The sequence below is a fragment of the Crassostrea angulata genome, chromosome 6, assembly GCF_025612915.1.
Source record: "Crassostrea angulata isolate pt1a10 chromosome 6, ASM2561291v2, whole genome shotgun sequence".
Lineage (NCBI taxonomy): Eukaryota > Metazoa > Mollusca > Bivalvia > Ostreida > Ostreidae > Magallana > Magallana angulata.
In genome coordinates, this window is record NC_069116.1 from 3,268,164 (window position 1) to 3,376,927 (window position 108,764).

At 34.6% G+C, this 108,764-nt stretch overlaps 6 protein-coding genes and 2 long non-coding RNA genes across 14 annotated transcripts; 2 read left to right on the forward strand and 6 right to left on the reverse strand.

The window, feature by feature from the left end:
- The first annotated feature begins 2,233 nt into the window (after nt 1–2,233).
- On the forward strand, nt 2,234–4,504 carry LOC128188239 (uncharacterized). Its single transcript, XR_008244135.1, has 2 exons — nt 2,234–2,804; nt 2,914–4,504. It is a non-coding gene; the product is annotated as an uncharacterized LOC128188239 (long non-coding RNA).
- On the reverse strand, nt 4,091–21,491 carry LOC128188238 (SH2B adapter protein 1-like). The gene is made up of 7 exons (XM_052859172.1): nt 20,589–21,491; nt 14,909–15,013; nt 12,023–12,186; nt 10,446–10,495; nt 9,846–10,022; nt 7,514–7,710; nt 4,091–7,215 (listed from the first exon to the last, which is right to left on the reverse strand). The coding sequence occupies exons 1-7, from the start codon at nt 21,357–21,359 to the stop codon at nt 6,805–6,807; spliced, it is 1,875 nt and encodes a 624-aa protein (XP_052715132.1). The 5' UTR covers nt 21,360–21,491; the 3' UTR covers nt 4,091–6,804.
- Nucleotides 21,492–29,230: 7,739 nt separating this feature from the next.
- Nucleotides 29,231–56,540, reverse strand: LOC128187733 (rab GTPase-binding effector protein 1-like). Of its 7 annotated transcripts, none has more exons than XM_052858255.1 (22): nt 56,368–56,540; nt 56,001–56,105; nt 54,861–55,064; nt 54,381–54,507; nt 47,330–47,447; nt 46,741–46,941; nt 46,315–46,450; nt 44,757–44,915; nt 44,219–44,323; nt 42,732–42,773; nt 41,144–41,175; nt 39,720–39,990; nt 38,594–38,718; nt 37,387–37,608; nt 35,620–35,718; nt 34,951–34,989; nt 33,275–33,376; nt 32,661–32,850; nt 31,167–31,333; nt 30,425–30,541; nt 30,009–30,119; nt 29,231–29,505 (listed from the first exon to the last, which is right to left on the reverse strand). In XM_052858255.1, exons 1-22 carry the CDS (start codon nt 56,420–56,422, stop codon nt 29,338–29,340), a joined length of 2,895 nt encoding a protein of 964 aa, XP_052714215.1. In that variant the 5' UTR covers nt 56,423–56,540; the 3' UTR covers nt 29,231–29,337. The 7 variants fall into 7 exon arrangements, 6 of the variants coding, with proteins under 6 accessions (XP_052714215.1, XP_052714218.1, XP_052714217.1 ...); XM_052858258.1 differs by having other exon boundaries at nt 56,316–56,453; XM_052858260.1 differs by having other exon boundaries at nt 29,367–29,505; nt 29,964–30,119.
- On the reverse strand, nt 50,237–51,592 carry LOC128187734 (uncharacterized). Its single transcript, XR_008244082.1, has 4 exons — nt 51,449–51,592; nt 51,083–51,260; nt 50,622–50,883; nt 50,237–50,375 (listed from the first exon to the last, which is right to left on the reverse strand). It is a non-coding gene; the product is annotated as an uncharacterized LOC128187734 (long non-coding RNA).
- A 1,775-nt stretch (nt 56,541–58,315) lies between the features above and the next one.
- LOC128189259 (uncharacterized) lies at nt 58,316–62,037 on the reverse strand. The gene is made up of 3 exons (XM_052860809.1): nt 61,089–62,037; nt 59,909–59,941; nt 58,316–59,271 (listed from the first exon to the last, which is right to left on the reverse strand). Exons 1-3 carry the CDS (start codon nt 61,378–61,380, stop codon nt 59,114–59,116), a joined length of 483 nt encoding a protein of 160 aa, XP_052716769.1. The 5' UTR covers nt 61,381–62,037; the 3' UTR covers nt 58,316–59,113.
- A 2,813-nt stretch (nt 62,038–64,850) lies between these two features.
- On the reverse strand, nt 64,851–78,733 carry LOC128189840 (tRNA (uracil-5-)-methyltransferase homolog A-like). The gene is made up of 20 exons (XM_052861609.1): nt 78,661–78,733; nt 73,181–73,543; nt 72,959–73,047; nt 72,739–72,814; nt 72,467–72,524; nt 72,047–72,116; nt 71,544–71,598; nt 71,309–71,403; nt 70,130–70,178; nt 69,787–69,850; nt 69,548–69,654; nt 69,299–69,442; nt 67,775–67,878; nt 67,433–67,481; nt 66,923–66,983; nt 66,719–66,840; nt 66,389–66,464; nt 66,020–66,136; nt 65,368–65,464; nt 64,851–65,257 (listed from the first exon to the last, which is right to left on the reverse strand). Exons 2-20 carry the CDS (start codon nt 73,481–73,483, stop codon nt 65,125–65,127), a joined length of 1,869 nt encoding a protein of 622 aa, XP_052717569.1. The 5' UTR covers nt 73,484–73,543; nt 78,661–78,733; the 3' UTR covers nt 64,851–65,124.
- On the forward strand, nt 73,564–90,620 carry LOC128189841 (uncharacterized). The gene is made up of 2 exons (XM_052861610.1): nt 73,564–74,829; nt 89,270–90,620. Exon 2 carries the CDS (start codon nt 89,375–89,377, stop codon nt 89,771–89,773), a length of 399 nt encoding a protein of 132 aa, XP_052717570.1. The 5' UTR covers nt 73,564–74,829; nt 89,270–89,374; the 3' UTR covers nt 89,774–90,620.
- Nucleotides 90,621–95,831: 5,211 nt separating this feature from the next.
- Nucleotides 95,832–98,031, reverse strand: LOC128189781 (uncharacterized). The gene is made up of 5 exons (XM_052861539.1): nt 97,899–98,031; nt 97,673–97,815; nt 96,440–96,604; nt 96,073–96,119; nt 95,832–95,948 (listed from the first exon to the last, which is right to left on the reverse strand). Exons 1-5 carry the CDS (start codon nt 97,952–97,954, stop codon nt 95,907–95,909), a joined length of 453 nt encoding a protein of 150 aa, XP_052717499.1. The 5' UTR covers nt 97,955–98,031; the 3' UTR covers nt 95,832–95,906.
- Nucleotides 98,032–108,764: the final 10,733 nt, after the last annotated feature.

A 108,764-nucleotide genomic window follows, 5' to 3' on the forward strand; every position in this document is an offset into this window, starting at 1 on the left:
GGAAAAGAGCACAGGATATGTTACCCAGTTTAATAGTACAAAATGCTATGAGCGAGGAAACTTGGCTAAATAAGCACGTAGTTGTGGTATACGTGGGGAGGGGGTGTAGTTGGGGTGTCAGAATCCGCTACACTCTGTCATGTTACTGGGTGGGTGTAACTACCCACTCAGAAATTCAAAATTCTCCATAAACGTTAAAACGCGATAGTTCAGTAAATCCACAGAACATAAGTTTATCATGAGGCCCATAGTCCACGTTGCTCATCCGGTCCACGTACATTTCCTTCCACCCTTTCCTCTCAAATATAAAATTCTGAATCCTCATGTAGCATCAGGGTGGGGGGGGGGGAACCCCCCCCCCTTAAATTTACATATAAAAAAGTGAATTATCAAGGAGATACCCCTTTCCCACTTGTTTAAGACCAAGTCAAAAATTGAAGAAAAAGAAAAATGAACAGGAAAATTGAAGGTATATGTGAACTACGCTACACCCCCCCCCCCCCCCCCCCCGATTAGGATTTTCATAATTTGGGCCTTTTTTTCTTTTGCTTAAATATTATTTGGATGAGCCTGCCCCCTTTCGAATTTCAAAAAACGATGCTACATGCCTGGACTACCTCGCCCTGGCTATGAAAGGTCAATATTCAAAGTTTAAGTGATAATCATAAGAAAAAATATTCACAACCTGCGACTTTCAGGTGATTTTCACGTTTAAGATTAACTTGACACGAATTTTACCAGCTTTCACATATAAATTTTACCTGAACAATACTGCGCAAGGCTATGTCAAAATTGACTTTTTAGAATAAAATTCACCCTAGATAACGTTTTTTAGATTATAAATTGTTGGAGTTTGCGCATGTCCTGCATGGTGACATGTAATAGAATTTGGGCTCATTCTTTCCATTACGTACTGGATGGTTGGTTGTTATAAAAGAAACTGTAACTTATATTAGTTCTTCATCCAAGGGTTTTTAAAGGTTTTCATTCACATATCAATTTTTATAACTTGTATAGTTTTGCATCCTTCCTGTAGCATATTTATTAGTTCATTGTCATCCTGTGTACATACAAACTACATTAAAATATAGCAGAATGGTTGCAAGACAAAGCTTTGAAGGGATTCAATGGGGAGGTTTGTATATGTATATGTTAGTAGGTTTCATATAACAAATTATATGACGTAGGGCAAATGGACAGCACCCCCCTTACTGAGACTAATTGGGGTCAAATCTTACAGGCGACAGAGACGTCTCAATGACGCGAGGGATATCTGAAATACTAATAGCGTTAATGCATATAATGTTTTAAATTTCTTTCTCTACTCTCACGCATCTATAAGAAACCCTGACTTCATAATGTTAACCAGGAAGTCGTCTACTAAAATTTTAAAAACAATTTTGTCCCCTGGAGTATGGGTTTTGACCCTAGGCCTAGGGCGGGACCAAAATGGATGTTGTATAGTGTTACTGCATTCTTGTATAATGTTAAAAAATTATCCTTTCTACTTTCACACACTGTAAGGAAAACTGAATTCATAATTTTGTAGTCCAGGAAGCCCTCCCTCTAAAAATACAAATTCCATGTCCCCTGAGGAAGGGGTTCTGACTCTAGAGCGGGGCCAAAAAAAATCATATAATGTTAATGCATTTAATGTTTTAAAATTTCTGCTGATACTGAATAAAAACTGACAGCATATAAAAAAAGAAAATAAAGCCATCTATCAAAATTCAAAATTCCATGTCTTCAAAGGAGGGGATTTGGATCCAGGGCGGGGCCAAAACACTCATATAGTGATTAGGATAGGGGTTTTTAATGCAGGGTATGACCAAAATGGTCATTAAGTATAAACGTATATAGTGTTTAAACAACGTCTACTGACACAGAATAAAAACTGACTGCATATTTAGAAAAAAAACTTTGAGTTGTCATCTTTAGTAATATTTCATGTCACCAAAGACTTGAGAAAGTCACATATTTAAAAAAGAGACAGAATGAAGCTGTCTATCAAAGTTAAAAAAATTGTGAAATCATTCGGAAAAAGCTCAGGAGTTATCTTCCTTTGCTTCTTCATAACGGAGTTATCTTCCTTTGCTTGTTTATATTTAGTAATTAATAAATGAATATAATGTTGTTAAGAAGTTGTACGACCTAATGAGTTATGCAAGTATTTTTATCATTTAAAACAAAAATAGTTGTTGAACTTTATAAATAAACAAATAGACTTGTTAAAAATACAGTAATAATTGGTTCACCAAAATCACCGATAAGGAGAACATAAAAAAGGAACGATTTTGGTATAAACCAAAGATAGTGAAGAATGAAAATATATACACATAAAACCTATCTAGAAAGTTGACAAATAGTGGAAATTATTTTCTACTAGAGCATTGCAATAGCATATTATGTATCAACTGAGAGCAAATTCTAAGCTCTATAATATCCTGTTCGCAGACAAAACAATATTTCCCATTTCTCTGGGAAAAAAATCCTCTAGAAAAATTAAAAGCCGATATCAGACTCTTTTTATGAAATTATATTTCAATAAAGACTCTTTATTGATCCATCAAATAAAATTTACATAAAGTACATGTATATATTTTTAATGGTGAAAGATGTCTCAATGGCGGTGAAATTTTCTTACTGATAGTGAAAGATATCTCATTAAAATCATTTCACAAGTAGTTAGATATGTCTTATCTACTATGAAAGATATCTCAGTGATGGCGAAGGATACATTAGTCAAGGATATCTCAGTGATGGTGAAAGATATCTCAGTGATGGTGAAGGATATCTCAGTGATGGTGAAGGATATCTCAGTGAAGGATATCTCAGTGGTGAAGGATATCTCAGTGATGTATCTCAGTGATGGTGAAAGATATCTCAGTGATGGTGAAGGATATCTCAGTGAAGGATATCTCAGTGGTGAAGGATATCTCAGTGATGTATCTCAGTGATGGTGAAGGATATCTCAGTGATAGTGAAGGATATTTCAGTGATGATGGATATCTCAGATGGTGAAGGATATCTCAGTGATGGTGAAGGATATTTCAGTGATTGTGAAGGATATCTCACTTACCATTGAGAACATTTCACTGACCATGAATCAAATCTCAATGACCATGAAAGATATCTCACAAATGGTTTAGGAATTTTGATTGACTGCATGAATATCTAAATGGTGAAATATACCTATTAAAAGTGAAAGACATCTTTTAAAAGATGGTAAAAGATATCTCATTTATGAAGAAGTATATCTCTCTGATGGTGAAAGATAGCTCACTGAGAAAGGACATTTCACTTACAATGAAAGATATCACACTTAGTATGACTGATGGTAAAGATATCTCATTACCAATGAATAATATCCCTGATGACTGATAAATGTTTCAGTGTCCATGAAACATGTTGTATTTACTTTATTTTATGCTAGTACAATGTAGTTAGAAATATTTTACTACCGATAAAGAATATCTCATTAACAATGAATATCTCACTGTTTGTGATTGATACATGTAGCTTACTGACCATGAAGGATATTTTACTGATGGTACAAAAATATCTCACTAACGGTAAAAGATATCTCACTGACGATGAAGAATATCCTACTGATAGAGAAATATCTCTTTAATCTCACTGTAGGAAAAGAAACCTCAGAGACTGAGATGGATATGCCACTGGTGGTGATAAATAACTTATCGATGATGATGATTTCCTATTGATGATGTTAGATACTACCGATCATAAAGAATATATAGCTCATCTTGAAAGATATCTCACATATGAAATATATTTCACTGAATGCTAAGGATATCTCATTGACGATGAACAAAATCTTACTGATTGTGAAGGATATCTTAAAGATCATTAGATATATGTAGTGGTAGATGAAGAATATTACACAGATGGTGAAAAGTTTTTAATATTGACTTAATAATGGTGAAAAAATACTGTAAGGAATCAAAATGGACGATGAAAGTCCTGAAGTGGACAATGAGAGGTTTCAGTATTTATCTTATCAGAGAACTAGAATTCAACTCAATGTCAATTAACACCCACACTGGCCACTAAAGAATTCTACACTCAAAAGTACTCTTCATTGTTTATTCGTTTGATATCATTGATAATTAGTACAATAGACGTGTATATCACACTACAGACAGTATAGAAATGATGACCAAGCCATTCATACATACAAGTCACTACTGACTGTAAAATCATTCCTCTTGCACTTCGATTCTGTAACAATCCACTGATATTCTCTCTTTCTCTCTCTCTCTCTGCACAACATTCTGTCAATGTAACAATCTTAATAACAATATTTCAGATATATTAAACATTTACATTAAAAAGCTCACAGGACTACGTATACATGTATCATACACAACTCCACACAGATATCAAGGTGTTCAGACCTTGCTCCGCCTGATAATTCAACGCTTGATTCCAATTCATCAGGATTTGTTCACATTATTTGACATCATATCAAGTGGAATGAACCTGCTTAATTCAATAAGGTACAAACCCTGTCCCCCTCCCCAACATCTCTTCAATCATTTTGGTTGACCCCTGCTCTTTTTTTTTCTTAATATTTACAGGTTCATTCCCAGAATGAAGGCCACAGAACAATGCTCAAGTTCTAATCCAGAGAAATCTTTAAAAATCTTTTTCATTCTGCAAATTATCTTTTTTCTTAAATACAGTGTTTTTGTACACAACCTATCAACCCACAGGTACGGTAATAAGACAGAGTCAGGAGAAGGCAAACAGCTTCTAAAAGATGACCTAATGACCTACATGTACATGTATAACAAGAAACAAGTGCTGGGCAAGTCAACACCTGAACAGTATACTATAGTGCACAGACTTTAATCTTGACTTTTCATTCAGATTCACATCTTTTTATGCTAGTATATGAACTACCAGAAGAAGACTATGTATTAACTGAGTGAACTAACTTGCAGCGCTTAAGTTCGATTCCAGTGGGTGGTAAACAGTTTTTGTATCAATAAAGCAAAATACAGCTTACTGAGATCAAAAAAGGCAATATTTGGTTTGTCTGTCTGTCTGTCTGTTCTCAAGGATTTCACAACAGAAATATCAGGTAACCAGAGATATGTTTCCATTCTAGACAGATACTGAATAAATAGTCAGGTACGGATCAAGGTAATCTTGAGGTCAAGGTCATTACCAAGGTAACAAGGAACAAAATAATGACCACAGTTATTGTTTGCTACATGTGCAATTTATATTTTTCTTGTAAAAACTGAAATGTTTTTTATGTAAAAAGAAAGTATATAAAAGAGATCTCTGCTTAAGTCTTTCAGTGGGTCTTTGAAATCATTAAAATCATAAAATTAAAAAACAAAATAAAAAAATTATCAATTTACAAAATGATCTCAATTGAAAAAATAAAAACTGATTTAAGTGATTTTAGAACAATTTTAACTGTTTAGATATACATGTAATCTAAACAGAAATTAGCAAAGGATGGACTCTGGGTAATATTAGAATATAAAACAAATCATCCAATATACCGAATACAGAATACAAACAAAAAAACAACTCAGTCTCAACAGGTAAGCAACGTACTTAGATATGTATGAAATATGGTACAAAATAATCCTATTACATCTATGACATTTTTTGGGGGGATGATGACAATGTGCATATGAATTTAAAGAAGAAAGCTGACATTAACAAGATTTTAAAATTCGTAAGTTTTAAAAGACTGAAAACAAAATTCTTGGCGCTATAATTATACCAAATAAAATCAGTCAACTTGTGCACCTCATCTGCTAAACATAAACCAATATCTCTTTAACAAAGATAATGTTTCATCCCCAAAGGGATATTCATATTAACATTAAAAAAGTAAAAATCAAAACAAACTAAAAAGATGTCCAGCATTTTTTGTTGTTGTAAAATTCAATATAAAATATTTGTTTTTATTTCTAAATTTTTTATATACAAGAATTATCTTCCCTTGATAAAAAGATCATATGAAATTAAATAAAACTCTGGATGGGTAAGAAAAAAAAAATGAACAACAACTACAAAACAAAATAAAATCAAGGATACCAAGGCCCCCATAGTGGGGCCTGTGTTCTGGAATAGTGAAAATCTCCTGTACCACGTACACAACTAAGGAAACAGAACAACATTGTCATCCACAACATTATCACAAGCTGTAAAAGTAGAAACATCTATCACCCAGATGTTAGAACACTTCGTCAATACAATGATAAATGAACAACATAGACACATAGCTTCTTCACATCCATGGACAATATATCCGGAGTCCTGCTATAGCTTCTTCACATCCATGGACAATATATCCGGAGTCTGGCTATAGCTTCTTCACATCCATGGACCATATATCCGGAGTCTGGCTATAACTTCTTCACATCCGTGGACATTATATCAAGAGTATAGCTTCTTCACATCCATGTACCATATATCCAGAGTTTGGCAATAGCTTTTTTACATCCATGGAAAATATACTTGGAGTCTGACTATAGCTTCTTCACATCATGATCCATGGAAAACATTACCAGGTCTAGCTGAAGCCTCTTCCTATCAATGGACATTGGGGCCAGAGTCTTTGCTATAGCTTTGGGGCCAGAGTCTTTGCTATAGCTTTAATGCTTGTTTATTTCTGAGGATACGTACGAAAAATTTAAGCATATATGACTGTAGGTCTATAAAAAAATCCTTGAAGTTGAAAAGCAAATATATTTAGATAAGAACACTGGCTGTATAAATGTAGGTCTTGACTTTATTACCAGTCAAGAGCCAGAAACTTCACACAAAGGAATATTGGTTTTCTATTGCTCTACCATGTGACCCCTGACCCTGGGACTGCTCCCGCATAACGTTCTCTAAGGACTCGGTGGTGGCACGGACGGAACCGCTGATTACCACCACCTCACGCCCACTTAGATCAATCGGGCTGGTCACATTCCCCGGGCTTCTCCCTAGGCTAGGATTGGAGCCTAGGGCCCCACCTCTTGTTCGCGGCGACCCCCTCAACATTTGTGGGGTCCGAGGACGTTCCATGGCAACCACATAGTCTGTTAAAGTGACGTCAGATGAACCGCCTGACTCTAGCGGAATGGGGTGAGTGCGGAAATGTTCTAACATGTCAAAGATGGACTGGAACCACAGGTGCTGTACTCGACATTGGCCATCGTTGTTTATTGTCATCCTCAAATGCTACAAAAAACAACCATAAGAATTACGTCACTATCCATTGGAGAAGCATCACTTTAAGGATCTATTCAACAATTGCTGTGAAGACCATGAAAATATTTCATAAATCTTAAGTGAATGCATGTCACTTTAAAACAAAACTACCGGTAAATGTTCTTTTTTCTTGAGAAATATGCATCATTTAAACTGTGGCACAAACTAAAATATAACATTACTAAATATTGCTACTTTTTTTCTTTCTTTTTTTTTCAGCAGAATCACATTAATAAGACAACTATAAATGAAAAAAAAAACCAGGAACCTTGGCACGTCCTTGGAAGTTGAAGGTCAGGACGTACTCCCCCTTTCTGGTCTCGCTCTGTCGCACAAGGAACACTCCATGCCCCATGTGACCCTGCTGTAGAACAAGCTGAGCCGCCTCCAGTCGTGACAGCGTGCCATGGAACCACGGGTATTCCCGCAACATTTGTTCTACGTGCGTCTCATCTCTCCCTGAGTCTACAAAACAAAAAGACATATGACTTATGTGGAATAGTCAGGTATATGGGATTCCTACTAGCTCTTACTAGAGGGTTAACCCTTCAGCTCAATCTTTAGAGTGCTGGGTTTTTAAGCCAGAGGACCCAGGTTCAATCTCCTGCAAAGCAGTATTTGTCTCTGTTTCATTTACAGTGACTCAATCATTGCAAAACAAGGATTTCTTTGTTGATACAATTATCATGGCATTACTTGTATCCATGTATTACTATGCAGTAATGAAAACAAATATTTAAAGCAATTCAATTCCATATATCCATCTGATGTTTATAAGATAGAACCATTTTAACAAGAGCTTGGACTTTGGGTAGTTGTGTCAAACAGCAATGTGACGTAGGCCTGTCTATTTCATTGCTGGCCACTCAGCCATGGCTCTTTGAAATCAACAAAATTTGTCTGGCTTTTGAGCTAAGACTACGCAATCGGTGCATATTTCGTTTGAAACCGCATCATCTTTTTTGACACAAGAAATAGACAGATACATCCAACCGAAAGTTCAAGGTCTTGTTAAAATGATTCTAAATAGTAACCTGAGAAAGCTTAGAAAGTTCCATCCATTGTTTATAATAAAATGATGCCCCAGTGGATTTATTTTTGGTACCTTGTTTACCTGCCCATACCTTTTTTACAGGTAGCTGTTTCCTGACCCACAAGCCAAACTGCCCGGGTGTTCCATAATTCCATGTACTATACTGGTCTGGATGTAATTAACGATTCGTTTTACAAGTAAATTCTATTTTGTTGGAATGAGCAGCAGCATGTAAACAAGATCAGATAGCGTGTATATAGTACTGGATTGGGAACACTAGTGCATTAGTCTTTTAGTAAAGTGCTCTGACTAAACAAACCTTTTAATTAGATGCTTTCTGTTTGGTTCTTAAGGGTATAACAACTGTAAGCATTGCATAAAAGCCCCTTTATTTTTTCCTTTTTCCTGCAAACATCAGTTGTTATTTACCCATTAGCAAAAGAAAAGCATATTTTTGTGTACATGTATATGTACACCTCTCTATAAATTATTCATATGATGGGGATGAGTGTGCATAAAATAACAATAAGTGTTTACAATTGACAGACAACAAGTTAACCAAGTAATGATGGCAATATATCAATAGGGAAAAAGCCAATAATCAACTGTGTATTGTAAGTATTCTGAATTGACTGCAATAGAAAAACATTCAAGCATAATACTGACACTAATAACTATCAGATGATCTGAACAGGCATGTATTCCCTTTCGTGTGAACCTATAATGTTATCCTTGCTTTCTTATTCCTGTTTGATTGAAATCAAATCATTTTATCGAGCAGTCAGGAATCAGGACACCTCCTGTCCCTGGACAGGAAGTGATGTTCCCGCTATGTGTGTAGGCAGCAGGACGGACGGACACACAAAAATATACCAGGCAGGAAGTACTGTTAACGTATTACAAGTATATCTGGCTGTGTACTCTATTTTCAATTTTTGGCGGAAAGCAGCTTCCAAGAAAATCAAGTTCACTGCAGAATGTCATACAAATCATGGAACAAATGTATCGATTTTTCATTGGACATGTAATGAATCTAATCAACGTTTTTTTTTTTATATAGATAATCTATTTCTGCTAAATATGGCACATGCTGAAAAGACTATATGCATGAAGTATATATTCCCACTATTTCATCCCTGCTATATGAGAAGTTATATCCCGCTGTATGTGAAGTAATATTCCCCCTATACACGATGTAATATTCTCGCTATATGTGAAGTAATATTCCCCCTATACACGATGTAATATTCTCGCTATATGTGAAGTAATATTCCCATTTCATGTAGAGTCAGAGGTTATGACCCAAATATATTCCCTCTATACTTTTAAGTAATATTCTCAGCATATTCCCTCAATATGTTGTTCCCACTATACTGAAGTAATGTTCCCAATATATTCCTGCTATACTTGAAGTAATATTTCCACTGTATTCCTGTATACACAGAGTTATATTCTTTCTACATGTGAGGTAATATTCCCTTAGAGTAATATCCTTGTTAAGCCTAAAGCTACTGTCGTGGACTTACACTCTGGATCAGGAATTTATCTGGCTGTTAACAGGACTTACCGAGCTCGCCGTGAAGCCGGCCTGGAGAGGAGGACATGTTGAGGGCCTCTGACGAGGACATCCTGGTCTGTATGATGTCACTATTAGTGCTGATTGGGCGAGGCCGAGGGGGGACGTCGGGGGGCGGGTTACTACCCAGGCTGCCTTGAGAGGAACTACGATGCAGGGTCGTCATCTCTGTAATATCAGAAATTGTTTCTAGTTTTAAGAGCGTTGTTAATACCATAATGACATCATACAAAGTTAATACCAGTACAAGTATAATAACATCATACAAATAATATATACCTCCTGTAAATATGTCATGTTTTCAACCTGATTTGAACTCTCAGCTAATGTGCAATTTAAATAATTAAAGCACAAACTAAATCAGTGTAACCACTGGCCCTAATCATTAAGAGAAATAAATTTATCATAGCACAAAAAAGTTTCTCTAGTAGTGGCCTATCCCATATATTAATTATTGGTTACAGTGCTATGACATTGTATACAAATCTACACAAATTTAAGTATGATTTTTTTTATTTAGCAAGCGGATGTACTTTTGATTCCTTGTATTTAAACAGGAACCTACGTAAACTGTATACAATAAAAGTTTACCTTTCCGATCTGTCATAGATCCACTGGGAGCTGTTGGCAGTCGTGGTCGCCTAAAAAACAGACAAAACATCTGACTAAAAAACGAACACATGGAGACCAGTACAGCTCCTACACCAAAATGTTATTTTGATTCCAAACTACATTTTTTCAGCACAGAAAGGTTAAATATAATATTTTCAACATTAATATTTAATCGCAAAGTCCACCCATGAGAGACATAATTTGAAAAACACTTTGGTTTCTCTCATTTTGCTAAAATATACAAGAGTTGGTGAAAAGGTACTTTAAATGATCTTTAACCAAATTATTGTAGCATCATCCTACTTAAACGAACTTTGGCTCGAAACTCTGAACACTAAATAAGTCTCTAATGAATACTGCCTTTTGATTCTTTTCAAAGCAGACAGAAAAAGTGAATTTGGGCTCAGTGAAACATCTTTAAACTAGCAAGATAATATCTGAACAGTTTACATGAGAAAGACATCATGCAATGGTAAATTAAGAATCAATACTGTCAATTACGATATAATGCCCAATGACTGAAAATAAAAATGGGTGGCTTCCTTGATTAACTGGAGAGGATTACAGTGGTACTTAACATATCATCGAAGACAAATTGGAATTTACCAGGTATCTATTTTGATTTCATCAAAATACTACATAGGAAATTGATTGGCAGAGACGTATGGTATTGATTCAGAATTCAAAAGGCAGACAGGAACAGGAAGTAGCCACCATCTCTAATCTCAAAGCTGATATAAGGGAAGATTAATTAGTGATGAGAGGATCGGAAACAATTAAAGGGCCTAAAAGAAACGACTGTCAAATGTTCAGTGACTTTGACAACTGTACCTTTGGTCTTTAGAGGTTATTATTTAACCAGAACAAAATCCCAGGTTCAATGAACTGCACCTTGAGTTACACATATATCTGTATCAATGTTTTCCTAAGTATAGGAATATTAAGATTTCTGTTTTTACATGTACTATATACAATTTCACATGTATTTAACTTTATTTATCTAATATAATTTTAATTTGTTAATATTTGTTTTAAAATTTCCATTCTTTTATTACGACAACAATTCATCAGGACTTGCATATCATGACTTCTGAAATTACAATACATGTATTTCACAATCAGCTCTATAGTAAAAATTTGTAATGACATACAATTTGTGTATGGTGTCTTATTTTGTATGTTTCCAATGATATCATGCATGTACCCTATTCGGACCTATTTTGAGTGCACAAAGGTCATGGATATCACTGACCTCAGCAGGCATTACATGTCTGCCACTGTGAACCCTTATAGTGTCATATCAAATGACTAAACAGAACATATCAGTGCTCATATATGTAATGTTCATGTCTGTCCTAGCTCTTTCAATCATCCAACTCTTTCCCTCTTGTATATGTTTATTGAATGTTTTATGTACTTTGGATGTTGTATGTACAGTCTTCATGCTGCCTTTTGAGGGCCCTTAATTGGTTAATAAAGAAATTGAAATTATATGTTAACATCTCTGGGCTAAATTGTCACTGTCTCTCATTGAGGATTTTTTCATCATATCTTACATTGGTCCTAAGGAGTCTGCGTCCACCTCCAGGACCCTGGGTGGGGGTGAGAGGGGCTCGGCGGGGGTGCTGGGTTGACTGATGCATCCGCTGACTGCCGACAGCCACGCCTTCATGTCCTGGTGGCTCTGGGCCTCGATAACGTACTCACTGGTCCCCTGGCCCTGGAGAGGGTCAATAAAATAGCATTGTTATAGGTTATCAGTACCATAAATAGAACAATATCATACAACAGTGCGATAAATAAAATAATATCATATACAAGTACAATAGATAAACCTAAACCGTCTCACAGTTCATTAATGATACAATATCACATAACAGTACAAATAATGAAAAATGGTACAATAGAACAGTTAGGTTGTTATCTAAGGTTTATTATAATTTTTTTTCCTTATTTCTGAGAGACCCAGAGTTTGGAATTTGATTGAATAATGCTCAAGTTCAGACACATCAATATTCTTTGGTTAAATTAACAGGCCTTACGAGCCTGAATAACTCACCTGGCCTTATCATTTTACAGGACCAGTACTGGAAGTTAGCAATTTTAATCTAACTCCATTACTGGAGCATTTGGAGTGAAATTATAGCTAGTTTGAAAACCTTTTCCATAAAACACTGGATTTTATCTAAGCTGATATAAGTCATGGTAACCATTTCAGTGGTGTCGGAACCAAATTGAAAGTGGGGGGGGGGGCTAGACTAATCCTCAGATATCTTTACATGCAAAAAAAATAAAACAAACCTAATACCCAAAATCAGGAAAATCCTAATCCATGGGTTGGGGGGGGGGGGGGAGGGGGGGGGAGGGGGAGGGGGGGCTAAGCCCCCCATAGCCCTCTTGGTTCCGACGCCTATGCATTTAATGGTTTTGTTTGTTTTAATCATTTGCCAATTCCTTAATCAAATATGGTATGTAATAACATAATTATTTCAAATCAAAAGCTCCATCAATATATCAGAGTTTCTTTGATTATGTAATTTACCTTTCAAGTGACAGGGAGCTTTAGAAATTATTTTCAGACTCATATTTTGTAAATAATTGATCAAAAATACATTGAAGTCCCCATGGATGTACTGCCACAAAACAAACTATGGAACAATTGGATCTGAAAAAGGAGTGGGTGGGATATAGAAATTCTGTACACCCTTAAGTTACATAACCACTTCAGAAATTTGTCAGAGATAAAAGTGAACGATAGCAATGGTTTTTATTCTCACAATTTGTTTAGTTCTGTTGCAGCAATAAAGTAAATGCTGCAGCATATCTAATATCTGGCTTGAGTTTATACAAACACGTTCACAGTTTGTATAGGTGCACCAGCTTTGTTATCTAATACATGTGACAGTATTGGACTTTTTACAGGACAGCTTCCATCTGCCTATATCTATCTAATCTATTAGATTAATGCTGCCCTGAGTAAAGTACATGCTGAGGTCAGGGCACTCTATCCCTTCCTGTGGACTGGAGCTAATCCTGCCAGTATTCCTCCCACTGCCTCGTAATGAGGCGTTGTCACAGGAATCAATAGCTTATTACAACCATCAGCTAACTTCACAATCCCTCATCTCACTCCAAACAGTCAGACGAATGGACAAGACAATGACATACTGCTGGGAAATTCTCCCAATGAATGAACAAAATCAAGCCCATGCACTCCTAGCTTTCAACATTAGAACAATTATTACTGTGTAATAGTACTGGAGGGTTACCCTGGAGACACTAGTACACTCAGCATCTAAGATACTTAGGTTTTCACAAACATGAGATCCAGAATTCTGAACAGCAGGAAAGTTAATTTCCCCCCAATTTTAACATATCCATTTCAATAACTGCATCATATACTTGTTAAGGTTGTCCCTTTAGGGACTACAAATTTTATTGTTATTTTTCTAAAGGTTAGGGATGTTATGATAGAGTTGAAGCATATCAGAATACATTTGTTTAGTTTACTGTGATACAAGGTTATGTGTTGCATATTTTCATTTTTTATACAAATTGTGACTGTTTTTAAATTGGATCCTATTTATCACCACGTGGTTCTTGGAAAAGAACTTAAACAAGATCAAAACGTTATCTTTACAAAAATTTTGGTCAACATTTAATCGTTATACAATATAAATTAATATCGTTGCTGAAAATATGATAAGGACACAGTATTTTATACCACGTATAATGTTTGGCCCATAATCGTATTTAACGGTATATTGTTACACTCCTAAGTAAGGTACCTCACTACACACAGACTTATACTTTTCAAGACACTACATCACAAGATGGCAATTTAAATGTTTTGTTAAATTGTTTATATCTTTCGATTCGATTGTATATCGTCATAGCTAAGTGGTTAAAGTATTGGGCTTCTGAACCGCAGATCATGAGTTCGAATCCGCCTGGAGCTTTTGTTCATGCTTACTGAATTAAATTTTCTGAAAAGTAATTTTTCATCCAAAATTGCACATTTTTTTCCCATCTGACTTAAATACTTCTTATCCATTATGATAATTTTTTGCTGATTTGAGAAAATATTTCAAAGTATAGTGAGCCACCTTTAGGTGTTGTCTGCTTTTCCATACTTTATCTGTGTGAAAATAATAAGACATTCACTATCGTATTAAAGTGTTTTACAAAGTCATTTAACTATATCTATAGAACAAACTATAGAAAACTTAAGAAAAATGAAGACATCCTGGAAACAAGACCGCAGGAGTCAGAAGCAATTTCTAACAAGAACAATTATCAGTAGCGTCCCCACTGGTAAATTCATTATTTATAGAACATGTCAGAAACATATCTATTTTCAGACATTAAAAAATCAGTTTCGGGTTAAGATGTTAGCAAACTCTGCTAGGGGACACACAGTGTTAAATTGTGTTTTTCAATACCTTCAAAACAAACGTATGCTGGTGGTTTTCTGGCATTTCTAGTGAGGTTGCCTCCCTTGCCTCGGTGATGAAGAAACAAAATAGGCCTGCCTTCGGTTTCATCGACTATAAATACAAAGTATAAATTAAGCAACTATAATTATTGATCATGAATTATCATAAATGAACACAATTACCAGCACCCTTGCTATTTAGAGTACTAACAAATGGCTTCATTTAACAAGTGTAAAAATGTGTCATATGAATGACAAATTATGCTAAATGCTAGGGTTACTACAACAAGTCTTAAAAGAATTACATTACACATAGCAAACAATCTCTATCAATCCTACAACTGTTTATTTCTCTACATGTTCATCCATCAAAATGTGTCTTAAAAATGACTTTGCAAGCAAATTGTTATATTTTTCACTAAGCTTTTACCATAAATTCATATCTAACTAATGTACCGGTAACAAAAAAATAAAATTGTTTCCTTAACTCTGAATAACTCATGCATATGTCACAAACATGTACTAGCATGTCCAGGAAATGTGTATATAATTTAAATACATTTTCTGCAAATCTGACTTCCCCTTGTTTCCAAAACTTAAAGTTAACTCAAATCCATAAAACTGAAAAGTGACACAATCAGGGAGTGAGGGAGACCATAGCAATATGGAGTCTTCAATATATCTTTTTGCAATGTCAAAACATTTTTGAAGAGCTTATCTAGTCTTTAGAAATATGAGTCATGGACAGAGTATGTACCACCGACAGGGGATACACTAGATAAGACAGTTTAATAATCTGATGGATGGGAACAGTGTTACACTGGTCTCGTTATTCCGGCTAAAAATGACGTATTAAAAAACAAAATGTGAAATGTTTCATGTAAGCTGTATAACAATACTGGGAAACAGAATTAACCAAATTATATCAACAAGTTCTAAAATGTAACACATTTATTTCCCTAAAATAGTGAAAAGACTGGTCCTATTCTTTGGTTATTGATCATTCATATAAAAAGAATAAATTAATGGGATATTGCACAAAATGTAGATATCATCTTTTATATATATAAAAATGCAGATATCTAACGACCTGAAAACTAATATCAATTCCTTATCTACCTAGAACGCACAAATGATACCTATATACATATGAACTTCCTCAATGCAGCCTTAAGCTATTACATGACCAATGTATTAAAATACATTTACTGAATATATGTGTTACATCTGAGCTGTAGGTGAGAATATTAGGTACATGTACTACACACACTAGCCAGTGGGCCTCATAAGTGTCCGGCCAGAGGTCAGGCCCGAGTCAACCTGGGTCCCCAGCAATAAACACTTGTTTACACGGCTACACCTACATTGTTTACAACAGTTCAAGGCCACTACGTCAATCAGCATGTGTACACAAAACATGTCTGTGTGTAAGGGACATGTATGTGTCTAATGAGACATATATGTATAAGGGACATGTTTGTTTATATGTAAAAGACATGCTTGTGTATTGAGTTTTTGTTTGTGTATTGAGTTTTTGTTTGTGTATTGAGTTTTTTTTGTTTGTGTATTGAGTTTTTTTGTTTGTGTATTGAGTTTTTTGTTTGTGTATTGAGTTTTTTTGTTTGTGTATTGAGTTTTTTTGTTTGTGTATTGAGTTTTTTGTTTGTGCATTGGGTCTTGTCTTTGTATTGGGGAATTTTATGTGTATTTAGTCTTGTTGTGTATTTGGATCATGTATGTGTAAGGGAGGTGTTTGTGTAACAGTATTAGAGACTTGTTTGTGTATAGGAAGGTTGTTTGTGTATTGGGGGTTGTTTGTGTGTAGGGGAGTTGTTTGTGTATTGGGCCTTATTAGTGTATAGGGGGCTGTAATTGATGGGATGAACAGCCTGATGTGTGCATGTGTCATCCCTGGAGCCCGGAGACAAGTGACTTATCCCACAGTGTCACTTCTGTTCTACAGATGTCAAAAACAACCCCCCATTAACCATTCAATGATATCTGACGAGTGGGGCAGCATAGATTCTGATCTACTCCATGTAAAACAGAAAGGTGATTATCAATGTGCTTTTGACAAGTTGAGGGCAGTCCAGGTTAGAGGAATGGACACAAGTATGAGGTTCTACACCTCAGGGTCTGTTCACCAGGAGAGGAGTGCTGTATTGCATGCAAGGCTCATACACAGGACCCACACATCAAATCTGCTGCATTAAGTCATTTCTCTGTAAACAAAGACATCCATTCAATCTTTCATATTGTGTTTCATTCACAGAAAGAGAAAAAAAAAGAATTCCTTTTCTGTGCATTTTAACAGAGCTCAAAATCAAGAGCATGTTTGTAAGAAAGTCCCCTTGTGATGTGGTAAGGCCAAAAAAAAAAATATGTGTGTTTCCTATTTCATCAAATTTTAAAATAGGGTAGGTAGGTCGGCTTTTTTTTTTTTTTTTTTTTTTGAAAATGAGCTTTTAAGTTTTCCCCTTTCCAAGCATATGATTTTTCTATACAATAAGAAAATGTATTTTACAGGTGGAGCAATCGTGGATAGTGTCAACTGTTACAGAATTAAAGCTTTCTTAAATCTAAGGTTTATTTGGAATGTATACGAAGATTTTATTTTCATGTAAATAGAAAATACAAATATGACAGCTAGCCGCTATAAATTAACAGAGTATAATACTCATTACCACAAATATATCATATATTGGTTATTAGTTCTATTTTCCTGGTCAACTGACATAACAGTAAACATTAATATCGTAACTGTAAGTGTTGAATTCAGAAACAGAGGAAATTCTGGTTGATCAGACGAGAGCCTTAGAATTAAATCTTTTTAATAATTCCCCCCCCCCCCCCCCAAAAAAAAATGAATACATAATTAATGGTTTAAGACTAATTTTAAAAATTTCATTTGCAATTGAACTGCAGCATTTTAAAATCATATTTATAATGTGAATAAGTGTTGGGCCTATTCAAATTAACGTTAGACTTACGATGTCTGCAGTCTCCACACCCAGAAATATAAAAAAAAACTTTGCCTTTGCTTTTTTCTTGTACATTTTTATGTTAATTTTTAACACATCACTGCCGTATGAAACTATTTATTGCATTGATAATTTAGCTAAAATAAGTTAAATAACCAAGGATAACTTTCATCCATACTGTCAATCTGCACTTAGAAATCTTTAAAACGCTTTGATAAGTGGTGTTTTCTATTGAATTGTTACAAGCGTTTTTTTAACTCTGATTTGTAAAAACCAGTTATTGGTAATCTGGATTTGGAATAAAAAGTGTTAGGGTCGGCGCATAAAAAAAAGGGTCGGTCGGGAAACCGGAAACACACATTTTTTTTTTTTGGCCTAAGACAGAACACTGAAGGGGTCTTTTCCGTAATCCTGCTGGATTATCATACCATTTACAACATGAAACCCACAAAACACAAAGTCCTTGTCTGTCTCATTCAGCATCGCTCTGAACATCCTAAAGATCAAGTAACTTCTACACTGAACTGAATGAAATTTCAATTAGAGATCTAAGGAACATTAATTAATCCTTCTTGATAAGACGTTCGCATTATCTGTGATGAAGCTAAGTAACATAGAACTCAATTAATTGAAAATTCAGATAGTTTTCAACTGTAAGAAAAATATATCAACTTACACAAAAAAATAAACTTAAACTATAATGTAAAGTAACTCAGTTTTAAGGGTAGTTTATAGTAAAATTCTCAATTTTTGTCAATGCCAAGATTCAAGACAGAAATACAACTCAATACAATGCATAAACCTGCTAGCGAGAACCATGGACACCTTTTTAAATTAGATTCTACCAGTTTGTCTCTCGATAATATGTGAACAAAGGAAAGTTCTGCTAACAGAATATACAAACTACGGTAATACACACCCTAGATAATTTACACCTTCTCCAACCCTCTAAATTAATTTTTTTTAATACATCTATGTATCCTGAATATGACAAGCCTTGCACGCAGCCTACATGTTCTGTTCCCTGTACACTCAGATAGATGGCCTACATGTTCTGTTCAATGTTCACCCAGAGAGATAGTCTACATGTTCTGTTCCCTGTACACTCAGATAGATGGCCTACATGTTCTGTTCAATGTTCACCCAGAGAGATAGCCTACATGTTCTGTTCCCAGAACAGAACAGACTCAGAAAGATAGGCTACATGTTCTGTTCCCTGTACACCCAGAGAGATAGCCTACATGTTCTGTTCCCTGTACACTCAGATAGATGGCCTACATGTTCTGTTCCATGTACACACAGAGAGATAGCCTACATGTTCTGTTCCCTGTTCACCCAGAGAGATAGCCTACATGTTCTGTTCCCTGTTCACCCAGAGAGATAGCCTACATGTTCTGTTCCCTGTTCACTCAGAGAGATAGCCTACATGTTCTGTTCCCTGTACACCCAGAGAGATAGCCTATATGTTCTGTTCCCTGTTCACCAAGAGAGATAGCCTACATGTTCCATTCCCTGTTCACTCAGAGAGATAGCCTACATGTTCTGTTCCCTGTAACAGAGATATAGCCTACATGTTCTGTTCCCTGTACACTCAGAAAGATAGCCTACATGTTCTGTTCCCTGTAAACACAGAGAGATAGCCTACATGTTCTGTTCCCTGTTCACTCAGAGAGATAGCCTACATGTTCTGTTCCCTGTACACCCAGAGAGATGGCCTACATGTTCTGTTCCCTGTACACCCAGAAAGATAGCCTACATGTTCTGTTTACTGTACACCCAGAAAGATAGCCTACATGTTCTGTTCCCTGTACACCCAGAGAGATGGCCTACATGTTCTGTTCCCTGTACACCCAGAGAGATAGCCTACATGTTCTGTTCCCTGTACACTCAGAGAGATAGCCTACATGTTCTGTTCCCTGTTCACCCAGAGAGATAGCCTACATGTTCTGTTCCCTGTACACTCAGAGAGATGGCTTACATGTTCCTTTCCCTGTACACTCAGAGAGACGGCCTATCAATCTACACACAAGATGAGCACAGAAAAACAAGTTTTATTGCACACTATAATTGCACCTGTGCAGAGCTGGAATGTTTGGATCAATATCCTGGAATAGCAAGGGCAAGCTTCCTGATGCTAAACTCGACAAGGACTCGAGCAAGTGTCACACCGACCACAGTAAATATCGAGTCCACACTCACAGCTTGCAGTTTGGGGGTGGTGGAGGGAGATTTAAGAGGGTCGGGGTAATGGGGGGGGGGGGGGGGGTGAGGTCTGTCTGTGATACTGGAATCACCTATGATCACTACAGACTACTTCCTTCTTGTTTACCAAACAAACTGAAACTACTAATTAATATTCACAATGCAAATACATATTCAGCAATTTTTCCTTCCAGCTGTTTTCCTTAATTACTAATATAAATCAAAAGAGGAAGAATATTAAGTTTCTAAATCGCATCTTTGTACAGAGCAAATTAAATTATAAAAGTATTACCAAATAAATCACAAAATTCTACTTTTGAGAAATACTTTTTCCCTATCAATCAAACATAATCTTTCACAAATACAATGGTACAACATGCTTGAAGAGAATAACTCAATAACCTTTTATTGCAAGAAGAATTGCAAACCTCAATACACATCATAACTTCACAATAAAACATGCAGTTTTGTGATAGCAGTCTGAGTAAATTTTACAATACAAACCTTTGGAGGGGAGTAAAATTCTAAGAGGGAGCCCCCACTTGCTTCCTTCAGCACCAGTTTCGTTTTCTCCCACCGGGACTTGCCTTTGGAATCCTCCCCTGTTAGAACACTGACCACACTCTCCCGCTTGACCAAGCCCCGAATGTCCGACTTGACATTAGATTTACCTTCCCCCTTAACCCTCTGATTGTTTTTTAACTTTCTGTGATTTCCAGACAAATCGCTTTCACTGTTATGTTTCACTGAACGTTTGTGTTTACGAAATGAAAATCTACGAAGAAAGCCCTTTTCTTTGGGGGAGTGTTTCAACTTTACTTCAGGGGAAGTAACTGATGTATTGACCGCTGTCACATTGTCCGAATAGTCGTCTACTATCGGGTTGTTGGAATTGCCATTAGTCGGAGATCTTGATGTTTGTGAAGCAAAACTTGACTCCCGTGACAAATCGTGATGTTCATTAACAAGTCCTGAGAAGAGAGGGTCATTCCCTTGGAACGTAGATTTAATCTGTGTTTGTGACTCCAGATAGTATGAAGTCCTTTTGATTTGACGCTCGAAATGCTGAAGAAAGTATTCTACAAACTTTTTGGCGTACATCACAGGGTCGCGAGGTACAGAATCTGCGGAAGTATACTGACTTCTTTGAAAATCCAGGAAGCTACGGACAAACTGTTCCGAGGCAGTAATGGCTTGATTATCACAAAACTCGCACCAGCCCGCGGCTCGGGGGGACGAGAAATACCCTCCTAAATCTCCGTTATGGGCGGCCATTAAGATTCGGGTCTCATTTTCGCTGATGACTGAATGAATTCATCCACGGATGAGTTCATTGTTCACTGTACCTTGTCGGTTCGTAAACACGTACAGTGTTCTGTCTAAAGCGGAAGACAAACATCACAAAAATGTTGCGCGTTTTGTGGTGCGCAGACAACAAATTACTTCCGGGCAGTTTATGAATGAAATCTTCATTTTTCCCACACGTCTTACAGAATCACCAGCATCTGATGTACATTAAAGCAATGCAGAAACAACATCGTTAACTATTTTCATCACTTATCTACATTATTTAGGAATATACTTTAGAAAAGAGGCTAATTCAACCAGATTTACTTATTTTCAAATAATAGTAACGTTATATCGCATAGCACCCTAACTCCGTCACTACCCTAACTCCGTCACTTTCGGGAAACTCCTCGCCGTTTGAAATCAAGTGCGACTATGACGTCATTTTTTGCATGTCAAAAATATTCAATCAAATGTCAACAATTTACAACGGTTAAATTTAAGAATGTGTTCAAACATAACAAAATTACACCCTGTTCATTTTATGCAACAATAATTGCGTGAAATCAGCTAACACCTTTTTACGGGTGCACTAAAATAACGATATTTCTGAAATGCGGGCCTATTTGATTATTTACTGTGGTCAGTCATTTTAAGAGAGGTCAAGATGAAACATTTCACATGTAATTTATTTTTTATTACGGTTATTGATACATTTTTTTCAGTCCGCAATAGCGTTTATGCACTACACTGATGATAACGTCAAATCGCTCATGCCGTAATTTTTGCCTTATACAGGGTTACAGATATATACGGTAATTATAGAATTTGCTACATTTATTAAAAATGTAATGAATAAATAACATAATCATTAATATATTCATTATTGATATGATATATTTGAAACATATAAGGACAGAAATCAAATGACATCCATACATTCTGAAAAGGTCGTTGTGATTGTTGTTACAAGGACCAATTTTTTTTTATTCTGGCGATCATTTCACTTTGATGAAATGATATACAATTTAAATTGTTTACACCGATTTTACTTATTATAACTTGGTCTAGATACAAGTCGAGTTTAAACTAAATTGTTGATGTGTCTTCATTCCCTGGCGTATCATAGATCATGTGGGTGACGGAGTTAGGTTCATAAGTTATGATAGCACGTGTGATAAACGTCGTTTTCAGAGGGCCTATTTGAATAATATTAGGAATATTTTTGTTAATAATTTTATAAATTATAACGTTTCATGTTATATTTAGTGATTGCAAATGATAAAAACCGCAAAAAATAATTTGCAGAGAAACGCGGACTGTTTTCCGCTTATGGTGACGGAGTTTGGGTACTCGGGGATAGTGCTGCGCATTCTTTGATCTATTTTGCATCTTCAAACAAGGACAGCCACCCCCCCCCAAAAAAAAAATGAAAATCAAACAAAATATATATATATATATATATATATATATATATATATATATATATATATATATATATATATATATATATATATATATATAAAAGCACTGAATAGAATCAACAACACTAGGCATCTTTAAAGTGTCGGATCTAATATATAGATACTAAGCCAGTAAACTGAATATAAAAAGCACTAAAAATGGCTAACGACACGAACAATAGAAATTGTCAAATTTTCGGGACAACCAGTCCCTTCTTCAGGACCAAAAAATAAATTACATGAGTACAAAACAAAGAAAACAAAATCTAAAGCAATCGAAGGCAGTCGATTGATTACTTTAGAGCGATCGGCGACAGTAGCAACACCTTCTTTAAGAATGTGAACAAATGTTTATAATGTAGCTGTTCTTTTTTATAGTTTCTTAAGTAGTTTAGTAGTAGCTTTAGATTTTGTTTTCTTTGTTTTGTACTCATGTAATTTATTTTTTGGTCCTGAAGAAGGGACTGGTTGTCCCGAAAATTTGACAATTTCTATTGTTCGTGTCGTTAGCCATTTTTAGTGCTTTATATATATATATATATATATATATATATATATATATATATATATATATATATATATATATATATATATATATATATATATATATAAGTAAGGGCGTGTCTTTTTTAACTATATCTGATATTTAGTGCGAAAATAAAGTAGATATATCACATTATTGATGATGATGATCAATATGAATTAATTATATTTCAAAAGAGTTAAATTTAAACATAAAGGGGAAACACATTCACTGCCCCCACATCCCCCCATCTTAATTCTTAGCACATACTCTAGTTGGCTGTTAAGGCACGTTTTTGTTGTTGTTTGCATTCTACCAATATCCAAAATATGTAGATTAACGGGGAATATGTGACTATTTATACATGAATTGTACATGAACAGTAGCTGAAAGTTACTCGAAATGTTTCTAAAGTGATCTATAGAAAATATAATTGACTTGGGAAGATGCAAGCTAGCTATGAATGAATAGTAAATATTGTTATTTCCAAACAGAGCATGCAGTGTAAATTGTGTAAGATTTATAAAATAGATCTGCGCTCATTAATTGTGATATTCCTGCACAAATAGGATAAAACGAATCGTTATGTTTGCATGTATACACACGTGTTGAGTTTGTTTATACGCTAAAACCACGTTATTATAGACATATAGTAAATATGCTTCCATGCCAAAACTTTACTTCGAATTCGCATGGTCAATGGCATGTTTCGTAATTAGTCGACTAAAAAGAGTTTCGAATTGTTGAGGTATAAATCGATCGTTAAAAAAATCAAAGTTTTCATTTCCATTAAATTTTGTTCATCCGATTCTCGTTCTAACATGCTCGATCTCTCACTTGTATACATGCTTAATCTCGCACTTGTATGTACATGCTCAATCTCGCACTGGTATGTATATGCTCAATCTCTCGCTTATATACATGCTCAATCTCACACTTGTATACATGCTCAATCTCGCACTCGTATACATGCTCAGAATTTTTCTTTTATGCATTTTCAAACTTTTTCTTTTATGCATGTTCAATCTCATACTCGTATACACTTGAATACACGCTCAATCTCTAAATTATATCCCGTACGTTTTGTTCTCAATCTTGTACTTTAATTGATGAGTTAACATACTTTTTGACTGTTTCTTCTGTGGAACTTACAAATCTTTAATTAGCAGTGTACTCTTAATTAGTAATTTACTCTCTATAATATCGAACTCTTTACATGATTGTTAAAGAAAAACAAAGACAGATGTAAAGTAAAATGTAAAATGTTCAAAGTGGTTTACACGTGCGTTAGTGACAGCGAGCACTTCCGACACACGTATAACCTGCTGACGTACGTGGGGAACACAATTTGAAGTATATGATGGCCTATGTATACGTACCTTTTGCACTCTTTCCAACAGTCAGAGATAAATACAAGTTTAGATGAATCTGATGTACATTCATTTACTAATACAGCTACAGAAAGGGGTTGGGGGCTAGTTAAGATAAAGTATAATTACACGTACTGTGCATTTGTATATAGTTAAATGTATGCTCTTGGCGGTTCATAAGTGTTTTGAAGGTAGCGACCATTGCCAAAAATACATATTACCAGGGACGTATATACGTCCCTGATATTACACATCTTAATGACGTGGTTGCAAGTTACGAAGTGGTCAGGTTTTTACACTTTTTTGCATTGCCCGATACCCCACATCTTCGCTAGCCAAGGGTTTTCGGTCCACTTTGGGGAGTAAAGTGGACCGAAAACCCTTGGCTAGCGAAGATGGATAGTTGGATACCCCATCACCAGTATGAACCAACTACGTTTTAAAATAAGTGCCCACAGTGCCCGTTGATGCATTTATTCAAGAATTATATAGAATTTGCATTTGATGCATTGATCCATTTATTTAAGAATTATACAGAATTTGCACCAAATACTGATTTTCAAACAGTAGGTTATAGATATAGGAGTTAAGATGAATACGTCGTAAAATAAAGTTTAATTTACTTTCAGTTAGGGGAGAGGGGAGGGGGTGTCTTTCATAGTTCTAAATAACTATGATTATACGTACAATATATAGTTATTACATGTATGCTAAAACACTGGTATGCTAATAATCGTCTGAAGTGATTAGCTACTATGATTTTTAATAGTAAACAGCAAGTCATGGTTTCGAGACCGAATGAGGATAAATAATTTTTATCCCTATGTAAATTTCGATAACGCATCAATGGCAAATAAATTTGAAGACATGTATGTATGTGTTACTTTCATTCATATGTTGATGTCTCGCGAAACTTTCGCGAATTAATGCGAAGGTAAAGAGAATTTACACTTCATTCGCGTATTTTTTGATTTGCTTATGTTAATACACTTAATTTTTTTCTGCCGATTTTAACGCAGAAAATTCGCGTTGTCTCAACATAACCGTTACAGTAAGAGTAGAATAAGATCGTTTGTTCATTACAATTCACTATTTCACTGTCTTTAGTTGTTATCCATATCACGGATCCCTATTAGAGATAATAATATTCATACATCGAACATTTAATTCACGTTATAACACAAAACTTGCGCGATATAACGCCAAAGATGTACATGCCTTTATTGTAAAATGAAAGAATTGAAATTTTATTTAAACTGTATAAATAAGTTTAACAACTCTTGTATGTTTCCAAGAGATCATGGTATGAATATACCAACAAATTTTACAAAAGCTTACTTCACCAATTATCATTTTACTTAAGGCAAGTTAAAAGCTAGCTGCAGGAACCTGAAACTACCTTTAACCAAAATATGCCGTGGGCCTAAATATCGTTTCATTTGAAGGGCTGTGGTTTCACTATACATCGGTTTCAAAGTTTTATCTTTTCCATTTGACAATGTAATCATTATGATTGCTTCAGCATAACAATGCAAACTAAATGTATGGATGTCCTTTGTCAAAACAACAGAGACCAGAGGATGGTCCGAACAATTCCTTTAGCCTTCTCCAGAGGTAGATGCATGGTAGATTTCAAACACTGATGAATCTGCCGCAAAAACAAAGAAGAAACGAAGAGATCACATTATAATTCACTTTAATCATTTTGATAAAACAAAGATATCTGGCAATAGGTAGCATGTAGTGTACTTAATGGTCACCGACACATCACAGAATGCTCAGAATGGAATCTATAAAAACACGCTGGTACATCCTGGATACGTACAGACCATATAGTGACTAGAACTTCCTGTTGAGTGGGTCATAATTGCTCATCAAACCATTGAAACAAATTGCTCATCAAACCATTGAAACAAAATTAGATTACCAAAGTACAATTCTTGCAAAATTTGTTTACAAAATCACAAGCATGTTTCAGATAATCAAATTTTCTTCATTTCTGGTTCAATTCTGAATGCATCTGAGTTGAACATATAAGGTTACCAATACTGTTAGCAATTATACAAGTAATTCCATGCAGAGATGTAAAAAGTTTGTTTCCTGGAAATTGCACTATTCACAGAGAATAGACTATTCACTTCATGTTGACCTACAAAAGCTTAAAATCTGGTAAAAGTTATTGTCTATTTTTCGAAAAGAAGTACAATTGAAATAAAGTTTTGTTTGAAGTTGTCTTTTACTTTGAAAATGTTATAGAGGCGCAACAGTCATCTATGTTGGAATAGAGTTATTTCCCTTATCAAAGGGTAATTATACCTAAAACCCAAATGATCTACAATTAATACAAAACAACTATAAATATAGATATCAATAAGCACAGATTTCTAAAAGACAACTCTCTAGCAGTGGTATTAGTACTGGTTTGTTTTTGTTTAAAATCCACAACATGTTCAACTCATAAGGTATCTATACTCTGTTCCAGGATATTTATGCAATACATTTTCTTAAAATATTCAATATTTATAAACCCTTTAAGGTTCAAATGCTGTTCATTCCATAATATGAAAAAATTCCAAGATTTCTATTTTGCAACAGACAAGAAAGTATCTGGATGATACATAAAAAAATTGTGTGACGAATTTTGATAGACTTTCCAAATTCAGAAAAAATGTCTACATTTCCCATAAAAATCTGTTTTTGTTCCTGTGAATTTTTTTGATATTCTGTCAATGAAGATATTGTTGATATTTTTCCTTTCGTTGATTTCAATTGCACTTCTTTCAAAAATATGTGTATTTTTATTAAAAATCGTCCAAATGTGCTGCATAAATATTTTGAAACAGACTATAGTATCACAATATGATACAAAAAACCATATCAAAATTGAAAACTGTCATCTGAATGTAATACAGTATTGATAACATTCTAAAACATTGCCATGAGAATTTTGCTTCCCAAGAGCATTCAAGTTTGTGCAGAAATTGCAGTATCATCATAGCATTGAAACATTCAATAAAACAAACTGTCCTAATACATGTTACACCAGCATTTCTCAGATCTAAAATGAGGCCATTTATACCAAGTCTTGTATGTATCACAGAAATCTCTCAGAAAAGACCAAACATTCATTTCACTTTGAATAAAACAACCAAGTTTTAATAAAATCATGTATATACACATGAACTGAGGTACATTTAAAATGAAACCTTCATGTATTTAAACTAAAATTTCAACAGTGATTGACATAATGAACAATCTTTTAAACAATATCTAAATACAAATGTATTGCCCTAGCTGGTTTTCTTCTAAACTTTATACAGAATATGATATCAAACACCTAATCTGCTAAATGCACAGAACAAACAAATGTCTAGTGTAAGAGTGTAGCCTAGCTGATCACACAACTGTTGGAGATAGACCTGTCATGTTTCATACTCTCTTCATCAAACACCCCACTCAAACAGATCTCTCTATATGTACATTCAATCGGAATAAAAGGTCAATCCTGTTCTCCCATTCACTCCTATATCTGAACATACATCCGCAATCACCCTGAATACAACTATTATGGTGGATCCCTCCACTCTCACTCACTTACACTGGTGTAATAAATAGTTCCTTACACAGACAGACAAATAGACAGAGCTATAACATTACATCCACTAATCCATGATTTTTTCAGAAATCAGAAACGAACTCTTTCTGATCAGAGTTTTGTAGACATTAACTTCTAAAGCACACAACACCAGGAACCAAACTGTACATCCCAACCGCAACCCCCCCCCGATTGTACATCCTACTTCCTCCCCAAATAAGTGTTTGTGTCTGCTTGTTTCAACAATTTACAATAATATTAGCATTATGAATAGCATAGATTTCCATTAGAAGTAAATCACTCTGAATGTATTGTCTTTTCATTTCTATATAGAATTATTGGTGCATTATAAAAGCAATACATACACATTAACAAAAGATGGAGTTCAGAATGACAGATTAATGAATCATCACTTTTTAAAAAAGTTTAAAATTTTAGCTGTTTAAGACTAAATCTACACATGATATGTTTCTATAATATTTTTTAGCTTTGACAAAAAAAACCAAATAAGAAAAGCCACATTTATGAACTGCATCAGCTTTTTGTTCAGTTGTTTCAAGCACTGATATGCCAGATCATTTAGGTGCTAAAATTGCTATTTTAAAAAATATTTAAAATTCTTGTAACTTCTACTGTATTTCAAATCAAAAACATTTTTTTTTCAGAATCCTCCAAAGCTGAATTATCTATTCATTTCAGTTACATCTGATCTCGTTAAATACTTAAGTTACATCTGATCTCATTAAATACTTAAAGAGCTACATTAAACTAAGCCATAAATGTTTTATATGTGGATAAAATTTCGAGAAGTGTCTCTAATAATCACCGCCCACATGCCAGGTCAATAAATATAAATGCACTTTATATCTGTGAGAGCTCTAGACTAATGTTGATAAACTCAAGCTACACAGAAAATCTCATTTTCACTTTCAGCTACATTTAAGTGGGCTAATACACAATAACAACAAAGACGTATTATAACAATGATAAGGTAAACTAAAGGGGAGAACTCCATCTAGTCAGGCGTGCTGGGGGGTTCCGTGCTGAAGTAAGGCATGGCGTCCTTGACGAGGATCGTGTGGCAGATGTCACAGACTCGGAACGATCGGCCATTGGGCCCACTATTCACTGTCTTTGATATACAGTCCGAACAAAAGATTCTACCACAGTGTCGACAATGGTGCTGCAAGTGAATAAAATATATCAGTGGCGATGACAGTAAAAGAAAATCATATGTTTCATGGTCATTAAAAGGGTTTATCATACTGTTCTTTTATCTACAGTAAAACATGGTTGAAGCCAACAGCCTTGTAATGAATTCAGTAAATTTATAGCAAAATCAGTTTATTCACCTTTTCTGAAGAATGTTTATTAAACTTATTGAATCTTATCAGACTAATGCATATTTTTAATGATGAATCAAAATCGCTCATCCTTAGCAGCTTTGCATTTTTGTTTATACCTTTGTTCACTAAATGAGTTCATACCTTTCTCTTTTATTTTAATACTTGATTAAAGTTTGTTTGTACCTGTTTCGGTTTTTTCATACCTTTCTTTTTGGCGACACTAAATGCCTGTTTACAGTTTGTTCATACCTTTCTTTTTGGTGACACTAAATGCCTGTTTACAGTTTGTTCATACCTTTCTCTTGGTGACACTAAATGCCTGTTTACAGTTTGTTCATACCTTTCTCTTGGTGACACTAAATGCCTGTTTACAGTTTGTACAGTCTTCTACATCATCTTCATGCTGCCACCGTACTTCATTTTCAGCCTGTCTAATCTTCTCTAGTTGTATCTGCAAACGGTCATTTAACATCATATGTTATACTAGTATATGTTAAGTAATGTCTATTTCTAGCTTTTCTTTTGAATCTTATGTGAATCACTTCGATAATAATTTTAGCATCTCAGAGATGTTCATAAAAGGGAAATTTCATTAGTTTCATGCCAATGTTAATATGATATCTCTGATGTCCTTGACAACCAAGGTCACACAGTAGTTACCGAATGCATAATGACTGTAATTGTTATATGACAAATTACATAAACTGTTATGATAATAAAGGGAGGTGTTACACAGGTGTTACACATGTGAATTACCTGTAGTGACTGAGAGAGCTTGACGAAGTCCCTCTGTACAGCCTCACTGTTGTCAAGATCAATCTGGAGGGACTGAACTTTGCCCTTTTGTTTCTGGAGCTCATTTTCCAGCTGTGTCTGCAATCAAACAAAATATCTCACTAATAACAGCATTAATATCTGCTATCATTAGGAATTTACTGTAGATTCCTTATTCAAGGAATTAAAATCCCTGTAAAATTGCAAGAAGCACATCTCGCACCTTTTAAAATCTTGCCTTCGTTTTTCGGACAGATTTAAACTAAATGAAATTATACATGATAAAAAATTTAGAGTACATAATTTTATATTCTCGTGCTTTGATGCAAAATGGTTAAATTGCAGAACTAAGATCTGGCATAAAACAAGGAAACTACCCTAATGCTGAAATTTCCTCTGACAAGGATTCTTATATTCACATTATAAATAATGTAATGTTATATTACCCTCTTCATACCATGTAATACTATACTGGTCATCGTAATACATGTACTTTGTACTGGGTCTCTAGTTTAGCCCTCTACATATCATAGAATACTGGTACATATTTGTTACCCCATTTACGATGTACACATCAAGATTATAGATTAAAGATACATGTAACAATATTGTTCCATCATTGCACTGCTTTTTCTCTTGTTACATGTGAACTACTCTTCTATATTTAGAACCGATACCTGATAGAGTATACAATCATGCTTCCTAGATATCAACCTGTCCCTACCCTTGCATTGGACTGTTCCTCCACCTGTTGCTGCAAGGCAGATATCAGCTGTTTAGACTTGGCCTGAATGCTCTTCATCGATTCCTCTGTTTCTTTGCATTTGGCCTCAAAGTTTGCTCTTACTGTAGCCTCTCTCTCTAACTCTGACTTTAGGCTTTCCTGCACAGCTACAGGAAAAAAAATATCAGTATATAAGATAACCTTTTTTTGCAAAAATAAATTTAAAAGCATGTAAAATGTTGATAGTGGGAGATTTCATCTACCAGTTAAATAAATGACCTAGATTTCATTTCTTAGTCTATCGTTCTTTTATATCATTGCCTAGATTTTGTTCTAAAGACTACTATTATTTTATTGCCTAGATTTTGTTTTATAGACTACTTGTCTATCATATTATTGCCTAGATTTTTTACTTAAGACTACTTGTCTATCATATTATTGCCTAGATTTTGTTCTATAGACTACCGGTCTATCATATTATTGCCTAGATTTTTTACTTTAGACTACTTGTCTACCATATTATTGCCTAGATTTTGGTCTATAGACTACTGATCTATTTTATTAGTGCCTTTATTTTGTTTTATAGACTACAAGTCTGTTATATCATTGCCTAGATTTTGCTCTATAGACTAAAAGTCTATTAAATTATCACTGTACCTACATTTTGTTCTATCATACATGTTAACCTTCAGTGGTGAAAAAGAGGTGGATTTTGAACGCCAAAGAGGTAGCATTGCACACGGTCTTTTTAATGTAGGCTTTATAGCCCATATATTTGTAGATGGGTTCTCTGATTAGTAATTAAGATTATCAACTAAAATACAAAAGTTTTAACAAACTGTAGACATGCAAAAGAAGTCAGTCACATAATTTTGCATATCATTTTTGATTAAGCCTATTTGGAGGGAAAAAATCCTTTTGTGCAGAGACTTTAGCAAATGCCATTGGTCAGTAAAATTAGGTTTAGTTGCCAAAATTTAAGAAGTAAGAACTAGTATTCCTTTCCAATTTCAAAATGATGTTAACATGCTTATCACATATCATGCAGTGTTGCAATAAATTGCAAATCAATTTTACTCTTACAGCTATAAAGTTAAAATACATATTCATTCATTATTAAAGCCCATGAGTGGAATAGAAAAGCTTTTCCTTGGTAAGGATATTGACATGTTTTGTAACTACAGGTAATGTATTCACTTCTTTCATCATTCAATATAAAACACATGCTTGAAATCTTATCATTCGTCAGACTTAAAAAAGTGTTTGTTTGCCCTTGATTCAAGTAAATGGCTAATTTCAAACACGACAAAATTTTCTGACTACATAGGCTTCCAAAATGGCTATCTATCAAAACAAAAAAGCAGATTTTGGTAAAAGCAGATAATTTTTTAACAAAAGCTGTAAGCATGAGACAGAGTCAAAAAGTGCAAGACTTCCTCGTGGGTGAGATAACATGTATGGTTTTAGAGATCACTGATCTATGATATTATTCACCTAATTTTTCCTGTAGACTGTTTATCTCCTGATTCAGGGTCTCCTCTAGCGTGTTTTTCTCTTCCTGTTCAGCGTGGACTCGGGATTTTAGAAACATATTTTCACTTTTGAGCGAGCTCTCTATGTGTTCCTTGGCCACCTTGGCCTGAATGATTTCCTCTCTGTACTTCAGTAACAGAAGCTGTAGCTCCTGAAAAATACGTACTTACTTGCTAATTTACCGAAAATATAAAAATCTCTTTTTTTAATAATTCAATTCTATTCAACTTAACTAATGTATATGATATGTATGCGTGGGGCTGTGCAATAATTTATAGATATCTGTTCTCTGTGCGACTTTAAGATCAGGGTGTGTGTGTGTTGGAGAACAGTTTCTTCTTACTGAGAAAGGCTGTGGAAGGTTTTGAGGCTTTGGGAAATGTTTGATACAAGGGTTTTTCATAATAGTTTTAGTGGAAAATAACCACTAGGGTTTAAAGTAAGAATATTGTGAAGGTTAGTACCTTATTGTCCACCTGTTCATCAGAAAATTAGACAACAATTACTTCTTAGTTACACAATGATAACTTGATTAGATGATTGGCCATTTGTTAGATTTGTCTGAGGTGCATTACCTCCATGTTGTTGGGGAGGTTGATGTCCTCATTCTGAAGCTGCTGGGCAAACTTTGAGTGTGCCCCCATCAAGGAATCATTGTCACTCTGTAGCTTCATGATCTGTAGGCAGAAAAATCAGAACTGTTAACATTTATCCTGGATTCCCATCATAACTGAAAGCTTCTGAAACTATTTAGTGTTTACACAGGTCGGGTACACTACCTTATATGGATAGCATTATTTAACACGTGACAGTATTTACGTCAAGCAGATTCTCCAATCCATTGAATGAGTTGCAATGCATGACGGTCTACAACGTGTTTACGATTCAACAGACGCACGTGGTATTTGTCTGTTTTATACACAATATTTAATTGCTTGCCGGAATGTTTGTACATCTTGATTTTTACTTTAGAAGGTAATGAGGGAAAGATTACGTACCATTAACTTTGTTCCATGCTCACATTAAAAAATACTGTTGTTTTAGTTGATTAATTGTTGCTTCAAAAATGATTAGTATCAAACGAATGACAAACATACGCATACAAGTACAAACATATTTTGATAAGAAAAAAACATCACATTTGTGTATTGGTGACTTTATCATTGTGCACTAGAAATAAATACAGGTAACTGTACATTTTTAACATACGTGAATAGCCACGGTAGTAGAAATGCACAACTATACAAACGCAGAAGCGCAAGCTATATACATGTATGCAGCATAAAGTAGTTTGTCCGTTAAGCATTCTGATGAATGTCCCTGAAGAAAATATCAACGCGCGTTCTACTAATGTTGTCCCAAATATGGGGTATCACGTGAAAAAATAGTACTCACTGATATTTTTTAAATGTGAGCATAGAAATTGAAGTTCAGACATAATTGTCCATATTACTTTCATAAATTCTGAAAAATCATTCAAAATGAATTTCCAAATGACAATTCAAAATGGTATATATTTTCAATACTCTTTGTATACACTGAAACTTGTAGTAGCCCACAATGCCTTGCAACTCATTCACCTGATTGGTTTGTCGATAAAAGTAAACAGATGCCTAATTTAGTATGCAAATTTATGCCGACGTCACAAAATATAGTGGTCTCGACCTGTTACAGGAAGGTCAAAAAACAAGTACAGGAAGTGGGGGAAATCAGCACAGTATTCATCTGTCCAAATCTGTCAGAGCTAATTAGGAAAGTGTATGGTATTTTGTTTAATTCACACAGATTCGTCCTACCATTCCATTTAAACATTATGCCTCATTTCATTACCAGAAATCGAGCATGCTACACTTTCCCTTTTCCTGAATAATTTCCTAGCAGGTGATATTTTTTTGTTAATCTATTATTACACTTACTTCTTTCTGTACAGTTTGTACATCTATTATTACACTTACGTCTTTCTGTACAGTTTGTACATCTATTATTACACTTACGTCTTTCTGTACAGTTTGTACATCTATTATTACACTTACGTCTTTCTGTACAGTTTGTTAATCTATTATTACACTTGCTTCTTTCTGTAATCTATTATTACACTTACTTCTTTCTGTACAGTTAATCTATTATTACATTATTACACTTACTTCTTTCTGTACAGTCTGTTAATCTATTATTACACTTACTTCTTTCTGTACAGTTTGTACATCTATTATTACACTTACTTCTTTCTGTAATCTATTATTACACTTACTTCTTTCTGTACAGTTTCTCTGTCTTTGGTTAATGATTTCTGCAAAAGGAGGAAAAATGCAATAAAAAATAAGTCCTGTTGCCCCTGTTACTCCATACAAACATAGGAAGTGGTGAAAGCAAGATTTTAAATTCTAATTTCATATGAGTGTGATTTAAACTACTTTCATTCATAAACATACTTCAGAGTTCTAATTGAAATTGAGATTCTCAACTCACTAATATATCACTTTGTTCTACCCAAAATTGATTGTATTAACTTCACAAACATGTCCTCAAGTTAAAGCTAGGGTTAACCATACTGACTTACCAACATATCCCTGACTTTTAGCTAAGATTAAGCATATTTACTCTCCAATATATGCCTGAATTCAAGCAGATATTAACTGTACCCTCTAACCAACATATCCCTGAGTTCTAGCTGAGATTGCTTGAATTCACTCACCAACATATCCCTGAGTTTGAGCTGAGATTGTTTGAATTCACTCACCAACATATCCCTGAGTTCTAGCTGAGATTGTTTGAATTCACTCACCAACATATCCCTGAGTTCTAGCTGAGATTGTTTGAATTCACTCACCAACATATCCCTGAGTTCTAGCTGAGATTGTTTGAATTCACTCACCAACATATCCCTGAGTTCTAGCTGAGATTGTTTGAATTCACTCACCAACATATCCCTGAGTTCGAGCTGAGATTGCGTGTTCTGTTGCCTGACTTCTGTCAGGTACCGTTCACATTCCTGGATTTTTGTTGTTAAACTGGTGATCTGTATCAAGACTTTCATATTAGTCATGCACATCTGTATATCAGTTAATCATGATCATTCAAACATTGTTGTGATATCATTCAAACAGTCAAAATCTCTCTATAGCAGTCTGTTATGTTCAATTAACATTAACCATAGTTACTTAAGAGACCTACCACAATGTAGCAAAAGTCACTGACAGTGTATGTTGCTGTTTATATTATTAAAAATAAGATCAAAATAAGGCAGATCCTCTGTTGTTCATCATATTACAGCCCAGACATGGACATTTATATACACTTTAATCTCAATTAAGATAAATGAGAATCATCCCCAATACTTTTCTTCTGATTCAAGAGATACAGTTAAAGGGGCATGGTCACGATTTTGGTCAAATTCTATTATTTACAATGCTTTATGAATGAATTTCTAATGATCAAATGAAATTTGAGAGTCATTCTTGGAGTTAAAGGCAAGATACAGGACATACCATTCTTTGTCGTGTAAACAAAGCTCGTGCCCTGTTTTTGTTTACATAGGTTCAATATACCATTAAAACACCTTTTTCAAGCCAATTTGTCTATCTTTTTATTAATTTTAAGCATAAATAAACAGTTCCTAAAGTTTAACACATTCATTTTAGATCTAAAACTGGAATTTTTAGTTCAACATTTAAAATGTAAACAAACGTTTTGTTTACATGGTAAAGAATTTCAAGCTCTGTAACTCGCATAATACTCAATGAATGACACTCAAATTTAGTTGCTTATTTAAAATGCCTTACTGAAGCATTGTAAACAATAAAATCGGATAAATAATTTTTGACCAAAATCGTGACCATGACCCTTTAAAGGGGCATGGTCTAGACTTTAGTCAATTTTTTCCTTCCCAATTTAATGTTAAAAATGCATTTTTAATAGGCAACCAAAATTTGGGGGTCATTGAGTCATCAGCGAGATACAGAGCTCACAATTCTCTGCCATGTACACAAAACTCGGATAATATTTTTATTTACATTTTGAATATTCCATGTTTAGACCTAAAATGAATGTGACAAACACTAGAAACTGTTGATTCATGTATCAAAAAGCTTGAAAAAGAACTTACACCTATATATGTAAACATAAACAAGGCACAAGCCTTGTTTACATAGCAAACAATTTTAATGGTTTACAATGCCTTAGTATCTTGCTTATACATGTAATTTTATAACCAACACTCAGATTTTGGTTGACCATTAGAAATGCAATACTAAAGCATTGTAAACCTTAAATATTGAAAAACAAATTTTGGCCAATATCGTAACCATGCCCCTATAAACAGACCTCAAACAGTCTGATATTTTTTACATGAAAAAATTGCCAGAATACTGTTTACAGGGAATTATGTGTACATGTTTTATTTTTACCCATTTCACCCTCATCGCCAGCGGGCACATTTTAGAATGGGCTAAATCAAAACAATTTTCATGTTACTGTGTTCATCGAGAGTATCTATCACATATTCCATTGTCTGGGTGAATTCATTATGGGGTAAATCTACTGAGTTGTTGAGACTGTTTAATTGATCATGTGATACCCCCCTCCCACCCCTGTGACACACTGACCTGGTTTTGAGCTTCGGTCGCTGAGTTGTTGAGACTGTTTAATTGATCATGTGACCCCCCTCCCACCCCTGTGACACACTGACCTGGTTTTGAGCTTCGGTCGCTGAGTTGTTGAGACTGTTCTCTAGGTCTGTGATGTACTTCTGTTTGTTCTCCAGCGTCTGTAGTTCGTGATTGAGCCGGCGCTCTAGGGACTTTGCCTTCACCTGCTCTCTCTTGTACTCATCCTGAATGTTCTGAAGCTGGGCTTCGTAGTTATTGCACATATCACAGGGCTTACCAGCTTTCTCCCGCGCCTCCAACAGCTGTGTGTGTCAAAGTAATCAATTGATCTACATTCTGTATATGCATATAATTTGTTGATTGGATAACTAGGTTGGAACAGTACTGAGAGTTAAAAAAAATACCCTTAAAGATGACTAAGTGTACCTTCATCTGATTACTGACTGGTGGTCAGTTGTGTCATTTGCACTAATTCTTTTCTATAACTTGTGAGAATTACCTATATTTGCAACATACTTATGAAGTCTACATTATATAAGGTCCCATATTTTGTTTATTACTGTATTCAAATGGGTAATTTTATTATCTACTGTAAATGTAAAAAGCATGATAATTTTTAAATTTATTATTTAGACACAAACTTTTTTACTTATCAAATCTTGATGAAATATTTTTGACTCTTGGATTTCATACCTATATGTGTTGTAAGATTGACATACTTAGCACCCCCTGGAATTCATACCTAAATGTGTTATAGAATTGACATACTTAGCACCCCCTGGAATTCATACCTAAATGTGTTATAGAATTGACATACTTAGCACCTCCTGGAATTCATACCTAAATGTGTTATAGAATTGACATACTTAGCACCCCCTGGATTCATACCTATATGTTATAAGATTGACATACTTAGCACCCCCTGGATTCATACCTATATGTGTTATAAGATTGACATACTTAGCACCCCCTGGATTCATACCTATATGTGTTATAAGATTGACATACTTAGCACCCCCTGGATTCATACCTATATGTGTTATAAGATTGACATACTTAGCACCCCCTGGATTCATACCTATATGTGTTATAAGACTGACATACTTAGCACCCCCTGAATTCATACCTATATGTGTTATAAGACTGACATACTTAGCACCCCCTGGATTCATACCTATATGTGTTATAAGACTGACATACTTAGCACCCCCTGGATTCATACCTATATGTGTTATAAGACTGACATACTTAGCCCCCCCCTCCCTGGACTGTAGATGTGTAGGGTACCTGTTTCTGGAGGAGCTCCCACTCCTTCTCGCTGACCATCCTACGTCCCTCCAGGGAGATTCTGCTGTCCGTCTGTCTGGCTGTGGCCAGCAGAGACTGGCGAGCCACCAACTCAGGGGTAGGGTCTGTAAATGACAGTAGATCACAGAATACGATATCAGGAACATGCTATACAAACAATGTATACAAGGTGTAGGGTTTGTAAACAAGAGGCTCAGTGGCCACATTGCTCACCTGAGCAACAATTGCCTGATCAAATCGGCATTCCAGTATCTAATTCAAAATCATGTATCTTAACAATTAAGTATAGTAGATATTGCTCAAAAAAGTAACTAACAAATCTTTTATTCATATATATTTATGTTAAATATCCAGCTCCTTTTGTTGTTTCAGTATTTATTCCCATTTAACCCCTCCATCCCTTCTGTTCCCATCCTTCTCCAGAGAATCATGATTTGAACAAACTTCAATCCGCACAACCTACGCTTTTACAAAAGTTTCAGCTTTTCTGGCTGAATGGTTTTCCAGCAGAAGATTTTTAAGGAATTTCTATATATATTCCTAAGTAAACATTCACCACTTCCGCTCACCCTTGCCCTGGAGATCATAATTTGAACAAATTCTTTTACCTTAACAAAATAATTCTGAATCTACACAACCTACATGAAAGTATGCTTCCAAACAAGTTGTAGCTTTCCTGGCTAAATGGTTTTTGCGAAGAAAATTTTGGAAGATTTTTCTGTATATATTTTTCTATGTAAAAATTTGACCCCCATTGTGGCCCAACCCTACCCTTATGGATCATGTTTTGAACAAACTTGAATCTACACTACTAGCGGATGCTTCCACATAAGCTACATCTTTTCTGGTCAATTATTTTTTGAAAAGAAAATTTTTGAAGATTTTTCTGTACATATTATGTAAAAATTTGACCTCTCATTGTAGCCTCACCCTACCCCCGCGGACCATGATTTGAACAAATTTGAATCTTCACTACTTGAGGATGATTCCAGACAAATTTCAACTTTTCTGGCCAAATGATTTTTAGAAGATTTTTGACACGATACATGTAATTACTCTTTTTACAATCAATGTGTAACTCTGTTTGACTCGGGCAGAATCGTACCTGTAATGGCTTTCATCTGGGCCTCGGACAGGTGAGGCATGTGAAGGGTTTTCTCCGGACTGATCTGGACCCTGAGCCCGTCCTCTGGAGCGGACAGACCGTCCACCAGGCTCTCCCCAGTGGTATCTAGCATGTCGTTACTCGGCGACTGCTTGACCTGACCGTCATCTGTCGAGAGGAGATTGATGCTGGAGTTTGACCCCTGGGACAAGGACTCGGACTGTACTTGAAGGACGTTCCCAAGGTCATGGTTCTCTAGAGCCTGCAGTTTCTGTCAATGGATGAGGATCAAATGAAAACAACAGAATTATCTATAGTAAATGGGGTTAATTTTGCCCATCAGCACTTGTGAAAGAATTCACCACATTTTTAAATTTGTTCTAATAAAGTTGTTTTTAAGAGATATTACCAAGTAACCCTTGTCATTAACACCCCTGCGAATGTTATTGTCATTCAAATTTTAGACCACGTGGTGTTATTTGACCCTTTCAGTTTCGCAGTAAAAATCGTACCTCGTGTATATATTCTATTTCACAGTATCTAGGTTCTTGGGTCAAATATAAAATCTAGAGGTTTATTGATTTTAAACTTTATCTTCATTAATTGGTGAATAAAACGTGTTCTAGAAATAAATGTGACTATACAAAAATTAGTTTTTGTCTGCTGTTGCAACAACTAACATGCTTAAAAGAGATCCCTCCTGAGGATTAATTTTCGATCCGCGCCTGACCTAGTAATAAAATCAATAGTGAAACAGACTATACTATTTAATGCACAATGTTCCATGAAAATGGCTCGATATACTAAGTTTTAATGCAAAACAGACACTCGTTATTTTTTTTTAAAACATGGTATTGCACACCACAAGCATCAAACATGGCTATGATTTTATTAAGCAACCCAATGATTATATTTTCAACCACTCTACACGTGGCTGAACACGAACGATAACTCTGGTCTGAATATTATCGTTTAATATAAATAACTGCTAGATGGTGAAATAAGACATACATCTTGAAAGCTTTTCCCGTTTTAACATAAATCAAAGTAGGATATGATACGAAAAACGACCAGTACTTATGTATTTTGAGAATATTATCCGAACACTTATACTTCCGCTCGAAATTTCACAGGAACTGAACAAATCGGTGAAGTCTCGTGAACTTTCATTCGAGCACCTCTGGATTTATTACGTACTTAGCAACGATAAAGAAAACATTCCAAACACATTCGCAGGGGTGATTAAAACTATTTTAAATTCACCACCATTTCAGCCAGCAAAACTTAGGTCATACACTTGAAATTCATATATTTTTTAATTTGGGTATCCTTGAAATATCATATGAAAAATCTCTTAAAATTTTGGATTTAAAAAAGAACACATTACTGACATGTATAAATAAATAGAAAATTTATTGAATTACCTCTGAAGCCTGTTCCATCTTATTCAAAGCATCTGGAAAAAAATAACGACACTTTTTCAAATTCTGTGCAGTCAGTGTAAATTGAAGTTTTCTCCTATTCTCATGACATACATATACTTCAGTAAAATTATCTCAGAAATTATTTCAAATCACTTCAGAAAAAAAAACATGATTCCTTTAAAGAGTAAAATATAATGAAATACTTGGATTACATTAGCAAGTAAGAATATTCGTAAGATGATACTTGTTACTGTACTACTGTAGATTCCTATTCAAACACAAGGAATGATTATCTGCATAAATTCCCACAAATTCTAAAACTTTCGCAATTGTTTTCTTACAGTTTATATAATCTAAATGAAATTATGGCACTTTCTTTAATGATAAACTTCATGCTTGCAATTTTATATCTTCATAATTTGTTTAAAGGCAGGAATAGTGAAATTTTACACTTGTGGCAAATAAGGAATCTACAATAGAGCCTAGAAATTTTACAAACAATATGATCAAAATACTACAAAAAGAAAATTCATATTTAGAAATATGAGTTTGAATTCCTAATAGCTGAAATACAACAGTTTTCATAAATCTTAAATATTTATACAATGTACATACTGGCACTGTACCAGTTATCGGCTAAAATTTAACGTTTTCTTTTCGTAATTCCTTATTTCTTGATATTTTTGGATAAAACTTGACATACTTTAAAAAGTGAACTCCTTATTTATCAATCTGTTAGTTTATATCATTATTTAGAACCCAAAACATCTTGTTTTGTGCTTTTTTGCAAGCCCCGAATTTGCCGAGTTTTTACGATTTACTGTACCAGTTATCAGTTTCGTGATAATAACATAGTAAAAATCCGTGTTCATGTTGATTTTATACTCTGCTAAATGTAATTTGAATTATGCCCCCTGTGAGGTCAGACTAATGTATTTGGGGTCATGATACATTATAAACAAAACTCATGTTTATTATCATACGGTAATACACCAAATCGTATACTATTCAATACATGATTGTGCAATCAGGCGTTCAATTGCGCTACGAATCTCTCGGAAATTCGTGAATTCCTTTTGTTTATACATGTTAAATGTATTGATTTTATATGTCAAATCAAAGAAGGGATATAATAACGTATCACAAAGAAGTTATATTCTATTTTTAACTTATTACGTCACTTCCCCCACTGCTGAAAGTGCAAAGATGTAAAATCAGCAGTAAACAATGATCGTTTAAGCTCATGTATAAAACATATTCGAGAAAATTTTCAAGCAAACTTACTTTTCTTTATTCGAAAAAGACGACTGAATTAAAAAATCTTGAATTGTCGCGTGCTATAAACCCGAACTCTCAGTTTAGCCGATAACTGGTCTTAGCCGATAACTGGTACAGTACCAGTATACCGGTATTGAAATTTAAAAATCATTTCTGAAAATCTTTTACAAAACAACATGCAAGTGAATTTAATCTGCTCAAAAAGAAAAACTCAAAGAACATTTTTCTAATGTTAACATGCTCAGATCACTAAAGTAAACATAGATAAAGGAAACAAAAGACGTCATGCTCTCGATGTCGGCACACTTACGTCGGTTCAATCTCCGTAAATTATTGAGGGTGGCCTCTACAACTACAGCAACAACACAACAACTGTACTATATACCCACTCCATTCTACTACCAATATATTGTACCCACACACACTATCGCATGTGCACGTGCAAGTGCAGGCAGTGCCAGGCACACACATATGTACCTTAACAAAATTATTTTTTTTAGAACCATTTTAACAAGACCTTGGACTTTCCGTAGGGCATAGCTATCTATTCCCTGCATCAAAACAAGTTAAAAATGACGCGGTTTCAAGCGAAATATGCACAGATTGCATAGTCTTAGCTTAAAAGCCAAACAAATCTTGTTGATTTCAAAAAACCATGGCTGAGTGGCCAACAAAGAAATAGACAGGCCTACATCACTTTGCTGTTTGACACAACTACGCAAAGGCCAAGCTCTTGTTAAAATGGTTCTTATAGTACTACACCTACTCTAGCATACAGCACACAATACAGTTAAAGACAGGCCTTCATAAAGGTCTTCTGGCAGAAATGATATTGCACTACAATACTCATCAATTACTGGTACGAACAAAAGCAAATAAGAGAAATCTGGGTCATATATGGGTGAGATTTTCACAGCAAATAGAACAGTACAGGACTTCAGTCTTTAAGGAATGACAAACCAGGGAAAGGGAGATATAAAAAGAATTGTTTGTGTGTAGATAATACATGTACATGTACTTCAGCATTACATTGTCATGATAGAAACATAGGTAATCACAGATTACAAAACTCACCGCGACGCGGCATCACCTTTATGAGGCATCACCTCACCGAGACGAGGCATCACCTTTATGAGGCATCACCTCACCGAGACGAGGCATCACCTTTATGAGGCATCACCTCACCGAGACGATGCATCACCTTTATGAGGCATCACCTCACCGAGACGAGGAATCACCTTTATGAGGCATCACCTCACCGAGATGAGGCATCACCTTTATGAGGCATCACCAAGTTGAAAAGGGCCAAAATTCCCAGAAAAATATTGGAACTGGAGTTACCTGGCAATATCTACACATTGTGTTCTAAATACCTACAAAGTTTCTTGATTTTCTGTGCAGTGGTTTAAGAGGAATTGCTTTTAAAAGGTACAAAAGTGACGGACTGACTAAAAGTAAAAAACAAGCTGCAGGGGTATAAATAAGATAGGGAAATAATTTTAAACCATACAAAATGAGTACAAGGTTAACACCTTAAATGTTGATTCATCACATCAATATAAGAGAATGGTAAGAGTTATGATTATGGGCCTTGTATTTTCTGAGAGAAGTTGTACACATTTAAGTATACCCAAGACAACAGAGAACCAGTGACTGCAATAGGTTACCTGAGTGACCCAAGACTTCTAGAGGCAGCGTGATATATGCTTTATTCTATTTAGCAGCAAAATTAACTTAACAATCTGGAATAAAACATCTTTGATTACAGGTTAGTAGCACATCAAGCTACGGCAGTACCTAGTTTACGGCGCTGCTGATCCTGTTCCTGTTTATTCCGCATTTCCTCCAAATCTTTGACGCGCTTTTCTTGGGCCTCTCTTTTCCTGTCTTTCAATTTGAGTTCTAAGACCAGCATGCAAAAGCAAACAAACATGTCATCAAAATGCAAGGGAATCCATAATCAGTAGAATGATCTTTTAAGACACTATTTAATTACACCTCATACAATGCTCTATTAATAGAAGAGATGGTTATTACATCATTTACCAAAGGGAAATTTTCTTCAAACCATGCAAAATGTTTCAAATTCATGCCCCCTTATTAATTTAACCATTCTGTTTTACATACACAGTAATATAAGATTTTCTCTAAACACATACTGCACAGCAGGTTACAGTATTTCGGTACATGAAATGTGCTGACTACAACCCATTTCAACATTAAAATAAAATTACCCAAATCTCTTACAATCAACAAATCTGACACCTGCCAAATCAACCCGCTATGCAGTACCACAGCCTCATTCTCAATCTGACCCTGAACACTTTGACCTTACCTCCGATCTGCCTCTGCTGTTCCACGGTCAGGACAGATTCCATTCGCCGGAGATCCATCATCATTAGGCGCTGAGATTCCAGGAACTGGTCGTTGGCCATTTGCCAAGTCTGTCTCAAGTCCTCATGGGACTTCTTCTCTTCCTCCAGGATTTTACAGACTATGAAAAGAGGAACTTTGTCTTATAAGAATACACAGGTTATTTCATGTCACCTATTCCTATTGTCGCTTAGTTACAGTATTTTAAATCTAAGGAAAGAAAACCACAGATACATGTAATTTACCGTATTTTTCGGGGCATAGGCCGGTATTTTTTTCCTCCGATGAGCGAGCCCCGGCCTATCCCCCGGGATCGGCTATTCTTAGACTCAAAGTTAAAAAATTTAACAGTAAAATATAAAATCCACTGTTTTTATCCGTTGTACTGTTGTAGCAATTTATTATGAGGGTTGGTTTTTTTTCATCCGTTTGAACTATTGTTTGATAGTTGTCCCGTTGATAATTTTTGTAATGACATCGTGAGTAATTAAATGTACAGTACTGTACAAGGTATTTCTTTACAATCCCAATCAAAAGAATTTTTTTCCCACGTTCGTGTATGAACCCTGGAAACTATTATTGCGTAGTAAAAAAGAAAACGAAACCGGGTAAAATGTAATATGACGGAATTTTGGTGAATTCTTCATGTCTGCTTTCGTAGGAATCACTGGTCTTGGGTGTAGAATAAATCAAATGCTATGTGTTTTTACAATTAATTTTCTGTTGGATGAAATAACTGTATTCTGGTGTCGTGTGTATATACAAAGGTGTGAAACCCGTGACTAAAACACAGCCTGGGGACACGTAGCCTAGTGAACACCGTTACACTTCATTGCATTAACTGTGTTTTTAACATTACAACTTCTCTGCATAACGACAAGTCACTATTTAATTAATTAATGGAAAGAACACAAATGTTTGGTATTTCGTTTTCTCATTCATAGCGATTACGGGGGATAACTCTATTTGAATATGAAACCACGTGTTGAGCTAATGGACGCCATATCCCGTATTTACAAGTAGCTTTCAAAGTATAACTTGATTAAATGAGATTTAGCAATAAGGTATTAATGAAATATAAAAGGTTTGGTAAAATATTATACTTAGTTCTACCAGACAGAACCACGGAGGTTGGTGTTGCAATTAAATTTACACTATGTAAAATTACGATACACAACGATACACCGACGAATATGGAAGAGACCAAACAGCCACAAAACACAGATTAATTTTTAAAAATTGCTTGAAATATATATGTTAAGCAAATTTAATAACTTTAATTACTCTTTTGACTTTCTACATCGATATTCTGAAAGTATATACTTAATACTGTGACTTTCTTCTTCAGCGGTCATACTTTCACTATAGTAATCATCGATTGAAAATCGGCTTATCCCCCAATTAGGCTAGTCTAAGGATTTTTCTTGAATTTTGTCTAAAAATTAGCAATTCGGCCTATGCCCCACATCGACATATGCCCCGAAAAATACGGTACATGCTCATTCATTGAGCGCGCTCACCATCGTCCAAATCCTTTTTGAGTTTGTCGGCCTCCTCCTCATACACATTTTTCTGAGTCGACAGCACGGCTACATACATCTCCAGGTCTTTGCGTGACGCCTTCTCTGCTTTCAAGTATTTCATGAGCTCATTGATCTAGAATGAACAGTACAAAGCACCTTGATCTTCTTCATCTCTGGAGGTTTATAAATAGCTATTAAAAGCTTGATGTCAGTTACTAAAACCCTCTCATACAATATATAAAAGCAATTTACCCTGGATACTTGTAGTTTGGAGTTTTAGAATAATTGAGATCACATACCGGTATACGTCTATCATATGTTGATTTAGAAAAGAATGAACTTGAACAACATAAATTCTACATTGAAAATAACCCCCACCCACCCCCTCTCAAACTTATTACTGAGTCTGTGCCCAAGTCTCACCCTCTCCTCGGGGTCTCTGGAGTGGTCCATTTCTGAGAGGGACTGAGTGTCAGGGGTGGGGTGTTTGTTGGTGGGGGAGGTCTGACTTCCCTGCCCCTCTCTCCCCCTCCCTCTCGCCTCATGGAGCTGTTCCTTTAAACTTCTTATCTCCTCCTCCAGAGGCATTACGACTGACTTTAGTATCTCTGCATCAGCTTGTGCCTGTATAAAAGTCAGTAAACATGATACTCTTAACCATAACTCTACATGTACTTCTTCTTTCTGTTGGGTTTTATATTTACTCAATATTTTTTTCTCAATCAATTCAATTCAGAATCAAAGTCAAATGACAACATTTCAGACAATCAATCCTGATTAGAACATTCAGCTACACAGCTACAAACAAAACTAGTTAACTATAAAAGCTCATTTCATTTTCTTCTAGATGAGAATCAATATGTTTATTTTAAAGATAGGCTATTGTCAAACTAAGCTGACATTGGTTGGCTGTCTTAACCTTCCTCATGTCACATACCCAGATAAGAAATGATATATGAATGTTCATTTTAAAGACATTGTTGAACCAATCTAACATAGTGGTGACCCTGACCTTCCTCATGTCGTCCTCCAGACTCTCATGCTCCTGGGCCAGACTGGAACTGCTTCCTGCCAGGGACCCTGGCGCCATCTGCTTTAGTTGCTTAGCAACAGAGGACAAGAACCCCTCTCTGGAAAAAATAAAGATAAAAATTAAGGCAAGTCTAAAATATAACTGTATATGCACTAGGTAATGCATTATTAGAGAGAGAGAGAGTAGTCATTGAAAGTAATTTTACAAAATTGCAACAAATGCTCCAATTACATGAAAACTGATTCTACTAGCTTTACTATAGATAACTTTTATAACTTTTTTTATGTGTGTTGTGATTACACAAATATAACAATACATGTAATATGTGTAATACATGTAATAAGTGATAGATACACTTCAAATCAAACAGAAACTTAGGTTCAAGATTCAGTAAGAAATAGATTTTTTAGAGTATGCATGACATCTCCACAAATTTCTACAAAAAGGACTAAATCCATGTTTAGCTATATATGGCCCTGTGATATCTCAAAAATTAAACTAGATCAAAATGATATAAAATTTGTGTTATGTGTTAGTCTAGACCTGATACTATTTTGACATGCCAGAATTTCCCCGCCAAAACGTCTGCTTGCAAAAATATGTAAATGACAAAACCGGTTCCGGGCCGGTTTTGGGGTAAAATCGCAGCATTTTCGTTCTTTGGTGGTGTTTTTCAACAACAGCACACCCTCTGATCTAAAAAATGTTTTTAAATTATGAAATTGTATCAATAAAAAAAGATATTCAAAGTGAAATTTTTTGGATCAGAGGGTGTGCTGTTGATGAAAATTTAAAATGTAACCAAGATGAGGAGCAATCCGGATTTACTTATTTTTTGACAGTATTGCACGTTTTTTCACACCTTTTTGTTTTAAAAAAATAAAAACACAAGAATCAGACACATTATGTCATTGTCATTTAAATCTGACAAATAAAAAGGTACAGTGTGTTGTTAATGAAACGTATATGTGATCAATTTTTACACCAAATTTTGCGCATGCACGACATTCCATACATGCTTATTTGCATACGTAAACAAACAGAGGCTTTTACTTTGCGTGATTAATCTTGAAAATACACGGACGGAAGATGAACAAAACCTATAGAAAATGGAGAAAGAAGAACTGTGAAGGTATGTATATGAATTTTATTGAATACGTAGATTTCTGTTGATTTTTTCTTGAATAAATAATATTGTTCGCAACGTTCGTCTGCATGATACTATTTGATAGATGAGAAGATTGGCCAATGAATTGTTCAATCCGTGTGTACGTTATTCAGCCTTAAAGACTGTTCTTATATAGACATGTAATTAAAACATACAAGAATGGTTATTAATCTGAAAATTTGGTCTAAAAACAATTAATATTCGATTACAGTGCATACTGTATAGCAGATATCATGTAGGCAAAGAGTTAGTCGTCTATATTTAGAAATAAAAATGAAGGACGCAATATACATGGAAAATATATATTCCTATATATTTAGTAAATAAATCAACCTGTATAAACCATAATTATTTTCTTAATAGACGGGAAAACGGCCAAGTGTTTTGTTTTAAAGTTTTTTTAGTGTACTATACAACATATAACTCGATGTGTCTCCGGAGTCTGAATGGTAGCGTTCTCGATTACAGACACGACGATCCGGGATCGATCACCACTCGGCGCAATTTTTTTTTTTTTTAAATAATGGCTAGAAATATATTGAGTGCACCTTTTTTCAACGGCACTTCTATAAACCCCCCCCCCCCCCCCAAAAAAAAAAAAACAAACATTTTCCTCATAATATGGCAATGAAAGTTTATCATCATATTATAGCAATTAGAGTTAATCTAGAAAATCATGCAATACGTGTAAATGATAATATATTGATCACATGTCTAAAACAAAACTTGTAACACAGCTGAAGGTCTGCAGCTCCCCAAAATATTAGAAAGACAGTTCCATTAAATACTTTGGGGGGGGGGGGGGCACTGTAATTCTACAGTTTGTCAATTTGAGTTTTTCTGTAAAGTTAATTTATACTTGATACATTGCAAGTATTTGCTTAGTAGTAGTAAACATAAATATTCACAATACAATGTCATATAAAATGAAATCTTTATTTTTTAGTGAACATTAAAGTTGTGTATAACTACATTTTTGTTTTGTATTTTCAGAACATAAAAATGAATGAAGATCAAGTGAAAACAGAGAGTAAAAAGATTTTCCCATGCATCCTTTGCAAAAAAAGAACAAGACCAAATGACAGGAAAAAATGTGAGTCAACAGCAATTCGTCGCTTCCTCAGAAAGAACTTTCTTGTTGAGGCAAACTCAAACGACATCTTGTGCAACAAGTGCAGACATCGCTACCATGGACACCAGAAAACTTGCCACCAGACGTCCAGTTCTCTTCCTGTGTCTCGGCCTCCACAACCAGGAGTGTGTAGTCCACCATCCATATCTTTGCCTCTCCAGAGAACACCTTCTTCACATGCCTACTGCTTAATCTGCAAGCGACCGGGTCCTAAACTTGTTGTCGTGTCTTCAGCAGCTAGATTTTCAGCATTTCTTCACCATGAAATTATCATCCCACCTGGAAGCAGATGTTGTCCATCCCACATTGATGAAGGGGAGTTCAGACCTGGTGTTTTGACCAATATACAGACATTTGAGTCTTCTCTTGTAAACAAATCGACAGTGCTGGAACTGATCCAAAAAATTCGAAATTATGCCCTCCAGACCTCAACAAGCAGATTTTCTTTCGAACTGTCAAGCCTGAGCAACACTGATTATATTGCACTGACTGGCATCACTAAAGAAAACTTTGAAGACCTCCATTCCTTTATTTCCACTGATATTCGAAACACACAAAACCGAGGCACAAGGATGTCACTTGGAATCTTTCTTCTGAAACTGAGATCAGGAATGTCAAATCAACTTCTGGCCACGATTTTTGGAATTTCAAAGTCTTCCCTCTGTAGAGCAGTAAAATCAGTCCGTACAGCACTCATGAAGTCATTTGTACCACATCATCTTGGACTACAACATACAACAAGAGAAGAAATTATAGAAAATCATACAAGACCTCTGGCACAGGAACTTTTTGGTGATCTTACAAATAAAAAAGCTATTGCTGTTTTGGATGGAACTTATATATATATTCAGAAAAGTAACAACTTCCAGTTTCAACGGAAATCATATAGTTTACATAAAGGCAGGCCCCTTGTTAAACCCATGGTTGTCACATCCACAGACGGATACTTTCTTACAGTTCTTGGACCCTACCTTGCTAGGAATAATGATGCCACTATCCTCAACCATATGCTTCATACCAACGCAGAAGATCTGAAGGGCTGGTTCCATGAAGATGATGTTTTCATTGTAGACAGAGGCTTCAGAGATTCAGTCGAAATGCTTGAGGAGCTGGGAATAAGGGCCGAAATGCCTCGTCTGATGAGCAAAGGGCAGAAGCAGATGACAACCTTAGATGCTAATGCCTCTCGTCTAGTCACCAAGGTCAGTTGTTTCTATATTTTGATTACCAGACCTATAACATAAAATCAATCATTAATCATCATGTCAAAAAAACTTCAATAAAATTACGTTTTCAATAATTCTATATCTGTTCTTATCTTAAATACAACCAAATGCTGTTCCAAATCATTGATTTTATGATTTTCATCATTTATATTTTTTTCTTTTAGTAAAGATATATCCACTGTTAATTTTATATAAGGCACTTTTACCTTTTTTTATTAGTGGTGCTTGTTCTTAACTTTACAGATTCGTTGGGTCGTTGAGGCAGCCAATGCAAGGATAAAGCGATGGAAGTACCTTGCTCATGTTCTTCCAACCAATCAAGTGCCGTTTATTGGTGACTACGTGCGCATCGTGTGTGCCCTCTCCAATCGATACTGCAAGCCTCTGTCAACAGGAAGTGAAGATGACGATATGGCACTTGCATGCAAAATGAGGTATTTATCAACAAAAGTTAACTCTTTAAAGACATTTGTTGAAGAAAACTGTCTAGATAAGAAGTCTGTAAAGTGGGAAGTGGCTACCGATTCTTTGGAATTCCCCAACATCAGCGAAGATGATATTCGAAACCTGACCTGTGGAGTTTATCAACTTAAGTTGTGTCCAAGTTATATTCAGGAGTATTTGGAGGGGGATGTGGATATCTTGGTTCACAGTGAGTTCCATGGGCTTATCAGGGTCAAGCTACAGAGCCGTCATGTTTCTTCCAGACAGTATCTGCTCTGGATCCAGTTTTCCGAGTCTGAGATCACTGCATGGTATTGCAGATGTCGAGCGGGTGCCCGTGTTGTGGGAGTATGTTCCCATGTTGCCGCCGTTATCTGGTTTCTTGCTGTTGGGAGACACAACAGGGAGGCTATTTCATCTATTCAAGACTGGTCCGAGTTTGTCACTGATGCAGCTGTAATTGACGAATCTGAGGACAGTGATGACAGTGAGGTAGAGGAGTAACTGATCGAGTTCATTTTTCTTCTTCTTGTGATCAATCAGACTCTGTTGGTATCCTGAAAATATGAACATTTATGATTTATAATATCAAATATTCATTTATCTGATTCATTTAAACATAATACAGATCTGGTTGCATTATTATTACACAAATGTTTTGTAATCAACAATTTGTCAATAGTAACATATTATGACTTAAAGTGAGAATTATTTGATAATTATAATTATTTTACATATGTACTAGTAGAAAAATCTAATACACTACTGTCAAAAGATATTTCTGTGCATTAATTTAAATAAGATGTTTTATTGTTGTCTTTAAGTATATAAAATCTATCTAAATCATGATGGAAGCACACTACCTACTTGTTATCATGCAATTTTCTTGTCAATTACAAAATCTTTACTGCAGATAAATTGTACCATGATTATATATTTACCTACATGTCTGTATAACTTAAAACATTGTTTGCACTAGAAAGGGGTATCTCCTCTGTATAAACTAATTTCAGTGCATTTTTGCATGATTTGTTTTGTATCATGTTCATTTAATATTGAATCAATTCATTTTGTCATCTCATTTTTAAACTAACTGACAATGTGCCATAACGAAGAATCTTTTACTTTATGATTACCATATTTGTTACCCATTATTTGCTAATTTAATTTCTGTGTTTCACATGTTACAAGTAAATATTCTTATATATATTTCTTGAATATATGACATTGTTTGGGTTGAAAATGGTAGTTACATGTATGCTATGTAGAGTTTTAAAATGTTGCAAATAGAGCATAGTTATAGCTGTTGTTGTTTTTTAATAGCTCTTCTTTGTTTTGTTTTCTGTTTTGCATTGGATCTAATGTATATCCTTGTATATTCTTGGAATTGGGTAAATGTGTGAATATTTCAGATCAGCTGATGAACAAATGAATCCATGAAATGCATGATATGTGTTAATAAATAATACCTTTAATAACAAATAAACAATAATAAACCAATCTATAGTAAAGTGAACTTTTTTTCGCAATGAAATGGGCCAACAATTGAAACGCTGCCAACACACCATACTCTGTGGCTATGCAGCGTGTTGGAACAGTACATGTGACTCGATCGTTGATCTAACTCTTTTACTATAAAATAATTCAAATATTTCTTATTTTATATTTCCTTACGTTACAGAGAGAATATCGATATGTTTTATAACACTTACTTTGCAAATGCGTTGATTAATTCCTTTGCATCCGTCGCTTTACAATCCTGTTTGTCACCGTGCGAAATCGTGTCACAATGGCCGACTTTACGGAAACTAAGGTGTGCCATGCGGGTTAAAAAAAATCATGGCCGTTGTGTTCTCGATTAAATTCTGGCAATGAACTTATCTTTAACATCAATTTAATGACAAATATATTCAATTTCATAGATAAAAATATAGCTAATATGTAGTTGACTTGAAGACTTTTAACATGTTTAAAGACGTAACGTCATGCTTGACGCTATAAAATCCCCTCATTTTTCGCTATTGTAGTGTCTTAAAATAAACATCAGAAATAGAATTTCTGAATTCTTAAACACGAAAAAAAAGTTACACGACGAATGTAAAAATGTTTTAGAATATTTTTAATACAATATTAATTGCTTTTGACGTTAGGCCGATTTTGACATAACATGGATTTAGTCCTTTAGGAAAAAATCTCAGATAAATACCCATTTGTTTATAATTATCATAGTGATAGATGAAAAACAAAGTGAAACACTAAAGGGAAGACTGGCTTATTTTATGATTATTCTTGGGCATCCATTTTTATGGAATTTGTAAAGTTACATTTTAAGGATACTTTATGAACAATGTTCCTTCATGTAACAATAAAAAATATTGTTAGAATTCTTACTTTGATGAACATTTAATATTGTATATCAATTTGACAATGAAATCCAAGATAACTAGAAATATGTGAATAATGATCAAACTTCTTAAATTATAGATGAATGAATGTTGTCAAAAACAGTGAACACAAGATGAAAAATCAAACAACTAGAAACCAACACAGACAATTTGCCTGCCCATTCATGAAAAATCAAATGAATTTTCATTCTTATCTAAACAAATGAACAGAGAGAAGTACAAGAAGACCATGTCATGCAGAGTCATCTGTTATATACCTTGGTGGTAACTTCTGAGAATCGCTAGGGAAGCATTGGTATGACTGTTAGTATTCTATTTACTGGAGCAGTATTTTCTGCTATGAGTTATATCAATACACAATAGATTAGTTCTCACTATTTGATTCGTAATGTTATAGTTTATTTGTATACTATCATGCACTTTCTCTATTGTAATCTAATAATTCTAGACAATTCTGCACAACAAACACCTAGATGACTGAGTATATACACAGCTTTTTTTATAGTATTTCTTGCATTTAAAACATTGCAAAAAATGGTTGGTAGTTTTAGATACAAAACATGTACTGGTAAGTACTAATCTCCAGCAAAGTGTTAATGGTAGTTTAATTTTATGCAAGTTTATCAAATTTATTTTCAATGGCCTACAGACGTACCCATCTTGATTGAGGCGGCTGCGTAACTCACGCACTTCTTCTTCGTACTTTTCACATAATTCTTTCAGCTTCCGTTGTTCCTGCTCATACTGCATGGCTGTTGATGTTGAGGCTTCATTTCTTACTTCTTTAAAGAAAATTAAAGGTGTAAAATAGTATTAATGCATGTATTTAAAGTAATTGATATCCTATTTTCCTCTAATAAAAATTTTGCAGTGGGTCCATAAACAAAATTGATAATAATTTAAGCCCCACTTCCACATTAATTGTTATACATCCATTTTGGACGAATAGCATAATTCTTTAATTTTCATAACACATCAAAGCAGCAATACGTTTTAAACAGAGAAAGGTTCTGCTGAGAAAATGTGTTCATTGCATTTTTGTGAAAATAAGTACTGGTAGTCTCCCTTTATCACTATTTCATATTTTAAACTATCCCCACAATTAGTTTCCTTTCTTTGTATATTTGTAACTGACCATTAAGAAGAGATTGTAGTGTGTCAATCTCCTCTTTACACTGTCTACGAATCGCCTCGATCTCATCCTGTCTATTGGATTCAGAGTAAGCTACAGCTGTCTTTATTCCTTCCATTTCTCCTTTTAGTCTTTCATACTCTTCCTTGACCGACTTTAATTCTGATTCTGTTTTCTGTAGTCGTTCTTTTTCTGACTCCAGTTCCTCTGAAGATATCAAGATATCATGACATAGTATCATATTCTACATTACTTATATAGACACAGGTTCCATGCACAAATTAATAATTTTAACAAAACAAATTACATGTACATGTATATGCTAAATATTAACAAATATTATTTGTGGAAATCTTGATAACTCAAGAAGCTCCACCCATTTCTTAAAAAAAGATAAAATATTCATCATTTACAATAACTTAATTTAATTGGAAAAAATAACCCAGAGAACAAAATATAACTGATTAATAAGACTCTGAGTTATTATGTGCAAAAGAGTATGAAGATTTATTGAGAGAGCAGAAAGTAGATTATGTTATTAGGCTATTACTTTGTTAGCAATAAAGAATTAATTGTACTACTGTAGATTATACTCTGTCCCAAGATATTTTGGATTCACGTTTGGCTTAATTGTTTGATATTTATAAATACCTCAGGATTCAAACTATGTTCATTCAAAAATATGAAAAATTTCCAAGATTTCTCAGTCAAAACGCCCGTGTTAGCTTATCAGGTTTCAATACAATGCTAAAAAATGTGATGTCTACGGAGATTTTGCATTGCAGCAAGCCCGGATGATAACGTTGAAATATTGCGCGATGTATTCCGAGTGTATTCCAAATGGAGAAAAGATGTAAACATTCCCCATTATAAATCTCCGTAAGGAATCTGTTTTCGTTCCTGTGAATTTTTACGAGTGAAAGATGATAATGTGTCAATGAAATTATCTTGGAAAAAATCCCTTTCAACTATTTCAATTGCACTTCTTTCACAGGTAAGTGTATTTTTTATTAAAAATCGTCCAAATGTGCAGCATAAATATCTTGGGACAGACTATAGTGTTAACCTTTTTATAGTTTTCAGTTCTCATTAACATAAGGCTTAATCATAAACAAGTTATCTATCAAATAAAATGATTCGTACTCTCTTTCTGCATGTAAATCTCCTTAAACTTTGCCCTCTTTTGACCAAATTCTGCTTCATGTTCTTCAAGGGTCTTAACCTTTTCTCTTAGATGTGTTAACTCTTCTGCAAACGAACACATACAAGAAAAATGATCGAACTGATGAACATGAAAAATCAAGTTTTACACACTGCTAAAAAGCATCAGCGTCCGTTTTAAACTGAAACTAGATAACCATTTCAGAATAAATAATAAAAACAAGAACAAAATAGTTCTTTGGGATTTCTTAGACCAAGGAGGATGTAAAATAATGTATACTATCGATCGATACTAACACTGTCCTGCAGTTAGTGATGCAGGCTGCTGACAATTTGTTTCATGAAATACCTGAAGGAGAAATGGACGCTGTTTCCAGCGCCCCAAACTCTTCACTATCCGACATTTTGGGAATCAAACTAGCAATTGATTGATTCTCCCCACAGACGATCTATTTCTGGATGTAAACATTACCATCTCTTAATTACATCACCGTCATTTTTCATTCAATCGCCACCTACTTCCGGAATTAGCTCTTTTGTACTTGAAGGTATGAATGGTACATGAACTGATTGCCCCTTAGGACAGAGAAGCTCGCATACTATTCAGTGCCAAACCATAATTATGTCTCTGCAGGAACGCAGAACTGCATTTTTCATTGAATACGAGGGACTTTCCAGATATTTTCTAAACTTCAAAATGCTAATTCGTGGATGTGTGTGTGTGTGTGGGGGGGGGGGGGGGGGTAGTTGGGGGTGGGGTGGTTAAAGTCTACATTCATTACTGTACCTCTTTTAGAATTATTTAAAACCCCTTTGTTTGATAATGTGCGAAGAAAGTTGAAAGACCACCTTAAATTAGAAATTTCATTTTCTTACAAAATGGTTGATGTCAATTGACAACAATTTAAAAAAAATAACGATAACAGTTTTTAAAAAACGTTAAAGGGTGTAAAAATTGGAAGAGGTGTAGAGCTGGTAGGTGATATCCGTTTAACACCCCCTTCTCCAATTTAACCAACAGCTACCACAGTCACTGGTGAAATGGTTCTAACTTTCGCATTAAAAAAAAAATTATATTTGGCGCATTGAATAGGCTGGTGATTAATTACAATATACATATCTTTAGGACCTATACTAGTACTTCAGATAGTTTACTAAATCAAAGAAATCTCAAGTAATTTTTTTTTCTTTTGGAAAGAAGGCAAGGAAGGGGCATCTTTTTTCGAAACAGGGGCTTAATACTACATTTATAAGTAAATTAATTTTGATAGAACCATCCCCCTAATTCAAGGGAGAAGGTGGGGGGGGGGGGGCATTGTTAAAAATCATAAGGAAAATTAGCGTACAGATCTAAATTTTAAGATTCGGAGTTACTCCGACTCCGTTCTCGGTGTTTCCCATATTTTTTAACTTGTGAAATTGGGGACAGGACTGTCCCCTTTCAAAAGCCGATATACGGTTTTATACTGCTATCAATCAAAATCCTTTCATCTCCATGTGTCTCAAATTCGTTATTTTGTTCGAATAAAAATTTTCATGTTTTCTTTTATCATTTGTTTATTTTACTTAAATTTTATTACTGAGATTATAGAACGTAAAGATAAGTTTGGAAATCCGTATCTTTGTGTTTACTTTTTACAGTTTAGTTATTTACAAAATGCAATTATTTTTTCTCATTTGTGAAAATAGATTGCCTAAGTAAAGCAACAGAAATCAGGATAGCTTTTCTGTTAGTCATAAAAATGTGAAACGAAATACGCAAGAACGTGAACAGTACCCGTAATAAATGTGTAATCATCCCACCCCTGGAACATTTTATCTATTTATCTCGACTCGGAGAGTTTTGTATGATATGGGGGGTTTATTTACAAATACATTGTAGCACGATATGGAGCACTTCGTACGGTTCCATTCCCTGGTATACACATAGTACCTGCTCTACTGGCTTTATGCAGGTAACGTGATAAACACACGAAACAGCTAGGTAAAAATAACTTGTTTAATTCTTCTCGAATATTAATAATATATATAATATATAAACTATTCAAATCTAAATAAAAGAAAAATTGTTTTATTTGGGGCTAACTTTTCTAGATTTCTATCATAAAGTTGGAAACTTTTCGCGAGCGACGACAGGCGTAGGTACATGTACATGTATTACAGGTGCCTGTCCACAATGCTGAGTAAATAATACGTCGACTATTTTGTAGACCCAAGTCCTACAAGTAGAAGCCATAAACGGAGGATTTTAATATACTTCAAAGTGATACTATCTGAAGAACACAGAAATATATATATCAATTCAATGGTTTATTGAAATCATTATGTTGGCATACAGTCAAAATGAAATCAAATGACAGACAAAAGAATAATTGTCAAATTATAACATAAAGGCATGCAAGACAGTGTTATAAAATACTTCATAGTGACAAGTCCCTGGAACTGTTTTCTCTGCATAAAGCATATATATCTAAGTCGACACAAAGACGTTTTGTATGTACATGTAGTATAATAATCACATGGATATTAAAACAATTTATTTAATGGGATCAATACCACAGTATAATTCTAGTTATTGAAAATATCATTAAAAATATTCATAATAGTGAAATCAAAGATTGTCATATACAGGACATTAAGGTACAGAATGTTTTTCATTTTCGACTAACAATTTACAAGCAGATATAAGCATATATATTAGCATATATAAGCTTCTATACAAGCATATATAACATGCGACCCCATTTAGAACCATTTTAACAAGACCTTGGACTTTCAGTAGGGCGTAGCTATCTATTTCTTGCGTCAAAACAAGTTAAAAATGACACGGTTTCAAGCGAAGTATGTACCGATTGCGAAGTTTTAGCTCAAAAACCTCACGAATCTTGTTAATTTCAAAGAGCCATGGCTGAGTGGCCAGCAATGAAATAGACAGGCCAACATTGCTGTTTGACACAACTACCCAAAGTCCAAGCTCTTGTTAAAGTAGTTCTAATTTTATTGAAGGCCACTTTCCCTCTCATAATTAATTGAGGTACGGCAGGAATTTATGATCAGCTGTTTATAGGCGCCGATTTCGGCGCTTGGGTTTATATCTAGGCGTTGACTGAGTCTCTTTGGTTATAAGGCCGCACGGAGTTTTTAGGATCTCCCTTGCGTCTGCGGTATCGTTTGGCACAGTACACAATACATATGATGGCGGACGTCAGAGTGGCCACAATAAGGGTGGACCCTACCATAAGAGGCAGCAAACCTGTAGAAATCAAAAAATAAATGTATGACTTATTACGAATCCCTCCCTATTTTATCATCACATTTGGAAAACCTTTCTTAAATCCAAATCGATATGACCGAAGTTGTTAATTCGTATTTACAGATAAAGGTAATTTATGATACAAATGATTGTCACAAATTTACTGTGATTAATGGGAAATTGATATGTTTATGTCAGCAATATGAAGCACAGTGTTATTAAACGTCTATTTAGAAGATTATAGTTTGAGTAAACATATTCCAAATATTGAACATTTTAAAGGTTAAAAATCGATGATGATATATAGTTTTAAATAATCGTTTTTAAAAATTTTTAGATTTATTGATATTTTAATTTTTTACATATTCCAAATATTGAACATTTTAAAGGTTAAAAATCGATGATGATATATAGTTTTAAATAATCGTTTTTAAAATTTTTTAGATTTATTGATATTTTAATTTTTCGGTATCTTATTCGTCCATGTATTGGCATTTTGCACGCCTTGTTAAATCTAATTTAGTTGCGTTCAAAAACTGATGCAGTTTTAAAAATTGAACTATGATATAACCTTAAGGAAATGCACAGCGAAAAAAGAACGGATTATAGATTTCCTTTTTCCTTTTTTTGTACTTACCAAATGGGTCAAATGGATTTGTTTTGTCCGTAGCTAAAATAATCAAGAACAACGTTATTGAATAAAAATCACACATATAATGTCAAAATGTATATAAATATCATAACTATTCTTTTTAGTTTGTGCTTAGGATAACCTTTGCATTATTTGTAAAATTCCTGAAAATCAAGATTTGGACATGGCGGAATGACATGCTTTTTCTGCATGCGCGGATCTAGAAACATTATCAAGAGGGGGTGGGGGGGGGGGGCGACGGTTATTTGATTTAAATTTTGCGGGGGGGGGGGGGGGTTCCGGACCCCCTGACCCCCTGACCCCCTCTAGATCCGCACATGATGACAGACCCTGACAAAACGTTTACTAAAAGAGAACAAAAAGGCTCTTTGTATACTTTGATGATAAATAATAAAAGTATAGAGATATATCTACCAATTATTACGTATATATGCGTGCATTACATATGCATTTATCTTTGGTGCATGTAAGTTTGAGACTGAGTGACAAGTTGCAAGTTAACCTGACGTATGTTCTTCGGGTTTATTGCCACTTGTTAGTGTTAATATACGTCAAATCAAACGCGCCGTTTTCTTTAAAGAATAGTTTGTAGAGGTTCTGATAGAACAAAGAGCATAAAACTTATGATTTAGGATCCAATTTATGCTTTGATCGCATATTTGCACCGGACAAGAGACCACTAAATACCCGTAGTTATAACACAAGGAACCGCCCCGCTGTGTGGCTGACCAGAGTCTGACTAGTGACGAAACAGGTACCTGTAATTTACACGGAATCATACTGAACTTACCCAGCGTGCCCTGCTCAGTCGTCTCCCTTGGGTCTGGGGGGGGGGGGGGAGAGAGAGAGAGAGAGAGAGAGAGAGAGAGAGAGATTTATTTATTTATTTGATAATACTTATTACACAATGGCATGCATGCAACAAAATTGAATTATGTACTGTGATCACGCTATTAATAATTTAAATAGGCTGAAATGTAACGTTTACTCTATGAAAAATAACAATAATTAATTTTAGACATTTCTTTTAAAATACATTTTTACATGTACATGAAATAGCAAAATTTTCAATGCATTAAACACATTTACTACTTAAACCCAACCGCAATAATAAAGACTCGATTTCAGACCACTGATGGGACTCTCAGTCCGCGGGGTAGCCTACCTGTGGTACAGGTGTCCGTGGACAGACAGGTGTCCGTCTGGTTGTACTCTCTCTCCATCATGTTACAGAGTTTTACCGCGCATTCCTCAAAGATGGTCTGGACAGTCGTCCCCGGAGGACAACACAACCCAGGCTGTCGGTACCTCACCCCCTGTCCGCACCCCAAAGAACAATTTGACCATGGACCCCACAATAAAATCTGACAGTACTTTGATGCTGTACACCCAAGGGCCACGCCACTCAGGTTACAGGCGAGAAGAAATAAGATGAAAAAATCGAAATTTCTACCCATTTTTTACGTACAGTAGTCGCAACACACTTGCTACAAGGGTCAATGTAGCATGTTTATTTGAAGTTGATAAGATTTTTACTTCTGATTTACGATGCCAAAAGATATAGAGAATAATGGAAATGTTTTATCAAAGAGCGATAGTCTATATAAGCAACAATTCTCCAGGTCTGAATATCTTTTTTTGTATATGTACTACAGTTAGAGACAAAGTAAATGATGTTAAATACACCAATATTATAATAATTTCTATGGTCGAACTATTACCTCGGTATAAACGAATTCTATAGTCTGTCCCAAAATATTTTTGCCGCATATTTTCTTAAATCATTCGATATTAATAGATAATTAAATTCCTCTTGATAGAGACGATATTTATTCAAAAGTATGAAAATACCCCAAGATTTTCCTTTTAAAACGCCCCCTCTAGCTTGTCAGGTTTCAATACACGGCTAAAAATAGAAAGTCTAGGGGGATTTTGCATTGCATCAGCCATTAGTAAGCGCAGATGATAACGTTGAAAAATTGTGCGAGGTATTCTGAGTGACTTCCGAATGGAGAAAAGATGTCAACATTCCCCATTATAAATCTCCGTAGGAAATCTGTTTTCGTTCCTGTGAAATTTTACGAGGGAAAAATGATAATGTGTGAATGAAGTCATCTTGGAAATTTTCCCTTTCATCGATTTCAATTGTATTTCTTTCAAAGGTAAAGATTTAAAATTAATCAAAGTACTGAAGTACTGACGGGAGTTGATTTTATCGATTATCATATATTTTAAAATCAACTTATCTTGCGTGGCAATAGTTTCTAGTCTGTATTTAAATTAGCACTTTTTTATAATATGAATTTTAATTAGACTTTTCAGACAAGAATTTAGAGAAAACCCCATATGAATCATGTGTAATATTCAAAGATTTCAAACTTTGTATTAGTAATCGAAACAATTCTAAAAATTGTATGGATCCAAGCACTATTGATATTGAACTCCAGTCTCGTTCAACCAGACGCTCGGCTGTCTCCGTTAAACTCTGACAAGCAAGAGAGCCTCTCTCTTTGTCGGAGATTTACGGAGACAGCCGAGCGTCTGGTTGAACGAATGTAATAGATAGATATTATATAGTCAAAACAGCCAGGTGGAATTCTACATCCTTTAATAGCATCTCTTTATTTTAAATTGACACTTCATGTTCTATTTAAAAGATATTGAGTTCGATCTAGCATCAGGCCCATGGGCTACATTGCTTACCTGAGAAACATAACTAGTATCCAAAAGAACTGAGAGTACTGAAAGACGGGGTCTTGAAAGTTTGAATTTGTAATTGACCTGGATTTCCTCGAATATGCTTCCAAAATTTATGAGTTTGAATTATTTGTTACAATCTATGTTAATTCGGCTTTTTAGCAATTGTCTGATACTTTATCTAAATTTTACTCTATTCCGGCCTTCACAATTGTAGAAAATTGACACAACGGTATATTATGTAAAATAAGACCCCAAGGAAAATTTTAAAAAATACTACTAACCGGGAAAATCAAACAACTATATCACAGTAGATAATTTTAATCATTAGATTTATTCAATTTTGTGATCCAAGGGAAAATCCACAAGTCGGACGGTATCTGTAATAAAAGTTTTATGAAGACCCCGAAAACTCTAAAACTGCTGAATTAACAAACAAAGTGAACATTTGTATACCGATAACAAACACAGGCACCTGACGTTAGAAATATTTTTTTTACAATAAGATTCCAATAAGATTCCAAGAACCTTGACAATAAAAAGATATGTCACGGTCACCATTTTGATTTTTAAGACCGACTTTTCTGACACGATTTTCTTCATTTGCGAATCATGCAAAATTAATAGGTAAAAATAAATCCGTTCGCAACTTTTTACTTTTTTGTGTAAAATCGTGCATCACCTACGCGAATTACGATACAACCGTTCCTATCATTAAAAATCATACTCCGAAAATCAGAGACATAAATAACAGAGATTGTCAACTCCGCCATTAGCGTGTAAATGTTACGGGACCAACCTTACTTTGAGAACTACAAGTGCAACAGCAATCTTGTATAAGTCATTAAATTTGAACCTAATAGTAAACATGAACATAAACCTGTAAATATTTTAAGCATGTTTTATTTATGAAATATTTACAAAAACTCTTTATTTAGTTTTTAAATTACTTTTTTTAAACTTATTGACTTTTCACAAAGTAATGGTAATGCATTACTTTACTCATGTAATGGTAATGTAATGCATTACTTCAAGAAATTAAGTAATGGTTATTTAAATGCCCTAATTCATGAAGTAATGGTAATGCAATGCATTATTTTACAATGTAATTTACCCCAAGCCTGATTCCAACTAAGGCGGAAAACATGAACATTATTCATACCACAAGTAGACTGGAAGCCAATGAAACACCTATTTAATTTGTAAAACATCTGTGTATAAACCGTCCCAATTTAACTTCGGCTTGCGCATGAAGTTTGGTAGTATTAAGGTGAAAGATTGTCAAAATAAAATTCACAACTTTTCAAAAATGGCACATTGCGTTTGGGAACTTTAATTTCGATTCCACCATCAACCTCTTCTATTGATTAACGAGCTCGTACACCAACTGAATCGTCAACGGCGCTGTGCATTCAGTTACGTAACTCATTCCACATTTGAACCCGAGCAAGAATATTTTGATCAATAAAACTATTTGTTTATTTTCTAAATAGAATTTTGTTTATACACAGAGGACTTAAGAAGATTTAATGCGTGTTTTTATAATACATATTTACTGAAATGCATGAACACTTTCTGCACTATTTTCTTACGCGTAGACTCAATTCATGTGTTCTACGCGTGCCTTCCGGTTTGAGACTTCGGCTGACAGTAAACCAATAGATGGGGTCACGTGACCCCGTCTAAAAACGGCTAAAACGATTAATTGTATCAAATATATGTAAACACATTCTTTCATAGTTTTATAGGTCCTATGGGGCTGCCCTACATTTGAACAAAGCAAAGTCATTCACCCACAATGCTTTGTGTCATATTTGCTTGGTTAGAATTTTTTCTTTATACTGTGGTTTCATCACTATTCGCTGAATACTAATTTTTGTGGATTTCGTTATTCAGTTGATACACAAAATTACGTGTTCATTTTGTATTGACAGGATCATTGGCCACAAATTAACGTAACCTTGAAACTGTGACTTTTACTTTATCAATGAAGATTGATACCCATAAATATTAATGAAACCACAGTATATTATTATAACAAACCTCCCATATATCAGACTGGTGGCAGCTGTTCCTTTCCAACCAAAAGCTTGGCATGAAAAATGAACCTTCATTGCTACATGTGCCCGAGTGCTACACATAACTCTAAATCTGAAGTCCTCACCAGCAACTGGTGACATTTTGGCAAGAGTGAATGGTCTCAACAGTTCAAAAATCATCAAATAAACAATTTACAGATTGACAGTTTATTGCTGTACCATATAGAAGAAGTTTATACTTAGGTACAAATTAACAGCTGTGGAACCTTGCTACAAGGGATCACAGAAAATTAACAGTGTTGTCAGTCAGGGCTGTCAGTTTGTTGAACAACCTGTGTACACAATTTATGTCTTTCTGTATATCCTGTATATTCCTGTATATCTTCCTCTATTTCACAAACGTAGATCTCAACATACATTCCATACATCTGAAATGTCGATGAAGACGTCCAACAGATTTGTTTACTAGGTACAGGAATCTCTTTCAAACAGAATGACAAGTTCACAATGTTTGGTCTGGGGGAACATGTCCACAGGAACAGCTTTGACTGGTCTGTACGGCTGGCCACGCATCTTTTTGGAGGTCTGTCGCACCAGGCTAAAAGTAACACAAAAGAAACTCAACAGAAAATTAGAACAATACAGAGAACTCAAACTTCACTGATGTATCAAAGTGTCTTATCAGATATAGACGGCACAAAAACTTACTCTATGAAATTATTCATGGCTCCTTTTGGATTACAGGACACAAAGACAATCTTCTTTAGAAATGGAGAATTTCTTAATGCCCTAACAACTTGTGGATCTGAAATATGAGCAAATCTTTAAATCATTGGGTCTGCTTGATTAATGATCATAATAAGTGTGAACTGTGAAAAACCCCCACATTTTGACAAGATTATGTAGACAATGACCCCCCCCCCCCCCCTCCCCCAGTCAAATTTATTTTACACATATTGACACTGCTTCATTTATATACATGTTTTAACATATGTATAAGAACACAAGCAGTAAAACTAAAGCAACATGATCATGAATGATTCAATATAGATAGGATTTTGTATATCAGCAGCTGACAGATAAATATCTACTTTTGAAGACATATACTGTAAACGTACTACATTTGGCTGTGTATTCTATTTAGCGCTTTTGGCTGAATATGGCTTCAGCTAAATCAAGTACATCACTAAATGCTATGCCTATATGTATAAGAAAAGGCACACTCAGGAATACGCTAATTCAAATCTACGCCAACGTGTTCAAAAACTTATTTCTGCCAAATATCGTACACGCCAAATATAATACGTTTACAGTAGGTGTACATGGTTCACAAGATGCAATTTTTTGTGACATGACTTACGGAGGCCAGCCCTGGGTGGGTCGACAATGGCCACAACATCATGTGACGTGATGGACTTCATGGTCTGTGTGATTATGTCCTCGGCTTTACAGCAGTGGTATGTCACATTGGTGATGCCTATAGTCAACAGAGACAATTGAATGAGCTCAGCTCAGCACATGAACTTTACAGGAATCATTTGTTGGAAATATGATGTAAACAACCTATTCAAGACATCGATAAATAACAATTAGCACAATTTCTTTAATTTCTGCATGCTTTTTGAGAATACTTGGATGTTACTTATGTACAAGAAAAATTAATAAGCCTTTGAAGCAATAAACAGAGGATCTTTGACTATAATTTTTTTAAAGTTGATTTTACAAGTACCATTGATGTGTGCATTTCTCTTGGCATTCTCTATGGCTTCAGGACATAACTCTATCCCAATCACAGAAGATACTCTCTAAAAACACAATAATAAACATTTCTCTCTAAAATAAAATACATGTATACATATTACATTTATTTATCTCTAATTGACATTCATTCTGCAATGATTTAAACACATAATTTAGCACTAATATGCAAATTAAAGTTAACATCAATATACAGATATAGAAGATCTGTTCTGATTGTGCCAAATTACTTATAATTATGCTTATCAGTTGAAGGAGAGAGAACTTAGTTCTGTAAGCGCATTTCTACATAAGTTTATACCTTGGCCAAGGTCAAACCAATGGTCCCAGTTCCACAGCAGATGTCAAGGACAGTGGTCGTCGTGGTAGCACCACACCACTCAGCTATCTGTTCATACAATACTTCCGCTCCCGCTGTATTCACTATCAAACAGAGCTCAGAGTTTGTTAAATGTCTCACATTATTCATTTTCATACGTATAAAATAATGGTATTTCTAAATTACCTTGGAAGAAAGCATCTGGAGAAATTTCAAAGTTCATATTCAGAAGAGTTTCTTGAATATTCTACAATGGAACAAAGTGTGAGGAAAATATAAACTGAAAACATCATTGAAGAAATAGTGATACCTATGGCATTAGATACATAGGATCTTTCATCAATTGAGAGCATTAATTAATACAATCAGGGAAAAAACCTAGCATTTCTTGATATCTTCTTTTTTAGCACTACTGTATATACTCGCCTCTAAGTCGGATTTTTAGAAGTTAAAATTGAGTGAAAAGTGGGGGTCCGACATATAGATGAGACATAGTAATATATATTACATACAACCACGCCGATATGGTCTACAAACAATATAAAGATTTGATGGTGGTTTTTTACCAATATACATTGGCCAGTGTTTGAATGAAGGGTGAATGTCAGTCATCAATCAACTACAACATGTATTGGGTAGTACAGTTACACCTGATACATCAGAAATCAATAAAATTCAGTACTTATTCCCACTCACCGTTTTTCCCAGCACATGTTTGTATGGCTCAGTTGTGTTTCCTGTCATTCTGTGGACAGATATTAATGCAATCAAAGCAGGGAATCAGACCAATCTACTAGCTAAGGGTATAATATCTTACACAGAATCAATTCTTTAATGTGTATTGTAACATATCTAACCATATAATTAGGTAAAGAATCATGGGTAACATGTATCCAAAAAGTTTTTCAGAAAGGGTGGTCTGAGGCAAATTTTTAGATAATTTTACAATGTTAATTTAATGAATTTTAATTTTCCAAAGGGGGTGGGGGTTGGTTCGGATCCCCCCTTTCTAGATCCGCAATGGAGAACAACACTTACCTGTCTGAGTACACTCTGAAGTACAGACAAGTAACTCCACTAGACCTCCCCTCCCCCGACGAAAAGTATTCGTGAAGTCTGTTTTTTTCCTTCTCAATTTCTTCCTGCATGAGAGTTAAATTACATTAATCTACATGACTGTACAGTTAAAATAATTCATAATAAATGTAATTTATTACTGGTATATCCGATAACTTTATGATACATTTTTAGGATTAATGAATTTGACTTCAAAGTAAATTAAACATATTTTAATGATCTCCGATCCTCAGCAATGTTCGATAACTCTAAATTATTCGGATTTCTTTTATTTGTACCATAAATCTTACTTTTATACAGACAATATTAATTATTCTACTACAAAGAGATGCCACGGACATTATTCTCCATTCTACTACAGTTATTGATGAGATCAAAGAGATGCCGCAGACATTATTCTCCAATATACCAGGAACGTCATCAGTAAATTATCAGATCAGAAATACCTATTTGTCTCGCACTGACCATGAACGTACAACTTCAAATCGTAAAAAGTTTTAACCTATGTCAATTTCACGTGTTAGTTCCAGTCAAAACGATGTGTATTGTCTCAAATGTTTATTTTTAAGAGATCAATGCAGCTGTTCCTAGCACCTCCCTAGCACATTTTCACTGCGTGATTTTAAATAAAATATATAACATGTAGTAGTAATAATCGTATTAAATTGCCCTTAAAATATTGGGAACATGATTCAAAGATATTTTATAAATAAGTAAAGAGTATTAAAAATCCAAAGAAAAATTCTGTCGTCTGCATGTGATTCCTTTGATCGATACACATGAAAACATTACTAACAAAACCATTGGGGTTACACGGAACAGCCGTCAAAATGAGATCGCCTCTCTATAGGAGAAACAATCTGTAGAAATACTAGCTGGGCTGTTAGTAGAATAGAAATAAAGTTCTTGTTTTCGTGAATGTTGCAGGATAACCTCCTCCGTCTCGAAATGTTGTTTGAAATATAAAAGCCTCGGCTAACGCCTCGGCTATTATATTTCAAAACAACATTTCTTAACCTCAGAGGTTATTCTGCAATATTCACGAAAACTTGTACTTTATTTCTCAAGTATTCTAGTGTTAGAATTACCATCAATCACACAACTGTGTGCTTGGCTTAGTGAATTCACGGAGAACTACTACTTTACATGTTGGTAAAGAGTTCGAGCCACAGATGCACCAGTACTTTTTATTAAAAAACTCAAAATAGTTATTCCATTATATCCACCACAGTCAAATTTGCAATAACTTTGTAGAATGCATGGATACCATCTAAAAACTTATTTTATTTCATTTTATTAATAAAGTTTTAAAGAGAAATAAAATTTTAATGATGAAAAAAATACTTTGAGGCTGAGGATCAGAGAACCTTAAAGCATATTTTCTTCTACAACATTTACTGTACTATGTAAGCCATAAACTATTAATACATGTATAATGTAAAAGTAGATCTACATTACCCCCTAGTGAGGGATCAAGAGACTTACAGAGGACAGCTGCTGGGGGTGGAAGTCCCCGATGGCCATGACATCAGAGCGAGTGGTGCGAACGGTCATCATTCTCCAGTGTCCGGCATGGGTCTCAGGATTATACGCCCCATAGGGGCCGAGTCTTATAAAGTCCTGAAAACTCTACACAAAGCATTCTGAGATAAATATAACTTTATCAAGGTTATTATTATCTATTTACATTTTCCTCATATTTAATATGAAATGTTATAAAGGCAAAAAGATGACCTTGACTACGGTTTTCATGGTGTCAGGAATATTGGACAGGCAGTGGGGTTCTCCCACAGAGCTGGTACCATCCTTGTATTGACCAAATCGAAACCCAACAGTGTTATCTTTAAAACAAGCAAAACAGTTACTGGTAACTTCCTGCTAGACCTGTGTGGTAGTTTACAATGCAAAATAAATTACTTCATTCAAAAACATCCTTGTGACATGAATTGATCAATTGATGAAGGTCTACCCACCATTTTTGTCTATATCCTGACCTATGGTGAACTCGCACTTGTTGCGATATCCAGTCTGGACAGGCTGAACAGGAAAAAATACTCTTTAAATCATTGTATTTTCACTGAAGTGAAATATCTTAACTACAGTTGAAAAAATAATGCCTAGTTTAACTATGTAAATAAATTTAAATCTGCTGAAACATGTACATATATGTGTATGTACCATCATACTTATCCATGTAATGGGTACATCTATGTTCAAGAACTGGAAGTTAGCTTGTTTTATATAAACCTTATACAGGTATATATGCTTCCAGAGGATTTGACTGGCTTGTTTTAATAAATATATATAGGTACTTACAGAAGGTTTGATTGGTTGTAATTCACAACAGTGACCATCATATTTCTTCCTATAAATAGCCCAACAGGTAAGTACTATTACAAACCAAATCCTCATCACACAATACAAGCATGATAATTATGGTCATACAGAGAACTCAAACAACGATACAGAGAACTCAGACAATGATACAGAGAACTCAAACAATGATACAGAGAACTCAGACAATGATACAGAGAACTCAAACAATGATACAGAGAACTCAGACAATGATACAGAGAACTCAAACAATGATACAGAGAACTCAGACAATGATACAGAGAACTCTGACAACGATACAGAGAACTCAGACAATGATACAGAGAACTCAAACAATGATACAGAGAACTCAGACAATGATACAGAGAACTCAGACAACGATACAGAGAACTCTGACAACGATACAGAGAACTCAGACAATGATACAGAGAACTCAAACAATGATACAGAGAACTCTGACAACGATACAGAGAACTCAGACAATGATACAGAGAACTCAAACAATGATACAGAGAACTCAGACAATGATACAGAGAACTCAGACAACGATACAGAGAACTCTGACAACGATACAGAGAACTCTGACAATGATACAGAGAACTCAGACAATGATACAGAGAACTCAGACAACGATACAGAGAACTCTGACAACGATACAGAGAACTCAGACAATGATACAGAGACCTCAAACAATGATACAGAGAACTCAGACAATGATACAGAGAACTCTGACAATGATACAGAGAACTCAGACAATGATACAGAGAACTCAAACAATGATACAGAGAACTCAGACAATGATACAGAGAACTCTGACAACGATACAGAGAACTCAGACAACGATACAGAGAACTCAGACAATGATACAGAGAACTCAAACAATGATACAGAGAACTCAGACAATGATACAGAGAACTCAAACAACGATACATAGATCTCAGACAATGATACAGAGAACTCAAACAACGATACAGAGAACTCAAACAACGATACAGAGATTTCAAACAACTTGAATTTGATTGCAAACAAAATTTTTCAATGATCTGTTTTTTTTAGTAGTTGAGGGAGACATGAAATTTTTGCTTATACTTCTGAATGAATGAATTGTACCATAATTACAACAAATATTTTATATTTTCTGAACCTGCTTAGCAGTAATACCTTTGCTCTGTTAACCAATCCCTTAGGCTTGCATTGTTCTTGAAGATCTGATTGGCAAAATTTTTCATAATTTGTCCAATTTCTTCTGATTTTGACTGAAATTTAAATAGCAAACTAAAATGATGGAACCAACACTATCAACTAACTATCAACACATTTCCATTTCCACAGATAAAGAAATCAAGTGAATATGATGTCTTTCCCCTGATTCTATATTCAAAGATTTATCACACACCTCAAGCTGCTTGTCGTAAGGCATATTCCATAGTGGACTCACAGCTTTCTTTAACCTTAAATAAAATTACAAGTGTATCTACATGTACATGTATTTCTGATTATATTTAAATTTAGTCAAATTTGTTTTACGCTAATTAGGCTAATTCATTAAGAATTAAACCAGAATAGACAGATAAAAATTAAGATGTGACTCTAATGATAACGTAGAATCTATTCTCTTGAACATAGCTGATACAAAAACGGTAACATGGAAAGAGTTTACGACCTTAGCTTCTCGACTAAATTTTAAATTTAGCAAGCATCTGGAGAAGAAATTACTTGACTAATTTGTTTGTACTTAGAGTCATTGTCTTCAATCAATTCTCTGTAAAATAGCTGATTTTTCTAAGAAAATTACTTTGCTTTGCCAGTACCTAGAGTTCTATTCTCTATTTAATCAATTCTCCAAAATACCTTTATAAAAGCTGAATTTTTGATAGAAAATGATAAACCACTACTCACCGTTCATCTGGAGAGAGGTTCTCTTCTCCTTTCTCACCCACACACAGTTTCTTCACTGAGGGTTCATCATCTACAAAATCATCAATTGGTCTGAATCATTACCCAGTACTGTTGCACTTTCTTTGATGAGGTAAAATACAGATTCTCAGAGCATGCTGTTTGCCAACTACCACTGCAGGCTCGATCTTTACATCAAATGCAGAACTATAAATTATTGTCAAAGAAAGCATTTCTGTCAGGAATTTAAATTGCAAAATACAATAGAAGTGTGTTAACTTAGTTTAAGACAACAGTCAATGTATGCAATATGAAAAATGGGTCATTTTTCAATTTCTTTTAAAATGAAGTTTAATTTCTGAATGATACTGTGTAATTCCAACCACTGTATTATTCAAGGGTGAAGGGAAATAACTCTCTCACCTCCCTGTCCACCAGCCCTTCTTTTCTTCAGAAGTGGGTCTGCTGTGGCACTGGCTTTCTGTAAGGTTATGATAAATGATACTTGGTCATGCAGTTATAGAAGACCAGAGAAAAATGATGAAAAAGGAAATTGGTGATTCACTTTGTATTAACTTACAGATGCAGAAACTTTTTGATTTAAAAATCTCATAAGTACATTAACTTAATATCAAAGGAGAGAGAGAGAGAGAGAGAGAGAGAGAGAGAGAGAGAGAGAGAGAGAGAGTGTCAACCTTTGCTGTTAATTTCTTGTCGCGCCAAACATGTCCATTGATTTTGCTAATGGCTGACTCCCTTTCCTCTTCATTTCTACCACAGAGAAATACACACATATTATAAGCTAACAAACAAACAAACACACAAACAAACAGTGTTTTAACTGCCATGGTCATTTGAAAATATGAGAGTCTTGTTGTTTGTTTATTAACTTTAACAGAAAAGCCTTGTGTTTACCTGAAGGTGGCAAAGGCAAATGTTGCTCGGGGTACCGACTTGATTTTAACAGGTTTTAATTCAAGTTTTGCTAGCCTTTTTTTCAGTTCCTTAGAAAGTGAAAAATCACATTAACAAACAAAATTCCCTTAGTTGGTAATTCCAATATGCAAATAATTTCACCCTGGAAAATTGATTGAATTATCATGTGAAATACAAAGCACTAGAAGGGTATACCGGTACCTTAAACCCAAAGCGAGGCAAGTTACAGATTTCTATCTTAAAAATTTCTGATGTGAATTCTTCACGCTTAGTGTAGCTGTATGGATCCTTTCCATTCTCCTCATTCCCCTCCTCTGGGTCCTCTGAGTTCTCATTGGTTGCTTTCTCTGGGCCCTCATTGGCTGCTCCCTCTGCGTCCATTTCATTGGCTGCCTTCTCCGAGTCTTCATTGGCTGCCTCAGTATCCTCCATCTCATCACAGGCTGAATCCATTCCCTGATTCAATCCACTATCTACTTTTTCTTCATTCATCACATCACTCATATTGTCCTTTAAGTCACCAACTTTCTCTGTCCTTGTTGCCAAAGTCGAATTTTCCTGTTACTGAAAATAAGCAGATGTGATAACAAAAACGCTAAATCTTTCCTCTCCACTCCATAATCATGATAATTAGACAGTGCATTTATAATAAAATTGTCATTCTACCTATCCATCATAAACTTGATCAATATCAACAAAAGGTCAATAGGATTGTTAAGATACATGCGTTTTATCAATACCTCATCAGACAGTATAGGGTGATACTGAAATTCATCACATTGAAAAATAACTAATTGTTTTAATTTCTGTTAATTAGTCATGTACACATCTTTATTATTTTTATAAATATGACTTGTTTTCATCACATTTCCAATCCCAAGTTAATTATTCCAACCCATTTACTTCATTAATGAGATATAATAATTAGTTCCCTGTCCTGCCATGGGCCCATGGGAAGAGAAACATCTTGACAGACAATTTAAACCGAAATAAATTAGTGTGCCCCATAAAACAAATGTTATATATACCAGGTAAGTGTGCCTAGACTTACTAATTTGATAAAAAATAATGAAATAAACTTAGTCAAACTTATTTTCTGAGGTCACTTTATATAAATCTCAGTAGTATAACTGTTTATCATCAATATTCTAATAATGATGAATTTCATTTACTACTAAAAATCAGTTGTATGATTTGAAATCATCATTTTTAAAAATGATGAAATTCAGTCTCACCCCTATCTGTTAGAGTGGGACTATTTTTATCACATGTTCACTGCATAGTTTCATACAGTAAGACTGTTTGTGCAAAGTTTTACCTTTAACACAAGTTTTCATTCATAATAAAAAAAAGTATAATTTTAAATTTTAAAACATATTCATGAAAAACATGTTTTCTTCCTTACCATTCCTATGTAATGTCATTTGCATATATTTCTGAAAATCTTGTTCGAAATAATTTTTGTGCAATATCGAAGACCTAAAATAACCAAGTATCACGTTGAGTCTGGATTTTAATGTTATAAATAAAGTAATTTCCTCCTGAAGACATTTGCTAGTCAGTCTGGTGTTTTGATGACTGTGCAGAACAAAAACTATTTTCTTGAAGCAAAAACTAGCAGGAAACTTAAGAGTCGTCTGAAGCATTTAATCTTCCCCTTCGTAAATTAATTAAGTCTCTATGTGACTGATGTCAGGTGACTTTTGGGGGAGACAATATGTAAGTCTATAAAAGATTCTGTCCTGCTTAATCAACATCACGTTCACAAGAAATACATGAACACATTGATACTAGTATGTCTTGGAATAAATCTAGGAATTACAAACATTATCTGGAATAACAATGAAATGGTAAGTGAACACGAGATTTTCTACATCATCAATATCATGTTGGAACAGCTGAAATCAGAGATTTTATTTTACCTTTCTTCTTGAAATTACCTATTTCTCTAAATCCAACGGAAAAATCAAAGAAATAGCATATCATTTCCTTAAAGAGGTTTTTTTATTAACAAGTTCAAAACATATGTGGAAAAACACTTTGGAAAACCTATATACAGTTAATTAGGATTTAGGAGTTCTTGATTGGCCAAGTATTAGTGGGACAATATTCTTATAATATATATCTACCAGGCTTAGGGTAATGCTAAATGTAATGGTAATGCATTGCAATGCATTACATGTTTTCAAAGTAATGCTAGTAATGTGTAATGCCTTAAATTTAGCATTACAAGTAATGGTAATGTAATGCATTACTTTCCAAAATCTAGTAGTCATACAGCCATTACATTGCATTACTAAATAAATGCTTTATTTATGCATGTTCATTTTTAAAATTGGACAAATTTAATGACTGGAATTGTATTTGATTAAAAATTATTTTAAAGAAAAAAGAAATTATTCCTGAAATAGAAATAATTTAGTTGCATTATAAAAAAGTCCATTTTTAAATTGTCAATAATTGCTAAAACAACGACATTTAATAACAGTGTTGTTATTAAGAGTTTGAAATTGTTTGAAAATTTAACTCCAATTAGCTGTGCATTCAATTAATTCTTTACTATGAAGATTGTGTCAACAACACACAATGACCTCAGGATAAACAAAGAATCCAAACAGTCTATTGTTTTTAAAAGAAGTGCTAAACATTCCAAATCCCTTTCTCTTGGTTGTGACCCAAAAGAACAGAGGACAGACATGCACCAATGACCGCACTGTCCAACTATGATTTCTGGAAGCTTAATTATAACCCATTTGAAAATGACTCTCTCTCTCTCTCAATATTTGTGGTGTATATTGAGTACATTATTTTGGACTGAGAGAAAATACATATAACATTTACAAGATTCATGTTTTTTTTTTATCATTGCCTGAACATTTAAATTTAAATCCTCAATTAAAACAATTTTAGAAAGAGTTATCTTTGTTGCTAAAACAGTAACCGACGCATCCACGAAATTTCATCCCCATGAATCAGCAAAAAAGTTATAATCCACGAAAATTGGCCCCCCACGAATTTAAACGATTCCACGGTACTTAAGTCATTAAATTTGAACCTGATAGAGAACATGAACCTGTAGATATGTTGAAGTGTGTTTTATATTATTTTGAAACATTTGCAAAAACTTTTTATTTAGCTCTACTTTTTAAAACTTATTAACTTTTCACAAAGTAATGGTAATGGTTATGCATAACTTTACTCATGTAATGGTAATGTAATGCATTACTTCAAGAAAACTAAGTAATGGTAATAGTAATTTAATGCCCCAAATTCATGAAGTAATTGTAATGTAATGAATTACTTTACAATGTAATTTGCCCCAAGCCTGATATCTATAAATTGAAGTTGTCAACAAGAGTAACATTTAAATTTTATGTCTTAGTTTTGTTTATTCTTATTTTAATGAAACAAATAAATACTTTTCAATTGTGAATCTTGTACAGCAATCCTATTAATTATGGCCATACTTTTGTAGGAACAAAATTAGTTGACTAAATATCTATACAGAGTTAAATACATAAGACTTAGTATGCATTTTGCATGTTATATTTGTAGAGTCAATAGATCCTGTTCCTGAAATTTTGGAAGAACAGTTTTTATAAGTATGTATGTGTCCATTTTCCTTCATTATTATACCTTAAAACTTCACTCTTTGGACTCATTTACTTGTACATGTGTAACAGGTGGTGAAAAGTCAAGTCTCAACTGGGACTCAAACCCAGGGCCTCTGGTGTACTGTGCTAGTACTCTAACCACTGAACTATTTAGACCTGATATACTGACTGACAGTCACACACCTGTTAACTGGTGACACACGAAAACATAAAAAAATTCAATTAATTTTTAAAATCCAGGCTTGCAATAGCTTTTCTCAGTTAAGATGAGGAAAATCTTTTTTTTTCTTCCTAAGCTTGAAATTTTGTCATATTGAAATTTTAGCATTTACACTAGGATATGAAACATTAAAGGTCTTCCATACTAGTACTGAGAGAAACAAATTGCAACCTTTGACGCCTTCTTAAAATAGGAAAAAACATAGGTAATCATAGATTACAAAGCTCACAGAGACGAGGCATCACCTTTATGAGACCACCTTTATCATATTATATGAAAACCATGGTAAATGATCTTGGATATTCGTGGATCCTGTAGTGTAGTTTGACACAATATCGTAGATCATGTTTAAAAGTTGTTTGATAATCATGTTAATTTCATCATATTCATACAGTATTGTAAGATACAATGTTTATCAACAAATTACTATAAAACATGATATTGCATCCTAAGATATCATACAATATTGTATCATATCATTCATATGATATGATATAATATAATACTATAATCTATGATAATATATAAATGATACAATGTGATATTGTAAAAGATATGATATTGTATCATATAATATCATATGGCATTGTATCGTGTTAAACAATATTATCTATTTGGAAGTCACTCAGAATACTTCGTGCATTTTTAACGTTTAATATTATCTGGGTCTGCAGACCCCGTACCCAGATAGCAAGCTTATATTGGCCCAGCCTTGGCCCGATGTTATCATTTATGTGGGCCCGATGTCGGAAAATAACATCGGCCCAATGTTGCACCAACACGCTGGCGTGATGTTGGCCCATTGTCAGTAGATTGACAGTTTTAATGTTGGCCCAATATTGGGGCAACGATTTAATCCAACCAATATTCACAAAACTTTGTCCTTATAAAACAATCACACAAAGATTAACAGTAAGTCTAATCTTTATTGTTTCATCACAGAAATATAATCAATATTCAAATTTTCAAATGTTTTTTTTAATCTAGTCGATCTATATAAGATAAACTTCAAAATCCCTTCAATCTCAAAAAAGTACATGCATTTTTTTTTTAAAATAAATAATTAAAATTTTAAATCTGAAATTAATTTGAATACATTTATATGTATAGTAACCATTATATATTTATAATATATTCAATATAATATTAATCTAAATTAATCTAAAGACTTTTAATTATAAAAGACTTTTAGTCAATAGTTTTCTAAAGACACACCAATTTTAAAATTATATGTACTTTGTTCACCTGTAAAATAATCACTTATATAAAAATTCAAAACACACATTTAAGTCCGTCGGTCCGACATCAGTGCAGTGTATTTGCGCCCATCAAGATCAATTTGATATTGGACAAACGTTGGTACAATGTTTATGTACCAATGTTGGATGAATTACGTTGGTCTAATATTGGAACGATGCCAATGCACCAACAGTGATAAATACAAGGTTGGCCCAATATTGGTCCAACGTTGTTCTACCAACAGCGATATGTATATAGCCAACCTTGCAACAATAAGCCGACGTTGGGCCAACGTAAGCTTGCTATCTGGGTAAACATCACATTTTTTAGCCGTGTATCGAAACATAATAACTAAAGGGGGCGTTTCAACCGAGAAATCTTCGAAATGTTTAATAATTTTGAATAAAAATCGTTTGAACCCTGAGGAATTTATAAATATCGAGTAATTAAGCAAATGTGAATCGAGGATATCTTGGGACAGAGTATGGGGGAGTAAATTTTAGAAAGTCTACAGGCAGTAAGTTTGACAAAAATTCCTAAAGTCTAGAAGTCATCGTTATCTAAATAGAATAAATCGTTAATCATTTTTTAAAATAAATAAAACGTACCTTCCGTAGATTCTAACTCCAAGTCCAAGCCACGAGCAACGAGCAACTTTTCCAATAGGAAACATATGCAGCCAAATAATGTGTTGGTCATGTATGATCAAGCCTACATTTCCCGGATATCGTTCATAAAGCCTACTGACATTTCTTTTAATAATAAGATAGATCTAATCCCCTGTACTATAGGCTTGTTATTATTACAGGGGATAATCTTATAATTACAAGAAATAGAGATTGTGTTACATTCATATATTTCATTGTATTGATGAATCATTTTGCACATGGTTGCTTGTAATTATGAACCTGGACATCAGTTCCATGCTATTATTTCATTCATTATTTGTTATCATGGTTATAATCATGATATCATTATTTATAATGTATATGCCCCCCTGAGGGCCCTTGATTGGTGAATAAATATAGACATTCATATGAATGTTTAATGTTATATATGTGTTTAAATCAATTATAGACTATAGTTTGTTAATTGATTGCTAAAGTATTTATATGTAGAGGTTCTATTCAACAAAGTAAGGTAATGTTTTAAATAAATACATGTAAAATACATGTATTATACTTCAAATTATATTGTGTAAAATAAGTGTATACGTGTGTGTTTTGTCAGGGACGTATATACTATACGTTATAGTATATGTCTCTGTGCGTAGAGGAGGGCTTGGTCGTCACCATTCGTCAGAAAACAAACCATTCTCAATCCACAAAAACGTGGAGAAATGACCCACTGTACATTAAAATATCATTTTTGACAAATTGTAACAATTGAACGTTTTGAAACAAATGATAAAAGTCCGTAAATTCGTGGCCAAAGTGATACATATAGTATTTTAACTGCCTATTTTGTTGTGTTTGAAATGGCTCAGTGGTTAGGCACCTGATGTAAGCTAAGTTTATATAATTAGGGGCTTTATGATGTTGCTTCGATACCAACAAAATATAAGGCAATGTTTTTTTTTCTTATCGTTTGTTAAAAGTATTAAAATGAATTATGCCTTTGCAAACTTGTATTATGAGATATTTAAATAGATTTAATTAAAAAAATAAATAAATTCAAAATTGTATTTCACGACTAAATCGAATGAACATTTGCGCTATCTCATCTCTCCATCTTCTTATATAAACATAGGTAATAATTAAGGAATCATTCTTTGAATATTATGGGGTGATCAAATAAGGGCGGGCGTGATCAAATCTATTATAAATGATTTATTGGATTTGCCAACGCTCGACCAAAATTATCCTTTCAAAAATACTCATAAAATGGTTCCTTATTCCTTAAATATTATATTATCATGCTGACAAAATTAGTCGCCCAACTTGCAACAAGAGGCCTAGATGCCACATCGTTCACCTGAGCAACTGAACAGAAAATCTTTAGGCCGACTTAAGCCTGGTGGAGTATATCTTGTTTATAAATGTTTTTAATTTTTATTGTAAAGTTAAACATTCCTCTCCTTTTTTTGTTTCAATTTTGAGAATAAGATTTTACAAAGTTTTTCTCTATTTATTCATCTGTAAAAATTCTAACACTCCCATTTGACCCCACCGTACCCCCAGGGATCATGATTTGAATAAAATTGAATATCTACAACATGAGGATGCATTAACACAAGTCACAGATTTTCTGGCCAAATGGTCTTTGAGAAGAAGATTTTTAAAGATTTTTCTCTTTATACTCCCATGTAAAAAATTGACCCTGATTGCGGACCTACTCTAAATAAGCTGAACAAACTTGAATCTACATTACACATTACCTGAGTATTTGAATCTGCAGCCAAATGGTTTTAAAGAAGAAGATTTTTCAAAGATTTAGTAGCCATTGTAGCCCCACCCTACCCTTGGGGATCATGATTTGAATAAACTTGAATATACAGTACCTATGAATGCCTCCAACCAAGTTTCAGCTATTCTTGCCAAATGGTTTTTTAGAAGATTTTTGAAAAATGCTAACAAATTTTCAATATTTTTAAATGATCTCCCCTTTTAAGAGGGCAAGTCCCTTCATATGAACAAACTTGAATCCTCTTCAATCAATAACGATTTGTGCTTTGGTCCAGTGGTTTGGAGAAAAAGATGAAAATATGAAATGTTTACAACAGCGACGCCGACAAGGACAGATAACGAACAACAATCATAAAAACTCCCTTCGGCTCAGGTGAGCTAAAACAGATTTTTAAACATTATCCCTTTGTTTCTTTATTGAACATTGAACCCCGCTTGAGGCCCAAGTCTTAGTACGGGGGTCACGGTTAAGTTAGAATCTACACAATCTAAGGATGCTTGCGTAGTAATATAACAAATTGTTTCATAAGAGTTCTTGAAAAGAAAATTTTTAAACAATGTTCGATATATATTTCTATGTTAAACATTGAAACCCCTCAGGTCACAGTTTTAACGATTTTAATTGCATAGTTATATCACAAATTGTAGCATTATAGTGGTAGCTCCTTAAAAGAAGATTTTAAAATGATCCTTATGTTTCCATATTGAACTTTGAACCCATCTTGGGGCTCTTGCATTAGTCCTGGGGTTACAAATTTAACAATTTAGAATCTACATTATCTGAAAATGTTTGCATTTTATTATCAGAAAATGTCGTATTGTAGAAAAGATTTATAAACATTTTCACTATAAATTTCTGAACACCTTTTATGGCCTCAAATTTGGTCCGGGGTTCACGGTTTGCATAAGTTATGAGCTCCACTATCTGAGGAGGCCTGCATAGTATTCTCATGTGCGCAAATTGTACCACTGTAATTCTTGTGGAGAAGATTTATTTTAAAGAGGTTCACTCCTTAGGTTTTGGGTAGCCATATTGGGTCACCTCTAGTCGGAAAATTCTGCATTACATATTAATTCTAGTACTATATTTTTTTTTTACAATGCCAAATAAACTTCAATGAATAAAATTATTTTAAAGAGAAATACATTTTTTCAGAGTTTAGTAAAGGACTATATTTAGTGGCGGAGGGTTTTCAAGAAGGAAATGAACAATTTTCATAACTCACTAGTTTTAGAGTGCTGTTACTTTAGCTTCCTAATTTCCAGCGCGGACCGAACTTTTAGATAGTTTGTGTATTACGATATATTCATGATGTTCTAAAAAACATTTAAACAATATTTTGAGATTTCTTTCGATATATTTTAGCATATTTCGCTTAAATTTCATAGAAATTTAGAAAAAAAATTAACTCCAATTTTGGTCTAAAATTAGCTTATTTCATGCTATATCTCAATTTTTTGAGATGTGACCCCTACTTTTTTTTTTTTGACTTTTGCATGAGACATAAAATGTATGTTTATTTGTATGCAAAGTTTTGGAAAGATGACATTACTATGATTTTTTTTATTTGCGTTATAGTTTGACTAATCCAACATTTTGTAACATCTGTTGTTGTGTTCATTATGTACTGGTTTTTGAAGCAACCAGTAAAGCAAAAATTTTTAAACTTTGACTTAGATTTTACTTTTATAGACACTACACGTGTTCAACTTCATACTATATTAAAATCATAACTTAATGATCGTTCAAACTATAAATATTTGTTTGATTTCTTCAAGTTATCAATTTCCATGTCACATTTTTGAGCAAAAATTTCATGAAAATTATATTTTCTGTTTGGGGCCCTATATTTCCAAAAATGGCATGTGACATGTGTCACAAATAAAATAAATGAACATTTTAGGTCCCCATCTTTATATCCAAAAGGTTTTCGGATGATTGACAATACTATTATTTTAGGTGACAACCTCCTTAAAACAATTTCCCTATATATTTCAATGTTAAACTTTGAATTCCTCTTGGAGCCCCGATAATGGTCCAGGGGTCAAGATTTTACCGATTTAGAATCAAAACAATAAATACAAGCTTTTTTGTAAATAATAGCATTTCTGGTGCAGTGGTTCTTGAGAAGAAGAACTTGTTAAGACACTCTTTTTATATCCATTATTTAGTGATTATCTCCCTTTTAAAAAAGGGGTTTGCCCTTTATTTGTACCATTTAAAATCCCCTTCCCGTAAGAATGCTCTGAAATAAGTTTGATTAAATTTGGTCCAGTGGTTTTAGAGAAGAAAAAAAATGTAAAAAAAAAAAAATACAGAAGACGGGCGGAAGGACAAACGGACGGACGGACAACGGAAAAGTTTAGAAAAAGTCACTTGAACCTTCGATTCAGGCAAGCTAAAAACTGAGGAAATCGCACTTCTAACGAGACTCAGATAAAGACCAGTATCTTATAATCTGCTTTTCCCCTTTTGATAATAGACACAATGTCCGAAGAGAGAATAATTCTTTAAAAAACTAGGTCGGTTTTACCAATGCATTTTTTGAGGAAAGAATTATCTTTAACGGACAATACAATGAAAAAGCTGATTTTCAGCCGTGTATTAAGGGTAGTTGTCTCCGGGAGCCCATCATTGCAAAGGTAAGAGAGAGAGAGAGAGAGAGAGAGAGAGAGAGAGAGAGAGAGAGAGAGAGAGAGAGAGAGAGAGAGAGAAAAGAGAGAGAGAGAGAGAGAGAGAGAGAGAGAGAGAGCAATATATAGTTTAATTAAGATGAAGATGAAGATTGAAAACAGTTTGTTTTTTTTATAATGTTTTTGTCCAAAAGGCAAAATACACTTTCCGATAAAATAAGAAACCATTTATTGGTGCATAGGTGATTTTGTCCTCTTTATTTCTTTGACAATATGTCAATACAGAAATTAGAATGTTTGCAGTACTTGCATTATTCTATATATTGCTGTAAGTAAACATTGCAGAGCATGAAACATTTCCCCAGCCTTCCATTTTAAACTTTATTAAAAGTAAACTGGATGCCTTTATACAATCTGATGAATATTTTCTAAGTAGAGGTCGAATACATACAGTTCATGTTTTCTGACAGAATGGAGACACAGCAACAATTTTCCAGGTTGGAAATTTTACATTTACTGCGTAAATTACTACGGTAAATTGTATACAATTTACAAAAAGACATATCTTCATAAATGTACGATTATACATTTATCTTCTATATGTGTGTCTTGTCGATATATAATGTTTGCTAAAATAACTGATGAAATATATTAATCGGGACAACTAAGGCATTTATAAAAGGTATTCAAACAATGCTTCATAGTGCAAAAAAGACCATTAGACATAAAATCATGTTACCTACATTTATTTAAAGGAAAAAAAAAATTAAAAGGGGAAAGGGTATTCCGATTTTCCAAAATTATACACGTTACGACTGTACCTGTACAGCTCTCAAAAACCTTGCCTGACTAAAAAATTTTTTTTCATTGACAACATTTATCAATTATTTTGTAAGAAATAAATTTGAATATTCGTAGCTAAGATGGCATAAATTCATAAACAGAACGTGCAGATTTAAGAAGAGATTGTCCAATGTCCTTTTCCTCTGCTCTGTATATGGCTGCAGGAGATGAGAACTTCTGTCCCCAGTCACACGGGAAATCATAGTAGTCGCGTGCCATAAATGAGTTCGCAAAATGGCCGCCGTAACATTCGCTAAACGAAGAAAATTCCAAAATTACTTCACTCCAAAAGATATAATACAAAGCATCATATATGTCTGCTAAGTCATTTTTATTTTGTTGTTAGAAATATTTAATCCAAAAAATGTAAGTGATGACGAGAGCTTAGTAAATTTCAACATGTATATTTCAGGCACGTAGCATCGTTTTTGAAAGTGGGGGGGGGGGGGGGGGCAGACCCATCCAAAAAATCTTGACCCCCCCCCCCCCAAAAAAAAGGGATATTGAAATTTTCAAAAAATCTTCAAAATCCTAATCCGTGGGGGGGGGGGGGGGGGGGGGGGGGGGGGGGGGGGGCTCAACTATACTTTCAAAAAAAAAATTCTTCCCTACCAAAATTTTTCTTCCTCCAATTCATCAAATTCCTATTCCGTGGGCGGGAGGGGGGGATATTCAAATTGACTACTCATTTCCTTATTTTCATATCAATTTCTTACTAACTTCTAAAAAAGTGGGGAGGCCAACTCCATTAAAATTCATTTTTTTATATGTAAATTTTAAAAATTTTGTTGCTGCGAGAAAAAGTGGGGGGGGGGGGGGGGGGGGACAGGCCCCCCTGCCCCCCCCCCCCCCCTGATGCTACGTGCCTGTATTTCCACTTAAAATTAACAAATTATGTCGATGGGCGTAATTGCTATTGCTTTGTTTCTTTTTCCCTTTTATTTTTTTTTTCTTACGCTTTTTTGTACAAGCGATTTTTTGAAAACGACTCGACCGATTTTCGTGAAAATTTCAGATCTTGTATTCAGATCTTGTAGATATTGATAAAAACCTTATATATAATTTTTTATTTTAATGACGTCATTTCCGTTCGGGAGATAATGACGTTTTAGTGATTTTTAGAGGGTCATTTTGTCCTGCTATCTCCTCCTAAACGAAAAAAGATATTGAATTTAAATTTTCAGGGATTGTAGACAAAAGATTGTAGATGTGTTTAAAGGCATTTGTGAATGTCTGGCTTCAAAGGCGTCGAAGCTCGCCTGGACCCGAAAATCGAGTTTAAAAGAACGACGTAATTTTTATTGGTTTTCGTTCTTTATCTCCTTTTCTGAAAATATTTTACCATAACATATAGAGCAAATAAAATTTATATTTACAAGATCTTCCGTTTGATAACAAGAAAAAGGGGCTTGTCTATTAAATAAGGGGCCAAAAGGGCTCTAAAGTCTTTCTCCCATATCACTTTACTGAGAAATATTTTGTAATATGTTTAAGAAGCAAAAATGTTCATCTTTTACTAATAAAACTATACCTTATAATTTTTTTATTATGCGTTACGTAATTAGGGGTTTTAAGGGGTCAAAAATCCAAAACTTCGATCGAATATATCTCAAAAAGGACAAATATTTTGAAAAGCAATATAGAATAAAAGATGCTTAGAATGATGTTTTAAACAATATTCAATCATAAAATTTTCGTTATCTGGCCCCAATAAGGAGATTAGGGGTCGGCCCCTAAAACGTCATATCCCAGATAGCTCTTAAATGGCAAAGAATTTCTAAACACTTGTTGAACAAAGTATGTTTAATATCAAAAGAACTTTCGTATGATGCCAAGAAAAAGGGGCTGGCCCTTCAATTAAGGGGCCAAAAGGGCTCTAAAGTCTTTCTCCCATAGCACTTTCCTGAGAAATATTTTGTCATATGTTTAAGAAGCAAAAATGTTCATCTTTTACTAATTAAACTATACATTATAAATTTTTTATTATGCGTTACGTATTTAGGGGTTTTAAGGGGCCAAAAGTCCAAAACTTCGATCGAATATATCTCAAAAAGGACAAATATTTTGAAAAGCAATATAGAATAAAAGATGTTTAGAATGATGTTTTAAAGAATATTCAATCATAAAAGTTTCGTTATCTGGCCCCAATAAGGAGATTAGGGGTCGGCCCCTTAAATATCATATCCCAGATAGCTCAAAAACGGCAAAGAATTTCTAAACACTTGTTGAACAAAATATGTTTAATATCAAAAGAACTTTCGTATGATGCCAAGAAAAAGGGGCTGGCCCTTCAATTTAGGGACCAAAAGGGCTCTAAAGTCTTTCTTCCATAGCACTTTACTGAAAAATGTTTTATTATATGTTTAGGAAGCAAAAATGTTCATCTCACATTTATTTAACAATATATTATAATTATTTTATCATGTGTTCCGTATTAAGGGGTTTTAATGGTTTTAAGGGGCTAGAAGTACCAAACTTTGATAACATACCTCAAACAGAACAAATGTTTTAAAAACCATTATTTTGAAAATCAATATAGAATAAAATGCTGAGAATGATGTTCTTAATAAAATTCAACCATCAATTTTTTTGTTGTTGCCCCAATAAGGAGATAAAGGGTCAAATATCAAAGTCAAGGTCATATAACCTTCAAAAAATCGCACGGAAGACCTCCTCGTTGCTCGCAACGAGATCGTGTCTAGTTTATTATTTATTTTTTCAAATTATATCAGGAAATTACTGACCTGTAAGCTTGAAAGCAGAAAAAACCCCAGTTTTTAAAATCTTATTTGAATTATATGTGTTATATTAGGATGGACTTTCTGACATTTCCAAGCAAAGGAAACAGGAAAGTTTGTTTATTTTTTTTTCAAATAAAGCCGCATGTGTACACATGTTGTGATCCGGAATGTCTCATTACATGATAGCTCTCTCTCGCGATCGCATTTTGGACTCGTCCCCTATATAGATGTGTAAAAATTATGAATGTGACAATATGGCACGAAGCCCTGTTTCAAAGGATAAAATCGTCGATGCTTTGAATGAACTCCTCCGTGGATCCATGGGGAGGGGGGTCATGAATGAAAATCGCCCAAATTGATCGAAAAATCGGGGCTTGTGTCGTGTAGTAAATTATGAATTTACTGGATGGGTGAAAATACAAAATTTACAGCATGATGTAAAGAATTGGGTGAATGCGTGTAAAATGCCTATACACGGGCGGAAAAGTATATTTAAAAATTAAAATATCAATTAATATGGTATTTGTTTTTGAAAATATTCAAAACAATATATATTTAACATATCATCGATTTTGATCTTTAAATATGTCCTATACGTGGAATGCGTTGACTCAAACAGGCGTATTTTTTTTAGAACTTCAAGGCTTTTTCTTTATAAAGTGGGTCTGTGCTTTTCCTCAGGGAAAAACATTGGTGAGTGGGTGGGGGCGGTCGTTGGAGTGTCCCGTCCATAAGAAAAGAAACGATTTGATTCATCATCTTGATCCGGGAATGCTCACATGACAAATCTTAACATATAACGGGATTTTCAGCATTTTCGAAAAATCGTGCCACACCAATTCACAATTTTGACTTTTTGATCATTTCTTTTTTTTAAAATTGAAGTATACTTATACGCTGTAATACAATGGATATGATAATTAATTCTTATACCGTCTTGTGGCATCCTTAAAGTTTTTCGACAACTTCTACTGGTTAAATAATGATATGATACTGTACAAAATGCTAGTAAATCCAAACACCGCTCCCTAATAAAATTATGTCACTATCACATTGTTATTTGTAATAACAAATTCAATAAAATTAACTTTTTAAAAATCATTTCTCATTACCTAAAAAGAAGAAGGTGAATGTGATAAGAATTATTAACAGCTTGTATGAAAATTATTGCGGGTTATCAAATTACTTTAAAAATTATCTGAAAGGTACAGGAGCTAACTAAAAGTAATTCATTATTTCCATTCGTATGTTTCAGCGACGTAAACTCATAAAAAATAAACCCGTGACCTTGCCAATGTATGCACTTTCAGATCGCTCTCTCATTCATAAACCCTTCATGGGTTACCGATTGTGACCCCTCTGTGACAGGATGTATGTACGTAATACCATTAAGACTTTATGAGACTGGTGTACCTTATCAAAGGTAGCGGAACCCTTCGTGAATTTAAAAAAAAAATTATTCTTAAGTTCTTAAATGTATCACTCACCGTCACACATTTTTAACTCCAATTGTTTGACATATCAACATTTTTATTATATGAATTCGATGAGTCAGATATTTCTGCCTGTAACTACATATTCAGACAATTCCCTGCTTGCCACGGTACTCAGCCTGTCCCCCCCTTTGGGCCTCAATAAAGGACTCGGAGAGTCAGGGTGTGACATACAGTCAAAGTACGTGAAGAGAGGCATGTGCAAGCATAGTGCAGCTCAATATCTAATTGGCTACGCAATATTTGTTGCATAATCCACAAAGCAACATAATGCAGTTGTTGCACAAAATATAAGGTAGGACGAGGAATTCTATCACCCGGACCAACCAATAGCTATAGTGTTGCTTCTAAGTACACAAAATAAACAATCCTATAATTATTTCGTCAATATCGTGAACTTCCTCGATCTTTAAATGACTGGTCTCCTCGGTGATTTCCGAAATCAGACAGCTAAAAACAGATTACGTATACGTAAAAATCCAAGAGAGAGAGAGAGAGAGAGAGAGAGAGAGAGAGAGAGAGAGAGAGAGAGAGAGAGAGAGAGAGAGAGAGAGAGAGATTGATTTTGCATACGTTTCGATGTGCATGACATGTTCACCTCTGATTAATTTTACCGGTGTGTATACACATGTAAACCTAATGACGACAGAGCATTCCTGTCGACAGAAAAACCCCTTTTTCTAAAAATATCACTCACACCTTCATGCATTTATATGTACTTCATTGACTAAATCAATTTTAAATTTTACAATAAAAAAAAAAATAAAAGTTCAAATATCAATGCTCTTTTAATGGTTCGTTGTCTATGTGCGTTAGAAGGACACGTTTTCTCCACTTTTTTGAGATACCAATGATTGCCTAACGTTAATGCAATCACTCTATTTTTTTTTTTCGTTTACAAATTCAGGTGCAAACCGATAGGTACTATTTTACGTTTTAATATTTGATACACTCATGAAATCTGCACGAGTAAGTAATTAATGTTTCATGAACTTTTATCATTACTGAACGATAAGCTTGTGCGTAAAATGAAATTGAATGAAATAACTTCATACTTATTGATCCTTTTTTTGTGTACTGATACATCCGGATTTACTTCAGATTTGGAAAAATAGCGGAAATGCCCAAAACCGGCGTGATCACTATATATAGAAGACTTGCAAAGAGTTTCTGCATTAAGAAAGGTACTAAGATAATCAACAAACAATGAATGCCCCTGTCTGGCTGACTCTCGTCCTTGTCTTACTGACTAGATGCTGCCTCCCCCACCCCGTCTCCAGGTGTCGCGGCTGCCACATATTTGACCCCCCGTTCCGGGGCTTGGATTACTCGGATTACGACGATTCGGAGCGTCTGGACACCCAGTCGATCTGTCCCTGGTCCACCATCATGGTAGAGGACAACGACAGGGTCCCGCGTCAGCTACCCTCCACCACCTGCACCAAGTCCTCAGTGGTGTTCCAGCTGAACGGCACGCCTGTGGAGTACGCGTGTGAACTCGTGGAGGTGACGGTGTCCGTGCTCAAGTACCACCCCTCCGGCTACTGGGAGAGGAGCGATGAACTGGTCCCCGTGGCCTGTACCGCCGTCCAGAGACCCAGCTAACGAGAGCACCTGTCTAGGTATAATCTACTCAATAGTTCCAAGGTTGTGGATTTACTATTTATATGACAAGTTTGTCGTCAAGACATTCCGACGTTTGACCAGACTTGATATTAAGGGATTTGTGCAATTTACAATGGAGCGATTATTTTCACACGTGGCATTGATCTGTCTCGGCGTTGGACATTCGTATTATTTTATTTTGCTATTTATTAAGTTCGTAAGAATGGTTTTAATTTTGCGTTTTTTAAAGTGTGATATGGTGAAATAATGGTGAATTAATGTGTTGTCTTTTATCAGTATGTATCAAATCGATATATAAATGCGCGTTTTATTTTGTCGTCCCAAGAGTATTATGAACAATTGTACCGAGTAATGTGGCCTTTATGTATATGAAATGAACATTGTTAATTATCTGGGCAATCTTCTAATAACGTCTATACATATATCCTCGAGGATCATTTCATGCTATATTGACCATCGATTCCTTTATTACGAATTCATCCTTCTATTGTGCTTTTAACCTTGTCGTTTTATTTGATAACTTTATTTTGTTATGGGCATTTAAGAACTTATCTAGTTATATTTTTAAAACTTTTGCTTGAATTTTTACATTCTATGGTTGTGTTATATATTAAAATCTTTTGTATATGTATATTTTCATTTATTACTTAAGTTATTCTGAAGGCTACATGTATTTTGCCTAATAAAACTGATAAATTATTTACCATTTACTTCGAGCTATTTTTCTTGTAAAACTAACAAACGATTGGATTTTTGTACACATAACGAGAACTAAAACAAATGTCGAATTCCGTAAAGATTTTAGTCAATTAAATTCGGGATAATTAATGTCCATTCTTGTTCATCTATATCATTTTTTTTAAGTTTGATAGTATTGCATATAAATTAAATATTGACGTGGTTAAGTGTTAAGGTAAAAAATAATAGTTTGAAATAATTGCTTTATTAGTTTTTCAAACAAAAAAGATCATATTTTAGTTCCATGAAATGTCTTTTTGACTGTTTAACGCTTATAAGTTGAATTATTTATTTGCTTTCCTTTTTTCACTGTACAAAAAAGTTTAGATCTATCACAAAAGAATCCAGGTGCAGTAAACATCAAGATAATATAAGACACCATTAAACACACGTTATTCAGAAAAAAAACCCCATTTTGGATTACCTTCCTCATTGAATGCACGAACATTGCTAACTGATACATTTGTAGTCAGTTTTAGAAAGGTGAACAATAGCTTCCAAAAAGTTAAATCGAAGTTTGGAGTTGCCTATAGCGATATGAAAACATTCGAAGATTAGAAAATATACAATTGATGTAAATGTTGAAAATATAGAAAGAGAAAAAGCAACTGTTTAATTAGCGGTATATATCAATCAATCAAATTAAAAATTAACGAAATATACAATCTTTTAATCATTTAAATATATTTACAAAATCAATAAATAGATAAATAATGCAACCAGTCATATCCAATAAACACGTGCATGTTTATTTAATAAAATGTCTAAGCGAAATGAATTCCTATACCAAAAAGTTCCGGTTTTTTATACAGGAGAATTTCATCAAATAGAACCACAGGCACCTAACGTTACAATTTTTGCTTATAATAAAACATAAATAAGCGTATTATTAGCTATAGCCAGTATAGGATATTTTTTATTATGAGAAAAATTTATAACGTCTGGCGCCTGTGCTTAGAGCCCCAAATTAATGTGTTACTAGTTGCGTTTCGAGGTTAAAAAAAGATCATATTAATATATACTTTAATTCGGCGCCCCTACAGGTAAATATTAGAGGTTTAGCAAACCAACGTGTACGCGTACGTGTAAGCGTAGAAAGAAAAATATGTACGTCATCAGTTTTTGTAATGACGAAATTCTACACGTAATGTACATGAATGAACATACATGTAGATTGCTAAGTACACGTAAGGTCAAACGGGTATAGCTTATATTTACTTGTTGGCTATTTATATGAACAAATGTGTTAATTTTCCTAAAGCCTTGATATTTAATGCAGCTACTGATATAAAGAAAGATAAATTTTCACTAAGGTGTGTTGTGTTGTGGAATTTTTGATACGCTTATCTAGCTCCTTGAAGAACATGCAGTTAAAAAACATAACCCGGACTTTGTTTCACGTACGTGATAACAAACTAGTTGCTCCACACGTACCCGGAGACGTACACGTTCAAATGCTTAACTAAAATAATACATGTATGCATATAATTATATAAAATGTTTTGAAACAATGTTTTTCAATAAAAATATCACTTGCTGTCTTCAGTTGTTGACCGTAATTATCAATGCCCACATTTAAAAAGGACAAAATATACAAATTACAATTTAAACATCTGAAAATACAAGTAAGCGTTATAAAAGCTAAACAAGAAAAGGAATTTGAACTAGTAACTTTTAATCTACACATAAAAGTCCGCATACCTGTTGGTTTGCTAATTAAACCCCTCTATTGTTAATAGCACGCCTTTTTAGACACCGCACTGTGTCAATGTTACTGGTACATGTAATGGAGCGCTTACCAGTCCCACAAATCATTCCTGTAAGCACTATCGATACCGGGACCTTTACTTGTTTATCAACCAAACATTTCATTTGTTTAAGCGAAGGTAAAATGTGTTACAAGATGTATAGGTAAGGATAATTATATTATATGTTTACATCAATAGCCTTTGATATTTAAAAAAAAAGACAATATACAAAACTAAGGAAATCCAGATAAAAAATAAAATTAAAAAAAATATACATCTTTGTCAGCTATAGGGCGTGGGAATAACAGTCCATTCGTGATCACCTGTTACATACGTGTATGAAATTGTTTTTGTCAAATTTGCAAAAACCCAACAGAAAGCACCTACGCGAAAACAACACATCATACAACATTGCGATAATAGAACCGTACACAATACAACCGTACAATACTTTCCGCCGTGCTAACACATCCTCATATAACTTTCCAACGCGCTAACACAACCTCATACAATTTTCCAACGCGCTAATACAACGTCATACAACTTTCAAACCCGCTAACACAACCTCATACAACTTTCCAATGCGCTAACACAACCTCATTCAAATTAACAACGTGCTAACACAACCTCATACAATTTTCCAACGCGCTAATACAACCTCATGCAATTTTCCAACGCGCTAATACAACCTCATACAACTTTCAAACGCGCTAACACAACCTCATACAACTTTCCAGTGCGGTACACAACCTCATACAACTTTCCAACGCACTAAAACAAATTCTTACAGCTTTCCAACGCACTAAAACAACTTCATACAACATTCCTACCCGCTAACATCGCGTTAACACAACATCATACAACTTTCCAATGCGCTAACACAACCTCATACAACATTCCTACGCACTAAAACAACCTCATACAACATTTATACGCGTCAACACAACCTCATACCACTTTACAACGCGCTTACACAACCTCATACAACTTTCAAAGGCGCTAACACAACCTGACACAACCTCATGCATCTTTCCAACGCGCTAACACAACCTCGTACAACATTCCTACGCACTGACTTAACCTTTCACACACAAGCGCCTGTTTCTGTAATAAAAGTTGACAATACAGTCTACTAATAACAACATGTGTATACAATTATACAATGGGGTATAATTTATCGCAGAAACAAATGCTTGTATTGTCACAACATAACTTCAAGCTTTCGAAAGCTTTATAACACAACATCATTTACTATTCCATTGGGCTAATACAACATTCCTACGCACTGACATTGCTGATGCAATATTCGAAATTGCTTACACAACCGCACACAATGCGCACAGACTTCATCGAACAAAACGTCACCCTCTAACACACCTTAAGAGGAAGGACTGTCCAGCTGTCACGAGCTATGCTCCAATTGGTCAGATTTCTCTGCATTGATCAGGGAAGAGGCGCAGGGAGTCCTTGCATGACTAACGTGAATAGGAACTTTTAGTTATGACGTAAAACGTTCCAGACCAACAGACCAAGGGCACTTTAAAACAGAAAAAAACCTAACTGGTGACTGAAAATGAAAGGCGTGAACACTATAACGTAATATAAAGTGAATACATACTAACTGCTCCCATATAACCTATCAAAAACCTTTAATTACGAAGAGGCCACATGAAAAAAGTCATGTCATTGGCTAAAATCATTTGACAATTATTGAAATTGCTTTTGTTTATCTTTTTTTTAAATCTTGAATTATGTGTACATGTACATGTACTTATATCACACTTGTGATGCTATTAAACGTCTCTACAATGAAAAGGACCGATAGTATATAGTTTAATATAAACAATGAAGCAAATCAAAGGAGGTCTTCCAAACGCCAGATAAGTAGGACAGGAAACCCTCTCTTACAAAATGTATCAACTACTGGTGTGGTCTCATCATGTCACAAAATGTGTACTTTCATAATATTAACCTGCACAAAAAAGTTCGATCAATTGAGTATGTCTCAAATCAGTTAACGCAATACGAAGGCATCTATGTTATAAATTATAAGTTTTTCCTTTAAAAAATGACACTTTTACCGTCTCAAAATATATACTAAAATGCAAGAATCATGCAAAATCAAGAACAAGAGGCTCATGGGCCACATCGCTCACCTGAGGAACACTAGATATGATGAAATCAGCTTAATGGAGTGATAATACAAACTATCTAGACAATGTAGTATAATACATGTAGATCCTGTATAAATGAAAATCATTTTTTTCCACTGGGTATTTTTATGTCTTATATCATTAGTCCCTTTTCTAACAGAATGAATTTATAGTAATATCGCATGTTGAGCATTGCAGCTCTCAAAATGATCCTAAACAATTGTGAATAAAATAATAAATAAAATGATATAAACCTACATCAAACTCTGAACCCCTTGTGGGACCCAATCGTCCAGGAATCGCACAGAAGCCAAAATCTAAATTATATTCAATAATCACCTGGCTGAAGATTTTTAAAGATTTACTCTTTATATTCCTATGTAAACATTCCACCCCAATTGCGGCCCCACCCTACCCCAAGGAATCAAATTCGAATCTACACTACCTGAGGATGCTTCCAAAAAGTTTCAGACTTCCTGGCTAATTAGTTTCTGAGAGGATGATTTTTAAAGATTTACTCTATAAATTCCGATGTAGAAATTCGATCCCAAATGTGGCCCCACCCTACCCCTGGGGGTAATGATTTTCTTAAATCTAAATATACACTACCTGAGAATGCTTCCACACAAGTTTGAGCTTTCCTGGCTAATTAGTTTTTGAGAAGATATTTTTAAAGATTTACTCTATATATTCCTCTGAAAAAGTCGACCCCAAATGTGGCCCCGGGGGTCATGGTTTTCACAACTTTGAATTAACATTACCTGAGGATGCATCCTCATAAGTTTTAGCTTTCCTGGTCTAACGGTTTTTGAAAAGAAGATTTTTAAAGATTTACTCTTTATATTCCTATGTAAAAAGACGACCCCCTCCCATTGTGGCCCCATCCTACCCCGGGGATCATGACTTTCACAACTTTGAGTCAACATTACCTGAGGATGCTTCCACAAAAGTTTCGGCTTTCCGGCCAAATGGTTCTTGAGAAGAAGATTTTTGAAAATTTCTCCAAAATTTTCATTAATTCCTAATTTTCTCCCCTTGTAGGAGGGCTTGATCCTTAATGTTCACAACTTTGAATTCCTTTAGGCTAAGGATGCTGTGTGCCGAGTCTAGTTGAAATTGGCCCAGTGGTTCTTGAGCAGATGTTGAAAATGTGAAAAGTTTACAGACGGACAGACGGACGACAGACAAAATGTGATCAGAAAAGTTCACTTGCGCTTTCAGCTCAGGTGAGCTAAAAAGATATACATGAGGATGCCAACTAGGCTTAAAAGTTATAGATTGTCAACCTAAAAAACAAGTTCACATTTACGTATTTATCGTCACAAAAATATTTTAGGTTTACATGCTAGTACAATATTTAACTTAGGAATTTATATTGATTAATATATAAACACACAATTTAATTTTTTTATGATTTATTAGAAAGAGTAAAATGACAACATCGTCCCTAACATGGCGGTCTTATGTTAGGAACTACCCGACCAGCGACGACCCACCTGTGGACGACGGGTGTACCTGTACCAAAAACAGAAAAGGAGAGTCACATATTGCTTCTGTTTATGTCTTAAATCTATGAGTAGCACACATATTGAGAGAGAGAGAGAGAGAGAGAGAGAGAGAGAGAGAATGAGAGAATTACCGCCGAGAGAAAAGAAGCAAACTCTGCCTCTGTAACGCTGTGATCTCCTAATGTCAAAGAACATACAGTTTATGTATTTGTAACTAAACAAAACAACAGAGAAGAACATAAAAAATGTGCATATGATATTTAGGACACCCCCTCCATGAAAAAAAGGATCAGCGTAAAGCGTCTAATCGAAGAAATAATCGAAGAAATATTTTTGTTTTTCTATTATTGTTTACATTCAAGAACGCAAGTTTTCATTTTCTTTTTAAAGATAAGCTTGTTTTATCAGAGCACAGCCATTGTAAAAATACTGAAGCTGTAATTCATTGGCGGTGTTTTATTTTCTTTTAATACTAGGAGATTATCAGATGGACCTTACCATGAGCGTCCATTGCTCTAAAATTAAAGTCTATGTCTGTCTGTGTGAGGCAACCGTCTTGGTCTAAATCTAGATGGTCAAAGAAAATTCCGGAAACGTGTGGGTTGTCATGGTAATCGTGACTCCATTGCTTGACAAACTCTTGCCTTTCTGCGCAACCATCCCCTTTTAAAATACAATACATTTACAAAATAAGTGCTGTATCTCTTGTCAAATCTTTTTTGGTAATCAGTAACGCAGATTTTGAATATGAGGTTTATTTTTTATCTTGAAATATTGAATCATCACTGGTCGGTTTTATCTTCAGTCATCAAAGAGCGGAAAGGGACATGACATAGCAATAATGTGAGTTCGTGGAAAAGATTACATTCCAGAATAGAATAAACCAGGCCTCACCGTCACCAACTTTCCCCAACTCTGAGTTTTGTCCTCAAATTCATGCACTTTTCCTACAACGATTTGAAATGAGGACTGAGTTGAGTGATGCAAAAAGTTTGGTGGCGGCGGGGCCAGATCATATAATGTAAACCTGACAGTGATTGGTTGCAGAGATCCACGTGCACGTTCTTGTACGCAACGGATAACTGCCAGTTTAATCGACATCAATCAAAAAAGCATAGAACGGACAAGAGACAGTTGTATAGCGCTGACACAGATCGAATTATGACACCGATCACTGTCAGTTTGACTGACCATGAACAATTGATTAAATCACTGACATTTGCCTGATCTATAAATGCTAAAGTATCTGACACTTTGTCAATGGTTAGCTTTACAAACACAAATCTGATATCATCAGACCACTGACAGCCTCACTGACCGTTGATTTGAGATTTATGTCAGCGATCTCAATATATCTGTTATCTATTTATTGCAACGATCTATGTCCTTTGTTATAGTCAGAAGAATTATCTGGAAGTTGTTTTATGCTTTGACCTATATCAATATTATGCTGACAGTCCATGTTTTAATTTGTGTTGACATAACTATCATTGTAACGATTCATACAATAAGAGAGGAGACAAATTATCAACGATAGTGGTTCAAGCATTAAACGGAAACGGACTTGAATGTAAAAAAACCAGGTAAATAATTGTACAGGTAAAAGGTATGGTACTAGTATATAGCACTCAGTTGTCAATACTTCTAGTTTCCTTACACTTATGTCTGAAAGAGATAAAAAAAAAAAACTAGATGGATGAATGAAAGGTACTCCGAAGTATTGTCACTCACCGTCGTGATCAAACCTTGTGATCAGGGAGTTGTAGATCTCCGTCAGGGTCAAGTTACCGTCATGGTCTTGGTCCACATTGGCGGCCACAAGGCGGGCTATGTCGGTAAAGCTCAGTCCCCCCGTCCCTCCGCCGGGTCCAGCCCTGAAAGACACCACACAGGAGACCGGTGTAGAGGAGAAATAGGATTCAGAGAGGCCGTGGATCAGCAGTGAAAGAATACGTACCCGAGGACCACAGAAATAGAAGAGATGGCTATGATCGTCTTTAGAGCTGTCGTCATTTTGTTGAAGTGTGCCACCTTTTACTTAATAGTGCAAGACAAGATAAGCGCCCACTGAGTCGAATACTTGCACATTTCTTACAGTTTCGTGTACTAGTGCCTGTAGCTGCAAGATAAAGAAACATAATAGTATGGATCATACAGTACAATAGTTCTGTTCTATATATGCATATCGTTCAAATATCATCTAAGGCAATGACTGACAGTGTTTTTACCCTACATCAGGCCTATGCCCTGTTCTATTTCTTTATATTTTTCCTACTCAACAGTCAATGATAATGAACCATACTGGATGTAATTAATTTTAAGTTGATTAGTAATAAATGACCCCAATCAAAGAACATAGAGTCCGTCGTTGAAACACAATGTCTCAAGAAGATTGTACCTCCTGCAGCGTAAACGTAACATCACCATCAAAAGTAATTTGATTAGAGGCTGGGTCCCTCTTTCGAGTCAAACTTATGGAACACAATTGTACAAAAAGGGGAGAAGGGACGGACAACACCATGCTATAAGTAATCTTGGTATCGAAGATTACTTTGAATTGAACTGGTGAAACATTGTTGCTAGTGATCTTGTAGGGTATTTGAATATAGTGCAATACTTTCTTTCTTTTTCTTTCTATTTTAAATTATAAGATAACTACGCACCAATAATAAATAGAGGAGTGCATGAACGTTAATTACAATATCTTCCCTGTATTTATTTTATCATGGCCATTTGATCACGATCGTATTATGACGACTATTCACTTTGTTGTTGTCACAGATTAGTACAGAAACACTTCCGTAAGCTTGACTAGGGCAGCTGTTATCCAATCTAAGTTCATCTATTGAATTTATCTGCTGAAGTAATCTTTTCCACGAACTCACATTATTGCAATGTAATGTCCCTTTCCGCTCTTTGCTGACTCAATAATCCAAGATAAAAATAAACCTCATATTCAAAATCTGCGTTACTGATTACCAAATAGGATTTGACAGGAGATACAGCCGAAAAAAAATATGTTACAAAATTATAATTATTTGAAATCTTGTCGATTTAGAAATAGTAAGAGAAAACATACGCACGCATCACAAGCAATGATGAAACGAACGAATTTAACATTTTTCTCCTATGATTTATTCTATGATGTTCAAACCCCTTTAAACGTAGGAAAACACTTCATGTATCATTCATTTATAAAAAAAAATATGAAGCTGAATTATGACTGTAGACGATGTAGAGCGACGGAAAATTGAATTTCCCTTGCCTAGAAAGTCTCAAATATATTCAATGTGTTGAGGATTACGTTTACTCAGAATGAACAAAAATTCCATTAATGATAATGAAAAACCATTTAGATCTTTTATTGTAGTGTTATTTTTAACTTTCAAAAGATAGGTTAATGACCTACTTTTTGAGATGATGGCCATTAAATATATTTTGAAAATTTAAGAAAAATCCCTAAACATTTTACACTATGTCTGAGATTTTCTTAATTTTGAAAATAATACAAATTGATAAACCTTTTTTTAAAATGAAATAGTTTATGAATGGCAATGACACTCAACGGATACAAAACACTTATTTTTCATTGACAAGTTTTATAAATATTCCAGTCCGAATTTCCTCTATCAGTTTTTAAATCTCTACCCATTTTTGATTCAATTTAACAATCAAGAGACCCATAGGCCACATCGCTCACCTGAACAAAAATAGGCATGATAAAATCAGCTTAATGGAATTAAATACAAAATATCTTGACAATGTGGTTTAATACATGTAGATCCAGTATGAATAAAAATCCATTCCTCCCTGGATGTTCTTTTAATCAAGTCCCTTTTCTAACAGGAAGATTTTATAGGCATATCACATGTTGAACACTGCAGTTCTCAAACAGATCCTAAACAATTGTTTACACACGGGATATAAGCCTTCATCAAACTCTGAAACCCTTGTGAGGCCCAAGAATTGTCAAGGGGCCAAAGCCTAAACCATTTTAAAGAAACAGCAATATGTAAAATTGTTTGTATATATATAAAACCATAAAAACTAGTAATAACATTCAGTTTTTGTGAATAATTAAAATGTTTCCCTTTGTACACCTGGATTCCCAATGTGGTCCAACCCTACTCCTAATGGTTTTGATTTTCACGAATTTGAATCTACACTATCTGAAGTTGCTTTCGCTAAAGTTACAGCATTTCTAAGCAAACGGTTTTTTTAATATATATTTTTCTATATATTCCTATGTAAAAATTTGTCCCCCGTTGTGATCCCATCCTACCCCTGGAGATCATGATTTATACAAATTTGAATCTTCACTACCTGATGATGCTTCTACACAAGTTTCATCTTTCCTTGCTGATTGGTTTCTGAGAAGGAGATTTTTAAAGATAGTCTATATATATTCCTACGTAAAAATTGGAGCCCCATTGTAGCCCCACCCTACCCCTGAAATCAGGATTTTCACAACTGTGAATCTACACTACATGAGAATGCTTTCACACAAGTTTCAGCTTTCACACAAGTTTCAGCTTTCCTGGCCAAATGGTTCGTTAGAAGATTTTTAAAGATTTAACTCTATAAATTGCAATGTAAAAATTTGACCCCTCCTCATTGTGGCTCCAACTTACCCCGATGGTCATTGTTTTCACAACTTAAAATATACACTACCTGAGAATGCTTTAACATAACTTGCAGCTTTCGTGGCCAAATGGTTCTGGAGAAAAACATTTTTAAAGATTAATCCTATATATTTTATGTAAAAATTCGACCCCACATTGTGGCCCTATCATAACCCCGGGAGTCATGATTTTCACAACTTTGAATATACACTTCCTGAGGATGCTTCCATATAAGTTTCAGCTTTCCTGGCTAATTGGTTTCTGAGAAGACGATTTTTCAAAATTTATTCTATATATTCCTGGGAACAATCTCTTTGCCTATGGTTGATTTGTGCTATGCATATGTTTGGTTCAAATTGGCTTAGTGGTTCTGATGAAGTTGTTGAAAATGTAAAACGTAAGTACAGACGGACAGACGGACGACAGACAAAATGTAATCAGAATAGATCACTGGAGCTTTCAGCTAAGGTGAGCTAAAAAGAATTATAATACTAAAACATTTATAGTTTCAAACTAATTTAATTGACCTTATTCTGCCATTTTAAAATTCATGAGGTCAATAATCAAAATTTTGAGATATGATGTCTTTTATCGTTTTTATACGAAAGCCGAGAAGGATCATTCGAGATTCGAGATTCGAAATACGAGATTCGAAATACGAGATTCGAAATTCGAGATTCAATATCTAAATTAACCAATCAAATCATGGATCTGAAACCTGTATCCTAGCAACATCAAACTGTTCTTAATAAAGATCATTCGTACATGCTCTTTCCTACAAATAAATGTCTTAATAGCTCTTATATAGTGGTTATAAAATGGTTAAATTAACATTGATGAATTAACCCCACACAGTATAAACAATTAAATTAGAAATAACACTGTTGGGTTTGCGAATCTAAGTGGTTTTGTTTGCCCTGTATATATTTCCCCTGAACAATTTTAACCCGAAGTGTATTCGCCCCAACTGTGTAAAAATCGGCTCGCGAAGAAAGATCTGTTTAATCTTAATGTTTTAGCTATGAAACGAAACTCAATGAAATAATCGACATGTCAAAATATAGATTATGATAAAGTTTTAAACCATAGAAGATATAATGATTTACAACCTCAAAAGACAAAAATCCAGATAAGAATAGTGTATTGTAGGGTATGGCAATGCCATTGTCGATATAAGAGAGAGAGAGGGAGAGAGAGAGAGAGAGAGAGAGAGAGAGAGAGAGAGAGAGAGAGAGAGACAGAGAGAGACAGAGAGAGAGACAGACAGACAGACAGACAGAGAGAGAAAGAGACAGAGAGAGTTTTGTAGTGTCAAATTCAGTTTGATTTAGAATTTGAAATTGATTTGATTTGTTACAAGCATATATAGACAATAATTAAGCCTCTAAAACGAGAAAAGAGAGGAGGTAGCTAGGGTAGGGCAGACCAACTAGCAAGCTTTAATATTAACGGTGTTAGCGCACCTGTGATTTACATCAACTCTCTCTCTCTCTCTCTCTCTCTCTCTCTCTCTCTCTCTCTCTCTCTCTCTCTCTCTCTCATCACCTAGCATTTCCTTTTCCGTGAGGGGGTTTGGGGTATTTGTGATGTCTTACATTAGCTAGCGAAAATGAAAAAAATAAACCATGAAATTTTCTTTAAATTGTGTGCGGATGTTGTACGCCAATAATCTTTTTTCAGTATATACATTTCAAGAAGGGGGGGGGGGGCTATATAGTCCTAATTAATTTGTCAGTTATTCTGTCCCCACTTTGTTTTCTCTTCGTTTTCCAGGGGTTTTTTTTATTTGGCTCGGCAAATTAACCAGGCTGAAGCTAGCAGCCACTAACAGCAGCCACTAAGACCGTAGAAGCTAGCAGCCAATAAGGAAATTCATCAAAGTACTGAGAGTACTCGAACAAAAGTTTTTATTTTACTTAATTATCGACATATTTTAATTAATATCAAAATGATTAATGCTCAATAATTTGTACGAGCATTGGCGACTTCCGAAGCAGTAAAGCTCGCCTGGATAAGAGTTATAAATGCATCTTTGTTGGATAAAAATGAAATACGTTTATACGGGTCATAAGTTATGAAAATAATGTTATCCTAAGTGTAGTCTTATTGATACAAATAGAAAAACTATATACATCGTATAAAGTGATTAAAAATTAAAAAGACATCGTATTATTACAAATATGAGACAATAGAACACCCAGCATTGTGATTTTATTCTCATAAAAAAAATATCATATGTAGCAGTCAAAAACAGCGAAAATCATCAGGTAAAATTGGGATTATTTTGTCTCAGCCATGTTTTGACGTGAACCTTCGAAGAATACAACAATGACAATGAAAAAGGTCGGTTTAGCTCACCCGAACTGGCTCCCAGGGGTTCTGGCTCATTTCAGGGGTTTATATCTCACTTGAGATTGACCACAAGAACTTGATAACACTGGGATTAGGTAGAGGGCCTCAAGAGGTATTCATAATAAGCGTTAGAGGGCACCTATGACCCCTGCAAGGGTCGGTTTAGCTCACCCGAACTTTGTCATATTTTAGCATTTCACACTGCTATATGGGTGAGCGGCGGGTCATTATCTCTTTTATCTTTGAAGTGTGCATTAAACGGATACCAGGGCAGTGTAGGATACCTATGGGGCTATTATTTTCCGGTCTCAGATTTGGGCTGTAGGGGTACCACCAAGTGGCTCCCAGGGGTTCTGGCTCATTTCAGGGGTTTATATCTCACTTGAGATTGACCACAAGAACTTGATAACAGTAGGATTAGGTAGAGGACCTCAAGAGGTATTCATAATAAGCGATAGAGGGCACCTATGACCCCTGCAAGGGTCCAGTTAGCTCACCCAAACTTTGTCATATTTTAGCATTTCAGAATGATATAGGGGTTTAAAGTGGTCCATTATCTTCCTTATCTTTGAAGTGTGCATCAAACGAATAACAGGGTAGTGTAGGGGGCATATGGGGCTATTATTTTCCGGTCTCAGATTTGGGCTGTGGGGGTACCACCAAATGGCTCCCAGGGGTTCTTGCTCATTTCAGGGGTTTATATCTCACTTGAGATTGACCATAAGAACTTGATAACACTGGCATTAGGTAGAGGGCCTCAAGAGGTATTCATAATAAGCGTTAGAGGGCACCTATGACCCCTGCAAGGGTCGGTTTAGCTCACCCGAACTTTGTCATATTTTAGCATTTCACACTGCTATATGGGTGAGCGGTGGGTCATTATCTCTTTTATCTTTGAAGTGTGCATTAAACGGATAATAGGGCAGTGTAGGGGACCTTAAGGGCTATTAATCCCGGTCTCAGATTTTGGCTGTAGGGATACCACCAAGTGGCTTCCAGGGGTTCCGGCTCATTTCAGGGGTTTATATCTCACTTGAGATTGACCACAAGAACTTGATAACACTTAACACTAAGATTAGGTAGAGGACCTCAATAGGTATTCATAATAAGCGATAGAGGGCACCTTTGACCCCTGCAAGGGTCCAGTTAGCTCACCCAAACCTTGAGCTAACTGGACCCTTGCAGGGGTCATAGGTGCCCTCTAACGCTTATTATGAATACCTCTTGAGGTCCTCTACATAGTCCAAGTGTTTGCAAGTTCCTGTGGCCAATCTCAAGTGAGATATAAACCCCTGAAATGAGCCAGAATCCCTGGGAGCCACTTGGTGGTACCCCTACAGCCCAAATCTGAGACCGGGAAATATTAGCCCCATATGCCCCCTACACTACCCTGTTATTTGTTTGATGCACACTTCAAAGATAAGGAAGATAATGGGCCACTTTTAACCCCTATATCATTCTGAAATGCTAAAATATGACAAAGTTCGGGTGAGCTAACCGAACCCTTGTAGGGCTCATAGGTGCCCTCTAACGCTTATTATGAATACCTCTTGAGGTCCTCTACTTAATCCAAGTGTTTGCAAGTTCCTGTGGCCAATCTCAAGTGAGATATAAATCCCTGACATGAGCCAGAACCCCTGGGAGCCACTTAGTGGTACCCCTACAGCCCAAATCTGAGACCGGGAAATATTAGCCCCATATGCCCCCTACACTACCCTGTTATTCGTTTGATGCACACTTCAAAGATAAGGAAGATAATGGGCCACTTTTAACCCCTATATCATTCTGAAATGCTAAAATATGACAAAGTTCGGGTGAGCTAACCGAACCCTTGTAGGGGTCATAGGTGCCCTCTAACGCTTATTATGAATACCTCTTGAGGTCCTCTACTTAATCCAAGTGTTTGCAAGTTCCTGTGGCCAATCTCAAGTGAGATATAAATCCCTGACATGAGCCAGAACCCCTGGGAGCCACTTAGTGGTACCCCCACAGCCCAAATCTGAGACCGGGAAATATTATCCCCATATGCCCCCTACACTACCCTGTTATTCGTTTGATGCACACTTCAAAGATAAGGAAGATAATGGGCCACTTTTAACCCCTATATCATTCTGAAATGTTAAAATATGACAAAGTTCGGGTGAGCTAACCGAACCCTTTTCATTGTCAATGTTGTATTCGAAGGTTCTCGTCAAAACATGGCCGATACAATATAATCCCAACTTCACTTGATGATTTTCGCTGTTTTTGACTGCGACATATAATAATTTACTTATGAGAATAAAACCACAATGCTGGGTGTTCTACTGTCTCATATTCGTAATAATACGTTGTCTATTTAATTTTTGATTGATGTTGTTTCCGGGGGAGTAAAAAGCCCGAGGATAATTTTTTAAACACGCACATGTTCAACGTCGATGTAAACAAATTATCTTGCCACACTGAGTTGGCTTTTAGTTTATATTGTATTTGTATCGTTTTATGCCTTTTAATTTACTTTAATTTATCATTTCTTTTATATCACAATACGTTTGCATATCACTCAATACGATGCATATAGTTTTTCTATTTGTATCAATAAGTCTACACTTAGGATAACATTATTTTCATAACTTATGACCCGTATAGACGTATTTCATTTCTATCCAACATAGAAGCATTTATAACTCTTATCCAGGCGAGCTTTACTGCTTTGGAAGTCGGCAATGCTCGTACAAATTATTGAGCATTAATCATTTTGATATTAATTAAAATATGTCGATAATTAGGTGAAATATTATTTTTCTGTTCGAGTACTCTCAGTCCTTTGATGAATTTCCTTATTGGCTGCTAGCTTCTACGGGCTTAGTGGCTGCTGTTAGTGGCTGCTAGCTTCAGCCTGGTGGCAAATTAATATAAAACTTTCTGTGTAGCTCCATAACGATGCACTGTAGATAAATTATGAGTAGTTTTACTTTTGATAAACAGGTACATATCCGTACTTGATTTTTGATTTGACTCTTATAATCGGATTTAATATTCCAATAATTATAGGGTAGGAAAGAGTAGACGGGACTTTTTTGCGCATATCCTACTGTACCATTCATTCAACACAGGTATTAGCACTCATCGAGTTCGACTTGCTTTCCTTTTCTTTCATCCACTGGATTTAAAGCTATTAATTTTTGAAAATATTTTGAATTTATGGCCTGATTATATATAAATTAGAGCTGCGCTGGTGCATATATTTACCCAAATGGACCAAAATATAACCAAATGAATCTAAAAAATTTGACAAAATTAGTTTTAAACGTACGACTCTTTTTCAATTCTAATCGGGTATGTCCTTTAGAAAAATCTTGAACCACACACATTTTAGCAAATAAAACGGCAATTGTTTCATTTTTTAAGGGGAGGGAGGTGGTGCCGGTAAAGGACATGTATTGCTTGTGGCAGTTGTGCTATACTCTCATTTGTTATAATAGGTAATACTTCATATTGATATAAAATGAAAGTTTCCAATTACACTGTACATAGCTTCTATCACGCATTTTGACCCGTGCGATTGTTTAAAACAATTTTCAAAGCATTGAATGTAATTCAACCGATCATTTCTGAAATTTAATTTTCTGGATCCCCGCCTGATACGTCCGCCTTCTTGTATATTAGAATTACATGTACGTTGACCATATGTACACATTAACTTAATCGGCTATGTAATGGGACGATAACATTTTTTATCAATGTTTTTGCAGGATATGTAACAAATAACAGCCTATTTGTGGGTTTTTGCACTGATTATTTGAGATAATTTGCCGCCATCTTTTATGCATTCCACACACCACTCACAGTTTCTTTATTTGGTGTTCTGTGTGAGTGGTGCAAATTGGTAAATTTGCACCACATACCCCTTGTAGCTTCATCCTGATTACATTTTATCTGGCTAAGTGTAATGTAGTAGTATATTAAATACACACATCTTTGTTTGCAGTGCTTATTTACATCTTTAGAGATTTACTTACAAAAAAAGTAAACATTAGTATGACTTATATGTAATTATTGTCAATTTTGGTGCGGTGGGGGTAGGGGGGTAGGAAACTACAGAGAAACTTAACTTGGCTGTGAAACATATGCTTTTATTCTTTCTTGTTGATATATCAATGAATGAATTATAACAAAATATATGTACAACAATTAATTTTAAAATATTCATGCACAATCAAATAAAAGGTTTTACTGTTCTCTGCACAAGAAATCGGCATTGTGAACAAATTGACACCCTATCATCCCTACCTTTAATTGTAGAGAGTAGGTATCCTTCTATATTGAAAACAATTCCAAAAGTAAGACTCATAATAAGTTGTTTACTGAGAAAAAGGAAAAAAAATTGTATTTATTAATAATTCCGTATGATGTGATAATATCTCAATGATTTGTTTATAATCATAGTACTAGTGTATCACTGTATGCATACATAAAAACGATAAGTAATGCTTATATTTATTAGTGAAACAGGACAGATTATTTATATTTAGATTATTTAGATACATGTACTAATCTTCATGCGGGGATCTAGAAAGGAGGGGGTCAGGGGATCTGGACCCCCTCCTCGGGAAAATTGGAGCTTATTAAATTTACATAGTAAAATTTTTTTTAAAATTGGCCTAGGACCCCCTACAGAAAAAATTAGCTACGCTTATGAAGTTCTCTACCATAACAGCATTTTTACACAAAAGGGGTGGATAAACCCGGGTTTTAAACTATTACTGGTGGTGAAATACCTTAGGGTTCAAACACATCAGGTGGAAATGCACCAGGGCAAACAAAATCACTTAGATCCGCGAAGCACACTGCATTATTACTAGTCTACTTAGATATTCTGTGTAAAAGTAAATACAAATAATTATTTAGTTAGGTAGGGAGAAGTGAACATAGCATTTATTTGTATATAAGAGCATGTACGTATGATTTTTATTTAGAACAGTTTGATGTCGCTAGGATACATATTTTCAGATCCTTGATTTGATTGGTTAATTTAGATATTGAATCTCGAATTTCGAATTTCGAATCTCGTATTTCGAATCTCGTATTTCGAATCTCGAATCTCGAATGATCCTTCTCGGCTTTCGTATTTTTAAGCATTTTTCAATATTATTGTAGTGTGTGCTATACCTATCTTAATGAAACAGTGAGATAATACTAACAGAATTCATGCAAAATTATGTTAATTAACAAATTAAATCTTAACTTTTAAGATTAAAGTACTACCAAAAAATATTTCAATAAAAAAAAAATAAAAAAAAAAATAGTCTGAATTTCCTCTGTTTTGCTAACTGCCTAATTTTTTTCAGACTAATTCCATAATATAGTCGAAATATCGAATGTTATGTTAATAATAATTCATTTATTCATACTTTTTGTGTTTAGAACAAATTTTACTCATAAAATTTAATTTTTGACAATCCAGTTTTGAGAGCTCAAACCCTGCTTCAGTTTCTTTTTATTCCCAGAAACTTTCTGTATCCGAGATTTGACTCAAAACTCATTTCACAACAGAACAAATTTCACACTGAGAATGTTCACATGAATGATTAGATACATAATATCATTATCATCAAATTTCATTCAACGAAACTAAGGAAGTTTTTCACTTGCTTCTCGTGCATCATGAATAGAAATTAATGAGGACAGACATGTTTAACTGCGTAACAACCAATATTTCCTTATGTAGACTATCGCCATAGTTTTGGCATTTATTGGACGCCGGGATAAAAATATCTAAACCACAACTGTCATATTATACCCCTCATTTAAACCAGAGATGACATTAACTGTATATCATATCAATAACATGTTTAAAAATTAGAACT

Bases quoted from the DNA above. Each gene is read 5' to 3' on its own strand.
- LOC128188238 (XM_052859172.1), bottom strand. From the start codon at position 21,359: ATGGCCGCCCATAACGGAGATTTAGGAGGGTATTTCTCGTCCCCCCGA. The intron at 7,711-9,845 runs GTAAGTCCTGTT...TTTGTTTTGTAG, and splicing joins CCGGCTTCACGGCGAGCTCG to ACTCAGGGAGAGATGAGACG. The intron at 7,216-7,513 runs GTTCCTGGTTTT...TGTTTTTTGTAG, and splicing joins ACTTCCAAGGACGTGCCAAG to CATTTGAGGATGACAATAAA.
- LOC128187733 (XM_052858255.1), bottom strand. From the start codon at position 56,422: ATGTCGGATAGTGAAGAGTTTGGGGCGCTGGAAACAGCGTCCATTTCT. The intron at 41,176-42,731 runs GTAAGTGTGCCG...ATTTTTTTCCAG, and splicing joins TTTACGGAGATTGAACCGAC to ATGCTTTGAATAAGATGGAA. The intron at 30,542-31,166 runs GTAGGGACAGGT...GTTTGATTGCAG, and splicing joins AGGAACAGTCCAATGCAAGG to ACACAGCTGGAAAATGAGCT.
- LOC128189259 (XM_052860809.1), bottom strand. From the start codon at position 61,380: ATGGGTAGAAATTTCGATTTTTTCATCTTATTTCTTCTCGCCTGTAAC. The intron at 59,942-61,088 runs GTAGGCTACCCC...TGATTATTTTAG, and splicing joins CACGGACACCTGTACCACAG to CTACGGACAAAACAAATCCA. The intron at 59,272-59,908 runs GTAAGTACAAAA...TGATTTCTACAG, and splicing joins AAATCCATTTGACCCATTTG to GTTTGCTGCCTCTTATGGTA.
- LOC128189840 (XM_052861609.1), bottom strand. From the start codon at position 73,483: ATGAGTGATGTGATGAATGAAGAAAAAGTAGATAGTGGATTGAATCAG. The intron at 71,404-71,543 runs GTGTGTGATAAA...TTTAAATTTCAG, and splicing joins CTTACGACAAGCAGCTTGAG to TCAAAATCAGAAGAAATTGG. The intron at 66,137-66,388 runs GTACTTGTAAAA...TGTTGACTATAG, and splicing joins GAGAAATGCACACATCAATG to GCATCACCAATGTGACATAC.
- LOC128189841 (XM_052861610.1), top strand. From the start codon at position 89,375: ATGAATGCCCCTGTCTGGCTGACTCTCGTCCTTGTCTTACTGACTAGA.
- LOC128189781 (XM_052861539.1), bottom strand. From the start codon at position 97,954: ATGACGACAGCTCTAAAGACGATCATAGCCATCTCTTCTATTTCTGTG. The intron at 96,605-97,672 runs GTGAGTGACAAT...GTATTTTAAAAG, and splicing joins CACAAGGTTTGATCACGACG to GGGATGGTTGCGCAGAAAGG. The intron at 95,949-96,072 runs GTAATTCTCTCA...TTTTTGGTACAG, and splicing joins TTGCTTCTTTTCTCTCGGCG to GTACACCCGTCGTCCACAGG.